Below are 144,179 nucleotides of genomic sequence, written 5' to 3' on the forward strand. Positions count from 1 at the left end.
TTGTTGGGTATACAAACATATATGCGGATGCAAATGTGCGAGGGTTTCGCCCAGAAGTGCTATTGAACTTAAGATGTTCTTAGTAATGAGTCTGACCGAGTGCGCGGGTTGCTATGGCAAGAGCTGCGTCGTTCCAGCCGTTACAGCCGCACTCGGTCGAACTCCCGCAAGTGTGTGAACCGGCCTTAAGGGTCTTGTTTCCCGTGCGGAACGAAGCATTGCGAATAGCAACGAAACTTTCCACGGATTCGGCAATCAAGTGGATGCATGTATCTGTCGATGTGTTTTTAGGGCTGCGGCAAAGTAATCCGCATTAAGTACGAATTCGCGTACTTCTGTCAGGGCCTCGCACAAAACAGTAGCGATCAACAAAAAGGTCTTACCTGATCACGTGACACTCTGTGTTCAGGGACACATCGTAGTTTACATTGTGTTTTTTGGCCCTCTTATTCATCGCTGTTGCCTCGCGCTCTCTTAGTGGATCGTTGCAAATAGCTCCGAGATTTTGCGGCAAAATAGGCTCGCAGACTCTTTCTAGGGTGTTTACCAAAGCAAATGAGGTCGATGTTGTTTTTTTTTTTTTTTCTACAGAAAGGCGCGTATGCCATGTACACGGCGCAAGCACGTCTTCGTTTGTTATCCCGCTGTGAAATTCAAGTTCCCTGAAATTAGGCAAAGTGGTCCCTAGATCGATACACTATTCTATACAGCACACGAAAAAGTCAAGTCCCCTCATGGGCATCAAGAGCGTAGTTGAAGGCAATACAGAAGGCCGGGAAGTCATTTTCGGTGGATATGTCGAATAGGCACTTAGTTCAGTCTATGGCGGACGATCTTAACAAGAAACGATGTACAGGTTTTTTTTTTGTTTTTTTTTTGTGTGTGTGAGTGAAGCTTTTAGTGCTCTGCGACATTGAGTTTAACATAATGGGCACTCTGAGTTACGGCTGGGTTAGTCTAGTCTTATTGCGCGGAGGAAAAGAGTGTGTGTGGAAGTGCTCGGAGAGAAAAAAAATATATATTTCGGTTTTGTTCAGCAAAAAGGAATCCAAGAGTGGTTGTTTTTGAGGAAATTTCCGGTCTACAAAAATGTACTATTGTACATTTCTTGTAGACGCGAGCTGTCATTATCTTTCTGTCTGACTCTACAAAAAAAAAAAAAGTGCAGGTTGTAACGCCGTATAATTTAATAAAGGGGGTTATACTTAGAGATAATGCGCCATCTGAAATGAGCTATGCCAACTATCCGTGAAAATACACATCCACAATCAGTGTAGGTATGGTCATTTTCGTCAAAATAAAAACGCACAAATACTACATTAAAAAAAAAACAACAACAGCAGCATAGCACACCACGTACCGTTTCGTACGGCATATGAAAACATGTTCAATGAACTGGACTTGCTCTGCGACTTTACACGATGTAAAAAAAAAAAAAAAATACAAAGGCGTTGAACGAATGGTGTTATGAGGAATGCAGTCTACCCGGTTTTTTTTTTAAATATTAGCTAGTTCAAACTACCGACGCAATTATATGCATTCCCTGCTCACGCTAATGATACCTAATTTGACTTCGCCTGGTCGTTTCTGCCTGTTACATGCAAAATGTGGAATTTTTAACAGTTAGCATTACGTTTCCTAGAGAAGGCGAGTCTTTCCTCTTAATATAGTTTGACGGCTGCATAGTTTATGCTGTGGACTGGGGAGTGTAGCTTGAGTAAAACGCGTAAAGAGGATATCCTAAGCTTCCAAGAAAAGATTTTTTCCCACTCAAATAGCTGGAATGTGCCAGATATAAGTTTTACACGTTTGTATAAGTATTTTTGGCTTTCTTAATTCGGTAATGGTACGTGCATACCGGCAAATGGGGAATGCTGGCCATGCGTTTTCACGCCTGATGTCGGCAATTGTCCTCCATTGTAGATGTTTCATACGAACAACCTCGAGCAACAGACAATCCACTTCGGTAAAAGTATAGGGAAAATCACGTGTCGGTTGCAAAAGTCGTGTTTCTTTAGGGAGGGCAATTTTAAAGTAAAATATCTTCAAGAATCATCTCTTCATTAGCATCCCTTTGTACTTTAATATTAGTATAGGCATATTAAAGGTTTGCACAAGCCTCTTGTTTGAGCGTGGCTTGTGGCCACCAACAAAATGGTAACATTATATAGATGATAAATAATTTCTTTAATAGCATTGTTACTGGATACGTCTCCGGCTCCATTTCAAAATAGATAGGCGGAGTGCTATATGTCTTCCTAGAGTTACTGGCGTTATATTCAATATAAATAAATATATAAATATAGTCATGCTCGCGCGCTCCAAGGTTTTCTGACGTACTGGAGTTTGCGTCCATCCTCCCGGTCCTCACGCAGAATTTTTTCTTGTCTTTGTTTTTCAGTGTCGCCGTCACATGAATATGGGCAACGGGCTGCTTTGACTCCACTTGAAGTCACATCTGCAGAAGAAAAGAAATGCCACTGCGCCATCCCTTCCGCTACCTGATCTTCAGTGCAGTAAGTACAGATTGAGTCCGAACTTTCTACGGATGCGCAAAAATACACTACAGTAGATTACGGTGATTTGCGTGTGTCCTTACAAAAGCCAAGTTGGAAGCTGATGGCACTTCCAGAACGACATCCGTTGGTTCACTACTATACCCAGAATCTTAAGAGCTATGTCCTTTCGAATCGTCCGCCGCCATTCTGGGGCTTCAAGGAGACTATTTGTTTCCACGCTTCGTTTGACGTTACGATGAACCGAAGAGGAGGCTATCGACTCCTCGAAGCCAGTCCAATTGCAGCGTGTGTATTACGTGACCTTCATGAGGCACTGCGGAGTGCTTAGTCACGTGACATGATCACAGCGTTGGATTGGCCAGGATGGCACATAGTGTCTCCTGCGGTCTATCCTAAGGTGAAACGCCCGCTGTTCCAACTTAACTTCAATAAGTACGACGAAAACCTTCCATGGAGATCTCGAGCCCTCATTGTAATTGCCTCAAAGAGCTTCACGGGACGCTTTTTTTTTTTTTTTGTTACCGGGGCAAAGGCGATGCTGCCACCGTGAAATTTACGCCCGGTGGAGCAGAACCCAGTAAGAATTGGGATCTCTTCGAGAATTCGTGAATAGAGAAGCGCACTTCTTAACATTTTTTTAGCCCTGTGTTCGGTTTCCTGAGTGGCCCACGAGAAACTAGGAGTGCCTGTATTTGTTCCTCTAGAGTGTACCCTATTCCGTAGAATTTGTCATTGCTGTAATTTTACGACGAAGAAAGGATTTATTTTTCATATTCTTTAAGATGAGGGCGGTGGGGAGTCGGCGAACGCACAGAAACCAAGAGAAACATGGCGAACAAGAATAGCGAGCCAACTACCAGTTTTCCAAACAGCCTTTTACGAAATACTGCATGCTGTGTACACCACCCTCGGAGAAGACAGAAATCTACCAATAGAGAACATAACAGCGAGAGCCTGAATGTACGTGCTATAAAAATGCACAAAAGAAGCGCCGAAGTGTTCCGGGTTGAAAGAAAGAGGCTGGATTTTGATTGCCTTTGGGGTTTATGTTTCCTTTGTACGCTTGTAAGTGACTTTCTAGCATTGCTTATACTGACCGACAACTTAAGAAGCTCAGGACGGGGCGGATCCCAAGCATATAATTATTTAAAGTTATTAAAATTAGCATACTGGCAGTTGTTACCAATGACCTTAAGCAAGGACTATACGAAGATGAACGTCTTGATTTTAAGATAATATCAGAAAGTATTGTTTCACCGCCAAGCAGAACTCCGAAGTGTTTATCTTCAGTGGCCTTTCTAAATGCTATTGTACTCTAACGATGTTCAAGGAAGTTTATATCTGCAGCAGAGCTAATGAATGCAATGAGACTGCCACGATTTCGAGTGCCGTGACAGCGTACAACGACCAGCGGTGTATATAAACACTACTTTCGCTCTTTCAGAACGCATTATCCACTGGCTACTGGAAGGATACCGGCGTCATTGGAACTTCCAGTTTGCGAACTGCGGCTGTCGCATGCTTAATTAGAGAGTTGGTATTAGTATAATAGAAGAAAGGCACCGACTTTGGAAAAAAAAAAAAGATAAATAGGTTCGTTTGAAGTTGTGAAAGTTTGCATGTTAACCCGAGGATATTTTACTTTCTCTTTTGATGGAACGGAAGGGATGGAACGACCATCTAATTAACCACCAGTTTTACCAGCGCACCTTGTGCGCTGGTATGTGTATCAGGCTTACATTAGCGGTTGGGTTTTAGAATGGTCAGAGTGACGGAGATTCGTTTTATAAAAGAGTATATTGAAAATATGAAAGTTCACATTTCGCTTAAGGCTGTCTAACTTTCACGCTTTGGGGAAGAGAGGTGGATAGGGGAAGGGCAATGATGGACGCTTTAAAAAAGTGAAAGCCGTATAAAACTTCTTGTAACGCCGAATAAGAGCGCAGTTCTTGAGGAGGAGTAGGGAAGGGTACTTAGGGGGGGGGGGGGGGGTCACGTGGCATGCCCCCCCCCCCCCCCCCCTCCCCGAGGTCACCGAAGGTACCCGAGGTCCTCCCGAGGTCCTCGTGAAGGAACCCTAGGTCCTCCCGGTTGTAAATGCATTGGAAAATAATCTTAATACTATAAAAAATCGTGCGGCAAGAAGCAGGGTTTATATTAAAAATCAAGGTGATTTACATTATTGTTTAGATTATGATTTAAATCGTGATTTAAGTCAGACCAGTTTTGCAATGATAACTACTATCAGATCTTTCCATCAAAAAAAAAAATATATATATATAGGGTGGTTCAAGTCCCCAGGCTCCATCTAAAAAGGACATTACAAATCGACACCTGCACGTAGCAATCTAAACTTTTTGTCAAAGGTGTAATTCACAGGTCGGTTTTTTCTTGTAAAATTACAAAGCGTAGCTTTCTTTCCGTAAGAAATGAGGCCAAGAAACTTGCCAGGGTCTACGGTGGGCAGCAACGCAGACGACAGGGGTCCAGTAGCGAGGTGTGTTTGGAGTTCGTACTGATAGATGGCGCTACCTCCTCATCGCGACGGCTCGCGACCACCGTGGTTTATTAAAATGAATATAACCCTTCTGAAATGTACCTTCGGTTAAAAAATAAATGCGAACAACAAAAGCAAAACTTAATGAAAAAAAACGCGTCTGCATAAAGGCGGCGCTATAACTGCTAACGGATTTCGTCTGCGTGTCGTCTGCTATCTTTCGCTGGTGGGCCGCACCTTCAGGCGCTGCTCCCGACGCCATCTATCAATACGAACGTTAAACACTCCCCGCCACTGGACTTGGTCGTCTAATTCGCCGCCCGCCGTAGACCCTGGCAAGTTTCTTGGCTCTATTTTTTACTAAACGAAAACTACGGTTTGTAATTTTACAAGAAAAAACCGACCTGTAAATTACACCTTTGACGAAAAGTTCAGATGGCTACGTGCAGGCGTCGATTTTTACGTTTCATTTTAGATCGAGCCTGGTGACTTGAACCACCCTATATATACAATGAAACAAACGTAGTTTTGGGTTACAGTCGGTATATTATTTTATCCTTTTTATGTGCATTTGTTTTGTATTAAAATCAAAGAATCACCAAGCAAGACAGATTTATATCATGATGAACACGAAAAGAAAGCACCTAAATACTTCTGAGCTAATCGGAGCATTCAGTTCATCTTATTTCCACCTTCCACCTTGTATTTCCGTAACATAATGTACTAATGTAAGAAAATCAGAACAAAAAAAAAAACAAAAAAAGAAAAGTATTTTTTTTTATTGAGAGCAAATTATAACGTCAAAGAAAAGAAAATAACGCTTCCAAGCAACTACAAAAATCAAGCTTTCTTTTTCTTTAGGTCAGTGTTAGATACAAAGAAAGTTGATAATTAAACTGTACCTTACATTTGCAGTAATTCTTTCTCTCCCATTGTCATCAATGATTCGACGGATAGATCAATCAATCTTCTATGTTTAGAAATACATGTAGTGATATAGAGTCACTATTTTCCAGCTGCAGTGATTTATATGAATCTGAGAATAAATCTCATGCTAAGCGAGACTGACTTAAATCAAATAACTTTGAATTAAAACAATTAAATCTCACTTATTTGACTTAAATAAAACATATTTTCTATTCTGCAGATAAATTTTGTTAAATGCAATGTAGGTGCATTAACAATGGATCTTTCTTAACGAGCAGCACTAATTGAAAGGTTTACGCTCCTACTAGATCATTCCACTAATGCGCTGTTCCTACCCCGCTACGCAGCCCCCGTTCCTACGCTGAGAAGGGGCGGGAGGGAGGAGTGAGTGTTAGATAGTGCTGTACACGTTCCTAAAGAAAATGAACGAAAGCTCGTGCCTCGTTCCTTCTGATTTTTGGGACGTATTATCGTTACAAGTTACATATCTGAAAAAGGAACTCGTTGCCGTTACAGTGAAGAAAAATGGAACGAATCGTTACATACACGTTACATTTGTATTTTGCTGATCAATTACCTATATAGTTAGATCGAGTAAAGTTTTTTTAATCCATTCAATTAAATTGGCAACATACGAATTTGAATGCCTTGATGGAAGGGCACCAGGAGATGAAAACAAGCGGAAGCAGGGTTTGACTTGTCGATATATTCACCTTACAAAATATCAGCTTTTAACAGAATTCATGTTTGTGATGGGCGATTCAGAGGAGCCAAATGTACTGTTACCCCACATTGCATGAGCGTTTTGCAACAATCTCACACGTTTAAACCTATAAATGTCCGTGTTCGAACTTAACAACACTTGCTTCTCGATATTGCTGTCCGCACGGTGAGGAAGTGGAGGAAAGGGCTGGGCGTTTGAAAGGTCAGTCTTAAAAACTACAAGTCCGTCTTCGTGAAGGTTGGATTCGTTGTTTAGTTTGTAGGTGGGGGACAAGGAGAAAAGGAATAAAGGTTAATTTTTATGTAGTTTTTAAGCGACCAATGTTCGAGATACAAGGGCTCGTTCGACGTCTGGTAATTTGTTCTTTTGTTGTAACTGTGGGCCTGTTTGAGGAAGTTCAGTGATGGCTGTAGTCGGCCTTAGATTTCTCGGTATAGCAGGATTTGTGGAAGCGAGAAAAGTAGCCGAGTTTGAAACGTCCCCCTTTCTGTGTCTTTTCCTGTGACTGAGAATTTTTCTTTTTTTGCTGCAGTCTCGAGCACTGAAAAGAGAATCAATGTTCACTAGCTCTCCCGCACCCGACTGTTACCATGCGAGGACCACACAAAATAAACCCTAATATAAATAACCAAAAAGTTAATGAGATTCTTCTCTTTGAAACGATATTGTTTTTATACTTTGAGAATTTTCATATTATAAATAAAATAAAAATTGCCCAACTGTACAAAAAATAGGAACACCTTTCCTTTTTCCGTTCCAGTAAAAATGTAACGAGTTCCCGTTCCAGGTCCACCGATGCGAAATCGAACGACAGCTTTCACTCGTTCCTCCTTGAAAGAACGCGGTTCCCTACAACACTTGTGTTAGCGCACCGCTTTCCCTCCCTTTCTTTCCTTCTCCGCTCGGAGCAACGCCATTGTCGCACGCACCATGACGTCAAACCAACATCTGCGCTCTGCTGCTGACTCTATCATATGGCCTTGCTACGGTACGACCAACACCGAACACTACCAAGGAAGACCCCATTTAAACCGATCGCTTTAACACAAATTTCTTTTAAATGGCTACATTGATGTTACAGATTTTCTTCACTATATGCGTCGTACAGTTCGTTTAATTATATGTACATTCTAACTGTAGTCTAAGTATGCCGGTTCATCATTGTGACGCACACTCTAAGAAATCTGGTGAGTCAACCTTCCATCAAAGCACTTGGGGTTAGCGAACCACTGCAATATACACAGGAAGCTCGGCGAATAACAAAAATCGCAATATGACTAGACCTAAAAAAAAAACTAAAAAAAAAACGTCTGCGTTGAAACACGGAGCATGTCGGTTCATGTGCTCGTGTCATGTGTTCCGTGTCGCAGTGCAGACTGTTCTTATAGGTTTAATCATGTTTTCAGCCTCGTTGTTCGACAAGCTCTCTTTGAAAATGGCGGCGATTCGCTCCCTCAAGTGAATTTCAGGAATTTAGGAGCGTTGAATATTTTATAGTGAGTTTTCTAACCCCGAAAAAGTATATACATGACGACACTGTTTTTCTTTTTTTTTTTAGTTGCTCGCCGGCGGTGCTTTGGGTCAACGACCCTCTCCAAAGAAGTTTCCGGGGTCCTGCAGAATGGAGAACCAGCTGTACGTCTCCCAGGCGACCTTCAACCAAATTTCCTGCGCCCGGTGCTACAAGTACATGGCAAACTTGTCTTTCAAGAACGGAAGTAGACTCACGTACGTTTTGATTTCACTACATGTCTCTGTCTTGCCCTTTATTATATTAAAGACATTTAGAGTGAATACAATAACCTCGCCTAAATGAAGCGCTGGATGAATTGACCCCTTTCAAGAGTCTACGCGCCATTCAGTAAGTGATGCGTCAATTATATGTCGCGGTTAGATCACGTATTCTGGCTCTTATTAGACAGAAAGGGTCGCGTTAAGTTTCGCTGAAATTGGGCTCATCTGAGTCACGTTGTATCGGAAACCAGTGCATTGTCAGAAATTGGCTAGAACTCGGATCCAATAAGACGCTTCGTGCCCAATAAATGGCAACCGCCGATGGTGAGAGGGTCTGTTCCACTGAGCGTTTGTGAGGAGAACGAACTATACACCAATCCTGTAATAAAATTCTACGCGCTGCCATCCTTGCCTGCTTGGTTGTGGAACATCTGGGCATAAGCAGTATAGCTCTTTTCAGCGGAATATCATGTGCTCCGCACACGTGTCCACAGCGCTGTGACTGAGAGAGAGAGAGAGAGAGAGAAAGAGAAGACTTGCAAAAGAGGAAATTCTAACGTGAGAGTTGCAGCCAGGGGCCGAACGGTCATTGTTAATTAGGGGAGAAGGTTTAGGGGATAATAGATGATGAAAGAGAAAATCGTGAAAGAGAGGAGGGTAGTGTTTCGCCAAAGCCGACACAGCGGGGCGGAAGAGCCGCAAAACCGCGGCTGAAACTGTGACTCAGCGTTTTGCGCCTTGTTTATATAGTTGCAAAGGTGTGAATGCGGAGCCGCACGTTCATCTGCTTTTTCTGCCGGGTGGTTATGATGACGTCAGAACGTCAAGCTCTGGTTGACTCTGATTGAAGGATAGCGGGTAGCCCTTGAGGCAGCTTGCTATGAGGTCTACCCACTATCCTTCAATCAGAGCCAAGCAGAGCTCGGAGCTCTGACGTCATGACAACCACTGCAAACGAACTTGCGCTCCGTGTGGGGGCCCGTCGTCTTGCTTGTTTGCCATAAAGCTCAGTGTTTCCTGAAGCAAGGCGTGTGGATTGAGTCCTTGAGGTTTTCTGCCAATTGAATTTCAAATGTATTTCAATTTAACACTACTCGTGTTCAATTGGAGCGTCTCTGGATTGAACACGAGCCCAAGCCGAACGTTGACACAGCTCTCGGCTACGTCAACCGAGTGCGGCGTCAGAAATGCAAACCTATGTTAATTTTTGTTGATGTTGCCATCACTTTAATTTTCGGTTGAGCAGGAAGGAGTATACTACTGTTAGATGTCATTTATAGTGCAATGACTAACAAGTTGGTGCAAGATGGGATGTTCTTGACCCCCAAAAATGGCAGTTCGTTGTTGTCAAAGCGGTGGGTTTACGGTTGCGGGTTGACGGTCGATACTGTTGACCAATCGCAGGGCGCTGGCAAACAGCTTCGCGTCGCCAGTGGTCATTGCAGGCCAATAAAGAGCCCATATATTCGCATGTGGAATACGCCGTGATCCAAAGGGGCGACGTATATAGCCCGCATTGAATGGGAGCGCTAGCAGCATGATCAACGGATGACGGTACTTGGTGTATCTCTTTAGGTTAAAGGCTCACAGCTGTCCTCCAGCATTTAAGTTTGACGCCAGATCAAAGCCATTTTCACCAGGGGTTTTTATGCATCACCATTGGTATGCCATGCATTCGATGGAGTATTTAACAATTGAAAATAATTAAATTTAATTTATTCAACCAAGATATAGAGTGATAGAAAAAAAAAAGATTGACCAAAAGAAACATAAGACAAAGTTTTGAATACAGTTTGATATACCCATCCACGTCCTTGCGACCCTTCTCGTCCTAGCAACCATTCTAGCGTCCCTTCTTGTTTTCTTCCTCAAGTTTAACTATCCATACCAACCCGCTCGTTCTGTCCTTACGTCCTAGCGTTTCGCGTCTTCTCCACAAAATCATGCCTTTTGTAAAGTCCTTTTCAGAGACCTGATAAGCGACCCAGGTTACAATAAGGCGCGTGACATTTTGAACCTGAATGATATGCGTGGCGATAAACATTACATTCCTCCCGTAAGTTTAGGCAAGGCTTTTGGATAGTCGTCAATATCAGACATGTTTTAAAGCTAAAAACAATTCAGAATGTTTGTTTTGAAGCACATTGTTCGAACGCCACACAGACATGCTTGCTATTTTGACAGTGTACGGTTTTTAGCAAATTCTCTCTTTGGCGACAATGTTGTTTTGACACCTTACTAAAATGGGCAGGCATATAAATTTGAAGTTCCACATCAGAATTGCCTAAAATCTGCTGATATGATAAAATAAAATGAAGTATTTTCTGATTTGTTGAATACTCTCAAGGTGGTAGCCAAAACGCGCAATGAAAGTATCACAAATACATTTCTAAAATTGACCCGCTTTCTTTTTGCGTTGCGAGTATTGAGTAAAACTTGAACAAGAACCGCTAAACCTTTTCAAGCGAAAAATAAAATGCAAAGGATATGCCTTCATCTACGGTATTGTGAAGTTGTAAAATACGTCTTTCAAGACTAGGAATGATTTTAGAGAACACCAGTTTCGTATCAGTACTTTTTTAATCTCGCGCGGCGGCACAGGGCAGAGCCCTCCATTCAGAAATTGTGGAAACATATGACATGGACCCTAACATATTATTACCCATGTGGCCTGCAGGAGAAACCTGCAGGCCACATGAAAATGTGGCCTGCAGAAAATGGAACAAAAAGGTAGTAGTTCGATTAAAAAAAATGTCGGCACTTTTGTTATTAGTTATTTGCTTTGACGTTCAGTTGATGGTCATTTTATGATATTGGGGTATCTACACAGATAAGAAGAGACACGTCATCTTGAAGGAGAGTCGAAATCCCCGTTGAGACGTTGTAGGTTGCATTTCTGTTGGTCAGTTTGTTATATATGCCGCTCACGATGATACATTTCATGAAAAGATTGAGCTCACGCGCACAGCCTGTAACCTGAGTGGAAAAAGGATGAATGTTTTCAAATCACGTCAATGAAAAAAAAAATTAAGGAAAGAAAAAACGCACTAAGGTGGAGTGGAGCACCCTTTTAAATAAATGAATCTCTTCAGAAGCTCCTGAATTGTGATCAGTTAAGTGATGAATACTTATTATAATATACCACATTGAGAGGCACCAACATAACTATAAAATGCATCATACTTTCCCTATATTTAGTTGCGAAGGGCTGCCGTTCTGTATTTTTGTTTACGCTGAAAGGCTCATAGCGTCACGCAGTGTTTACGTTGCGCGGGTTGCGCAGGGTCAAACATGCCCAATAAGTATGACTTACAGAGGTTGCCGAAGAATCCTCAGACAAACTCGCGATGTTGTTTTGACTGAAAACACTCTGATACCTAGTCGAAGCGATGGCAAGATTGGATATTTTTTATCATAATGAAATCCGTGTCTTTATGTGACACTGGTGGTTTTGCCCATCTCTTCAAGCGCCTTCATTTATATATTAAATTTTACTGTTGGTTTAGCGAATAAGATTTGTTGGATTTTTTTTTTAAATTGCGCAGAAAACAAGCTGAGAATGAGGCTTTTTAAAAGAGATGGTGTGCATGCTACACGCCGAACATTTGTTTTAATCCATCTATGTTCAGTCAGCAAGCGTACTAGAACATCTTATATTCTAAACGTCGGGTTTAATTTGCTTTTATAGTGAGTCACCAAGCTACAGGCGATCGTGCTGTTAAGGTTGAGTGCGAAGATGACCTGGCGCTGATACGGTAAAAGTAAGCAGAAACAATGAAAACAAATGCCACATCAATTTCTTTTTGTGTTGGAAAATTTGCCGTCGCGTAATTTAAGTCGTACAGCAGAAGAGTTTTCTTCTGCAGTATATAACAGAAAAAACACTGCGCTATATTTTTTCGCATGAATTTCCTTTCAATGCAATCAAATATTAGTGATCTTGAAATACACCTCAATACCACGCAGTCTTCTTTTAGTGTAGGGACATTCTTTGAAACGTGGTGTACTTCTGACACAAGTACCTTTGATATACTTAATTACCATTCTTTTTTTACTTTTCGACGAGACTGTAGGAAAGGTGGTGGTGTTTGAATGCTTATTAATCAATCTCTAACTTACAGTATTTTTCTGAAGGTGACAGAACTGAACGAGTTTTAATAATCAGTGTCGCTACTCAGCCAAAAAAGTGTTTCTAGTGTAGTATATCTCGTCTGTCTGGAAATGCAAGCAATTTTCATTCTGCTTTTGAAACGTTACTTAGTTATATCAGTGAGAATAACTAGGACCCTCCTGTTGGGGGAAGATTTGAATATTGACTTGTTAAAAACGTTCACTGCGCGCAATGACCTGTTTACAGTTGTCAGTTACTGAATCAAATGGTTTCGAATGCACTGCTACTGGAGAAACAAGAAGAGCAGATAAAGGCTCAACCTTGCTCGATTACTTTGTTACAAACTGTTCACACGAAGATATATCTGCTTCAGGCGTAGTTGTCTGCAACATGAGTAACCATTTATCGATATTTCTTCTCACAAGTGCACACCTTTCAACTTACAAACAAAAACGTGAAGGGTTTAGGCTACGCATTATCACGCCAGAAAAACTTCAGTCGTTTCGAAACTCCATCGAAACAACTAATCGGGACAATGTTTATCTAAATAACTCCCCTGGGCAGCTTATGAAGCATTTCTGGAAACATTCCAAGATACTTATAAGTGATAACAACAGTTTTCCCCATAGGCTCATTAGGCCTAAGAAAAGAACTAAAAAATCCCGGGTCTCCCACTATTTCTTTAAAAAATATAAAAGAATGTTTTATACTAAATTTCTTCAATCTAAAGACGCTGATGACTTAGCCAAGTTTAAGGTATATAGAAACAAACGGAACTCTCTGTGGAAAAAAAAGCTAAAATAGAATACCATTGCAACGACATGTTTGGTAATATACAAACAAAAAAAAGCTAACCGGAGAAAAAAAGAAAAAAAATATTAACCGTGACTTAAAACCATACGACTTAAAACCTCGTTTATTCAAAATTATGCATCTTGGCAAGAATTGTCTGGTACGGCTCTCGCAGACACCTTTAATTTGGTAAACCTAGTTGACAGTACTCCGGATCTGTCAAATGAACAAGGCCCTTGCAAGAATATTAGTGAGCACATTCAATTCTTTTAGGTCCAACAGATGAGCGAGACGTTACGTCAACTTTTTTCAGCTTTTAGGTGTACAAAAGCAGTAAATGGGACGATGTAAACGATTGGAACGTATATATATATATATATATATATATATATATATATATATATATATATATATATATAATATATTCCTAAAGCGTTTGACCTAATCACTATTTTAGCGAAAATTACAATGATACGGTATTCGGGTCACTGCGCCTAAATTATTTAACTGCTGCCTGGCTGATCGCAAAGAATTAATTCAAAATCAGCGATTCATTATCGTGCATAAAATAGGTAAAACAGGAGTACCTCAAGGGAGCGTATTAGGTCCACTACTATTCTATTTATTAATAATATCAAGTACTCTGTTTCTGATTGTAAAGTAATCGCCTACGCTGATTACACAACATTTTGTTTACGGGTTACACATGCATAAAATTAATTTACAGCAAACCGTATGCTTTCCCAAATATGTCTCTAGACTGGTGTAAATAGGTTAAACATTAACGCAAACAAATGCAAATGTATGTTATTCCGCACCAAAAACATGAAAGTTCAAAATGACTTAAATATCACTTTCGCTGGCGACGTAATCGTAGTATTGAAAACATTAGAAATATTGGTTGTTATCTTTGCAGACACTTTATTGTTGACTGACCCCGTAGAGTTTACATCAAAAATCCAGAATGGCAGTAGGCGCACTACCTAGGCACTGCTTAATATTCCCAACTTTTATCAAGCGGATAATTTAACACGACAGCGTTAAGAGCTCGTATCGCAGAAAGCCGGCGTCGGCAGCGTTGTGAAGGGAAGGTCCTGATTGGTCGATAGGGTCATGGCGTCACAGCCACATGGGCCCGTACGGGTATATTAAACAACACACAAAGCTCCCGTGAAACGTAACGACATGCGTGGTATAAAAGTGGTCGAAAAACATTACATATAACTAGGGTACCGCGTTTTTGGTTTTTATTTTTCAAAATTCGGCGTACTTTTTTCGGTGTTTATTTTAAAATTAAATTTTTTTTTTCGGTTTAAATTTCTTCCCAAAAAATATTCGCCATTTTTTTTTCGGTGAATACTGTAAACGACTTAATTTTTGCGGGGACCAAATTTTCGCGAATTTCGCGAAACGCCTACAATTCGCGAAAAATAGGACCAGCGAACAATTCCGGTAAAATGTAAACACAATGGAATCTATAGCGAGATCCCACCGGGTCGCGAAAATTAGAACTGGCGAATTATTCCAAAACTTCGGCTTTGACCTAAATCGCGAAATATTGAGCCCGCGAAAAATAAGTCATTTAGAGTATTAAAAAAACACCATCGGACACCGGATCAGATGATCCTTGTAGCTGTGATATTTGTGATCACTCAAAGGTATATACGTGGCATTCGCTACAACTTCCGTCAGGAGACACCTCAAAATCGCGGAATTCGCGGCCATAATCTTCAGCGCGCTTCTTTTTCCTTCCCATTCTGACGACGTGACTGACTGAGGTGATGACCGTACAGGAACTAGCGGAATGGCCAAAAACAATTTATTGTATTTATGCTTTCAACCACAGGGAAGTTTGAGTGAGGGTGTTAATAAAGGTATTAACGGCTTTCCTCAATGTCCCCTGAAGTGCATGACACCCGAACTTTTTTTTAGGACCAGAAACTTGGCAAACTAAGCCCGATCACAGAAAGGACACAGATGTCCCGCAAAGTCCAATCCAAGACCTCTTTTGTTGCATGTTGAACCTTGGAAAAGGGCAAACACAAAGACGTCACACAATGTCAAACCTTGCAAAGCCCTCTCTCTCCTTCCCCCCCCTCCCCCACCCACCTCGACGCGGCTCTAAAAAACTAAATTTTTTTTTTGTTTCAACCAAATTTAAAAAAAAACGAATCGGTTTAATCAAAAAACGCCGAACATACAAACTGACCTTTTTTTTTGGTTAAAACCGAATTTCCAAAAATGAATTTGGCGTACTTTATTGGTTTTTATCGGTTTAAACCAAAAACTCCGAATCCTACATACAATGCGAATTAAAGTACGCCGCATGTCTCGAATTATTTCACTCTTTAAAGTAATTCATTTGCCTTAAAGAAAAATTTGAAGAATTGGAAGGCAGGGTTCGAATTCACGACGCTTCTGTTGAGAGGTGACTGGGCCATGTTCGCCGTACTTCCTGCTCACTGGCATGAAGAGCATGAGAAGCGAATGAGAAGGCGATGCGAACAGGGCCCGATATAAAGCTGGATTGAAAATTGAGCGAAGCTACTCTCTACAAATTGGAAACTTACTAGACAACACTAACACTCATCGCACGCGTTTATGTGAAAACTGGTTTGTACCTTCGCCTCGTACCAACTATGGTATGGCGTTTGTCAGATATATATTCTTCCATCACTATTAAGCTCGTAGCAGGAACGGCAAAATTGCAGTCACGATTTGACGTTTGATTGTCTATTTATTCCGCCCTCTACAATGTGAGCATCACTCATTTTTTCAATAGATTGAATTGTGGGCTCTGTTAACCAATTTATAAGCGTTAAGATTTTGTGCGTGTGTGTGTGCGTCTAAAAGTACACTTCGGTATATGTGTGTTAAATAACCTACATTACAAGAAGTAGTTCCTGTCGCTGACCCTGTACTGCCATATTAAAGCAGGGGCCTCGTCAATCTGAACTTTCTAACAGCTTTTTGCCTCAGCTACCATGTTTCGTTTTGAAAGAAAAGTAAAGAATGGAATAAAGTTCAATTAAATAAGGAAATGAATAACTGTGTTTAATTTGGCGATTCTCAACTAGGTGAAAGCTGACACTAGTATCACGACATGATAAGGTTGTGTAATATTTATGTCTGTGCTTTGTGTACATTCAGAACCATTTGAACAGAGTGAAAAGTAACGCCACTTAGAGAGCAATTCCCCAACGACGCAGAGCAAACATAGAAATGAAAAACGTCTCAAATAAAAAAAAAAATAAAAAAATTCTGTCAGGAAAACGTTTTGGACCCCGGCGGACCTCCGGGAAGGAAATTGCCCACACTTCACTAATTAACTTTTTTAATATTCGCTTCATCTTGCACATTTTAATTAAACCATTCTTGTCCGTGTCAAAATATCCTATAGCAGTTCTGGGAAGCGGTAAATTTAATTCCTTCTCCGCCTTATTAGACGGCGAAGTTGCGTTGTCTAGAATCTGTCATAACTAAATACCCTCTCCCCCCTCCTCCCCCCCCCCCCAAAAAAAAAAAAAAAGAAATACCCACAAAGAGCAAAAAAAAAAAAAAAAACATTAGGGAGTTGCGCGTTTATTAAACGACTCGTAGCTCAACATTAAGGACTTTTAGAATACTGTTCCGATACGGCCGATAACGATACCCGATACTCCGCTGATGCCTTTTTGCGTGCATCGTATCGATATCGTGCATCATCGGAGTTGTGGGAACGGTCTACTAAAACTCCGCACTGTTGGACCGGATTTCGATAACTCGCTACCCGCGGCCGCTGCGGAGGCTGACGTCACTTCCGGGTGGGACATCCGGCGCTCTTATCGTCTCAGTTTCGGTGTGGGTGTCGTCATGGCTTAAATTTGCCGCAGAGTGACCCGGAGCAGAAATTTGTTGTCAGAGTTGTAGCGAAGACTAATACATTATTTCAAGGCGGGCAACACATCTCTGAATGGAATGTGCCAGCTAAGTTGAGTAGTTCTGAAGTTAGTTATAGGATTTCAAATACCATGCTTGTTAATGATCACCTTAATCTCGTAACATTAAGTCACCGTCATCAGTAACGTTATACAAAAGGAATTTGTCCTCCGTTCCAAATTCCCTTTTCTTAAAATTTAGTGTTAGTTATTGCTGTTACACGCCAATAACTGAGTACCCACAACAACTAAACCCCTCAAAGACCTTACCTACTTTTTGCGTTTTTTTTTTCTAAACTTGCAAATAAATTTTGCGACAAAAGTTACGTTCAATTCCTATTTTTCGCGTCTAAGATAATTCTAAACTACGCAAAGAAAAATAAATTGGAACAGAAAACTGTTGAGACAAGTGCAATGGAAGGTCAATTGAAATCTCGTTGGCATGGCTTCATTTTTTTTTGCGTACTTACCCTGTCCATGGTAGAAACGTGAAAACCCTTTCAAGCTATTTATTACAAGCCAATTTTAAACAGATTATTTTTTCCTACGATGGCATGATTGCCCGTTCAAATGCGATTAAGGTTTTTCTTGCATTTCTGCGTACAACAGTTAAAACACAAAAGATATCACAGCAAAATCGACTTCTGTATTACACCACACGTTTTGAAAACGTTATATTACTATGTTTTATTTCCTTATGGGTGACACGCAGGCTTCTGCATTGAGTAAAGTCGACTCAGTCGAATTCTAAAAGGGGGGTCCCACTTTCTAGCGTTTTGAGAGGATTCTCTCGAATATTCTTAAGTTCGGATGCACAGTAATTTTATGCAAAAGTGTCTAAAGTTAATTTTAAGATCGTCCTTTTACTAACAAAAACTCGGTCTACACGCCTAAAGAATAGTAAGATATACGAAATTGGAGTCATAACTAATGTTTTAATAGAGAAAACAACCCACGCATAACCGTAATTTTGGGCATTTTTAGAACGCTTAGGAGACGTACACTGAGCTAATGCTGAACCGCGTGTATGCGATTTAGGGAGCGACGAGACGAGCGACGGTGACAGCGACGTAAGTCAGCGACGAGTGACGGAGATTTCGCACTCGTTCATCGCGTAGCTCGGTCTTTGGATTTCTAGAAAACGTCGTTCATCGCCTTAGTCGGTTTCTCCCGTCGCGCGACAGAGCGACAGCGAAGCGGGTCGCCGTCGCTTGTCTTGTTGCTCGCTAAATCGGTTACATGCGGTTTATACATCATCATAAAAAAAAGGCGATATGAAATTCACTTTGGAGCGTCTTAATTTGTTGAAATGTTGATACGAGGATTGAGCTTCGTTTCACCGGTAAAGTATTCTCAATAAAAAAAAAACATTTTGAGTTTAATAAACCCCGACTTTTATTTCTATAATACCATTTTGGCGTGGACCGAAACTTTCGGCTGCCAGATAAATCGGCTACTTTCAGCCTCTACCCTGTTTCACCTTAAGTGCGAACTCGGCGGACGCTTCGAGCTGATGGGGCCGGACAAACAGCGTCTAAAAAGCGCAAGTCATTGTTTTCGTCATGATTCTGTACGCGTTCTAGCATCGCTTAACCACTCATAAACAAAAAAGGCCCAGTGATTTGAGCTTTTGACGCTGTTTGATTGTTCCCATTGGCTCATAGCCTCGGCCGTGTCTGGACATCAGCTGAAACGAGGTATACGGAAAGAAAGTGTCCCGAAACCCGTGTTTGGCGCACCAGAACGCAAGAAGGGCGCGAAAAATAACGGGCTACATAAAAACAAAAAAAAAGAGAGAAAAAGACACGTGATGACGAGCATCCAAGCGCGTGTTATCATAGGTTGAGTTCGTGCAAGAAACAGCAGCAAGTGGAAGGCATTTGGAGGGTAAACAAACACACGAGGTGCCCAAAGAGTAGACGAACTTGCACACCGTATACACCATGCAATTGGGATCCCAACTCAACCTTGGACCGCGCGTCGAGATTGGGTTGACGTATACTCTCCAGCGAGGACGGTCGCTGCTTGTCGTACAATATTGCCAGGCGTGTCTTGCTAGAGCATACACCGAAAAGTATTTCTAAAACATACATGTGTTGTCTTCGACCGCAAAAGAGCACGAACAATGAAATAAAATTTGTAAACCAGTAAGAAATCAGAACATTATGAAAATATCTAAACTCTCAAAGCGCTTTTCAGAATGCGCCAGAAGCCGCATGGCCAGTGCATCAACGATGGCTGCGATCGCGGCAGCTCCACTTTTCACTACGTGCTGGAACAGAGGTTGCAACCGTCATAAAGTTATATCCCTGTCAGACGGGCTAGTTTAGTGTCACTACAAGCGAGTGCACTTCGCCCTTAGTGTCCTTTCTGTAGTGTGCCACACGGCTGCTTCCTGAGGAACACACTTGGCTTCGAGTGAGTTTGACGAACTCACTTCGCTCGATCGAGTTCGTTGCATCAATAGGAGTGTTTCAACAGTAGAACATAACAACACAGAAACCAAAAGCGTGGCGTAAGTTTTATTTTATAAAGAAAAAGAAATTCGTGAAAGGGATAACATGTAGAAAAATGGCATTGCAAAAAAAAAAAAAAATAGTGGGGTAGACTGATTAGTTAGTTGATTAGATGAGTTTAGACTGATCTGAAGCAAGATTAGCGGAGCGCTGAATTGATAAAAGACGACGACAAAGTCAGTCATTCATGGCTATCTTGGTTAGCAGCGAATGATAGAGCCTACTTTTGTTTCAGCATGTAACTATTCGAGACAACACGATATGATATGATTAGGCAGTGTCAGGGCTTCCTCGTAGACTTTGGTGGAACGAAGCGGAACGCCAAGTTGGATATGCTTCGTTCTTTATCTTGGCTTGCGATGATCGATCAGAATCATCCAATTTGCATAAAAATCGTTTATTAATGTAACGTTGTTTTAGTGCAGAGCTCCTAGGCACCCATTCCTGGGTTGAGCGGCGTCGGCGTAACCGCGCGTTGCATTAAAGGGGCCCTCCGGAGCGTTCTGCGATGGTCTATTAATGGCGGTAACTCAATCTGCAGGCCCTAAGGATCCTAAAAATCATAAAATTACGGTCATGCGCGGCGGATTTCCCTACTAAAATTGCTATCAAAGACCCCGGCACGCCCCCCTTTCTGAGATGACCCCGGAAAACGGGAGGGGCATCTCTTTACGCGTCAGCCAATAGCAAGCGAAGGATCCCGGCGTCATTGCGCGTCACCAACGCCGCCGACTGCCGACCCGCGGAGGAATCTCTCGAACACGCGCGGACCGTCGTCAAGGAACCCGGACTTTGTGCTCGGCAGTCGTCGTTCGTCGCACTGCACCGTCGCGCTGCTACTGCAATACGCAGTCGCATCCCACAGATGACAAGGAAAAGTTTGACTCGTTAAGTGGAAGGATCGCAAAGCTTGCTTCGGAGTCGGGATCCACGGGAAGAAGGAACATGTGTCCCGCAAACGCACGCCTGCAGACGCCCCGGAAAGCAGACGAGCCGACGCGCCGACGCACCACCCCCTAGCAACAAGCTTGCGGGGAGAAAACATAGTTTGCTGGTTTTGGAGCGATAATTGCGGACTGTGTTTCCCGCAGCACAATCAGTTTACGTTTTTCTCAAACTCTAATTTACAACAAGCTTAAAAAGTGTTGCAATAATAACGTTCGCACTCACCGCGGGACGCAGCATTTCCATTGGTCAAGTTTTAGCGATGGGCAGGGAAGGGGGGATTGTCTTCCAAGAGAAAATAGTCCCGATTAATTTTTTCTGCCATCTGCTTAATAAACGGTTTTGTAATCTAAAACTTTGTATACATATTAACTTGCACCTACTACGCGATATAACAATATAAACCGACGATCGCAGAAAGCTCCGGAGGGCCCCTTTAAGGGCTGTTTCCCAAAATGACGTCACACGGGACGTCACGTGGTCGTCACGTGTGACGTCACGAGGGTAACATTTTCACGCTAAATTTTGTGGTAAAAGTTTTTGTTAAGTTTGTCGGAAAATTTTTCCGCTAAATTTAGAGGAAGAAATGTTAGCCGTGTGACGTCACGTGACGTCACATTTAAAAGTTTAGATGACGTGTCATGTGACGTCCCACGTCAATTCAGCGGGAAAATTTCCCAACTAAATTTAGCGAAATTTTTACGCTAAGTGGGATGGGAACAGGAGAGGAGGATGGGAGGGTACGGAGGGGGAGCAGCTGGCATACCCTCCCCTTCGCACCCTTGCTCCCTCCTCAAGAGCTGCAAAAAAAACGTTAATTTTTTAACGTGTCTTTATTAAGGGGTATCGAAGCCTAGTGGGCTAGCGCCCACCTGATCGGAGTACGTGGAGAGAAAGCTCGCGCTCGAGAACCCAGTGATCCTGAGCTCAATCCCCAGCCCTGCTCGAAGAACACACTTCCAATGAAGTGAGTTCGGGGAGCACACTACGCTCGCTCCGGTAGACCAAGTATGTAATATCGATAGCAGTGTTCAAGGAGTAAAAATAATAGAAGAAATTAACGCTGCGTAAAATTAGTATTATTTTGATAGGAGTAATGTTAGATGCGCACTTGTTTTCTGTTGTCAGTAAAGTAGTGCATTGTAGAAAAAAAGCGGCTAATCTAGTTTCCAGCCTTGGCCCCTGCGCGACGGCCAACGACGGCTGCAGGAGGCACCTGCACGACTCCACCAGGAATCTGAAGGTGACAGGAAAGACGCGAAAGGCTTGCTTGAAGTAGAACTCGGCCAAATGGGGCAAGGGACATGTCTTCGAACCACCGTTCGTTCCATTGGAAAGTCCACCGTTCTCGACTGATCACGGGTAGGTTGTCGGTCATGAGAGCGGCTATGGTGAAGGCATTGGCCTGCAGCTGCTGATCGATGTCACTTGAAATTCTTGTCTGTGCGTCGGCATCCAGGTCCAGCTGCCTCTTATCTGAAAGGCGTTGGGCTCCTACGTAGAAAAGTGCCCCAACCATGCGCTTTCACTGTCCAACATCGCGGATAACGCCCTCCAGCTCGTCCTCCACAGACTTCATGATGTTTCATTGTGGCGAGTGGCGAGTGGCCGAGTGGACTCGCGCACACCAGCTCGGAGCACGCGGAGCGAAAGCTCGCGCTGCAGAACCCAGGAATCCTAGGTTCAATCCCTACTTCTGCTCGTTTCGATCTGTACTCCGTTTCACCTTATGTTGTACCGCAGACAAGGCTAGATGCGCGAGCTCATAGCGTTGGGAGATACTCTTAACGCACGAGAGCTTGTGCCGCCTTGATGTGCCCTAGAGCAAGGAGCTCGCGCTTGTAGCCTTTTCTGCGGTACATCATAAGGTGAAACAGAGTATCGTACCGGCGTGCGGACGTGTATCACTGGCTTGTAATGGCTGATCGTAATGATCAAATTGAATTTAAATTTGGATTAAAACTCGTGACTTAGCGCAACAATGTGTGGTAACGTGTTTCTAATAAGGCGACGAGGTTATTTATGAAAAAAATGCGTATGGACTGTAATATGTTGCTTGCCCATTACTTACCCATCGTTATTGCCATCATTTTGGAGTGACACTAAGTTTTCCTGTGTAGCACCAACACACTTGGAGTGTGTTTCGACGGGTTGAAGGGCACTCGCTTGTAGTGACATTAAACTAGCCCGTCTGACAGGGGTATTAGCTCCATCCCTTCAACATGCCCCAATGCTTCAGCATTTGAAGCTATGACTCTGTGTAGGTACCTCCTCCTGCTTCATTAAACAGAAAGTGCGTCTGTAACACTGGCCGTCGGCAGGGCAGCCGCCGCCATCTTCTTTTCGTGCACCATATGACGTGCCCCCAGCACGCCCCAACATGACGGAAACGTTTTGGGGCGCAAGCATCGCACGAAATGGCAGCGACAGGAGCCTTTTCTGCAAACGGGCATAGACTCACTGACAGCTGCAGAAACGCAGGGTGGGGCGAAGTGTGGAGCCTCTTATTACCGCTCTGCAGGCAAAAAATTCTTCCGCGGTAGCCGATAAGTATGCCGAACAACGAACTACAAAGCAAGGAGCGTATACATTAGAAGCCGCGCCCCGCGGTCCTTTTGTTGTTCACGACTACAGCTCCCTCTCAGCTCAGCGGACACTTGCTGGTCCCTCCGCATGCAGGTACTGTCGGTCGGGCAAGTTGTGCCGGGACTGTGAAACACCCACAGAGTGCTACGTTCCCTACGGCAACCAGAGCGACGTCGAAGTGTACGACACCTTCAAGAAGAAGCTGTTCGCCGAGCGGTGGGAGTCTTGCTGCCGGGCCGCCAGGGAGTGCTGCGACGAAATGCTGAGCGGAGATGCGGACGCCACGTCTTCCCCAAGGGGTGAGTCTGACGTAATTTTTTTTCTCGCTCCCTACACAAAAATTTCATATAACTGTTCTCCATCCGGATGATGGGACTAGAAAATTGATTGGATTCTTTCTGGATTTCCAGTTTTCCGAAATTATTCTCTTGTCTGCAATCTGGATTTCAGATTTCCAGGTAGAATTCCCTAAGACTTCCGGTTCCATAATCCAGATAGCGAAAAGTCATAATGGGTTTTGGGGTAGGGCTGTACGCAAAACTAGCACATAAACCCTCTGTTCATGGCCGAGAGGCGAAGCTTGCACGGGATTATTTTTGAAAATGATGTTTTTGAATGTTGATGTGATTTCTGCAATGTTTGGGATTGCCAGAGTGGCGCACATCCGGGATTACGGCTCCTCAGTGAGGATTCTCTCACTCCGTAAACTTAGTATAACAGGTTAAGCGTAAAATGGTATATGGTCTGTAAATTCTGTGTTTCGTTTATTTTTACTTCTTTGCTATAGAATCCCAAACCCAAGCCCTCTCTCGGAAGGTCGCCTACTTTATATTGTATACATTTACTATTCCACCATAAATACACCAATAAAAAAAACAACAACATAATATTTTATTTAAAAATACTGGACGTATTCATTTTATAAGGATTATATAAGTTCCCATATGATCGTATGTTCTTCCATATATTTATTGAACACAATTATATAATTGTTCTAAGATAGATCTACAAATTGGATTTCATTGTATACATGACCTTTTTTCTCCGTACTCACAAATTCTTAGTCTTCAAAAACGAGATACTTTATCCACTTGTTAAATTGAGTATCCGTTATCCGTGCAGTGATTCGTGACTTTGCATCTTTTTTCCCCTTTTTTTTTTTTGTTCTGGCTGCTTCTGTTTAAGTGCGCTTCTTTAGACTTGATGTCGAGTTTGGGTCTTTAAAAAGAATGTATTCCTGGGTTTCCACTGTGCTCTCATCAAAGTAAATTTCAGTAGCGGCTGAGGAATTTTTTCAGCACCAGTAACGTACGAGTTTTTTTTTTATCAGGAAATAGCTTGAAGCGCACGATAAAAATGACAGCATGCCTTGTATAGAGCGGCAATATCCAGGATTATGATCTTATTTGCCTCGGTTTCGCGTATATAAATTGAATTTTTCCTTTTTCCTTCGACCACTGTAAAGTTTCGTTGCGAAATTGATTAATGGAAACATTTTTTTAACTCACTCTTGCACCAATCTATCAAAATACCCCTTTCATGAAGGGTTTGTACCAGAGCCACTCAATGAGCTACGCTTAGAGTATCGGCACTCTGTTCCCCGTGCTTGTTGTGGGCGCCGCCATTTTGGTGCTTAGAGTAGAGCAAACGCAGCAGTCAGTCGTCACAATTGACGAATGCTACTTCCTCAGCTTGAAACTCTTTGGTAGGAAGCTCATGTGATATCGCTTTGCTCTGTCGCGAACTGTTCTAACATTTCTGGAGCACGGAAAAACGTTTCCTGCAATTTCGGATAAAACTTCAGATAACTGGCAACCATGATTTTAAACAGCAAGATGGCTGAAGTGCCGTTACTCTGAAGCACAGCTTATGGAGTGGCTCTAGTTTGCAGCGTACCACAATTCTTTTGTGTTGAGCCTTTTTCTTTTGTGTGTGCGTGTCAGAAATATTCACAAACAGAGGTAATCGCAGAAGAAAACAAAAAAAAAAACAAAACAAAGCTGAGTGGACTGAAACAAAAAGTCACTGAGTGTGTCTTTTTTTAAATTTATTTACTCTCTCATATCGTACTCCGTTTAACCTTAAGTCGAGCGTAGCCGACACTATGCCATTCGATGGAGCCAACCAAGTAGCTTCAGAATGGACGTCTCACGACGCTCCCCGTCTTCGTACTTTTTCTATCACCGATTAAGCCGACCACTCAGACTGAAGGCTCTATTATCTTGTACTTTATTGTTTTGTGCATGACTCGGTTTAGTTTAGAGTTGGCTGCGATCCAACGTAATATGAAACGGAGCGTAGATACACATATCAGTGTAACTGTAAAGTGGGATCATCTGGATTAAACCACACACTCTACAAAATCAAGAGTGTTAGGGAACCGTTTTTGCACATGCTGTAGGGTACGACGTAGTTTCTGGTACGAACTGCGCATGCGCGACCACAGAAAACTCGCACATGCGCAATTCGTACCGGAGGGCCTATCGTACCATATCGGATATGTGCCAAAACGGTTTCCCAAAATTCTCTCTAATGCCAATGACCATTCACGTGTTACTTGCCCGCATATTTCGAATATGTATATGCTCCGTGTGGCGAGAGTCAGAAAATGGCAATCACAAAATAGTAATAACCAATGTCGAAATTGCAGCTTGGGCGCAGTGGATTTAATAATTGTCATTACTGGAACGCAATTACCGCGGCAGTCGAAACGAACAGCTAAACAAAATTGTCCAGGTCCCCTGACATGTACTACTCCCAATCATACGAGAGTGGGAGAAAGCGAGAACCGTTTCATCGATCTAAACACGAATTGGCGCATACCGCTAACCTGAGCGGAAGAAAAGTGACGATAAGATTTCTATTTCAATGGTGTCCCTAATATTTTACTTTCAAACAACTACATTAATGCGGAAAATCTGCTACAACAGCGGGTGATAAGTACGGTCGAAACCGCGAAGAAAGCACGCGCGACGTTTTGTTTGACCCGAAGATGAAGATAATAATGAACGCTTGCACGTTGTCTCCAGCGTGCGATTGTTATCATGTATCTGGTTCCTTCTTTTGGGATAGAGTCCACAAGATCAGCATTACGTTTTCTTTAGGAAGAAGCCGTTAGCTTTTTGTTTAATATCAATAACCGGCTCTGCAATTCAATATACTTTTAAGGAAACCCGTTTTCGCGATGACTGGACGCAGAGCGTATCAAACTTGAATAACGCGCTGCGTTGTTCACGGGGATACACGATTGCCCTTTTGGCTCGACTGCAGAATTTGACAAAAAAAAACAACCTTTTCAATTGTTTTTCTTGCGTAAGAATAAATACAGACGTTTTCTGAATTTTTTTTAACAGATTCCAATTATCGGAACTTACGAGCTGAGGCGTAACTTGCTTTATAAAGGGGGAAAGGTTTTATATAGTGGTGACTGAAATTATGACTAATCATGATGACAATAATGTGGTGACGGTTAGATGCGTTAGAAGTCTTTACTAAATAATAACATTAGACAATGAGACGCAGGCACAAGGCTACGGCCGGTTGCGTTTATTCCTTTTATTTTAGTGAGAATGCACGCGTTAGTGTAGTTCCGAACACAACTCTACTGCCGCCAAGTATACTGAGGTATTTTGATTCAGGCTAAAGCACTATTTGCACATAAGTTAGCCTTTCCTAGATCTAAATTATTGTACATTAATACAACGGATGTTGTTTCTAGCGGATATTTTTGATAGGTTTATGACTACCGAAAACAAACGCTTAGAAAGTCGTTCAACAGGTCTTGAGATGCAGAAATTGTAAGTTGAAACTTACAATTCTATAACTATTCTATAGCAATTACTATCGGCGCATATTAATATCGATTTCAACATATATATGCATTGCATTGCGAGTTGGCGCTTTCAATATTTCTATTTTGTTTAATGTAATGAGTATATGCCGACATTCAGAAAAGTTTTCCTTATATCTTTGAACTTTGAAATTATAAGAAAGTATGCCAGTCCAGACAAAAGTAAAAACCAGATATGCAAAAAAAAAGAAAAAAAAAAGAAAACAGCGAGCAAATATTGTAATCACTTGGTACCTTTCGACAACTTATATTAGTTTTTTTCTTTTTTTTTAGGGGGGGGGGGGGCGATTGACGCGAGTAAAAAATAGTTTGGAAAGAATACAATGAAGTAGGTTTATCTATCTGTACATCATGAAAGTATTGAAATACGAACATTTGCTGATAATATGAACCGCTCAATATCTTGATCATCTCACGTTTGGATGTGGCTGGATTGCCATTGACCTGGTTTTCATAATAATACGATATATTTTTTCACATTATACGTGCCTTTGGTGTTCTCCATAAATTAGACCTAAAAAAAAAAAGTTCTGAACTGATTTACACACCACGCTCCTACATTACGTCGACTCGTCCACGGCACACACTTAAGCTGGCCCTACCAACAAAGGAATGGACTAGCTAGCTCAAAGTAAGCTAAAACTTAACTTTAACAATGTCTGATTTGTACTCTTAACTCAGTCCACTTTCCTTGCAAAACGACTGAATAAGGATGCTCTTCCAACCGAGCTCATGTGTCGATGCCCATATACGTATGCGCTTAATGCACCCTGGGTATATACTCGTCACCGATGTTTCCACATGTTTCCATGGACAGAAAGGAAGACACAGACCCAGCACTTATCACACCTGGCGAACGAATGCGCGCTCTAGAACAGCGCAAATATCCACTTATTTTTTTTTTTTTTTGCAGTTCTTGGCACTTCAGAAATGTAAAAACATATACGCGTATTGTGCCCTTCTGAGGTCCGTAGAAATGTCACTGGTCGATTTTAGACCACATCAGAGTCTGACTGAATCCTCCTTGCGAGGGCTGCCTTTTTACTGCGTTTATCGTCGACATGATCAGCGAGAATGTCGCGATGTAAATTTAACTGTGGAATTGACGCAGAAGAGTATAACAAAACAAAAACGTGGCATCTCTGTCGAACCAGCATCATCGATAACGTTCTACATTACGTACAGGTTGGAGATACTCGGTATTATCATATATGTGAACTAACAGAGCGTGCAACTTCGGCAGTTCATTGAGTCTGACCCTGACTCTCGGGCTTCCCCGCATAAGCGGTAATGTCGCGGGAAAGCCAATTTTACGCAAGAGTACGCTGCAGCCATCAGCTAGCTACTAAGGGGAAAAAAATAAATAAAATAAAGGTTTTTCTTTGTAAGTTCGTGACATGTTGATCTCTTTTTCTTGCGCGCAAACTTTTTAACCAGTATTTCATTCGTAGTTCGTTCATCGTTCGTGTCCGGTGCTTCAGACAATATTCTGCAATAACGACCAATAAATATCCCCCCCCCCCCCCCGCGATGCATATTTCCAGTTCACGTACCTGCGCGCTATCGGTCGAGCCTTTTTGCCGTTGGCCATGCTAAGAGAAGCTGGTGATTTCAGCTTTATTTATTTATTCAATTTTAACTTTTCCTCTCTTCTTAAGTGAAAATGCCTTCATCTTAAGCAAATAAGACTACGCCAAAGCTGATTACGCATCGATTAACGCTGAATTACAAGAATGTTATGCGTAACTCAAGAAATGTTCTTATGGTCGAACACTTGAAGAAACTTGGATCCCACTTAAAAATAAGTAATGCTTCCCAGCCTACAAATACGTGCCTTTGGTGTATGTTAAAGCGGACGGGCACCACCCCCAGTATATCGATTAATCGGATCGGCAACAAAAAAATAGGTTATCTAAGCATGCTAAACTATCGCCCTCCATAAGGACTTATGGAATAAATTTCAAGGATACGAAAAACTATATAGAAATAAAATTCCAAACGCTAAATTTAAATTTTATGAAAGGGACCTAGTTAGAGTGTTATCCAACGAACCCAAACGGTTCTGGAATATAATCAATCCCAAGCTTTTGCTTCCCTGGCTCTGATAGATAACAGCGGGATGGCTTGGCTGATAAACAGTGAGCTGATTGCCGAAATAACCATTTTACATTTTACTTTTGTACTTATCGACGAAAACCTTCGCTATAATCCGAAGGTCCCATTCTGGAGCCCCCCCCACTCTTCACACACATACACACATACTTAAAACCGATTAGTATAAACTCCTGTGGTGCTTTAAAAGCCATCGAAAATCAGAAAAACGCTTTAACTACCAGAGAAAACCTAATAAACTCTAAAATAGTAAAAAAACATCGAGGGACTTATTACATCTGTTTCTATCCACTATCTTTTTTTTTATTTCTTTTTAATCTCTTGCTCCCGGTCACATTTCCGATGATTGGAAAATCGACCTTGTCATCCCTATACAAAACTCTGGTGATCGAAACTCGCCTCGTAATTATCGTCCATCACCACTTACTAATATATATTCCACCAAAAACGATTGAAGATAAAATATTTTCAAATGTAATAAAATATATTGAGTCTTGTAATCTACTAAACGGTAATCACCATGGATTCATGAAAGAACTATCGTGTAAAACTATAAGCGCCTTGAATTCGTACATAGCATTTCTTCTAACCTTGAACAGAAAGAAAAAAAAAAGACGAGCGGACGCCATATTGTGCATAGGTCATGTGACGTCGATTCTTCCTCAAAATTTAGCGGGGAAAGTAAATATTTTTTGTTGGTCCCGTGACGTCAGGTTCCATTGCATCAAATTTCCTGCTACATTTACAGGGGAAAATTAATCAGTGTATACGTCATGTGACGTCAACTTTTCCGCTAAATTTGACGGGCAAACAGCGCATTAGGAGGCAGGAAAGGTCCACGAAATGGGGGGCGGATAGCTGAAAAATGCTATCGCATTAAAAAAGGTACAAGCATTAGGCAATGAGACAGGCACAGAAAGCACGAAGGCTGATTACATGTAGTGTAGAATGTCAGCGTTTGGGAACGTAACAAGGCCTTACGTGTGTGGTATGGTTCCTTGTACGCGTCCCTGACTGGACTGCGTAGAGTCTTAATGCCGCCTGGGCATCGAAATGGGTTCCTAAGTGGCGATAAATGATGTCACAGGAGCCAGCGTATCAAATTGTCGAATGTCGTGATCCTGTCCATCGGTCGCGGAGGTTTCGGCAAAAAGTGCGAGCGAGCGAACGCCAGTGTCGCCATCGTCGCTGCATCCAAACACCTGGTTGCTCAAGCTGCTTTTGACTGTCAAACTATGAAGCGACCTTCAGCAGGACATTACAAAATTTGTGGTCACACAAGCCATGTTCAGGACATCTTAAAAATATGAAATACGTATCTTTCGTTCGCAGAGGGGCTATACTGTCCGGCTACTTGGGACGGCTGGACCTGCTACAAGGACACGCCGGCTGGAATGACAGTGCAGAAACCTTGCCCTTTCCACGCATACTACATCACTGAGAAGCCTCAATGCATCAGTAAGTTATATGCCACCTCAAAGCATGGGTGCTTGTGCCAATGTTGATAAACTAAAAGCAAATAACCTGAAATTTTCTGGCCTCACTAAGATCGGAATATCTTCTAAGTAGTCAATCAAGCTTTAATGAATGCCATCATTTATAAGAGTTTATAATATATTGTTTTAGTGAAGGCACCCATGTTGTGCGGATCAAAGCAACTTTGGATATTCTCTAATCAGGAAGACGGTAAGAGGTGATTAAGGTTGTTCGAGGATGAATGTCAAGAAAACCCTTAGAAAGCGTCCGACAAAGTATGGTATTACATAATGAGTGTCCATAACCTTGTCCGCGGCATGTGCACAGAAGCCTCAGAATGAAGATAATTTTTATCGTGTTTGACGGCTTTCTGAAACGGATTTCCCTCCCATTATCGACTTTGCTTGCCATGTGATTTTTTTTTTCATGGAAGTTTTGTGTTTATTTATGAGTGAGTTGTTGAGTGGAAGAATCAATTGTTTAAATATGACAGAAAAAGACTTCTCTAGCTTTCACTGATATTCAGGGCATGAAGATAAACCTGCATTAAACCATATTCGTACTATGTGGGGGGTAAAGGTTTACGTGGTATTTTCAAAAAAAAAAAAAAAATACCGGGCTTACAGCATATAAAAAAAATAATTCTGAAGACAACCTGTAGAGATGAGTAATACATTAAACCTTAGCGTGACTAATTTCGCTTCTTATTATAGTGCCATTAATGCAAAGGTGCAAGCGAGCTGGACAAGAATGACAATATTAATCCCTGCAGAAGGGGAAAAAGGGGAACAAAGGATAAACACAAATCTCCAAACGCACGTCCCCTAACTGGGCTTGAGATTTGTGTTTGTCCTTTGTCCCCTTTGTTCCCCTCCTCCAAAGGTTAATATTGTAATTGTTTCCTAAATATACTCTTAGTAATTAAATTTTTTCATGTGTTAATGGCCCTCATATAACGTATGTTCAATTCACTGTAACACCTCTTATTGAATGTAATAAATAAACTTAAGCTTTGTTTCTTATGTTTAGAAGGACCAGAGCACATAGAACATTACTGTAGAATAGACATTAAATATGTGAAGCATAAAAGACATAATGAGATCGGGTATACGAGTTGAAACGTTTTTGCTTTTGATCACCTTCCATTCATTATCTTTACTAATGCAGCCAGCCTCTTTGAAGTCCAAGTTGTTTGAACTTCAATCCAAGACCTCAGGTGGAGCTTCCGTATATTAAATAGGGGGGAAACATAAGATGAAAGTGGCAGGATTATAAGCCATTTCGAAGCAACACCGCCTTTTTCACATGAATTGGCCATTAGTTACCTTAAACTTGAAGGCACTCGTCTATTCGACATCAGCGTATAGCTAAAACAGCCTACCATATTAAAATAAACATATAAGTTAATCTTTAATCCCTCAATGAATCATATTATCATAAATATGACACAAATGAAAAAAAAAAGAGTTTCTCAACTGAAGGAATACGTGCAATATAACTACTTTCAGCATTTATTAGTTGTTTTTTTTAATTCTGGTTTTAATTGATTTTATTAACGTCGGGTAAAATGTACACCCCATAAACGAGCACTTTTGGCCTCGGATATTATGCAGTTATTGAGCCGAGTTAAAAAAAAACAATATTTCCCTTCGCTATTTCTTTTCCAACCGGTTCCGGCAATACAAATATTATTTCCGGCGTCGTTGTTTATTCTTCCGAAACCCGTAAAACTATAAAAAAGGACTACTTCAATCTGATCCTTTAACGGAAAGAAAAACTGGAAAGTGCGAGACTGTTTGTTCAGGCGGCTCTGTAAAAAAAACACACAAAAACAAAGAACAGCAACAAACGCTTAGGAAAACAAAATATCCCGATCCTCCAACCGTCGAATGTCCCAGTTGGGTCCATTAGATGTCTGTTTACACTGGATACCTAGTTTTATTTCGAGAAATCCATTATACGTCGCTTCCACCGGCAAAAAGGACGGCTCAGTGACTTCGCAAGTCCGCCGGCCATGCTCTGAATTCAAAGGAGCAACTCCTTGGTCTGGAAATCGTCCTTGGGAAGGGCGCCGGGGGAGGTGGTGGAGGGGGAAGGAGGAGAGGAGAGAAAGGAGAAGAAGAAACAGCAAACTACAACGTAAGGAGGTATAGGGAAGCTCTTGTTTGCGGCGCGTTGTTTTCTGAGAAAATCCTTTCTTGTTTCGTGCTTTGATTAGGGAGGTTGTAGAATCGATTGGGCGAACGTTCAAGCCCCGAGGTGGGCCGGTAAGCCACCGCTGAGTGACAATTACCTGGGGCAAAGTGATGTTTTACTGTCAGCAATTTGGGACAAGTACCCTAGAGAGTATTCTCTTTTATTCTTTTTAGTTTGCGTTATGCATGAAGTTTGTCGCTGTTTCCGTCGGTTCCATTGCGCAGTAAGGTTACCCGCCTTTGGGATTAGCGGCGCGGATTCGAACACGATAATTAGGTTAGATACGTGCTGACAAATAACTCGTTTTACACGCAGTGTTAGATTTTCCTCGCAAAGTTTGTACGAAAGTATTCTGACACTTTTAAGTATAAAAAATTGCAACACTTTCGTCACTCGAAGTTTTTTTTTTTTTTACATGTCGTTATAGGCGCCGGCAACTTAATAAATGCTGGGCGTGGCTTTTAATAGTCAGATGCCTCCTTTCCCGTTTCGCTCCTTGGCATTCTCATCAACTAATGCCATAGTCTCATTGGCTGCCGAGTGATTGTCAGATGAACACGACTCGCCGCATTCAAATTAACGGCGAATGAGTCTCCAGTTGGCCGAGTTAAGCTCCTAGCCCAAATTTCGGAAAACGGACAACGGTTTATTACAGCGCAGGTACCGCGTAAATGAGGCTTTCTGCAGCACCTTAAAGATCCACCGGTTCTCTGGGGGAATCCCGAGTCCTTCGGTTGAGGTACGTTTGGCTATCAGGTTGCCAAACCGATTTCTTTACTTTTAAACGAGTACCCGCTGACAGGTGTCGGGACAAACCTCTCGCTTCGTCGAGTAAGCTCGTTTTCCCTTTTCCTGATGGCACTCAAGGCCACCAGGAATGCCACCACCTTCAAATCTATAGCGACGAGCGAGAGTAGAAGTATATTCTTTCATTCCATTGGCAGTAGTTTGATTCTTCATTACTTTGATTTGGGTTCCACCGTTTCTGAAAGCTGTGATTACAGTGATTTATACCCCCTCATTCCCAATATGATAAAAAAATGCAAATCCCATAGCATGCCCCACACCCCTACTCGCAAAGCCCCTCCCGGCTATTTGTCACGCCCCCCAAATTTTAAATCCTGGATAAACACACCTTATTACCTTGCCTCTAGATGATCCTTCTTTCGTGATGCGCCTAAGGTTTGGCTTAGGAAAGGAGATGTTGCATGCACGGCTAACTAGATCTATACCGGACAAACGTTGGTACGGCAGTTTCTAGGTGTCTTAGAATGCAGTGATATGTGTTCATTGGTTTCGCATATTCTGTAGGGTCCCTCTTGTTTTCCGCCTCTCAGATAGCATTGCAGGCGACGTCACTCTTTATCCTACTATACATTTTGAGCATGAGTGTCCACAAAAAAGATAAAATGAACTTAAAAATTCGCAAAAAAAAAAGTTCACGAAAATGTTGATTTAAAATATCTTCTTTTTTTCCCCCTTCGAACAATGGAGCTTCAGCATAAACTGTAATCCTACTGGTCTAATTATTTTACGCCCTCATATCTCCAGCAAAGAGGTTTTTTTGCTTTATTCTTGTGTTCAGAGTATTTGTTTTCTTCAGAGTAATATGGACGCAGAATCTGAATCTAGCGGTGTTTCAACTTGCGAGTCCAAGAGGCTCGTTATTTCAGCTTCCAACTCTTGCAGTCCAAATCAGCTATCAAAATTCAATATCCTTTTCCCTCGCGCCTTTACATATATTAGGGATTAAAAGACCGCAATTTCTAAATTGGGAATAAGTCGTTGTTTTGAGGCTCTAGAGAGAAAACCTATAATGAACCGCAATCGGTTTTTTGTTGTTGTTGTTTTCGCGGTTAATACTCAGGAAGTCCACGCAGACCTTCTCTTACCATTTATTTCTCCAGGTTTTGCATCAAGGTTCTCATTACCCTGGGTGGTTTTGTTATTGTGATTAGGCTCAAGCAAGAGGTGGTTCAAAAAAGCTATTAGTGTTTGTGGTTTTCCCGTATGTTCTGCGTGATCCTATACTTCTCGTGCGCTGATTTATGCATGCCCCGCAAAAAGGGTGGCCCCATTTGAGAGTATATCCTTTTTTAAAGACGCTAATATGGAGCTGTGTAAATAGATTGGCTGGCCGTAAAACTATCCGGAAAAATTGGCGCACGCACGCCGGGAGATTACGCTTTTGATCAAAGGTGCATTTTAGTGTAGGATTCCACCTTATGTAATTTTAAGGCGTGCTTCAAGAAAACTGCGCCACTAAACTACGGCTTTGACAAAACTTTTAGCTCTCTAGGTTCAGACGTCCACTTTTCGGGTTCGTTTTACGGCCAGCATTTATTTTTATTCCCCCTTACACGTATAAATAATTCAAAATATGTATGAGATCACTGAAGTTTGGAAATAGGGCAGTAATGAATCTAACAAATACACTTTTCACGGTCTTGGTTTAGCTCTTCAGAAAAGGAACGGGAACATGGGATCACCCTTGACTTCCGCTACCGATGTGAATAAACTATGAGCTGAAAATAAAGGCCCTAATTGCACCCATAAGCTCAGTCTACACTGGAAAGGGCAGAAGAAATTGGCATGCATGTCAATTAATCGTTAAATCCTATTATTTCTAAATTGTAGTAATTAGTTCTCCAGCGCTTACTGCTCCAAGATAAACAAAAACAATTAAGAGGACGAAAATATTAGCTTAGTATAACGTAAAAATATAATCTAAGAAAATAGAAACCTCACCTTAACTTTCACGTTTATTCGAAAAAAATGACTGAATAATGTATATACAATAAAAGCTCCCGCAAATCAGTTGGGATACCAACTCGCTGCATTAGAAAAAATGGTCTTAGGAAATGACAAGTCGAAAAGTATGTTTAAATTTAGAAGAAAAGCAAGTATGTGCTAGCATGACAGAAGTACGCAAAACATTATGTTCAGTGGCACAGCACAGAAAGTCTTTTTTTTTTTAAGACTTAGACATATTTTCAATGTAATCATTTGGCATGCTCCCTCCATAAAATGCAGAGATCGAATCTCCCACGTCGTTTGTAGGAAAGTAGGTATTCCAGATTTTTATTTAGGGTGACGTCCCTCAGGGATATTATGGTGCATTATTTATTTTTGTCAAATGCTTCATTGCAGAGATGTCGAAAAAAATTTGTTGGGAGAACGGAACTTGGTACTACAACCAGGAGTTCGGAAAGGAGTTCACGTTTTACGACTGCGGCTCCCTTGAGGTAGAGAGGTTTTTAATGGTTGTATAGCGTGTATACAAGTAACGTTTAACTTGTAATTCTATCCCAATTCATGTTATTTTCTACGCAGTACCACCGTTCTATGACCGTGTTCTCCATCGTACTCCATTCTCTCTCCGTGATAGTGCTGGTGCCCGCTATCGTCATCTTCTCCGTATACAAGTGGGTATACATTTCTATATTTTTTCCTAATGTTGTTGCTAGAATGTACTTTTTTGTGGAGCGGAATAGTTAGGTCACATATAAATTGACGATTTTTTTCCTTTTATTTTCATAGTTCAGCCGGTAGAGAGTCAAATATTAGCGTATATAGTGTCGCCTGCAATTTAAGACAAAAAAAAACAACCTTTAAATTGATTTGAGCAAACGGGTCGCATAATTGAACGTTTTTTGGGGGGCAAATTGTCTCATGCTATTATTAGTGTTACTAAAGAAGTAGTGTATATAATCGCTTTACTATGAAGCCAGGTCGAAATTTTGTCATAAAACAGTCAAGCGTTTTTGTAACCACTGAAAACTTGCAGAATAAAACAGATCCCAATTGCATTTAAATGAAATGAAATGAAATGAGAACTTCTTAATTTTGATAATTTCATGGACACAATCACAACCGCAATTTCCTCAATAGTTGGTATTAGTGTATTACACGGCGGTTCAAAATCTTTCAGACACCACTGGAAGGCAAACATTCCTTTATGATCTAAGCCCACGTGTTTGAATTCCGTTTGCCTATCGACACTGTTTTAGAGGGTGCACTAATATCGAGACCTGCATTTTCGCTGAGCTTTGTGCCGGCTGTGACTACAAGATAACTGGGACTGTTTTAAATTGTTTTAATTAATCAGTAAATAACAGAATATTCTAAAGAGATGATTTTCATCTTGTTCCACGTATTCAGACGTGTTTTCGTGCGTTACCGAAGAAAGCGGTGCCTCCTGTAAAAGACAGAACAACACTAAAACAAATAGAGGACACAAGGCACACGCACACGGCGCTTGTATGAGCACTCTTCTGCTTGTGTCCTTCGAATATTTTAGTACAATAATGCCTTTCATAAGATGTGTACGAACTTACCTAACTTAATACATTGCTGCATTTGTTTATCTTGTCCGTTACATCATATCTTTTTTCATGTTTTCTTGTATCAGTGCCCCTCCAGTGCGCTGTTCCTTGCGCCCTTTATATATATTTTCAGCTGGTTTGCCTTTTTTAAAGTATGTATCAACTAGCCCAATTTAGTGCTATGCTAATGCAGTGCCCTCTTCTTGTCTTTCGAAACATCTCAACCGATGTTTTGATTATAAGTACGCCACACGTAACTTGAGATGTAATTTCCCTGAGGAGTAGAACAGCGCACTCGGGTATCGCCTAGGTGTTATAAACATTTTACGCAAGCAAACGTACCTCTAGGGTGCTATCTACCGGAAGAAAATGTTTTCTGGTCAAATGCTTGGATTGTCGAACCTCAACCACGATCGCTTGCAGGCAGCTTCAGGTGCATCGAATATCGCTGCACAAGAATTTCTGCGTGGCCATGGTTCTATACGACATCAGCGTCATCCTTGTCGACTCGCTTTTCATCCTTGACCACGTCAACGAGGAAAAAAATATCAGAGTTCACCAAAGTCCGGTAAGTCAACTAAAAACTACAGCAACAATATTGAAGCAACTTTACGACGGTTTAGTTTTGTAAACATAAACCGCACAATATGCTTCCAATAAGCAATCAATACTCTAAAAATGAGCAAAAGTACGAATGAAGGTATGGCTTCAAAATATATTTTTACAGCATGCACCTAATACTACACGATGAACTGTATCGCCTATCATTAACATATCAAATCCTGACAGTGTATTTGTGGTCAACAGACCACGATTCGCCCATAAACATTTGCTAGCTTGAAGGCTCTATATTAAACGCCTCATCTGTTTGTGTTTTCCCATGCGTATTATCTGCGTATCATTTGTATTCTCACATATAGTTCGACTGGTCGCCGTTACATTTAATCGTTCGCCCTGATAACAAACAAGTCACGCTGAAGATTTCAGTGTCGAAACGTTTTTTTTTGCACATTTTCAAATGAAACATTCAGAAATGATCTTCGTTCAGCACCGCCTTCCGAATGAACCTTTTAAATGAAGGCGACACGAAACGGCAGAAGCTCGAAGTGCGCTTGGCGTCCGGACAAGAAGTTACCCTACCTTTCCAGTCACGGAGGAGGAGGCAGAGGAAAAGTAACTCCCCTTCTGAACCCCAACCGTAGTTTGAGTTTTCGCCACTGCGTGAGAAGGGCCTACGCATGGTCAAAACTATATAGGAAAAGCTCCAATTTGGCGATAGTTTGGTCGTTTCACAAAGTGAAGCAAAACATTTGAAACTCTCGCAGTATATGTGCCATACGCATTACATGGTGACGTTGCGGAAGGACAGAAAAAGATCGCACGAAATATTAGCTCTCTCATTTATCTACGTACCTTTGCTGAAATGCTAAGGCTAAGATGATTTGCCATCTCTGTTTGTTGCAGGACCTGTGCAAGGTTCTTTACACACTGTCCCGATACTTCCGTTTGTGCCAGTATGCATGGATGTTTTGCGAGGGATTCTACCTCCACAAGCTGATTGCTTCCGCCTTCGCCGAGCAGAAATCCTTGCTCATTTTCTACGTAGTCGGATGGGGTGAGTCAAAGTTTGGATTGTGAAGTCTGCGAGAAGGATGAGTTGTTCACCGACATCTTCAAAGGAGCAAGGCGTGGTCTCTTATTCACAGATCTCTTGCTTCGTGTTTCTTTCTTCTACTGTCTTATGCGCACCGCAAGTTCATCTGCTTCTTGAGCAGGGGATGCGGTGACATCGGAACGCCGAGCTCTGGTTGACTCCGATTGCGAGAATAATGGGTAGACCTTAAGGCAGCTAGCATTGAGGTCTACCAACTTTTCCTCCATCAGAGCCGATCAGGGCTCGGCGTTCTGACATCACTGCAGACCCTGCGCAAGAAGCAGCCGAACTTGCGCTCCGTGTATACGCTAGTGACGCATTCTCATTGCCAATGGAGCAATAATAAAATGCCAGCGACACGCTACGGCTCGTTTTTAGTAAGTATTCAGTGACTATTGTATCGAAGTACTGATCATTCAGTGATACCTAAGATAATAAGAGATGTTGGGTAGAGTTCGGTTTAATTTATTTTCATTTCCACGTTTTTGTTCATATCTCAAATGACGAAGTATGACATATATGCATGTACTGTAAATGTCACTCTTCTGACGACTTAGTGTTCTTGGCGGTTGAGAGCTAAAAGTGGCGGCTCCGCCGACGCTAACGCTCAGCTAACGTCAAAGCCGGTCTCTCTTGTAATAATTTGCCGTTGCAGGTGTGTTTTTGCTTGTTGGCACGCGCCAACTAAGTGCTATCATCTGATTCTTTGATCCCTGGTAAAGTCGTTAGCTCACCCTCAGAGGCCTGAAAGTCCAGACATGCTTATACAGCTCCACAGACAAGCCCGGGGCGTACAACAATTAGCCTTGGCGTTAATCCTCATCGGAGATGCATGCTGTATTACAAATTGGGCCAACGTTTCACGCCACGGCGTTTGTTTCGGACTAACGTGACGCTTCTGTTTACCGGACAGGGCTCTGACAATGTTTGTTTTTGTTTTCTGTGCTGCAGGTTGTCCCGCTATATTTGTGACCATCAGCGCTGTTCTGAGGGCCATGCGTTTGGGGCACCCGTAAGTTTACACTACTTTATTTATTTTATTTATTACTTAATACAGCAGACTCCGTTAGTGCCCCAGTAAGAGTGGATGCAGAGTACAATTTGAAAGAAATATTCGCTCCCGTGAATATTTCTAGGAAACCCGCGTTTTCTTTTTTTTTCTTTTTTAACCTGCAGCGATGTTCGATGGCATGTGTGGGTCTACCTATGACGTCGTGTTTGTGGCTGCACCTGTTTAGGATATCCCAACTCATGATGTGTATGAATTGTGATATTAATTGAAAAAAAATAAAAGCGATGCAACTATAGCCCATTTATTTAAAGGTCAGTAGAAACTAGTTACCTCTGTTTTGACTAATTTCCATTGCTTTCCATCTCGCAAGGGTTTGATCCCCTCCCGCGCGAGGGAAGAGCACGTAGAATCATGTTTTCTTCTCTTAGTTCCTTTTCTCCTCCGTTACATTTACGGAGTTTGTACGTGTGCATTCTAGAACTTTCACTGCTCATTGCTCCTCCCCCGGATTAAGTAGGTGCATGTTATTGTCTCCCACCGTATGAAAGACCCACTCGCCTAGGCAGTCGACGCGGCGGTGCTGAGCACGTTTTGTCCAAAGGAACTTCATTTTTAGGGAGAGAATAAAAGAAAGGTTAATATATGTCCTCAACCCTAGCAAAGTAGGCCTGCCGTCAGCAAACTGGGAACAGCCGCCTGAAACTGCCTCGTCGAATGGGCCTTTCTTATTGATGTGTACTGTACACTTCACTTGGTCTAAGACGTGGGCGCTTTGTTAGTTATACTCCACCATTATGTGTGGTGTGCGTTTTCTTTTTGTGCACTGAAGTTTTTTTTATGATATGAATTACACTTCTGACGCGGTATCAGAGATTTATGCATGATATTCGTACTATCACTCTGTTCTCAGTGCTTTTCTGGTGTAAAGTCGGATATTTTCTACTTCATTTTCTTATCAGGCCGTTAATTTGAGTACCCGAAATGCGCTGTTATATACTTACGCTGCTTCAGCACTTTAGACTAATTAAACTCGACAAAATTTAACTGGAATTTAATCTCGAAACCAATGTGAATGTGTCAACTCTTTTCTTTTGATTCACGTGGCATACCAAGCTGTCTGTGTTGTTTCAAGCACGACAAAAATACACATATAACTTCACTACTCATCGCTTTAAAGATGTATTCCCACGGAGCACTTACTCCGGAACAAGTTCTTACGAAATCGGTGACGTAACCCTTCTTGCGTCTGGAAATCCCTCATGTTCCAGGCGAAAAAAAGTATGCAAAACGCAAGAACTCGTTCGCAGACCACAGGAACGTATCCGGGGACGAGTCCGCTGACCAGAGGAATTTTGTGTATCACGTGGGCAAGCGTCATGACATATGTTCGCCGACCTGTCGTAGCAGGGTTTTCTTCCATTTTAAACAGATTACATCTTCGCTTTTTCCTGGTCGGCCGATGTCCGTGCCAGGTCCGCGGAGTCGGCTAGATTGGGAAGAACCACTCACACCAAACCGCTCGCGCAACAACTCGCTGCACGAGCCGTCTTTTTTCTTACCTTTTTTTGCGTTTGTTTACAAGACATTTGCTTGGCCGTGTTCTTTGCAACGGTTCACGCTAGTTGACAGCTCATTGAACCGAATCGAATATGTTTATATGTTATTTCTTGTAATTCCCCTATAGGCCTCTGCCGAATCCAAAGAAACTTTAAAAATGACAGTGTTTTACGGTTTTTTTATTGCAAAATTCGTATGCAGTTAACATTCCAGACAAGACCCCACTTTGACAAAAACAATATAATTTCAGAATGTATTGAATATACGGGGCAAAATTAGTTTTCTAAAAGCCCCAAGTTATATGATAACACATACGTATGCAAGGCCATTGCCAGATGTATAAAGGGGCACCAATACCACAACGCGGAATCGTGGAGTCATTAACCCCGTAAGTGTGACGTCACTGCTCCAAGCAAACCGTTGCTAGGGGCGTTGCCACGAACGAATACACGGGACAGGATTTCGCTGCAAAAGAACCTTCGTTCAAAAATTGGATGTGGAATTTAAGAGTCTAAAAAGAGCAGATAGAGGAAGCCAAGATTTTGCACTTACCGCGACAAAACAGTTTGACAAAAATCGGCTGTTTCTGAAATACTTGCGACGTCAACTGCCGGTCTTCGAGACGTCTCCAGATTCCTGCTGCAGACAAGGAGCGCATGACAAACGCACGCGGAATGACTCAAGCATCTGTAACAGTTTGAATCGTTTGCATAATTATAGATTTTTTCTTGTATTTATTTGGAGCATGCAGGTCGAAGAAAACTCATCAGGTTTATAAAGAGGAATTACATTTGCGTGCGATACGGGACACTGTCTGACGAAAATCCTCACACGTATGGAGATCTGCTAAATATACAGCGGGAGAAGCATCTGTTTAGAACGTGCTGTCAGAGCAGCGTCAGACCCACTTTTAGATTTTTCAGTTGACGTGCATTGTAATGTAGGACCAATTATTTCCACTCTAGCATCCACGGTTCGAGACCACAAACTTCATTTTTCAGGCTCTCCATATTCGTGTGTGTTTCGTACCCGCTTGTAAACATCACACTGAGAAAAAATCCCGCTGATTCTTCCGTTTTCAATAAGACTCGAAATGGCGGAAGAGTTAAATAATAACATCGGGTAAGTTATTGATCACGCAAAAGTGGGCTGAAGCAAGATCTGTGCCTCCAGAACTCATTGAAGCGTGTGCTGGCCTGTACTTCGACGTTAATACACTTCACATCGTTGTCGTATGTTATTCAGCTTCACGGAATTTTCAGCCTTCTCAAATATTACTGAAGGCCTCACGGGCAAGCGTTGGCGCGTTCGCGCGCACCTTTAGCGTCGATGAAAGCTTTGCACGGGCATTCTTCGCTTCCGAAATACAACAGAAAGTTAAGAAGTTTGGTCCTTCGTCACCAACTTAATTTAAGGCCGTCGCCTGTTCCCTTAATGGAGCCGCTGAACTAGCGATGCCATCGTGTCGTCTACTTGCAAGTCAAGACGGTTGTGACACTTTATTACGGGTTTTTATCATGACTTTATGGTACTGAGAAGGAAGAAAAAGTCTTAATGCTTAGGCATTTGAAACAGACAATGCCTTCAAAACGTTATTTACTTTTTTATCAGACAATCTTCAACCTCACGTTAAGCCCCCACGCATTCGCTCATAACAACGGCCCCAGCAACCGTGTGTTTGGAACACAGCGCCATGTTTTGACATGATCACTTACGGGGTCAATTATTGGCTTTTAAAAAAAGTATTCAAGCGTAGAATATATGTTTTGTTTTAGAATGAAGGTTAATGAGCTTAGAGTTTTCTTCATATTAAGATTTATGAGAGGATTATTTATCTCGCGTTTTTTTAAGTATATTTATCTTCATTTAACTGAAATATAAATTAAACGCGCAATTGCTAACTGGTAAAATATTTATTGCACTCAACAATAAAATGCTGTGCAAGCTTATTGACTTTTAAAATCTATATTTTGTGTTCCTAAACAAGTTTATCGCTTGCGGAGCATAGGAGTTCGGCGGAATAGGATGCCTTGATATTTGTTCTCGGGTGGTCTGGGTGACAGTCACTTAGTTCCGCACTTCTATGTGACGCCGAATAAAAGTTTTCTCTTTTCAGATGTGGTCCGTCACTGTTCTTTCAAGATTACCAGCCATAATATCAAAAGTGCCCGCGAAACTTTCAATAATTTTATTGAACATATCTCCGTGCAATTTCCATCCGGAGGCTGAGAATTCTCAATTTTTCGTATTATCGTAGAGCTTTAAACACATCCCAGGCGATCTGATGCATCCTCATCCAAGCCTGTTGCTGCGCACGATGTTTGTGCTGAAGGCATGCCAATGCAGGCGCTGTGGTATCAGCCACAATAATTCACAGCATTGTTGCGCTGACCAGTTGCAAAGTAAAGTGCATTTCATAAGTAAGTGCCGTGTTTCTTAATAATCGCGAGCCTTTTACCGTCAGTTGTTTGACAAAACCAGCAGCTAAATGCGTTTCTGACTAATCTTTTAAGGTTTTCTATTCCCCGAAGCAACGTTTATCAGTGTACATCCTCCTTCCAACTTTGTCGCCTTGATGGAACGTGACCCCGGTGCAAAACCTGTCTGTCATTTACAAGCCTTAACATCTTCACTCGGCGTCGGCTTCGTATTTCAATACAAGGTGACCTAGCCGAGCAAACGAACTGTCGAAATAGCCTTGTTTCACACATTAGTCACTGGGTTTTGTCATTTGAAAGAAAGTGCCAACACTCGTCAACGTGAAACTAAAAGTCAAGAAATTTCCTTCGGGAATCACTTACGCATAAGAACCCTCATCTTCTCGGTAGATTTCTATGCATGTCGGAGATTGTTGCGCCCTACGAGCTAGAGGCTGCGGTGGAACCTCTGCGTACCGTACTCGTCCTCAGCAACTAGGCCATTTTAATGCGAAAGCATTAAATGTCCCATGGAGCAAGTTGACGTCATCAGTTTGAAGCTCGAAAACGGCACCTAGTTTCCGTGATTTCACCTTCGGTTCCATTGGCTGGCGCGCGTCGACGGGGCTCCCATTGGCCGCTGCGCTCGTCAGTTTCCACGACCGCTCACCCCATGGCGCTGTGTATCCATCAGCGCGCCGTTAACACGCAGTGTCCAAGGTCACTAGGGGAGTACGCGCTGACCGGCAACGAAAGGTCCGCAGCAGACAAAAAAGGGAGCGGACGAGTGGCTTGCATGCTTTCGCGTTCACGACTCATAATAAGTTTTTAGGTGTACCTCGAGCTTTTTATTTTTTTGCCGTTTTCTTCTCTAGCTTGAAGGTGCGCCACCCTTTTTTCAAAACAACGTGTCACTTCCTCTGAAACAGTATAAGCGGAGAAATACAACTGTGCGGTTCACCTGAATCGCTCAGCGTTCAATGAACTCCCCCGCCATGTAAGACTCTGACCCAGAAGGGCCCATACCGGAGGAAGGGCCGCTGCGTTTCTTCTCTAAGGCCAGAGTTGGCATTTTATGTCTCTGTTTTAGCACTGATCGAATTGGAAGCACCGAACTTGTAGGAATTCTTTCGTGAGCTAAGTTAGGAAGCACACCCCTTCCTCGCGGGGACCCTTTCTGTTTGCCTCCCTCACTGGCAGATTGGCCGGACGCTGACTCGATGCAAATCAAGCATCGCTTGTACTGCGCGATAATTTTTTTCTTAGCTTGGATTGCAGCGATATCTACGACCACAAGGTCTTACAGGTCTTTGGGAGGCGCTGATATTGTTTGATAGAACGTGCAGTGAAAGCAGCGACCGAAGCAACGAGCTTGAACTCGCAGTTCTCACTGCGGTCCACGGTAACCATTGAATTGAGCGCCAGGTCAACATATACTTACCGCGGGCCTGTAGGCTTGTCCATAATGATGTCAATTTCACGTGATACGCACATTTCTCTGGTCCGCGGACTTGGTTCCTACGATTAATCCACCGTATGAATTCATCTGAAAATTTCACTTTTTATAGATATAATTTACGTTTCCTCGACGGCACGCGACTGGTATGAATTGATTGACATAAGACGAAAAGTAAAATAAACGACTTCAATTCATATAAAAGGGAAATGAAACTTTAGGATCGGTGCACATTACGCGTTTTCATGGGCTCAGTACGTATGTTGTCCGAACCTTCGCAGTTTTATGAACCCCCCAAAAACAGCTGCTCAGCCTAAAAAAAATCTCACTATGTAAAAAAAAAATAATTACATTGACGTCATCACCGTGACTGTAGTTTGTTTATTTCCCTTGCGTTCCAGAGATGAGTCGAGGTAAGTCTACGGAGTTTTTACGCAGCAAGCTTTAACTGTATATGGTATGTTCGCTTGCTTGCGCTGGCTTCCGCTGATTGAACGCTGCCTGCCCAGTTGCGAAGAACTTTCTTCGTCGCTTTTTACTTTTACCGAACACTAGGCACTCGAACTTGCCTCAATAGTGTGTCGTGTCTTGTTCGTATGGATGTGCCTGCATATCAACGTCTATGGGAGCAGGGTCGTTATTGAGTGCATTCGCCGCACTTCCGCGGCAGCCTAGAAATAGGACTGAGTGATCTTCGCTCGTCTGACGTGTGGGCTATGTGAAATGACGGATCGTGGTCCGTAAGACATGGTATAATCGGTAGCACAAAGTCCGATGATAAAAACATGCCGGCAGGAATGTTTCTTTCTTTTGATTGCTGTACGATTGAGACTTTCTTCTTTCCCGTGTTTGCCCACATTTGTGCGATATGCTGTCCAAATGTGAAGACGAATGTTGACGGAGTGCTTCTTCATCGAACTCTTTTTCGGTGGAATGGACGTAGGAGGCTCATAGAGATTACCTGAAATTACGACCTATTTCTTTCAGAAATATTTTGGCGTGTGTAAAATAGATATGCAAAAAAGGGCGATTAAAAATTGTAGCACTATTTCTATATTAGTCTGTAATACCGTCGTAATATATGATTTGCTGATATTTCAAATTTGAGTTTTCCTGTTGCAATAATTTTATTGTATTTGGTCAGTCAGCAAAACACCAAGGCACGTGTGTCACACGAACTTTTTTTTAGAATCGTTTGTATGTATTTTTATACCAATTAGACACGTTTAGTTTTGTTTTTAAGACGTCTGCCATGAAACGTTTGATCTAGTTTGAAGGTATGCAAGCGAGTCACGCATGCATGGTCATAGATGCCGCTGCACTGTCTGATGTAAAGACTCTGTGTTGTCCGTCGCTTTGTCTTGCTGTATTAGTTATTTTTACCAGTCGATGTTTTTGTTTGCAAGACATGTTGTTACTTGTAACCACTGTCATGTTACTGCAAGCATTTGAGTGAAAGATATATTATAGGAGTACACTTCCAGAGAGTACGCGTTAATCAATATTAGGCTACTCCATGAACCTAATCTTGAGATATAACGATATAGTCTCGGTCAAAGTTTTCCGGTAACGCTCTCACCTGGCAAAATCTTCGGCTTTACAGTATCACTCATTCTCCTGCGAGAGCATGAGTGATACATTGCAATTGACTTATATCATGAACTTCAATGTAGTATGCCCTCATTTATTTGGTTATGGTCGTGTTGAGATTGCTATAAAGCTGAAGCTAGCAACAGCCAAGGCTGCAATCGTTTTAAGTATGGCAATCAGAATAATTGATGCCCTCGTGCTCTACCTTGCAGTTGTTGGATGGATAACGTCGAGGGCTACAACTGGATCACCCTGGCTCCTGGTCTCTTTTGCCTTTTTGTAAGGTCCTTCTATGCACTTGCGTCATATAAAAAAGTGCACATGTATTAAAAATTTTGTTGCAAAAAAAAAATTGGTTTGAACGTTAGAAACTTTCAAGGACAGCTAGGCATATTGTACCGCAGAGATTCTAAGATTAGAAAGTAGAAAGCACGAAGGCACTTTGTAAGCTTTTCGTTCTATAGCGTTGTCCTTGTTGATAATCGCGGCACTACTAAAGCAGAACTGCAAAACTCCAGTACGTCTACTTTCCTGGCAAGCATTTGGCAGGAAACATCTTGTTCAAGATGAAAGTAAAGGCTGTTTTTTTTTTGTTTTTTTTAAAGTATGAACATACCTAGTTTTGGCCTTGTCATTTGCAGAGCTCTCTCCGTAGCTTGCAGCTATTGGCTCTTTCAAGCACACTTTGCGGAAGCTAGACATACCAGTAGCGCGATTATCTTAAAAAATAGGTATTTTGACACTTTCGTAGAAGGTTTTTTTCAACGTCATTGGAATTTGGAAGTGTCAAATAAGGCGTGGAAGCAGAACTTTTCGATTGCTCGAATATCCCTGAAACAAAACTCGTCTTTCAAATGAATCTTTCCGACGAATGGCTTGAGTTGTGTCAACGGACGACCAACAAGTGGACGAAAGAGAGGTTTCTCTTTTCTCTGTTTGGTTTTCTTTTGCTCTTCGGCTTTTACTTAACGTAATATATAATCTGCTACTAAAATCTAGTCATAGGAAGGAACGCGCGTTTCTCTGCCATGTGAAAGGCAATCTGTGCTAGCACGAAGAGCAATTTCCTAGAATATTGCCGCGATTGACGGGGATATTGCCGATTTTTTTTCCTCCAGGCCAATTTCCTCTTCCTGTGCAACATCATCAGAGTTCTGGTCACCAAACTCCGAAGCACCCACGCCAACGAACCGAGCCAATTTCGGTAAAGCCGGCTGACACTAATTTGTGCTTTTATATCGAGAGTTGGAGACTTTGTGAAACGCGAAAAATTGAATGACATTGGAATACAGCAAAACACGATGGAGTTCACTACAACGTCGAACATTCATTTGCCCTAATCTGAAGCAATGCTTCCTTCACAATACTAAATATGTCAACAATGGGTGCTATAATATCGAGAATGGTAGATTTTTACACATTGATCCAGCCGTAGTTTCTGTTTTACATGTTATCTATTCAAATATTTTCTGAATTTTGTTTTGAGTGGATAACGTGCATTTTTTGTTTTCGATTCATTTATAAGAGTATCGTAAGTTGTTGCGATACGTTCCTGCACGCCTGCAGGCAGTCATAGCTCGCTGTCGAGGTTTTGAATTTAGGAATGACTCCAGTGTGTCCCACTTTTGTCGAGAGCGTGCACTTCAGACTTTTTTTTTAAATTTAGTCTGTGACAACTATGAAGTGTGAGCTTCCGTTTAGAGTTTTCTTTTTTAATTGTCACCATTTTAAAAATTCGAGGTATAATTTGGGATGTTTTTAAGAGTGCCAATATTGTTGTGTGTTTTATACAGTCATAAAAATATATCGAAAAAACGCGTGGTCGAGAGAAAAAAGTACCGCGGTCTCCGCGTCGATAGAATGAACTACAAATTGTCGGAAACTCAAACTCTGACAAAAAGCAGCAGCACTCGCGGCTGAATCCAGATTTCAAAGTTTCAAGACTCCAAAAGTTTTCAAAGGTTTCGCGAGCAAGTAGACGCACCAGATTTCTTGAAGTGATACATTTTCGGCAACCTTATTGCGCTTTCAGGAAAGCGGTGCGCGCGGTGCTGGTCCTGTTTCCCCTGTTCGGGATGCACTTCCTCATGACCGTGTACAGAAGTCCGGCAAACTGCGGGGCTTGGGAGGTGTACCAGTACATCAGCAAAGCCTCGGACGGCCTGCAGGTAGTGCCATGGGTCTTTTTCCCATTGCTTCTTTTATCCTGACTGCACTAAGTTCATTTGCAGCTCTAAAACGCAGGGCTGCGCTTATTTGCTACGGGCTTCTCGTGCCGTAATTTACACTTCGGTCGGCCAATGCCAGAATCTCAGTGACTGCGGAGCCATAACAAGACGCTACGGAGTCTGGAGTCGCCGCTCTCTGCATTCCTTTACTTACCAATGTCTAACGGTTTAAACGCGGCTGATGTAAATGGCAGCAGTTTATAACGCCGACATCGTTTCCCTTTGAATGTAAAATGACAAAACTATTTTTAGTTGGTAAATCTAGCTATGTGTTGTTGGATAACGCAACCTAGAACAACATACGTAACAAGGCTGTACTGATAGATTTTTTTTTATATGTTACCTATGCGGAGCGCAAGTTCGTACGCTTCTCGCACAGGTGTTGTGATAGTGTCAGAAAGCCAAGCTTTGATTGGCTGATTGAAAAAAATAATAATGGGTAGACCTTAAGGCATCAAGCGTTGAGGTCTACCAACTTTCTTTTCCATTGAAGCCATTCATAGCTTGGCTTCGTTTTGACGTCACCGCAACTCCTTCGCAAAAAGGAGGCGAACTTGGGTCCGCATTGGCGTACAGCGCGGGGCTCGATACGTGTACGGCATCAGCGTTCGAATAGGGCACGTATTCTCACTGGTTGAACACGAGCTCGAGCGAAGCGCTGACCCGGCACTCTGGTTGAAATGGTGGTCCGTGGTAGCCTCCAGTAAATTCACGCGACCCGGGCAAAGCAGCGCCATTGCCTTCCCTTCCGGCTAGGCGGACACAGAAAGATGCTAACATGCAGACGACAAAACCTCGCGAGGTGATTGGCTGATCGAACTCGGTTGCCATGACATATTCGCCATTTCGGTCCATTAAAATGTTCAAAGTTTGGAAAGGGTCGTTCTGAACTAGTCGCGCCAAGATCCTAATGGAGCATCGTCGTACTGGAAGCGTTCCCCTCCAATATAAGCGTCTTTGGTATCGTACACGCGACGCAATTTTTAATCGTACCGATCTCCACAGATATTTTACAATGATATTGTTGTTATTTCGTATTTAAAAAAAAAAGACTTTTCAATGCCGCGAGGCTGCGACGCCTTATTTGTGGTGGTAGTACGAAGAAGTGAGCTTGTTTCGCCGGTTTGTGGATAACAATGTCTCGGTATTGAGGAAATGTCTTTATAGAGAAACCTCTGACAGGGAATTTTCATCGGCTCACCAAGGATGGAGATGCCAAAAAGAAACTGCTCCTTCAATGAACCAAAATGGCGACTATACGGGGAGCTTGGTGCTACTTTCCCAGAATGGGTGAAGTTAGTCTCCAGTAGGTGCCATAGAAACTTGAGCACGGATAGGAGGTGTTGCTATGGGTCGCCCGATGCGCCCATTTTTACTATATCATTGATTTCCCCAGGCGCTAACCCTCGTGGCTACCGCATTCGAAGACAGGTTTCCCTTTGTGTGACGAGATCGTTGGTCCAAATCTACCAATCATCTCGGGTGCGAAGCACTGCCAGCGGGGGAAGTGAACTATCTTAAAGGCTTCCCAACTATCACACGATAAGGTTGCTCATTTGCGTCGTGTAGACAATTAGAACATAAGGACCCGATTCGCCTTCCGGATCTAATTCACAAACCCAAAGAAGCCCTGTCATCTTATAACAGAAAATCTACCACTAAGGAGAGGCAAGTGGACACGAGCAATGTTTTACTGTGTTGTTAAAAAATACAACTCTGGGAGGCTTTAAGAGGTATATAGTTTCTGACAGGGCGAAAACAGCAGGGAGGTTGTTTAGTTGGCCGCTCCAGCGCGACCTTTCTACCTCAGATAACACTTTAGCGTCTCGTCACCTTCGAGCATGCGTCCGCAGCCGAAGCACGGCGAAAGGAAATGGGAGCGTGATGGAGGCTGACCACCACAAAGATACGCCGTGCTGTTCCCATCCTGTCACTGACTGTAGAAAGTAAATTATTTCTTACTCCTGTATCTACAACCAATTGAGCAAGGGTGACAACAGATATACATGGACGGATCATGCAACCTAATTAATATACAAAATTTTAATATGTTCCTAGAAATGCTATATTTGACAATTCTCTGGTGACGTTATTCGAAAAACGGATAAAGGAGATTTTTTCTCTTTTTTTTTTAATATTCCAATCTTTTAGTTAGCTCTCTCCATAACGGGAACAAGCATCAAGCGAGGTCAGACACCTTTTTCAATATCTATATAAATTTTTAGTTTGTTATTTAGTACGTTCTAGCAGTATTTTTTATTTTCCTGTGTTCTTTTAAAACGTGTCCCATTATTACTTATCAGATGGTAATGTTTATAAAAGTATCAGATTCAAGGCTCAATTTCAAAATGAAAAGCCGCGCGGTTTGCCGCATTAGGTCACATACAGGTTAAGCGCGCCATCTCTGTGTAGTCGCGTCAACCACACGTGTGGGAGCGAGAAAAGGCTCCAGATACAAATAAAAAATATATATAGTTAGCCGTCCGATTTTTTTTTTTTTTTTTTTTACATTTTGTTAGGAAAGGTGAAGCTACAATGCACGTTTTTTTTTTTTATGCTAGAGCTCGGCTGATGCAACTGCATTTCCTAGAGCAACTTGTTTTTTGCGATCGTGCAAAGTCGGCATGGGTTCTCGGATGTCTATCTTTCCGGTATTAAATACGATAATGTCCCTCCTGGGCTCTATTTATTTATTAAGAATCCACTAAAATGTTTTTTGTAATATATTGTGTGATAGGTGTCAGTTAAGATCTGTATCTAGTTCCAGATTAAAATATTGTTTACTGAGCTCATGCAAAAATATTCGCTCGGACTCTTTTTCCTCGCGTTCTATTATTTTTTGTCTGGACCCATTGAGATTACGATAGTTATCATTATGCAATCATATCTTGTTATTATTAGCCCGTTAATATGAATGCCCCGCTATATGAGCACCATTTTCCGGGACAACCTGGGAAAATACATGCATTTTTGTCTCGTTAATACGGACAACTCGCTTTATGGACGACTTTTTGGGGGAACGGAGGCATCCATATTAACGAGACATTAGTATCTAGTTTTGAGCACGTTTGCACTGCATTTTGAAATACGCAAAATGTTAATGGTGCAAAAGGCGTAATAATGAAATTTCGCTTCGAAACCAGCGAACTATATTTTTCCTCGCTTTTCGCCGTGTACACAAAGTGATATGTCCGCCCGACTCCTTCGGATGAATAGATCGATAGATATCGACCGTATTCTTTATACCGGGCGGTAGCTTACCCCACCTAGCCCCGGCGGGCCGTCGCGGTTCGTCTTCATCGCGCTCCACTCTTCGGCGTCGCGCGTCGTAACGGCAACGAGTGCCCGCGCCCGGTCGCGTTGATTGACGCTCGCTGCCGAACGGGGAGACTTTACTCCAGCCTCATGCGCAACGCGACGTAGCGTAGAGTAGCCCGGCGCGCGTCGGCGAAGCGGCGTAGCACACGACGCAAAAGCAAAGCGCACACCCCGCACACCGACGACGGTGGCTTCCACAGAAGCCCTCGCTCAAGTGCCCCATTCGGGAATGTGGATGTCGGGTCGTCCGGACCAGTCGGAGAGTGTGAGCCGTTCGTTTCTGCGATCTGAACCTGCCGTTCTTGCCATGTGTCGTGGGTTGTTCTCGTGTTCCTGTGTTGGTGTGCATATTTAACGTTCGCGCGATCGACTGGGCGAGTTTGTGCGTGGACGTGGATTGCTCCGAGGATGCGCTACTCCCGCGACGCCTCGTATAGGCCTAACGCACCGGACTCGCATGGACGTTGTGCAGGCAAAAGCTGGAAGCTCGAAGACGCAGGCCGTTCCCGATCGAAACAACGATCGCCGTCAAATCTACGGGTACGGCGGGCCCAGTGCCACATCTGCTATTTAGCCAGCTACAAATATTCAACTGGGCTGTCTCAGTTTGTAGACAATAGTAGCGGTTATGAAAATGGGACTAAATGCTGTATTGTTTGTAAGGGCTCTGTAAGGCGCGTTAGAATTTCGAAAACAATACATAGCGTAATTTAGGCATCGTACGCAGTCTTCCGTGCTAGTTTCTTTAGTGGAAGTGAAAGGCTAGATATGATGGTAGCACACTGGCATCTGTCAGAAAGAGGGCGCTGCGGAATATCGATTGCACCGCTTTCATCAAAGTATTCCGGCGGATTCCCCGGAGTCGATTTGACATGACTCCGCCGAACCTGGCAAGCTGCTAGCTTTAACGGACGCGAGGTTGTGATTTTTTTCCCGTCGACATTTGCCTAGCATTTCGCAGAAAGTAAAAGGGGGGGGGGGGGGGGGGGGTGCACACGTTATCCTTATCATTTTTTATTTTTTTATTTTCGAACCGCTAATTACTGCCCCAAATCGCTGCTTCGAAGCAAGATCACGCCACAAACGAACCGCACACGCCGCTCGCATAAGATTTGTACCCACCAGGAAATGAAAATACGCTGCGCGAGACCAGGCCGATTCCGTGTCGTTTTGCGCTGGCTCACGTGGCGTTCGACAAACTTGAAGTGTAAGCAGCCTTGTCCGCCGAAGGATTTCGAAATCTAACGGCGTCAGGTTGTGAATGTCCATCACGTGCACGCGCAAGCAGCTGCTGAAACATAGTTCTTCCGAGGCAGTGGCAGCTTGAGGCTACTTGGGATCCGAAACCACTCCGGTGATCCGTCCGCAGGCTCGCATCTTCGTCGACCGCTTTACTCGAAGAATTCGCTCTGAGAACGGCTACTCCGAGACCTTTTAACTTTTTTTTTTTTTTTTTTTTTTTTTTTAACAGAGTAAGAGGCCACGCACGACTGAAATTTCTAGATTTGTGGGATGCTTTCAGCGCGTAGATCGCGCTACCACCATAAAATGACAATCTCAGAAACAACTTCAGTGCACCTTTGAATGATGAAATTGAAATATGTTACATTTACAAAAATAAAGTTTGGAATCTCCTCCTTCCCAGAAGCACATCACTCTTAAATATAGTCCCCACCAGTAGGGATGCACCTCCGCCATGTCGGCACTAGTCTATCGTCGCGCGGAAGTAGCTATCGCAGCGTAATGCACCAAGTATGAAACATGTAATCGCAACTCTAGAGGAGGTGACCTCGTCTACCGTCAAATGGGTGACTCAAAAACGGGGATCTCTCGCTTGTCGAAATGTGCTGCTAAATCTTGCCTGGCCTGGCGGTGAAAATGTGAAAGCGTGCAACGGTGATTAGTTGCGCACAGTTGGAGCCGACAGTTGGGTCACTTAAAGAATGAGACGTTTACAATTAAATTTCTCTGTAATGCTGAATTAGAGCGCAGCTCTTGAGGAGGAGGAGAAAAGGGTAGGGAGGGGAGGGAAGGGCATGGAGGAAAATTCACCCGCTAAATTCAGCAGAGAAATTTCCCCACTAAATTTGGCGGAAAAATTTTCCCACTACTTTTAGCGGGGACCTTTCCCCGCTAAATTTGGCGGAAAAAATTCCCCGCTAAATTTAGCTGAAAAAAATTTCTCGCTAAATTTGTCGAAAAAATTTCCCCGATAAATTTAGCAAAAAAATGCCCCCCTAAATTTAGCGAGAAGAGCTTCCGCAAAATTCGGTCGCTGTGTGAGGTCCCGAGGATGACGTCACACGTGACGTCACTCGGGACCCTCATGACGTCACGTGTGACGTCATTACGGGAAACGCCCCATAATGCAACGCGCGGTTACGCCGACGGTGACGCTGCTCAATCGGGAAACGGGCGCCTCAGACTGCGCTCTAAAAAAAATGAACTTACTTTATTAAATCCCCTTGCGTCCACCACGTGTATAATTATCGTTGACACGCGACATTCGGTAATGCGCTAATCGATCGTGACACCGTCATTTCCTTCGAATGATTCTAGGGCGTGGCATACCGCTCTGGTGCTTGACTCAGTCCCTAGCTATTTTAGCAAGGAACGGGATTTATTTATAACAACCCGTGCTTCTTTCGTCAGGCCCATCAGTGAATATCGTTGCCAATATCTGCAACAGCATGGCTTGTGACCACCGCTCCCTATAGTCACTTACAAGATGAGAACGGCAGGGAGGGGCTTCAGTTGTCCCGCCTCCAGCCCGATGTTCGTACCATCCACAACGCTTCGGCATGGTGGAAGGTGCATTGGCACAGCTAACAACGTCTTTCGTGAATATCAAACATATAGGCCATTAGGACTGCTGCCTTTGTACTGGTGTTCTAAAAATATAAAGTCGTGTTGAAAAAAGAAAAAAAACTTGTTGTTTTTTTAGTGACATTGCACCAACTTAGGTGTTAAAAATATCCTTTCATCATTTTGATTTGATTTGATTAATACATAGTATTTTAAAATAGATGTCTATAATATTTTCGCTGAAAAAATCCCAAAGAGTGTGTCCCTGCAACGTATTTTCCGCCAGCTATTGCTCAACTTTATAAGGAAAAAATAGTAAAATGTGTGAGCTTTGAAGCAGGCTGATATGGATGTTCTGTTTCAATGTTTTGTGTGAGTGATTCGCTTCTATAATTGTATTTGCTTTGCCTTTTTTTTTTGCAGGGATTCTTTGTAGCTGTTATATTCTGCTATCTCAATGGAGAGGTAAGTTTCATCCTACAACTTATCACAGTAAGGCAAATGATTAATCTATCGCCTGAGTGAAAATGATAGATTTGGTTGTGTCATTACGTACCCCCAAGTTCGGTCGCACTATTCGATGATTTGCAAAATCCTCGTGTAACGCGTAGCAGTTGAGTCAGGTGGGTGTTTATCCAGGTAGAACGCGAGAGAAGGGCCAATTTCGGCACATCCTGACAGTCCTATGGACCTCATTTGGGCCTAATACGGATTTGCTCCGAGGGGTTAGCTAGTGCCTGAGTAATTGCCTTTGCGGTTTTCCTATTTTCTAACTTTTCTCTGACAAGTTACATAATTGCTTCAGTGCCAGACCTGAGCAAAAAATGCCACGTATGAACAAAAAAAGAAAAGAAGGCAGCAGTGAAGCCTTAATCTGCCACTTGTTTGGCAATTTAAGCCCAAAGGTGCCACATGATAACCGAACAACCGGAAGCAAAGCCAAAATCTGGCACTTGCTTGGCGATTTCGGCCATGAGAAGCCAGACTGCAGCCGAACTACCAATAATGAACCTAACTTTGGCATTTGTTTCGTGAATTAGTGCTAAGATTTTCAACCTCTAGCCAAGGAAGGTGAAGTTCGGCTCTATCTTGGCTTCTTCAGGCACTTTTGTGACCCAAAACAGGACCCTTGTGACCCACAGACAAGCACAAAGTTTTAGCTCAAAGAGCTGTGCTACCTGGGTTATGCAGTGTTTTGTTTATACCTAAACTGCAATAATAAATATACGTGCGTTTTCACTCTTTCTCCAAGTAGACGGAACCGAAACACTGCCATTTGTGGACAAACAAAACAAGAACAGAAGCGTTTAGTTGAGGTCAAAAATGAGTCTAGCGCTGTAACAGTCTACATAGGAAACCAGGGAAAAGTCACGCACAGTGTCAAAACAGAAAACGCAGAGTTGTTAAAAAAAAATTTAGTTCCTTCATGGCCGGAATCAATGCGTAGATTGCAGTGATTGGCTGGGTAGTGATCACGTTTATGTTGCTGCGAATTTTGTTGTTAGAGCACTGCGGTGTTTTTGTTTGTCTGCTTTTACGCACGCATGAACACTCCGGCCTTGTCGTTTGCAAGCCCCCTGCATGGCATTTTTAATATCACACTGATTTTTTTTCGCATTCGTTTTGTTGTATGTTTGTGGTTCCCGTTCTAAAAGTCCAGTTTCTCTAAGGTTTTCTTTTTAACTCCATAAAGCGGTATTCACAAAACGGAGAAATCCCAGGAATTCCTCCAGGGAGCGCGCATCACGTAAAAGAGCTTCACGCTTTTTCGATGCGGCGCAGTGAACTCCGCGGGCCCCAGGGGGAGTGGGAGATGCTCAGGCGGCACAAACAATCACTGTTTGGCGACAAATTGGCTTGATTATAAAGGTAATTTGACGTCAAAAACTTTGGTACCAAGTGTAGAAACCCTCAGAATTATTTGCGGTGGTGTCAAGGATGGTGTGCGGTGGTGTCAGATTCCACTAAGTTTGACAGATGACGCCGACTTCCCAGCCCCTGGCACCTTGTCCATGTGAACGACGAAGTTGAGAAGTTACGCTTTCTGATCATGTCACCGACATCCCTCCGCGGAATTTTCCCCCGTGTGAATACCGCTTAACGTGCATAAAGACTCTGAAGTCTTGGATGCACTCGTTGATTTTATGCAAGTTACGGAGCCATAGCATAAACTTAAACACATCATGGCATTTGTCTGAAGAGCGGAAAGGGATTTGTATTTACATTAGAGCATATTAAATAATAACTGTTATAGTGTACAGCGTGGCCGTGTATACTTGTCAGTCCGGTGAATATTCCATCGCCGAAGCTTCTGTTTTAGCCCTAATGACTTGATCGTTGAATAATAATTAACTCTGTCATTTAAATGTACCTCACAGTTTATCATAGGTAATTAACAATTTATATTTCTTTTTTTAGTTAATAACACACTATTGTCGCCGTCATGCCTTGTAGTTTTCGAAAACATTGGTGCGATTGTGCGTTCCAGGTAAGGTAAAATATATGGTCGTAGTTCATTGCACTTCGCATATAAGCAAACCCAGGTGCATGTTCTTTACTATTTTTGTTATCATCTGAAGTAACTAGATCTCGGCACAGTGTTTAACTAGGCTCATTATATTATGAGCTTCCCTCTTATTGCCAAAACAGCGTTGCGTATTTATCCGCAACATAAACTAAATTTCGGTACCTTAAAAAAAATCGGCACGTAGCAGGTCACACTGCCTCAGCAGCATAACTGCACCGTGGCGCCGTGCGCGACAAGCAGCGTGGCTGCGGTCGACATTCCACGATTAGCAGAGAGCTTACTAGAGCGTCTCTAATAAGATATATCCGGCTTTCATCGACGGCAGGGAAGACATTGTCCAAGAAGTCAAGTTCCACTGTCCTGCAGTTGAGCATGTAATGACTACAAGCTTTCGACGTATCATTAACACACACTATTGAACTTGTTAGCAGCTGATGACACGCAGCCAAGATCTGAACGCGTGACATCAAGGTGGGAAACTCGTAGTCGTGATCTCAAGAATAGGAGCTATAATGGGGCGTCGTTAGCAGCTGATGACACGCAGCCAAGATCTCAACGCGTGACATCAAGGTGGGGAAACTCGTAGTCGTGATTTCAAGAATAGGAGCTACAATGGGGCGTCGCCGAAATATCTTGCCGCTGATAGGCGTCAGGAGTGGGCGCTACTTCGTATGCCTTAGCAGTGCCATGCACAGCGAGAAAAATGACCTCCATCTTCCTTCATTTTAAAGCTACATCGTTGTCCTCTCGATTAGTAGGATCAATGCCTTTGCGACCTCTCTTGACGATACCGTACTTTTCGCACTGTCCGTAAGCCGCGGTGAGATATGTCGTTCGCGAGTGCCGTCTGTACAACGAAAATAATGTATAAGGCCAGTGTCGGAAACGCATGCACGGTAACGTTCGTTATCCTGTTAACCGTGTGTCTGAGAAATGGAATTGTCTCTTACCCACGACGAAAGAATGAAGAGTAAAATGTTGGGCGATAAGTATACGCGGGTCGTAAGTGCTTGAGGGCTACCACATAGATAGCGCCAGTGTGCCAGTGTGTTGTCTCGACGTTAGCGGTCACAAACAGTTGCAACGCAGTCCAGCACACTCGTAAGCGAATGTGTAGACCAGCCTTAATGAGTCGCAGAATCGCAAAGCGAGAGCATGGCTATGCGCATGGCGGTCACTATACCAGAAGTCGTTCGCCCCCTTCCCCTATTTTGTTCTTCTCCGTCCCCTTCCCCCATGGCAGATTCAGGGACAAATCACTCGGTCCATCGAACTCGCCAAATTGGAGTCGTCGCTGGCGAGGGCCAGTGACCGACGGCGCTCGACGCGTACCCAAGTCCTCGCTTCCTGAGGCAGCGCGTTCGTTGCTGGCCGCGTACACGGACGGGCCCCTTGTCCGTGTCTGTGCCACGTCCTGTGAGTGCATCTGCGGCCCAGCGCTGTCTCTGCTTGCTTCCTGGCTGGAGTTTGCTCGCATGCATGTGTGCTTGCTTGGACGCCTGTCTCTTGTTATGTCTGGCTGCATGCATGAATGGCATTCGATTTTCTAGGCCATACGGCGCGCAGGTCAACCCAAACGCGTCCTTCCAGCATGAGAGGAGGAGTTGGCCTCAGAGAGGAGGTACGGTGACGCATGCAGCGAAACTCCGCCCTCACAGCTGTTTGCTCCTCGATGTCTGGGTAGCAGGCGACATTTCGGCTGTGGATTTCTCGTTCTTCTTAATTGTTAGTCGCTGGCTATTGTTAGTCGACAAAACAGCGTACCCTTCGAGATATTTCCTTTTCTCTTTCTTAAAGGCTATGTCCTCGTTCGTTAATAACTACTGGATTTCCAAAACACGTAGAAAAGATAATACAGCCATGACCAGAAACCGCATGTGACACCCGCGTTCGGCGCCTGGACGCCTCACCTTGCGACCACTGCTCCTTCTCTGCAAGGAGTAGACGACGATATTGCTCACTCTGATTGAATAGGTAAAGCGGGCAGAGACAACAAAATGCAGCACTCACTGCGAAGCATGTGCGGTGCTCCTGTGTTTTTTGCTATACTGTATGAAGCAGAGCTAAAGGGCAACGTGAGTTGACGTTTTTGCGTCGCCCTTTCCTTCCAGAATTCAGAATGTGCAAGCCTTCCAGGATTCGAAGATCGTTTGATAATTCTCCGAACCTTTTAACATAACATAAAAATGCACAAGTCTGCAAAACCGGGCTCAGACAGTACGAACTTCGAAGTAGAAATGATGTACATTAAAAAACGAGCGTGTTGGTAAATACTTAAGCAACCGGAAAGAATAAACACAAATCTGGGACGCAAACAGACGATACAACTCTTTCAACTCACAACGACATTTATTTCGTCTCCGTTCAAACGACGGCCATCAAGCAGGTTCTGGGGAGGGAGCAGAGAAGGAAAAAAAGGGGGGGGGGGGTATATGCAGTATTTCATGTACAAAAAAAAAACGGAACAAAAAACAGTAACGCACGCAGACAAGAACTTTGAGAGCCGATCGATTCTTCGAGCTAATAAGGCTAAAAGGGCGCTTCAAATGTTCTTGAGACTTCACGGCGCTGGGGGAACAAAGTAATTTTCTTACCATATTTGCTTGGAAGGCCTGTTAGCTTCGCTTCATAAGATTTTGCCTCGGTTCGCCTCAAGGGTTTATTTTCCCCAGTTAGAAGTGTTATGTAATCGGTGCTTCACCACCTTATAAGTATATATATTTTAAACTTTCTGGTCTACGCTGTCTGCCTTAATTGCTCTTGCTTAACAGGAGAGGATTTAAAAGTAAACATTTAGTCAAAATAAACAAACGGATGCTCTGTGAGCTCGGAAACCAACCATGGACATCCGTAGACTAGGGCGCGAAATATCCGCGCGCACATTGGAAAGCGTCAGGAATCACAGTCCTAACGGAAGTGGCGACGAACAGGTACTAGTTGTACCATTTATGTGAGCATCAGGGTAGCTAGAGAGGATTGGCAGTACGTGCTCGAAACGTTTATGCGTGGTGTATTTGAAAGAGCCGATGTGCAACACGCGCGTCCATCAAACGGTAGAGAGAGTTGTCCCAGTGGCGATCGGTCCATTCATTGTATCTGGTGCCTGGAGCGTATTTCCGACTGGTGTGTTTGCCCTGTCCACAAATGTGGTCTCTTTATTTCTGCCCGATGACTTAATGGAAGCATCATAGTAAACTGCCAGCTGTGATCTATGGCGGTGGCACAGCAGTGCAGGTGGATATGGCAGACGTCTGATCTGCTATGGCTGCTGTGGCTCGCTCTTTGTTCCGAAGTCCACGGAAGCTTCTGCAGCAATGAGTTGGGACGACGCCACGACAGCGACATTGGCGCATTCCGATCGTCTTTTAATACGAAAGCATTAACTATCCTATGGAGCGTAGCCGACAGCGTCCGTAACCGCGAAAGAACGCGAAAGAAATGCCCATTCTCCCATTGACTGAGCGAAACGGCTCCTAGGTAGCCACTGGCGGCCTCTTCACGAAAGCGCGCGCTCGGCCGCAGTTCTCGTGTCAGAGCCCTCAGATTGTCGATCTGGCTCGTACTGATCTGCGCGCACACTGTTCTGGATGGCAAAATGGTGGTAGCCGAAACAGCGTGGTTCCCATTTTCTACCTTCCCCGCCATCCTCCTGCTCGGCGGCTGGCAAGTCACCTCATTGTATTGGAGACTGCAGCTTCAGCGGTGCTCGAAAAAAAACTGCGTCGCTAAAGCTTTTCGCGACACCCATCGGACTTCATTAGCCATATCAATTATCTCAACTGCTCGTCATGTTGTGCAGCTTATGTATACCAGTCACTTTAGTAGCCTTTTGAATGCATGGTCCTGGATTTGCGTGCACACAGATACTCTCTGTTTGTGTTCAATAATTGAGACGAAGCTGAACGAGTATTGGGAGCAGTTTGTTATAACCTGGTTTAAGTTACTTCGGTTTATGAACAATGGAGTGTTTTCATGTGCGCTACATCTCGGATAGAACCGAATGAAGTTTTCTATCTACAATATTCTTACCCTCCGCCCTTTCGATTCACCGATTATCTTGATGGCCTGGATGTGCAGCCATATGCGAAGTGTTCTGAACCAGCATTACACAGAATCATCATTGATCAAAGGAAAGTTCGTGTACTGGTCTTTTGAAGTCATCACAGTGGGATCGATTGCAGACACAGATTGAATACAAGTGCTGCGTTAGGGTTCGGCTTGGCATCGTGTATAATCCAAGCGTAGAACTACGCTTGGATTATACACCTCCTCATCGTGCCAGCTACCCCGCCCTCCGAGCGGTGTCGGTATCGCCGTCGCCGTCGGCTGAACCGTGAGGTCACGTGACCCTCGTGAAGGGGGTCACGTGACCTCATGGTTACGCCGATGGCGACGGCGACGCCGCTCAAGCCGGAAACGGGCGCTTAAGTGCTGCGCTCGAAAAAAATACTACAGCAATAAGTGGATTACTCTAGGCATATGGACCCAAGACGCCAGCAAAAGCACAACGCTTAACTTAAACCACAAGGATTTCACTGACATTAGATTTGAATCTGGAATACATAGCATTTGCTTTAACTAACCTTCATCGGATTCCGTTACTTTAGGACCGCATTTGATAATATAGCTTTAATCGAGGCGCCGGTATGTCTGTCTTGTGTCCGCTTCGGGTGTTGACGACCCACTTTGGCGGTAATAATTCTGTTGCGGGAACATGACAAAGGCTTTCGGAACAAAATCCTTCAAACAATCGGCAAACCAGCTCGTGTTCTGGACCATGCGCGTACCAATTAGCGTGTGTTCAATGATTTGCTAAAGCAGTTCGCTCAGAAGTCATTTAACATGTCCGTAAGACCGGGCCATAACACTTTACTTCATTTTTGCCGATCTAGGTGTTGGTTTCAGTTTTTAACTGCTGCCATACTTACAATGTAATGGAACATGGTCGAATAAGAGGTTATTCTTGCATGATCATTACTCTGAAGATTCGTTTCTCGCTTTCAGGTGCTGTACCTGCTGAAACGTTCCTACGGGAGATATCGCCTGCAGCGCGGCTTCTCGAGTCGACGGGGCCAAAGCATGGCGATGACTCGTATGTCAGTCTCGACGCACGTGTCCTCGGTGGGTGACAACTCGAACCCCAACAACGGATCCATCAAGAAGTACGCCTGCTCCCGCAATGGCGACGCGATCCTCGAAGAGCAAGTCTGGAACTGAATACGCCAGAGGCTCAAACAACATCGATGTCGATGGGAATCTTCGAAGCTAAACAATCTGGTGCTGCGGCGCGGAAGGTGCTTTCTTTTCAAGGCTTAAACCAAACAACTCATCTGAATACCTCGGGAAAGCAATCGCACTCAACAGCCTTATAACTGCGAGAAAACAAAACAAAAGGGAAATGATTACATTCAGCGAAATCGAGGGCGTCTTAGAGTAAATCTTGAGGAGGCTTTGTCATGCTTCTGTCACTCGTGTTCTTAGTTTTATTTTCGATATTCTCAGCTGACGTATTCAAAAGTCATTATTTATTCTGGTGAGCATCCTTGTAAACGAAACTTGACTGAGTATGACCATGTTCTGGTTACCCAAAAAGCAGCTCACTTGATAATCTATTTGCTTCCATTGAGTGGACGCCTTTTATATGCTGCAGCTCGCAAGCAACCTGTTCTTCAGTAACATATTCTTGACGACTAAACCTTATTGAAGGAGGTTATAAAACATTTATTATACAAAAAAAAAATCGCATTTTTCGTATCTGTAGTCTCGGTGAGTTGCCTGAAGATTTGCCATTATTCACTAATATAGCTCAATTTAATTTTACTCAAATTCACTCGGGGTTAATCGTAACGTAAAAAAACACCATACTAAACTCCGAACCAAAGTGCAATCAAGAAACTGTATATAGTTATGGAGTAGGATTGCGGTGCATATTGAATAAGAAAGCTTGTTCGGAAGCACTGACAACACAGTTGATACAGGGAAAATAGAACGGCATGCAGGGCTAGGAAAATGATACCTACCAACACAAAAGGTCCGCAGTACGGCTCACAGTCTTTGTTCGAACGAAAGAAAAATGGTAAACGTTCACTTTACGGAAGAATCCCGCCCCGCAGACGGCCGAAACGTATTTCCGACGTGTGTGTTCTGATTGTGTTGTATATGTGTACCCGACACAGTGAGTGACAAAGTGCTTGCCATTTTTGGACGCCAAGCGAGGAACAAGAGGACCAGTCGCAGGATAACACGTCTCATGTGAAGTTGTGTATTTCCATGTTATGTTAGACATCCCATTCCTTCGGCTGTGTTAATAATTTCTGGGACATCAATAGTTTCAAGGTGAAGGCTTTGCGTTTGGAACGACGGAATGCCTTACGTTTTGAACGATGCCTTAGCCTTAGCGGGCATGCCTTTTATTTATGATTTATTGTAAAAAATTGTTTTTGCGTTACTGTCGACAATTGAATTATCTTTATTTGATGTGGTCACCTACGAATATGTGTGTTTGACCGTCTAATCGTACGATCGCGATCGATATCTAACACCATTATGTCCAAAGACTCATGCGCTAGTCGGCTGACAAAACAATAATCTTACTCATTGGTGTGAATGCACATCAGGTTACTTCATAAAGACCACTACACATCGGAACTTGGTCACACTCCCTTATTCGACCACTTTCTATGCCTCTTTTCATGAACTAGTTAATCATTTTAGCGTTAGAAAGATCTACTCATACCGGTTCGTAGCATGATGATAACCTTGTCCTCATCCTCTCGTCTGTGTGTAAAGCTGTACGTAACAAATGATTCTCATCAATATTACTCACAGTCCATTTGTGTTTTTTCTTTGCTAGTTAGGAAGAGACTGATATCCACTCTCAACGTGCTCGTTCCGAAAATGTCTGTTCCTTAACTCACCTGTGTTTTTTTAATAAATCAAGGACGGCTTTGTTGTGTTCTGCATGTAACTAATAAAATAAAATATATCATGTTTACCGAATGAATAAATATGATAGTGTGGCGGATGGAAGGAGACTCGACGAGCGTCAACTGAAAGTAAAGGTTTCATCGGCGAACTTGTGCCAGAAACAAAAGAATGAGCGTCGAAACAGCAGCAGCGAACGTCGCGTCGTCGGCGTGACGGCTGGCTGGAGCGGAACTGCGAGAGTGCGTCGTCGTCGGGAGAGTCTGGGCGCGGTAAGCTCCTTATATACAACACTCGGTATATCGAATATTCCACATAGAATGTTCGCGAGACTGACTCGGCAAGGTCAGGTTGTCCTCCTCATCTGTTACACTAGCGTAAGAAAAAAACTGTTAAACTCAAATCTTTTAGAAGTACGGAGAAGCGTTCTTTCTTGGTCATGCACGCGGCAAGATTACAGTTATTGTTGAAGTTACAAATTGTGCTTAACTCCTCGAAATGAATAAGAAAGTGTGGCTAACGAATGACTGCGTCATTGCACTCAGTCATATTTGCGCCTGTTGTTTACGGGTGATCCCCCTGGGTATGCTATATTCAATTCTTTCCAATCCGCAAAACCAAAAGCAAACGCAATAAATACCTTGTCTGACCAAATTTTTCGAAAACCATTTTGCTTGTTTTCGCTTTGATTTGACTCTTTTGTTTTGTGAGGTATAACAAAGAACACAGATGATCCGTGCGCATGTGCTGCTTTTATACAAAACGCGTGAGTAGACTCGCATGCCTTGCTGCCTTGTGCCGAGAAGTCGGGACGAAACAAATTGTGTGAGAAAGCTCATAACTGCTTTCCGCTATTTAGAACTAACCCAGATGAATTTTCCATTCGCGATCGGAAAGATTTTCCTTCGGTTTCGTTTCAGTTGACTTGTCGATTGTGCGACAAGGCGATAATTAAGATCAACTCTGATTCACTTTATTTAATTCTAAGCCTAATTTACCTCTTGTTGGGTTCTAAGCCGTCTTGTGTCCGTTACTAAAAACAAGAAACCAATTAAAATTATGAATGCTTTGTTGAAAAAGTCACTTTTCAGAGTAATCAATTTCTGCATCACAAAAGTATTTGAAGAATTAACAGAAAGTAATTCTTTACTTTTCACGTTACTTTTTTAACTTTTTATTACGTAGCCAAAAGTGCATAGATATGTTCAAAGTAATTACATTTTGTTTCTTTTTTTCAATCATAACTTGTTAAACATTAACAGCAGTTGAAGTTCGATACAAGCACACGCTGTTGAACTCTTTCGTGGTGGAAATGGGAGGGAGGGAGGGAGGGAGGGGGGTGGGGGTCCTCCTCGTGGCTAGATGAGGCCAGTGCAGAACAGTTGTCTATGCCGCGGCAAACCCAGATCGTAAAAGCCTGTACACAGGAAACAAAGCATTCTCGATAGCTCGAAAGTCAAAACGTCGTTGAGCGCGTTGACATTCTAATCCCTGTGTGATCTTAGTATCTTATTTTTTATTTGTTTAGGGGTGCAAAAAAAAAAAAAAAGTGTCGAACATTGGTGCAACATACACGAAAGACGCTCGAACAGACATCGATTTTTTACGTAAAGAATCTGAACTAAATAGTTTTAGCTCTTTTGGAAACATATAATTGATTACAAAAAAAATATTAATTGATTTATAGCAAACGTTACCGCATAAAAGGTAAAGTAATTGAAGCGTTAAAAAAGTTAGAACAAAACGTAATTGATTACAAGTAATCAGTTACTTGTAAGTCGTTACGTACAAGTCTGGTACTAAGTAATAGATCCTGAATCTTGGATAACAAAAAGCGGAGAATGCAATAAAAAAAAACAAAGAAAAGAAGAAACTCAGGTTGCCTATTTTGAGCGCTTTATGTAATAGAAATGGTATGCGCACGGCGTTTATTTTTGAACCATTGGGAAGCACATGAATGCCGTCAAAAGACAAAGTAAAAGTGTCTTCAGTTCGCATTTAACGTTTTCAGACTGATATTGCTCTCACACCGGTATTTCAGCAGACGTCAGAGGAACGAAAATAAAAATTGAGCGGTCCTGTGGTAACTTTCTGTAGAGTCACATCGATAGCTGCGACATGTCTCGGCAAAGTCGTTGACGCACCGTGGGGTGAGTGGGCAAAAGCGCTCTAAACAAAATAAACATTTGTTTTCCCGCGAACACTTATGTTTTATTTCCTATTTCTCCGAACGCTTTTGTTTATTTTTGTTTGGGAGCGCGTGAACGCGCCTGTCCCGGCACGAGCTCTTAGAATTATCAGCACTATGCATTTCGATATCTTTTATTTTCTTATTTTTCTCCAGAAAAAGCTTGCAAAGGGCACCGACTGCTACGAAACTAAATACTGCTGTGTGTATGCTTATACAGCCTGAGGTTAGTCTGCTTCAAAGGGCCTTTTGGCTCTCAGCTGTATAGATGATCAATTTAGCCATTGCAATACAATCCGCTAGCCTAGAGTCTTTAACATGCATCACGCAGTAGTGATACACGACCGCACGCTGGTACGATGCTCGTCCAGATCGAAACGGGCAGGGGTGGGGATCGATCACAGGATCCCTGGGTTATGCAGCGCGAGCTCTCGCTCCCCGTGCTCCAAGGCGGTGTTCGCTAGCCCACTCTGCCATCGATCCCCCTCGGGCACCGCAAAAACCATATATTAAGACGGGGGTAATATAAGTTTGAAGTTTGTTTTGGTTTCTCACGGGCCAAGCCCGGTAGGGAGGTAGAGACAAAAGGCATTTCTGCCTTACTGGGCCCCTGCGACCCCCCCCCCCCCCCCCCCCACACAGTTCATAACAGCACAGCTTGTATTAGTCGCCATATATACATAAAGAAAATAAACAACATATATCTACGAAGCAGAAAACATGAATACCTTTTACACAATATTATAGAAAATATTTTACCAACATAAACTTGGATTGATTTTTCCTACCGCTTTAAGAACATAAACCTAGCCAGATAATGCCACACAAAGATAACTATCATTCATACGTAAGTGATTAGTAATCACGGACGTATAATTACAAAAAACCCAAAGGAGGAAAAATGTCTTGGGTTGCCAAAGGCATGGTAGAACTTTTTAGCCGAGGACAAAAGAAAGAAAGACAAGGCAGACATGAGCGCTGACTGCATCTTATTAAATAGTTGCCGTCACGCCTCGTGTCTGTCTCGTTTTTCTTTCTTTTGTCCTCGTATAAAAAGCGCTACCATGCCTTTGGTAACCCAGGTCCAATAACAACTAGCCCAGCATTCAGCATTGAGGAAAAATGCACAAAAAACATGTACACAAAAAGTTACGCGTATGTAAAAACAGATTTGTCATTGCGACACTGATGGGTGCATAACGAAAGTGTCACTTTCAATTTTTACTACGCGTAATATATCGAGTTGTGTACAAGCGTGCGTCTGTAGTTACTTTTACATCTATTAATTGATACTGCAAAATCAGTACGCCCATCAAGAATGTTTACCAATGTAAGAACCTGTTAAGTTAGTTTTTGTTTTCCATAACTTGTCCTCACCTTAGGCGCCTTGTGCTTGGCGTTTCTGAGAAGATAAGCTTGCGATGGCACTTCAACCATTTGATAAATATTTTCTTTGTATATTGTCTGCATAAGTTCAAAGTAACAAATCTGGTTTGCTTTAGGCATGTTATGTTTTGTAAAATATACACTGCTATAAAAATCACGACCCTTTCCTTGATAGTTTTCTAAAATAAGGAAAACCTGTTTCTGGGGAATAATTAATTTGCTATAATTTGTGGAAGGGGTTCCATTCTATAATTTCACAAAAAATTTTTCAGTAAAACAATGAGTAATATAACTTTTTGATAAACTACTTTTGTAATAAATTTGCGACTTTGTATATACAGCTTACTGTTCTCGATAAGTCCCCTTTTGATTTGTTCACGTGAGTGTTCCAAGTAAGTGTGTCATTAAACCTGACGCCAAGAAACTTTTGTCCTATAACCTGAATAATGGGGAACTATTATATTGCAGATGTATTACACTATTGTCGTGGTTGTTGATAGGTCCAAATATAATGTACCTTGTTTTGTCCACATTTAGTTTAAGGGGACCAAGAACTGACCTTTTTACTTTTGCCAGAAAACTTTTACATTAAACCTTCAACTTTCATTGAATGCCGAACAGGCAACCGTTTTCGTCTCGGTTTATTAACTTCTACACAAAAAATTAATGAAATATCGACTTTTTCTTTCTCTCCGACTGACCGCAAGACAAGTTGAGGCGTAATTTTGACGGTGGTGACGTACTCTGGCACAGGAACCAGAAGTTTTCTCGACAGTAGGAGAATGGGAGCGTTAGCGGCGGCGAGTTGGGGGTGCGCCGGTAGGTTTTACTGCGCTGATGGCGCTGATGTCACCGACGTATTTTTTCAATCGTCGCCTCTCATCGCCGCGATAGCCATGGACACATCGCAGCTGAGCGAAATTTATTGAGATATGTTGGGCTACTGCGACAGCATGGGACAAGTCCCATACGCTGGAATGCCTGTTATAAGAAGTGCGAAGAGTCATCCGGTGAAGACTCCAGAAGTCAACCCAACTGTCATTGTTGGTAAAAGGCGGCCCGTGTCAGTCGTTTGCAAAGCGACGTAGATGGAAACAAAATGCCGCGGCGTTTTTCGCTGCTTCGGAAATGCAGGAGCAAGCCGACGTTAAAAAAGATGCGTTTGAACTACGACAGTGTCAGCAAGAGCCACGTAAATACCTGTTCACACTCGGAGCGGACGCGCGCGTTTCATGGAAGTGCTGTATTCGCGGTGTTGGTAACCGCTTCGGGACCGATCTTTTACGATTGCAACTCGATACTGACGTGACACTCGGCAAAGGAAGGTTGGACCAACATTGCACGTAGCTCCCACGCACTGTTATAGCTCGACAGTGACGTGCAGTCGTGTCAGAATAAAAATGGCATACTAATAACAAAATGTACATACTGTGTTACGAAGGTAATCCATACGGCGTTTATTTGAGCTCTATATCACACAAAACAAGATAGAATCGACGAGAGTTCCTTTTCGACAACAGTGTTCATCACTACTGCCTCGGAAAAAAATAATACGGGAAGGGTCCACAAGGGTCGCGCCATTCAGCAAGCCAGCCGGTCGTGGGCAGACGGTCTTGGCCAAGTACAGTTGAAGCAACGCTGCGCCGAGTAGGGATGCCTGCTAGGCCTATAATCTCCCGAACTCGCTTGGTCGGGGTCGGTGGATTTGTGGCCGTTGTTGCTTTTCTCGGGTGTTTGTGGATCCAGCGTTCTTGTTCGTCGTGGCCTGTCTGTTTCATGTACTTTTTTCTTGCTGTTTGCAGTCGGGACGCGCGAGAACACGTAGAAAAATATATAAAATAGCGCAACATAAAGACAAGGACAATAAGTATACAGGACAGGCGTTATGTTTTACTAAGATGAACCAACTAGCCCAACAACGTACCCTACTAAACGTAGAAAAATAAACGTCCGTTGGTCGTCGCGAACAAGTAACTAAGAGTAGAAGCGACGCTGTCGTCCCTACTGCGCAAGCGCAGTAGTTGTTTCGTTTACAACACGATAGATGGCGCTTGGCTCTCAGCATTATCAAATTTGGTAATTTTCGTCACATCTCTAATTATGCTACAAAACGTGGATCTCAATATTATTTAACAAAACTTTTAGGAAACATTCGCCGGCTATTTATTGTTTATCATTGCAGTGCCGGTGAGGTAGGCTCTTACCCAATAGGCGACGTGGATTCGAGTGACGTGCTGCGGTTCCGCGGATGCATCGCAGTGAAAAGGCAGAGAGCTTTCGAAGGAAAGAAGGCGCAAAAGAGTCCTGTTTTCTTTTAAAGGTTCTATAGCGAAGAATTTTTTTTGGCTCCCTATTTTCGTGTTTTTGTGTTTCTTTTCACACCTTTTACAACGATCGGTGGATTAAATTCGATTTCAGAATCGTTTCATGGCCCCTTTAAGTGTGTTTGTTTCTTGAGTAGATTAACTATGCAGATTAGCTCAGCAATAAAAAAAAAAGGAAGCTGTGGATTAACTCAGTTCGTAGCGCCTCCTCTTCGCCCGCAGCGGACCCAGGGCACGCAATGGACCCAGGTTCGAACCCCGCGGGCGGAGGGCGATCTTTTTCAAGGATTTGGCAACATCGACGACAGACGCCCTACATCGCAAGCTACAACATCGACAACGACAACTACTACCACAACAACAACTACTACAACTAATACAACCACTGTAACTACTACAACTACCACAAAAACTACAGGTACTACAACGTCAACAACGAACGTCATTTTGAGTGGAAGGAAGAGGCCATAATCGCTTTCGCCGAAAAAGGAAGCTCGGCACACCTACTCGTGCCGAACTCAGCTCCCAGGATCGGGGTTGTGAGCACTCTCCCGGCGGAAACGAGCGTGAAGTAACACGGGTGCATTTGTTTTCATTATTTTGTCGCTGTCGCACCGGTACTTCGATAAATGTCAGAGTAAATAAAAAATAAACTACCTGCACTTGCCGAGCTGAGCTCGCAGGATTGGCGTTGTGAGCTATTTAGCTGCTCTCCCGGCGGAAATGTGCGTTAAGTAACACGCGCGTTTGTTTTCAGAACAGTATCGCTGTCGCACCGGTACTTCAACGGACGTCAGAGGAAATAAAAAAGAAACTATCTGCGCGTGCCGAGATGAGCTCGGAAGTTTGGGCTTGTGAGCTCTTTAGCCACTCGCCCGGAGGGGATGTGCGATGCTCTTTCGGAATGCCTAGTTGAAATGGTTATTGCTGTTGTGCAGACATTTGATTTACGACTTGCAGTCGGGACTGTGCTTTGCGGTTCACTGTAGAGTCACGACTCGTGCGGAACCTAAAATCAGTCTTTTACACGTAAAACAACAACAACAAAAAATTAATCCATTGCAATTACAATTATTATTGGTTAAATATTAGTCAGTTAGGTTATTCGATTAGTCGAGAAGTAATTGGCCATTTCTTGAAAGAGTAACCATTAATGAACAGGACGTGGGCGCGCAAACGAGCAGATGATGGTTGAGCATGATTGACTTAAGCCCCGAGACTCTGGCGAGAAGCAACGGGCAATCACAATCTCACTTTGAGACATTGTGTTTGTCCATCCCTTTTCGACCCAGTCTCATTGTTGTAGTCGATAATGAGTAACCGTTAGTTTCCCGATTACTTAAAGTTTTCAACGACAAAGTGTTCTGTTTGTATGAAAAGGGTCTTCGTACTGTCCATTATTGGATTAGATTTGTCGAGCTACAGGGTGTCTCAGACAGCGGCCATGCCTTTAAATCAACTGCAAAAATTCTTTTTTTAAGCTATCGCGCTACGATTCTGTGCAGCGTTGCCCATAGGCGGTGCATTCTATCTATAAAATTTGCAAAGAGCGAACTTGCCAGAGGAAAAAGTAAAAAAAAAAAAAAAAAGGCTTAACTCCTATTGAAACGCAGAAAAGCCACCGGTGTTCAAACAATAAGGCGCCGTATTGTTTGAAGACCGATGATTTCGCTGCGTTTATAAAGGAGTTAACCCTTCTTTTTTACTTTTCCCTCAGGTAAGTTCGCTCTTTGCAAATTTTATAGAAAAGATGCACCACCTGAGAGCAACGCTGCACAAAGTCGTAGCGCGGTAGGTTAAGAAACCGGTTTCTGCGGTTGATTTAAAGAGCCTGGCCACTACTTGAGGCACCCTGTATAGACTACTTACCTTCTTAATTCACCAGCTTCGCTAAACCATCTCTCTCTTCAAGACTTGGTTCGAGGATTCCTTGAAAGAAAACTGGTACGAGCGAAGGGTGCCATTAAGAAGTGGAGGGTAAATGGCAACCTACAAGTAACTTTAGTACTTCCAAAACTAATCAGATTACACTTGTGATTATCACCTCAGAAAAGTATTCAAGTGATAACAAAATTAGTTACCAAGTAATCGATCACAAGTGATTTGATCACTTGAGTAGTTGTAAGGTTGTTGTCCCGGACCTCGGTGGGAACCCTGGAGGTGTCTACCGTCGAGGGCCGGGGGACCGTGGAACGATGCTGGTTGCTGGAGAGCTGGCTGTAGGCGGCGAGGACTTGGGGCAGGAACGACCAAGACCGCTTAGTGTTCGATTAAAACACAAAACTTTACTTGAACAGTGCACGATACAATGAAACAACTGGGAATAACTGGCCTCACAGGCTTACGATCGCGAGACACGAAGTCAAGTGTCCTACCACGCACAGTGAGGGCGATGGCTAAGTAGCCAGCGAACAAGGGCTGCCGCGTGCGGCAGGTAACGCGGCGGACCGCGGGAGGAGAACAGCCAGGGGCTCGCAAGCCCGTTCCAACTCGAGGCTCACACGCTCGGTCAGGGCTTAAGACAGTGCGCCGGAAACCGCTCTGTCCAATGAGGGCTTCGTCTGCATCCCATTGGGTCGAGGCCCCGACGCACTCTCGACCTATCGCACGAGAGTTCGTTGCTGTTGCCGAGGTGGTCATTAAGATTGGGCCCTGCGGTTGAGAGTCTAAACCCCGGTATGTTTATGTTCCGAGGAAGATCTACTGGTTCTCGGTTTAGGCGAGAATCGTCGAAACGTGCCCCGCCAGCAAACGTCCTTTCCCCCGGAGCGCGGGCAAGAGCCCCAGCGTAAACGAAAAGCGCGCCTGGGAAGCCGTCTCGTGGATATTCCCACGATGCCGGGTCCACGCCGGCGTGTATACACCAGTTGCACCCGGTGCCTCTCGAGTCGAAGTCACGAAACACTGGAACATGACCCGAAGTCTTCGAGGAAGTCGTTCGAGCTTGAGACGCGGCCCAGTTTACGAAATGGCGCTCCAGCCGATGATAGCCGCACTCCGGTGCCTGCCCCGAACGCCCGCGTAGATTTGTGTGTCTGGAGCCCCGGGTAAGAGGCAATGCCCGCGGACAACGACCCCCCGTGGGGGATATACAACTCCGTTCGTAGTAGACGGAACAAAGTAAGACACATGCAAGCGCTAAAGCAAAACGAATGACCGAGGCTCAGCGCAACATACCATAAGCTAAAACTAAACGCCGTCTTGGCGGCGCGCGAAATTTGCCACCGCCTCTACACGTCCCTCCCAAGACTGCGCCCGGACTTCTTGGCCGGGTTAGCAGTTAAAAGGATAGAGTGGTGGCAGAAACAACAACAACAACAACAAAAAAGACTTAATATTATAAAACCGGACTCTCGCGAAAGTACTATCAAGAGCAACGCTAAACCACAAAAAAAACAAAACAAAAAACACGTTTAGTTCAAAGTTGCAAGAGAAACGTAGCTACGGCTCCCCACCGCGCGCACTGCAAACTCAGCAACCTGAAAACGGCACACAGTACATACGGGTACAATTTGCAAAATTAAGAACGCACGCTAAAGTACACAGCAACAAAGCCCACTTCCCAAAAAAAAAAAAATTGCGATGATTGCTTCTTAATTTCTCACAACACCAAAATGAATATGACGTACAAGCGACGCTGGAGAGTTCCATCTTCGGAGAATATCACAAAAGTTTAGCACACACACACACGTCCCGGCAGTTTAAACGGACAAGGCCAGAGGAGGCGGCCCCACCCATCCGTCAACGCGGGAGGACACCGCCAGTTTACGCTGTAGAGCATTCTCCCTCCTCGCTACGTTCCCAGTAGTTATTTTGGAGCCTAGACAGCGCGTCGGCGTTCCCGTGGGCCCTGCCCTTACGGTGCGTCAGTGTGAGGTTGTACCGTTGCAGCGCGAGAGCCCACCGAATGAGCTTCGCACTGTTGGGGGTGCAGCTAGTCAGGTAGGAGAGCGGGTTGTGGTCCGAAACCACCCTCACCTCGGCCCCAAAAAGCCAGTTGTCGAACCGTCTGAGGGCCCAAACTACGGCGAAGGCCTCCTTCTCAATGGTTGCCCAACGCGCCTGGGTAGGCGAGAACTTGTAGCTGGCGAACGAGATTGGGACCTCCTTCCCATCGTCAGATTTTTGCGCTAGGCAGGCTCCCACGGCGAAATCGGACGCGTCAGTGAAGAGCCAGTATGGTCGCCGCGGGTCGGGCGTGGACAGTGCCGCGGCGCCACCCAACGCCTGTTTGAGTGCCTCAAATGCATCCTCCGCCCTTTGGTCCCACGGGACCGTGTTAGGAACGCGTTTAGCGGTTAGCTCCGTCAACGGCCGCGCGATCTCTGCGTAGTTCGGAACATAATCGCGATAATAACCGCAAAGCCCGAGCGCGCTTCGGACCTCCCGTTTTGTCACCGGGCGTTTTAGCCCTTGGATGGCTTCGACCCTGGTAGGGTCGGGTGCGTGCTTACCGGACCCTATCACGTGGCCCAAATACGCGATGGACGGTAGGGCCATCTGACACTTGTTGGGCGCGATGGTAAGGCTAGCCGTTCTTAAAGTGCAAAACACGGCGCGCAAGTGGCGAAGGTGCTCCCTCCATGACTCCGAAAAAATCGCCACATCGTCCCGAACGGCATTACGCGCCATGCGTACTGGCCCTCGTGGGTCACGAACGCGGTGTACTGCTCGCTCTCCGGGGCCATCGGGACTTGCCAGTAGCCCCGCTTGAGGTCGATAAGCGTGATGTAGTTTGCGCGACCGACCCGAAGAACGAGTTCCTGCGGGAGCGACATGGGGAACGCGTCGTCCCTCGTGACGTCGTTGAGGCTGCGAAAATCGACGCACATGCGGACGCTGCCGTCCTTTTTCGAGACACAGACAACTGGATGGGAGAACTCACTTTCGATCGGGTAGATCAGACCTAAATCGAGTAGCTCGCCCACCTGTTTTGTCACCTCCCCTTTGAGTGCCTCGGGAATACGATAACGATGGGGGGCCTTCCGTACACAACCATCCTTTAGCACAATGGAATGCGCTCCCACATTCGCGATTCGCGGCTTATCTTGAAACAGGTCTTCAAACTCGTTGAGCAGAGTCGCCACATCCCCCGCCTCGACCGGGCTCAGGTGTTCCAGGGGCACCCCAGAGAACCCCCCAGTATGCCCTTTCTCTCCGACGTGCATGCGCGGAGTGTACCCGACCTCACCAAAATCGTCATCCTCGTGGTAAATAACCCCAATCTGGTCGGCCCTGGCGCGATACGCCCTCAGATTGTTCGCATGCACCGTGGTGCGCTTCCCTTCATCCATCTCGACCACATAGGAGTGGTCCCGTGTCCTATCGACTACCGTGTGCGGGCCGCTCCATTTTGCATGCAACTTGGTTGCGGGATCAGAGACGAAAACGACAACCCGTTCGCCCACCTCGAACTGTTTGGCCTTTGCCCTCCGGTTATAATAGGAAGCGTAGCCCCGCTGCTGGCGATTCGCGGTGAGTCTTGCGGTGTCGGCCGCCCTCTCCATCTTTTCTCTGAGGCTGTGCAAGTAGGCCGCGGGGGCCTCACGTAAGGTATCGGGTACCTCGACCTGGCCTGTCCAAGAGTCGCGGAGAATAGAGAGCGGTCCGGTGGGCGTTCGTCCGTACAGCAACTCGAAAGGGGACGCACCCGTCGTTTCGTGAGGCACCTCCCGGTAAGCCCAAAGGAGGTACGGGACGAACTTGTCCCACTGACCCGCCTCGTCCCGAATGACGTGATGGAGCATGTTTTTAAAGACCCGGTTCCACCTTTCGACGGACCCATTGCTCTCTGGGTGATCTGGCGTCGAAAACCTCGGAGTGCACCCGAGGCGAGCGAGGAACTCACGCGTCAGACCGGCGGTGAAATTAGTACCCTGGTCGCAGCATATCCTCTCAGGTACCCCGGTGCGACTAAAGATCTCCAACAGCGCCTCGCAGGTAGCCTTAGCCGTCAGTGACCTGAGACAGATCACCTCAGGCCACCTCGTGTGGAGGTCCACGACGCAGAGGGCGTACCTGTGGCCGCGTGCGGACGGTGCATCGAGCGGCCCGATCACGTCCATGTTCACGCACTGGAAGGGCCACTCCGGCCGCGTGAGTGGCGAGATCGGCACTCGATCCCCCGTGCGCCTATCTGCTCTTAGCTGACACGCGGGACAAGAACTGCAGTGCCGTTTTACATCTGCCTCCATGGCTGGCCAATAAAAACTGTATTTTATCCGCGCCATAGTTTTACGGGTGCCGAGGTGACCACCCCACGGGGACTCATGCGCCAGCAGCAAAACGTCCCCCCTTCGCTCCCGCGGGAGGACGAGTTGTGTCACCCTGTTGCCGGCAATGCGATCGTGGTGGTATAAGAGGCCGTCCTCGACAAACATGCCGCCCTTAGCGATCCCCGCGTCGCGGAACGCCCTCGCCAGTGTCGGGTCCTCCCCCTGCGCCCGGGCTAACTCCAACCGCCGACCTGCTCCACTGAGGGCCGGCCCGACATCTGGCGCCCGTGGCTCGGCGCGAGGCGTCTCCGCCTGACACGCGTTTTCCCGCTCTGTCGGGGACTCTGCGCTGTCAGTTGCCCCGTCTGCCTCCTTCACCAACCCCACGGCTCCGGCGGACTGGGCACCGCCGAAAGCGTCGGCGCCCGGCGGGGTCGTGTCACGCCGCGCGCTGGTGGAGAGGGCCTCCCATGCATCCAAAGCGAGCAAACAATCGGTGTGCGGGGCAAGGTCGTCCGTTAGGGCGCATATCACTGACACCGTCTCGTGCACCTTCTGGGACGTTGGAGCGTCCAGTTCGGTCAGCAGCCACATGGGGAGCGTGACCAGCTTCGCGTTTACCTTTTGACCGAATGCGGACACGAGGGTTACGGAGCCGCTGGGCTCACCCACCTCGATTGGTAGAAGGCTCTCTCTAACGACCGTTATCTCCGCCCCCGAGTCCACGAGAGCCTGTATCACCTGCCCGCCGCACATTACATGAACGTGCGTCAATGCGGAGGGCGCCGGCTGTTCCTCAAGCACCTTCGACACTCTCAAAGTCAGCCTGTCGGACCCTGTCTCGCGCAGTTCGACATTCTGAACCCTCGCGCCCGAAGCGGACGGCTTTGGCTCCCGCGCCCGTGGGCATTCCGCCGCCCGGTGGGAAGGGCTGCCACACATGTCGCAGTTACGCCAGCTACGCAACGGTGCGTTCGACGATCTCGCGGGGGGTCTCCCGTCTCCCGTCGGTCTCTTTTGATCGTTTCTCCCCCCGTCGTGAAAGCGGTTTTCTGCTCCGGCGCCTCTCTTCTCCCCCGCTCCCTGGCCTCGGGGCGCGCTCTTTGCTGCGTTATATACCGCCAAGAGGTCGGCGATGTCCGCGGGACTGAGCCATTCCTTGCCCTCTCGGAGAATGACGTACTCGCGCGCGTCCTCTCCCATCGCCTCCTTCATGCGGTCGGCGACCAACAACGACGTCAGTTTAGGGAAATCTTTCACGTCCCTGGCTTCCAAGTAGTATTGTAGATAGCTGGCCAGTCGGGTCGAGAATTGTTTCCACGTCTCGTCGCGTTTTTTAAACGCGGTGCTGAACCTCTTCCTGTATTCGTCCGCCGAGAGGCGGAGCTCGGCGAGCACCACTGACCTCAGATGTGCGAAAGTGAACTCCCCATCCTTCATGCCTGCGCAGAGGTACGCCAGTCGGTTCGCGATCAACGGGTAGACTAAATGTGCCTGTATTTCGTGCGGCACCGCATACCTCTCAAAAAGACACTCCACCGTTTCGAACCACACTGGGACTTCCGCCTCCTGGGGAAATTTTGGTATTGCTCCATGAAGCATTTTTGAGTAGTGCTTAAGAGCCTCCCCCCTTTCGATGCCCGGGTCCCGCTCGCCAACGCCGGCCCTCGCTCCCCTGATTGCGGTGAGCTCCGTCATCTTAAGTTGGACCTCCAATTGTTGAAGGAGGATCTGCGCCTGTAGCGTCTTCTCTCTCTCAATCTCTAAGGTCGTGCCCAACTCCTCTGCTTGGGAGTTGGGCGGTGAACCCTGTCCCCCACTAGCTTCCATATCGCTGCTGTCGGCAGCACCGTGCGGAACGGTCGAGGTTCCCCTCCGCGTCTCTGGCATTGAACCCTGCTTCAGGCGGTGTCCCCTAACACTCTGACGGAGAGGCGAGACCACCTACCTGTAGTCAGTAGAGTCACTATCGAGGCTCGGTGCTCCTGTCGTCGCCCCGGGCCGTTGTCGCCGCCCGCCGAGGGTGGCGTCACCACGGGTGCCCCGCAGCAACAGCAGGCGTCGTCTTCTTGATGGCAATCGATGACTTCGAAGTCGCCGACGACGTCCACGTCCTGTCGACTGCGCCAGTAGTTGTAAGGTTGTTGTCCCGGACCTCGGTGGGAACCCTGGAGGTGTCTACCGTCGAGGGCCGGGGGACCGTGGAACGATGCTGGTTGCTGGAGAGCTGGCTGTAGGCGGCGAGGACTTGGGGCAGGAACGACCAAGACCGCTTAGTGTTCGATTAAAACACAAAACTTTACTTGAACAGTGCACGATACAATGAAACAACTGGGAATAACTGGCCTCACAGGCTTACGATCGCGAGACACGAAGTCAAGTGTCCTACCACGCACAGTGAGGGCGATGGCTAAGTAGCCAGCGAACAAGGGCTGCCGCGTGCGGCAGGTAACGCGGCGGACCGCGGGAGGAGAACAGCCAGGGGCTCGCAAGCCCGTTCCAACTCGAGGCTCACACGCTCGGTCAGGGCTTAAGACAGTGCGCCGGAAACCGCTCTGTCCAATGAGGGCTTCGTCTGCATCCCATTGGGTCGAGGCCCCGACGCACTCTCGACCTATCGCACGAGAGTTCGTTGCTGTTGCCGAGGTGGTCATTAAGATTGGGCCCTGCGGTTGAGAGTCTAAACCCCGGTATGTTTATGTTCCGAGGAAGATCTACTGGTTCTCGGTTTAGGCGAGAATCGTCGAAACGTGCCCCGCCAGCAAACGTCCTTTCCCCCGGAGCGCGGGCAAGAGCCCCAGCGTAAACGAAAAGCGCGCCTGGGAAGCCGTCTCGTGGATATTCCCACGATGCCGGGTCCACGCCGGCGTGTATACACCAGTTGCACCCGGTGCCTCTCGAGTCGAAGTCACGAAACACTGGAACATGACCCGAAGTCTTCGAGGAAGTCGTTCGAGCTTGAGACGCGGCCCAGTTTACGAAATGGCGCTCCAGCCGATGATAGCCGCACTCCGGTGCCTGCCCCGAACGCCCGCGTAGATTTGTGTGTCTGGAGCCCCGGGTAAGAGGCAATGCCCGCGGACAACGACCCCCCGTGGGGGATATACAACTCCGTTCGTAGTAGACGGAACAAAGTAAGACACATGCAAGCGCTAAAGCAAAACGAATGACCGAGGCTCAGCGCAACATACCATAAGCTAAAACTAAACGCCGTCTTGGCGGCGCGCGAAATTTGCCACCGCCTCTACAACTTGCAATGAGTACCGTACTAGTCTGCTCTTAAAATGAACGCTCAACTCCCCCAAGTGACTTTTCGTTCATTAGGTGCTTGGATATTATATGTATACCATAAAATGGGCGTTATCCAAACAAGAATTAATTAGCTAAATATGTACGTCGCGAGACAGATTTCGAGTTCGGGACGATGCTGAGAGTTTGTCACAGCAACCAGAAATTAAGTACACTTCAAAATAACTCCTGGAGTATTCACTGGACGCCATATTTCAGGGCGATGTTTAGAGCGCATGCTCAGGACGAGCTCACATCAATAGGCTGCTAAGGCCGGCACTCTTGATGGTGCGGAAAGCACGTTGCAAAAAAACTGTGGAAGCTCGCCATCAGCACGCGCTCAGCATTCGCGCATACAGCTATGGCCGCCAGTGAATACTCACTATAGGGAGTATTCACTGGCGGCCATAGCTGTATGCGCTAATGCTGAGCGCGTGCTGATGGCGAGCTTCCACAGTTCTCTTGCAACGTGCTTTCCGCACCATCAAGAGTGCCGGCCTTAGCAGCCTATTGATGTGAGCTCATTCTGAGCATGCGCTCTAAACATCGCCCTGAAATATGGCGTCCAGTGAATACCTCCTATTAGCTACGAGATTTTTCGGTGGCTCCCTCATTTTGTTACCTTTCGTGACGTCATTACCTTGTGAACAACAAGTTCGATGGTGTTTGTAATGGGCATGGTGGAAGCCTGAAATCATAGCGCTCTCAAAGCAACATTGCCATCACCGTCAAAATTGAGGTTCTTACATTCCTGTTATTCCGTGAATGAGACATCCTTTGTTGACGTCATAGTCAGCATTCGGCCAATTGTGATGGGCCGACCACAGCGACGCTTTCGATCGCTCACGTCGCCAATAGATAGTCACTGATAAGGTCAGAACGAAGGAAAGCAGCTTTAGTTGTCGCGTCTTCAGCGCGAGGTTTTAAGCTTCGACAACGCTTCGTTCCTCGCGGATCTTGATCGCATGCGCTCAACCAAACCACGGCGGTAAAAGTCATGGAGCGCGTGCTCGTGGAGGCCCGTCGTTGGAAACACACGTCCTACTGTTCTCACTATGTCAGTATAGGGAGACACGGAACTTCGAAAAATACGTTTTAAGTGTCTGCACCGGAGACTTAGGTCAAAAAAAAAAAAAAAAATCCCCCCCCCCCCCGCCACCCCCACCCCCCCTAAAAGAAGAAGGAAGATAGCGTTATATTTAAGCTGTGAAACTCATTTTGGCGGAGGATACCGAGACCTAGCTCTATTTTGTAATGTGTTGTTTGCGTTCTCTTCATCCCTGTATTTTTGTGTCTTTTCATAACTTGGAAATAATAAACCAAATATCTCAATCCAAACTTTTCATCCTATTTCGCCAATCGGTTCGGAAATGGAAGAAATTTAGTAAGCCAAATGCGACGTCCGAAACAAGTCTTCCATAAAGTAAAAAAAAAAAATGTTTTTCTTTCGGGAAAATTTTTCCTTTTTGTAATATACCTGCTCAAATTAGGCAGTCTGAAAATTGTATTTAGTGCGCCTTTTTAAACGCTCACTGTGGACTTTCATGGGGAGAGACTCCTCAATCATCGTAAAATTGTGACTTTTATTAAAATAAAGTTCTTCAGTTTGCACGCCAAATTCTTCAATAAGAGAGATAAACCTTAACGACTAATCGCTTTCGAATTATTATGGGCGAAATAATTATCACCCACATTCTAGCTGGGGGACTAGTTCTGTACTCTCATTGAGAAAAGGGTAAAAATTGTGTGTATATGAACCCAGGCAGCACCGAGTTCTGGGCCAAAACTTGGCTAGCGTCTGGCAGTTTAGGGCATTAAAAAGCCCGAAGAAGCCAAAGTAGTGCCAAACCTGACCTCCCTTGGCAACAGTCTGGGTATCTTGGCCCTAATTCGCCAAACAAGTGCCAAACTTAGGCTTCGCTGCCGGGTAGTTCGGTTATTATCTGGCATCTTCGGGCCTAAATCGCCTAACAAATGCCAGATTTAGGCTTACTGCCCCTTAGTTCGGCAGATCTTTGGCATTTTTGGGCCAAAATCGCCAAACTAATGCCAAAGTTAGGCTTCACTTTTTGATAGTTCGGCTATCACCTGGCACATTCGGGCCAAAATCGCCACAGATGTGCCAGAGTTAGGCTTACTACCTTGTAGTTCGGCAGAGCTTTGGCATTTTTGGGCCAAAATCGCCAAACTAATGCCAAAGTTAGGCTTCGCTTTTTGACAGTTCGGCTGTCACCAGGCACATTCGGGCCAAAATCGCCACAGATGTGCCAGAGTTAGGCTTACTACCTTGTAGTTCGGCAGAGCTTTGGCATTTTCGGGCCAAAATCGCCAAACTAATGCCAAAGTTAGGCTTCACTTTTTGACAGTTCGGCTGTCACCTAGCACATTCGGGCCAAAATCGCCACAAATGTGCCAGAGTTAGGCTTACTACCTCGTAGTTCGGTTGAGATCTGACATCTTTGGGCCCAAGTCGCCAAGCGAGTGCCCAAGTTAGGCTTCGCTTCCCGATAGTTTGGCTGTGATCTGGCAGCGACGGGCCAAAGGTGCCAAACAAGTGCCAGAACTAGGCTTACTGCCTTGGAGTTCGGCTGATGAGGTATTTGATGTACGCGGGTGGTCTTCATCTTAATTAAATAGAAATCAAGTTTTATTCGGCTGGCAACTTTATCTTATTTTGGTTGTCTCTTGATTTCTGCAGTCCAAACGTTGGCTGAATGTTTTGACGCGGCTGGAGCAGGCTTTGCAAACGCAAATTGTGCCAGATGTTTTACTCGCGCGTAGGTACACAAGCCAATATCGGGACGCGCCGTGAGACTGGTTCGACATTATGGCGCGTTCACACCGGCGACGCGATCTAGTCGCGCCATAACTTTCATCGCAAAAGCGACTATCGCGGGCAAAAAGTGACGGGTTTTGAGCAGTCGCTTGCTGACCCGATGTTTTGCGATGCACTCTAGTCGCGGAGAGGCCGAGCCAACCAACGGCGTTCGGAGCGAGAGTTTTTGAGACGCGACTCGCCAACGAAGGCATTGGACTCGCTCATCGCGCACGCCAAATTGACCAACTAATTACTTTTTTTTTCTTTTTTTGCGATGCGATTTAGTTGGATCGCGCGACTGCTATCCCCGGTGTGAATCCGCCTTTACAGAAAGTGCTGCCGTTGAGCTAACACTGCGCAAGACGGATGTGCGCACGTCTCAACAAGATATATCATTATTAAGGGGTGTCCAAACAGGACACTACAAAACGCACGACTCCTACAAATCGTGAAAATTGAAGCGGACGCGCCCGCTTCAAGCCCGCTTCAATTTTCACGATTTGTCGGAGTCGCGTCCTGTTTGGACACCCCTTTAGGTGGCGCATTGCAAAAGCGAGCGTGGCTCTGTGCGTGTCTTGCATCGTGATTGAGCACTGTCAAATCCTAGCGATAACAAAGTGCGGAAACGACCGTGGCTCTATGGCGCGGTTCCCGCATCACACTTGGGGGATGAAAATGAAATCCCGGAAATTGTACTATTTTAGCGTGTTGATACTTTTTAAACATTAAAAAGTGGAGACACAAAAGGGACGATAAAGACAGGACAATCTTTGAACTTTAAAGGCCGCTGTACAAACGGGACGTTCTGCAGAGAAGAACCTTCTCTCCCGAAGCCGGGGGACGGGGAGGGAAAGGTCAAGCGTTGGATGAAAAGAGGTTTAGAGAATGGGATTAGCCTCGGGGTGAGCCATCCTCTCGAGAGGGAGTGGGGACGGAACAAAGCTGCCGTGGGGTTCCGGTTAAGAGGTGGAAGAAAGTTAAGCTTGTCAAACGGCGACCTCGGATCCGAGGACGGGCACGCCAGAGAATTTGAAAATAGCTGCTTGATTAGCCGGACGACCCAGTGCGGTCTACTGGTTCTAGAAGGTGACTCGGATGAAGAAAACTCGTTTTGGTCGAAAACTCTAAAAGCATTCTGGACGTGAACTCTTGCCACAAATAAAAATAACATATGCATGAAAAACTGCGAAGGCACCTAAGCTTTCGCCTATGATGTGGGAATGCGTGAGCATTACAGGCAGAGTTATGTTGGCGCAACTTGCAATAAAGAAAGAAAAAAAAAGTTATGTTGGCGCAACGGATAGCGCGCTAGTTTTACGATCAAGAGGGCCTAGCTTCGAAACCGGGCAGGGGATGGTTTTTTTTCTCGTGTTATTTTTTTTTTTCGTTTTTTTTTTTGTTTGGTCACGTGACAAGAAAAATCACATGAACAGAATTTTTTTTGGCCAAGTCACCAGAGATCTTTTTCTAGTTTCTCCTTTTCTTCAGTCTTTCTTTCTGTCTTTCTTTTTTTGTTCCTTTTTTTCGGTTCACGCTTCCTATCGCAAAACTCTTTGCACCTATTTCGCGTTACATTGGCGTTAGCCAAATCGTTTTATTTATGGCAGGGAATTCTGCCGTACGTATCTTATGTTACTATTACCAACCCTGGATTTCGTCCGGCAACCAGTTTGGGAATGACGACGCCAAATTTGTGTTGTAATTTCTTTGAGGTCTAAGGCCTCGTTATCCGTCGGTCTCTAAGATTGGCTCTTCAAGTATCTTTTGGGAAAGAGTTGACGACAGGCATTTTTAAGGAGCACGTGTGTCGACCAGAGTGAACATTGCTGAAGCGCCTCTAGTGTGATTTTGGCCGTAAATAACTGGAGGCCCCGGGCAAACCAACCCAATGGAGAAAAGTATCTACCTTTCTGGTTTCATAGAGAGCTATGAAAGTCAGAAGGGACGAATCCAGCCGAGTCAAACTACCGGCTTGCAAACGCAATCGTGTTGATAATAGCGCAAAGGAGTTTGTATGACTCTCTCTGGCGGTGCGCAGAGGGTAAAGGCACGGAAGTTATATACGCTTTTGCCTATTCACCTCCCGAACGGTTGGGTATTGGCTGCAGAGATCTATTTCGCTTTGTTTTATTACGGGATTATATCTTGATTTCTGTGTTCCTAATTTCACAGAGAGAACGAAATCGCTTTTCTCGTGTGGTGTCACGGCGGGAAGACAGAAATCAATCAGAGTACCGAAATTCGACGCTTGTGCTCGTTCTATAGCGCTTCTAAAAACCGCGCGATCACGGCTGTGTATCGTCAACATTGCATAAACTGCCGTTACTTGTACTCGTATTGCATCGTGAGGAACGACTATGACTGGGTAAACAGAAATAGGGAGAATGGGTGCGTGTGATTTGTTGAAGTTCGAATCAACAAATCGAGCTTCAACGAATGCGATAGTATTGCATTCACTCAACCAGCTATATGAGTTTTCAGATCCTTCCAAGTATGCGATTCGTGTTCTGCCAGTGGTACCTCAGTTAGATTAAAAAACAAAAGCCACGTTAAAAAAAAAAAAAAATACGGTGACTCGAGTTGCTCCCGCGCCGAATCATGTTTCACGTAAGCGTAATTTTGGGTTCGATGCACGACGAGGGGTCTTCAATTATAAAAAATATTTTGATTACGATTATTTGCGGCGCTAAAAATTTGAAAGCCAAGCAGTGAAGACGATGGTGTTCTTATAAATATTATATATATTTTATTTTACACTGTTTGAATACGCTGCCGTCGTTATGTCCTTGAATTATTGGCTAGCTTGTGGCGGACAGGGAAGTCTTGCAGGACCATTATGATAGGACCTACACTAAACCTGCCGCGCTTCAAAAAATGTTAGTCCAATGCATACCAGCTTGTTCAAGGCGGGCGAAGCGTTACGCATCCGGCAAAGCGCATTAAAGGTGCCCTCCGGAGCTTTCTGCGATCGTCTGTTTATGTTGTTATATTGCGTAGTAGGTGCAAGTTAATATGTATACAAAGTTTTAGAGTACAAAACCGTTTATTAAGTAAATGGCAGTAGAAATATATCGTTACTATTTTCTCTTGAAAGACAATCGCCCATTCCCTGGCCATCGCTAAAACTTGACCAATGGAAATGCTGCATCTCGCGGTGAATGCGAACGTTATTATTGCAATACTTTTTAAGCTTGTTGTAAATTAGAGTTTGAGAAAAACGTAAACTGATTGTGGTGCGGGAAACATAGTTTGCAATTATCGTTCCAAAGCCAGCGAACTATGTTTTCTCCCCGCAAGCTTGTTGCTAGGGGGTGATGCGTCGGCGCGTCGGGTCGTCTGCTTCCCGGGGCGTGTGCAAGCGTGCGTTTGCGACACACGTGTTCCTTCTTCCCGTGGATCCCGACTCCGAAGCCAGCTTTGCGATCCTTCCACGTGAATGAGTCAAACTTTTCCTTGTCATCTGTGGAATGCGACTGCGTATTGCAGTAGTTTCTTTTATCCTTTGAGTGAGCGATTTCCCTGAAATGCCGAACGTTTGTTTCGTCAAGACGTGCCGCCATCAAACTGGGAAGAACGTTCGCAAGGGCTTGCGATTCTTCTCTTTGCCGGAGAAAGAACCACGAAGGACTGCGTGGTTACGCTGCGCCGGGCGAGGGCACGACATGAGAACCTGCCTCTCATTCCCCGTTTTTGTGCCGAACATTTCGAGCCGACTGCTTTCCGAAAGGACGACCTGCGTCGTTCCCGTCTTCGATCAGATGCTGTGCCGACGCTTCTGCTTCCCGTCGCCGATGAGACCGACGATCCTCCCCCAAAGCGCCAAAAAGTCGTGGTGAGTTTTTCGATGGCTCAAATATTTTTGGGAGTGTCACGAACATGGCATTCTGCGTTGCGCAGTGCGGCTGCTTCTGGTATCTATATTCTGAACTAAGAACTGAGGAGGCATTTGTGTAACATGGGAATCCACATGGCATTCGTCAAGTCGATCAGTGGTGCCTAATGTTCCGGACTAGCGGTTCGAGAGCTTATCGCGCGAATGGTGCGGTGCATGGGGTTTTCATTTTCGGGTTTTATATTTTTCAAAAATCGGGGGGGTAAAAATCGGGCGCTATTTTTCCGGGCGATAATCGGGAAGAAATCGGGTTTTTCCAGAAACCATTCCGAAATTCGGATTTTTTTTCGGGATTTCTTTATCAATTACAAATACGTGCAATGTGTTATTTACATGAACAAAAGTAAACAAAATATATTATATAGGCATAGGATATGTTTCTACCTTCTGATCGGCGCTGAAGTGAATCTTTGCGGAGGTCACGCAAATCGAAGAAAATTGTAACCATCAACTGATGACCAAGGAATTAAACAGATCCAGAATGGTTCATATTTTCTATCAAGTCAGGTGATTTCAACACTGCTTTTCGGGGAGAAATCGGGTTTAACCCGATTTTCATCAGAACTATTCGGGGGAGAAAAATTAGGTATTATCGGGTTTTACCCGAAAACGAAGAACCCTATCAGCATGCACCATCTGCAGGATCGAACTCATTTGTAAAAAGAAAACACGAACAAATAGGATAAAAGGACAGAGTCATAAATCGCCTCTAATGGTACCACCATCACCACCCCCCTCTGCTATTGACCCACCCAAAGTCAATACATGTTTTCCCAGCTTGTTTACAGACAGGAACCCTTTCGTATCAGCTTAGCAAAGTTCCAAGTGTCCGTGACTACTAACAAGCAGGTTTTCTTTTATATCTACTCTTGTGAGCAAACTCAGTTTTTTTTTTCTTCTCACAATCCTGCACCCACGATTGCGTGCAAACCCGCGTTTGCAAATTTGTATGCACATAGCAAATGCACGCCATGATTTTGTTGCTTGGTGGCACTTCTGGACACTGAGAACCCATGGCAGTTGCTGTATGTTTCCCACTTGCGGCTATAAGTGCTCGTTGGTTGCATTTCCTTCAGTGGTTGGTAAATACATGTCAAGCTGCAGCTTTACGTATGTATGTAATGTGACATCATATCGCGACATGAACATTTATTGTTGCTGAGCTAGAGACTGAAAATATAGATAGTAATGTAAGTTATAAAAACAAATATAAAGAGTGAGGCATCCCTTAGATTTGTATTACAGTGAGAGCTTTGGTTGAGTGCATGAAATTCTAAGCTATGGAAAGGCTACAAAACAATTCATGGATGTTTGCCATCAGCTAAAAAACTAGGCATCAAGGATGTTTGCCGCGGTGACGGCATTGTGTGGAGTGCTCGAGTTGCACCCTTTAATTTTAAAAATATGAAATGTGTAATAAACAGTGCCCTTTGCAGACTCAGGCCTCGGCAACTGGACTGCCTGCACCCTGCGAGGCAGAAATGACCCTCAGGGACTGTACTGCTGAAACAAACATCCCTGCAGTGGTGCCACCTGTCCCTGTCGCAGACGTGCCTGCACAGTCGCATCCACCCGAGTCTGCCTTCTCCACTTGTAGCAGTGGGGTGCCATATGAATGCACATCTCCTGTTCCCAGCAACATGCCAGACTCTGACGCAACCTACTCTCCGTCTCACAGCGAGGATTACGAGAGGTAAGTTGTGCATATAAACACATAGAATCTGTAAAGAATGCTTCACATGATCCCATTTCAGAATCGAGCATGGTGCATCAGCTCCACCACCACCACCAGAAGAAGAGCGCCAGTTTCTGGTGTTCGAGAGCTGCCTAAGGGAGCTTTTCAAGACGTGCCAAGAGTGCTCAAGACTGTGCCAAACAACGATCGAAACTACCGGCACACTGATCACAGTCTACAGCATCTGCCCTGTGGAGCACGTGCGCACATGGAAAAGCCAGCCCATCGTCAACGGCAGACCAGCAGGGAACATACTGCTGACCAGCCACCTGGTCTTCTCTGGAGTGAAGATTGCCCCTACGCTGCGGATGCTACGCCATATGAACGTGCAGGTCATCTCCGACTCGAGCTTCTACGAGCATCGGAAGGCCTTCGCTTTACCTGCAATCCACAAGGTGAGCAATATTCCGGGACACTGCAACTGCATTTTTTTCCCATATACCCAATTTTCCAATGAGGTGCAAAACTGGAGCCCCAGTCACACTTCGGTTAAATGAATAAATATCTTCTTGTAGTATGCCACTTCAATGGTATAGTGCTAAGAGATAAAATTTTATACATCATGTTACATATGTGCCATGGGCTACTAAATCCACGATACTTTAATTTATTTCTGCTATGTGTAGTATCCTGGGGCAGTTCCCTGTCTGGCATTGGGTTGAGTGAGTCAGGTTCCCCGTGAGAGTCAAGAGACAGAGGGTGGTTGTCAGAATGGAAAAGGGTAGGGCAGCTTCGAGGTAACGGGCGGCCTGCTGCCTCTTTTATGAAATACACAAACATAAAAACACAAATCACAACCTAGCACAATCTAAGTCACATTCAAACTCGCTGCATTGTGCTTTCCTTTTTCTTTCACTCAGTCATTCATTCTACAACACTACACTATGCATACATAAACAGATGGGACTATTGTAGTATGCTCCATGCCTTTCTAAAGCAATATTTATCTGCATGAACAGGTCTGGCTGCAAGAGCAACAAGAACTTCTCAACGAGTTGCAGAACAAAGAGGTGGACATCTCTGCTGACGGGAGATTTGACTCCCCTGGGTTCTGTGCCAAGTACCTGACGTACACAGTCCACGTCGAGCAAATCAACAAGATTCTACACTCTGTCCAGGTCCAGCTAAAAGAGGCAAGTAGTCGAATTTACGTGAACCAGTTGCAACAATCTCATAATCTTTCTCTTGTGTTATGTCATCAGTTACTTCACTGCTATGCACTATTTTGGTAAAATATTCATTTCACACCTTTTTTTAGTCTGAACAGGCCATGGCCAGTGTCAACATGGAGAAGGAGGGCCTCCTCAAGCAGCTGCAATTCTTCAAGGAGAAAGGTATGTTCATGCTTAGTTCATGTATATCACTACTCGGCGGCCTTTCAGGCACTCTGTTCAAATTGGCATAATCACTTATTCTTTTGCTATCTTCGGAAACCTAATGGTGCAGGTATCAAGATCCGATCGTTGGTGACTGACCGTCACCCTGCCACACGAAAGCACATGAAGACGCACGAACCCGGGATTGACCACTTCTTTGACATATGGCACATCTCCAAAAGTAAGCAATCCTAACAGGCCATTCGTGTAGCCTTTATTTTCCAGCGATCACGCTGCAGGTTTCCCTGACACGACTCTGAATTTTAGGTGTGAAAAAGAAGCTGACAGCAGCAAGCAAACGGGCTGGATGCCAAGACCTGCAAATCTGGATCCAGACAGCTACAAACCATATGTACTGGTCAGCAAGGGCTGCAGGAGGCGACGAGAAGCTGCTCATCGACATCTGGCTCAGCATGCACAACCATGTCATCAACAAACACTCGGGGCACGAAGGAACCTATGGAAGGTGCCTCCATGGTGACATGCCAGAGCCAACACGACCATGGATGGATCCCAGTATGTTTTTGTTCTTCCAAATGAAGGTGGTTTTTCTAAAACTTGTATCATCCTCAGACTCGCAGGCCTACAACCAATTCAAGAGCATCACTGGCAACAAACTGCTCCTGAAGGACCTTGCACAGATGTCTCCACATGGCCAGACATATGCTTTGGAGGCGTTCCACAGCGTCCTGATAGACTTCGCCCCGAAGTCCCAGGCTTTCAGCCCAGAAGGCATGCTTGCAAAGTAAGTCAACCAATTTACAATCACATTTCCTTTGTTTGGACACTTTCATCCAGTCCATTGGTTACAATGCGACAAACCTGACAGTCTCTTCCTAATGATCAGATAATGGAATTGGATTGATGCCAGAATAACCACTCTTTGTAAGTGGCACACTTTACCATCACTGAAATGTAACCATCTTGCAGGACTCGACTTGCAATCCTCCATTTCAACGAAAACTCAAACCGCTGCCAAGCCGTCACACGAGAGGGCAAGCCACGTTGGTCGGTCGTAACATCAAAAGCACGAAAGGGCCACCACACAGCACGACCAGAGATTACGGATCCCACTTACAGTGAGTATAACACTAACTGCAGTGTGAATGCCTTGTCCAGAGAGCCTAGGAATGTTATCATGCAAAGGTTTGAATTCTAGAGTATGTTGGAAAGCTCATCAAGGAGGCAATGGAGAGCAGCAAACAGTGGCGGTCCCTGGCTGCTGCATCGAGGGCCAACACCGTCGTCTTCCCGGCACCGATGACTGCAGCCTACACAAGGCCTCCAAAAGAGGAACTCGTGGCAGCACGAATGTCCAGGTTCGGCCACAGTCCCCAGTAACGGCATCAAATCCCTGGTCGGGACTTCCATGCTGCCGCAGGTAAGCACACAGGACCTTGGTCCTAATCAGGGTGCAGGATAAGCAGGTGGGGAAACGGCCCATAGAAGCCTACCGCAGCGCCGTGACCGGATTGTGTACTCGTCTGCTTGCGGGTACCCCCGATTTGCAACAGATGGCGCTGCGGCGAGAGGAAAAAAATCGGAATCGGATTTGCATGGAACTTTATGGGAGAGTGCGCAAAATAAACAGAGAGCACGACAGTCTTTATTGAAAATCCACGAGAAACCATCTCCGTCAGTTTAGCCAGTCGCCCACCTGGAGTGAGAGTTTGCGGTGCTCCACATCGATGGCGCCACAGAAAAAAAGAAAACCGAGGGGTACACAATCCGGTCGCTCATTTGGCTCTCGTTCCCCCACCTGTCTATCTTACACCCTGGTCCTAATACAGCCTTGCATGGTAAGCAACCGCTTTGTTTTGCAGGACGTACGGCGAATGCAAGCAGACAGACCCAAGAGAAAACAGCCGAGCTGCAAAATGGTTCACCATTTTCCATTAGGACACCCTGACCGACAGTAAGGAGGAAGTTAGATCTGTCTGCAATCATTTTTCACAGAAATGCAGATCTCTCCTCATGAGAATGTTCCATTTTAGGGCCTAATCAAGCTGGTCATGGCATGCCTATCTCGAAACAGGGCAAGGAACTTTAGCCGGTGGCAATGTCGGAGTCACAGAAAAGTCACCAAACAGCGAGACTCAAGGCTACAGCTCAACTTGCGGTGAGGACGACACTAACTTCAGTGTGAACGCCCATCTAGCCCAACTTGGAATGTCTAGGAATGTAATTATGCAACCGTCTGAATTGTCACTGTAGGTTGGAAAGTCTGTCAACGAGGCGGACAGCAGCAGGCAGCAAAGACCTGGTTGGATCTTTCATGCTGCCAGTGGTAAGCACACAGGAGCCTCGTCCTAATGAAAACTACCATGGTAGGCAATAACCGCTTTGTTTTGCAGAACATACGGCGAATGCAAGCAGACAGACCCAGGAGAAAACAGCCGAGCTGCAAAATGGATCATCGTTTTCCGTTAGGACACCCTGACCGACAGTAAGGAGGACATTAGATCTGTCCGCAATCATTTTTCACAGAAATACAGATCTCTCCTCATGAGAATGTTCCATTTTAGGGCCTAATCAAGCTGGTCATGGCATGCCTATCTCAAAAGAGGGCAAGTAACTTTAGCCGGTGGCAATGTCGAAGTCACAGAAAAGTCACAAAACAGCGAGATTCAAGGCTACAGCTCAACTTGCGGTGAGGACGACACTAACTTCAGTGTGAACGCCCATCTAGCCCAACTTGGAATGTCTAGGAATGTAATTATGCAACAGTCTGAATTTTCACTGTAGGTTGGAAAGTCTGTCAACGAGGTGGACAGCAGCAGGGAGCAAAGACCTGGTTGGATCTTTCATGCTGCCAGTGGTAAGCACACAGGAGCCTCGTCCTAATGAAAACTACCATGGTAGGCAATAACCGCTTTGTTTTGCAGAGCGTACGGCGAATGCAAGCAGACAGACCCAAGAGAAAACAGCCGAGCTGCAAAATGGATCATCGTTTTCCGTTAGGACACCCTGACCGACAGTAAGGAGGACATTAGATCTGTCCGCAATCATTTTTCACAGAAATACAGATCTCTCCTCATGAGAATGTTCCATTTTAGGGCCTAATCAAGCTGGTCATGGCATGCCTATCTCAAAAGAGGGCAAGTAACTTTAGCCGGTGGCAATGTCGAAGTACAGAAAAGTCACAAAACAGCGAGATTCAAGGCTACAGCTCAACTTGCGGTGAGGACGACACTAACTTCAGTGTGAACGCCCATCTAGCCCAACTTGGAATGTCTAGGAATGTAATTATGCAACAGTCTGAATTTTCACTGTAGGTTGGAAAGTCTGTCAACGAGGCGGACAGCAGCAGGGAGCAAAGACCTGGTTGGATCTTTCATGCTGCCAGTGGTAAGCACACAGGAGCCTCGTCCTAATGAAAACTACCATGGTAGGCAATAACCGCTTTGTTTTGCAGAACGTACGGCGAATGCAAGCAGACAGACCCAAGAGAAAACAGCCGAGCTGCAAAATGGATCATCGTTTTCCGTTAGGACACCCTGACCGACAGTAAGGAGGACATTAGATATGTCTGCAATCATTTTTCACAGAAATACAGATCTCTCTTCATGAGAATGTTCCATTTTAGGGCCTAATCAAGCTGGTCATGGCATGCCTATCTCAAAAGAGGGCAAGGAACTTTAGCCGGTGGCAATGTCGGACTCACAGAAAAGTCACCAAACAGCGAGACTCAAGGCTACAGCTCAACTTGCGGTGAGGACGACACTAACTTCAGTGTGAACGCCCATCTAGCCCAGCTTGGAATGTCTAGGAATGTAATTATACAAGTCTGAATTTTCACTGTTGGCTGGAAAGTCTGTCAACGAGGGGGACAGCAGCAGGAAGCAAAGACCTGGTTCTATCTTTCATGCTGCCAGTGGTAAGCACACAGGAGCCTCGTCCTAATGAAAACTACCATGGTAGGCAATAACCGCTTTGTTTTGCAGAACGTACGGCGAATGCAAGCAGACAGACCCAAGAGAAAACAGCCGAGCTGCAAAATAGATCATTGTTTTCCGTTAGGACACCCTGACCGACAGTAAGGAGGACATTAGATCTGTCTGCAATCATTTTTCACAGAAATGCAGATCTCCTCTATTGATAATGCTTGATTTTAGGGCCACGATCAAGCGTAATGGAGAGATGCAAGCATTGGCACCTGCCCTCTCAAGCCGGATTTTTCAAGCCCAGCATGGTGCACCTCTATTGTTGGCACATCAGTGCCAACAGTAGAGGAATTAGGAGATGAGGACAGGCCAGTGCTATAATTCTTCCCATTCCATTAGCTGTAATTATTGTTCTGCGTTCTCAGATAAACCTGATAAACTCCAAAAAACACTAGCCGTTAAAATTTTGCTGATTCAGATTCATTTGAAAAACTCAATTTTTCGGTCCCCCACCAGTCTTTATATTTCCCGGAATCTTCGAACAATTTTTGCAATTCTCCTCTTATTGCAGTGTCAACTTCCGTTGCCATGTAGCCCCTTATAATAAAAATGAGGTAGGCCCTCTACGACAGTAGATGAATACGGCGCTCTCATATGAAAATACTGCTTTACTAAATTCACAAAGTGCTGTTTTCTACCTTTCATTTGCCTCATCGAAAATGCCGAAAGACTCCGAACTTTGCGTACATAAATGGAAGCTCCAAATTGATGGTTCAAAAAAACAAAACAAAAAAAACACCCTCTAATTTTGCTAAAAAAAAATTAAATTCAAGAACGCAGGATCCTAGCTATAATTTGTGCAAGCTTTCAAGATCGAGAAAATCGGTGACCGTATTGTCATATTCATTGTGGGCACACCACAATGAAGGCGGATCAAGTGCTATTTTGAATAGCATGTAGTTCTGCACCAGAGATCCCATCCCCAGTTCACAAGCTTAGCCCATCGCAGCAGTTTTAGAAAATTGAAGTATTTTCGGAACCCAACCGACACTTTTCTGAAGACTGTAACACAATGCCTTATCCATCTTTCTTTTCATGTGCTGATGAGCGGACATGCTGTGGAGACTGCACCGAGGCGGGGCAGCCCGCCCGTGTTTCCAATAAATGGGGTTTTCATCCAGGAGGTAGGCTGGTAATGCAGCAATAACATAAGTGGGGTGGTTGCATATAACACTGGAAATATTAACAGAAGTTTTTTATGGCAATTTAAAAACAGTGCTGCATTTTCCAGTCTACACCACGGTTTTCCCCCCGTCTGCAACATTTGTCTTCTGTCATTATTGACCTGCTTGCAAATAAGTGAGGCACATTCGCTAACCTTACGATTGAAATAAACTGCATTAATTTTCCAACAACTTGACTTCTCGGTACCAGAACCTGGAAGGTGTAGAAATTTGCATGACCAAAAGGAAATAATTTCATAATTGAAAACAAGTGATGCCGATGGTAGTACTAATTTTGTGATCCCCTGGATGATTTCTGCATTGTGAGGTCAATACATGGGTCGATGTAACTAGAATATTGCACTATGCCTAACTAAAAACCCGACCGAAATTGTGCCATTTCCTCAAAGTATTTGCATGATGTGAGGGTATACTTGCCAATTATAACGACAATATAAACTAACAATCGTAGTATTCACTGAAATATATAAGCAGATCCTATTTACCACCGGGAGGAAAAATCCAGGGTAACTGGGCTGTGGAGGCATAGAATATTCCATGCAGGATATCTATTGTGCATGCTCAAAAAGCATTCCACAGCCAAGTAAAAAAAGGATTTCGCAGAAGGCTTGGACTGGAAAAGTCTATACTAGAGCACATGTTGAGAGTACAGTAATGAAATGTAGGTTGGCAATGAATTCTAAATAAAAAAAGTAAAACAATTTACAGCATGCCTATAGTCGGTGACAGGTCAAGAACGAAGTGGAAGCTCCTCCCACCTCTTTCCACTTTAGTAGAGCGAATGCTGGAGAGGAGGCGACCTCCTCTCCGTCGTTCGCTGCATTGAAGTGGACTATAGTCACCCAAGCAGAACGTCATTTGTTTGTCATGTTAGCCACGTCGTCATCCAGACCCTCGGAACAATCGACCACGTCCCTCTGAAAACTGCAGCAATCGCAATTCGCCTTTCTTCGCCTCATCGCACCGGCACGCTCAGACGGCTGATGTAGGGAAGCATCTTGTAGCTTCATGCAGTCAGATTTTTCCATGTTATATGCAGTTTTTCCATTTGAAAGAACAGATCCAGAAGAAAGTAGAAGTACACTGCACAACACTGTTAGTGCGAACATGACATCGGTGCTTTTTCTATCTTTACTTTAAAAAGGTATTAGTGGGTGCCAAATTTTACTGCTTAGGTTAGTGTTCCAAATGAGCACTTCTCACGCCCTAGTAGTTTTGATGACAGCCTTTGGATTCTAGGAGGAAAATGAAGCAATCCGGTCGTGCGACTCAAATCAAATTTGGGGGTTTTACGTGCCAAACCAACGACGGGCATCTGGCACGCCCCAGCGGAGGACCGAGGATTAATTTCGACAACCTGGGGATCTTTTGACGTGCAATCGAAAGCTCGATTACCAAGCTGCCTTCTCCGCAATATACCTCCATCAGATTGCAGGCACCTCGGCCGGGATTCGAACCCGCCACATGGGGATCCGTAGGCCGGCACTCTCGCCTCGGAGCCACCGAGGCGGCTTCGTCGTGTGACTGAATGTGACGTAGGTGCACTGGCTTTGGTTTGACTACGATCATGTGATCATAGTTATGGTCACGTGATATCGTAGATAATAGGTCACGTGATTTAGAGGATTCCATTCATGGCTACGAGCGACTTCACACACATGCAGGGAGGGTGAAGAGACAAGGGAAGGGGGTTGCGTGGTCTCTAGGTCAACGCAATTTATTCTGCATCCTTGTAGCCCGCATACACGTCAGTAGGGTACCTGCCCCTAATTGTCTTGACCACACAGGATGGCAGGGGCCGCCTATTCTTCTTTCCCAAGCGGCTCCACAGCCACAGGGCACACTGCCTGTAGGCTGCAAATCTGTAGTGCCTGGAACAATGACAGAGATTGGATGTAAGAAGCAAAGCCTATCACTCTGTTGGCAAATTCTACACTTGTTTTCATTTCTCTAGGCATGTAATCATACTCTTCTTTTCTGTTACGTCCACTCCAGCTATCACATAGCAGAATCCCTATTTGGCAGTCCATGTCGGATGGGCTAGACATGGAAGCCAAATTGAAGTGAACTGCTGTAGATTCATTCTAAATGCTCCAGAGTTTAAAAAAAAAAAAAAAAAAAAAAAAAAAACTATAGGCCTTGGTTCTCCTAACGCACCTCCAACTCCAATCGACACAACAACCAGTTATACACCGGAATTAACAAGGAAGGAATATCTGTTGCGTGGTGATGATACATAAAATAAGTTCACAGGGTCCCAGTTCACAATTGTAGATAATATCTGTCATTGGTGTTGGTGACGAATATTGCATCGCTGTGTTTTGGGAAGGACACATGAAAATTATGTGCACTGGCCAGAGGGAATGGGAGCCATTCATCCAGAACAGTGGAAAGCTCCCCATATGATGTTGTTTAATTTGGGACAAAACAGTGCAGTTCGTAAGCCTGTAAAGCAGTGGTGTGCAAATATTGGTTTGAATCAAATAGTGCACTGTCGTTTCTAGCATCAACAGCGCAAAAAGAGCCGGTTGCATCGGCTTCCCTTTGCAGCGCAAAGGTTATGGCAAACATACTATTCAATTTGAACCAATATTCGCACACACCTACTGCAAAGGTTTCCTGCACACAAGTGCCAGGGAATGTGAACTCATCAGAGAACGTCCCAATTTAACATTGTCTAAAGTGCTGCTGGCACTGCCGAAGCTTGGCATTGGTACTGGTGATTAGGGATTTGAGAATAGCAGCCTGGCCATGAGTGTTCTATGAAGCTCGCACAGAACAGTTTTGGTGTAAACATACGAGCTGAAGTGCTCATGCAATACTGGAGTGGCTCCAGCAGTTGTGATTTCATGTCTCTCCGACACAATCCGTGTCAATATCCGAACATGTCATTCTGACAGCTTCCATTTGCCATGACAGCTGCTACCACCCCCATGTGTTTATTGGTCCTGAATACCTTAGGGCTCAGGGCACCGCAATCATTTGCTATTTGGTCATATACGCATCTGCAAGACACATATATCAACATTTTTTCCCGTTTTAGACTGCGATATGTCTTCCATTATGCTGTGTTGATTTAGAGGTGACACTACTATCATCAGAGTAGTGGGGATACATATGAGCACCCCCAGGCCTCCCCATTCTTGCACGAGAAACTTTGAATTTCAGTGTTTATTTCAATGAATAGTGTTGTTAGAAAAATATTTTAACGAAAAATGATGCGATACTGTTTGGTGACCTATTCCAATCTCGAATCCTTTCTGTCATACTCACCCATGTGGGCACTGCAACATCATCCGTTAAAAAAAAAGCATGGATCTCGACGACGACAGCCTGCTTCTGAATAAGCTGTCCAGACATGGCACTCCTAAAAAACTATCCCAGCATAGCGTGCAAAGAATGCCACACCAGCGGTGCAAGTGTTGCTGGCACCACAAGGAACATGTCGAGATGATCATCCACCGGCTTCAGGGTGTCTGGTATCTGCATCCAAAAATAGTGTAAATCAAGACCCAGACACCCAATAATTATCACCCCACCTTGAGATTTTGGCTTTTCAACTAGATCAGGGGATTAAGGGATCGAAGCTAGGAAGGATTGGAGGGCAGGACGCCTTGACATGTCTCTGACTGGGGTGTTTACTGCCCTATATACCTCCCATGGACCAAAAGCCGTCCCAAAGTGGCAACAAAATATGTTACGGGAGCCAAAGTGTCATGCTGTCAGATGCCGGCAAAGTTACGACAGAGAAAACGAGCAGATGCAAGTGTGGCTGTTGTGGCGTCCCCCCTTGTGACAATCAAGTGAGCACAAACTATTGTGCAGCTCTTGGCACAGCAAATTAGGCAGCTGCCATACGCACATGGACTCTTCTGGCACCGCCAAAATTCTTGACGTGGCAGATTTTTATAAAAAAAAGTAAGCAAACGTAAAACAACGCATTGCAAGCGTCCCGGCTGGTGCCTTTGTTGCAATGATGTTCACATGCACGTAAGGGCAACTTCGGCAGGCTTGCAGTTACACGTGCTTCGTCGCGCGGGCGGAGACAACGGCTGTTCGACCGAAACCGAAACCATGCCACTCCGCGCTCCGTCGCCAACTGCATGGTTCCCAAAATAGTATGCAAAATGTAACTGTCCAGCATACGACAATAAACAGTCCAGCGACTTGTGCTTGCCAGGCCGGCAGGCGAGGTACAGGCTAAACACACAGAAAAAAAGAACCTGAGCGTATCGATGCAAGACACTGCGAATCAAGGTCAAAAAAGTTCTTGGAGCGCTTCGTGCAACGACTGAACTCGAGACAAACAAGCACGCTGTGCGGGTTCAGCGTGCAGACATTGCCTTCTTTGCTTTAGCTCACTTCTCTTCACCAACTTTCTTTTGCGGCAGATTTTTCACGTACCGGGGTCCCTCTCGAAAGAAAGCCCACCAGGAAAAACCTAAGTAATCAAAACTTTGCCAAGCAGTCATTGAGTTAGAGAGGGATTTTTATAGCAGCGTATGATTTAAACAAGAGCAGGAATGTCGATGCGTTTCAGTTTAGTAAGCGCCATATCTGCAGCGACGTGGGGACGGCAACACACGACGTCGCGCGAGCGCTTCAGCTCAAAAAGTAACTCCCGCCGCGCAAAAACGTGGTTTTGTCTCACAGCATGACGGCATGTTTGGCACCCGATACACTAACGTCTGAGAGTCCGCACACGCCCATGTCTACCGCTAAAAAAAAAAAAAGACGCGAGACGAGATTCCTGAGACGACGAGTGCACGAAACGCGAGACGTGGGGAAAAATCATGCAAGACCAAATAGACGATTAATACAGGGTACTTTGTGTCGGGTGGCGTCTTGTGCGACCTAGCTTACGCATGCTCAATTACGGTTCTCAGTTTCGTTTCGTCTATGAAAGGCGACCAAAATTGCTTCTTTGGCGCAGGCTTGGCACGGATTAGCCATATTTCGGTGAAATGTAGCAGGATGTAGCAAAGTTAGCCCCTTGGTGCAGTTTGGCGCAATTGGCGCAGCAATCACATTCCTGCACTGTTTATAAGTGTGTCTCAGCCACGCCTGGACAGATGCCTCCGAGTCATCAATGTCCGCAAAGACATCCTCGCGTGGCTTTCTGAATACGGAGGGCATTATGCTCATTGACTGCATGTAACCGGCCACCACCATCAACATCGCCCCGTATGTGGCTACCCTCAGGTGATTGCGCGATTCACGAGAAGCTGCCAGGGAAAGGGGCGGCAGGTACGCTCTTGCAGCATGACAATGCCCATCCCTACATTCACCGTACTCCCTCAACCTAGCCCGCAGTGACCATCAGCCATTCAGCACCATGAAAAAAACCACCTATGAGGACCCTATTTCATGGACACTGGTGAACTCGAAGCGGCTGTCCAGGCGTGGGTGCGAAGCACTCCCAAAGAGTGGTCTCGGAACGGAAAGGCTGCCACACTACTAGAACCAGTGCGTTCGTCTCCAGGGGGACTACGTTGAGGAGGTCGACACACCTACCGACCCCTAAGTGGACAATATCTGCGGAAAAATAAATCGTAAATCAGTATGGTACGCCCCCCATATGGCTGCACTGCCTTGACAATTATAGTATGGGAAGGAGGAAATTTTTTTTTTTTTTGAGTGCATGGCCTGCAGTGGCATAGCCAGAAATTTGTTTCAGGGGGGTGTTTTACATTGCTGGTGTGTGTGTGTGGGGGGGGGAGGGGGGATACTTTGCATCGCTGGGCGAATGGAAGGTTTCTAGTTCGCATTGCCATTGCATTGTAAACGGTGCACGAACCAGAGCAATGAGCCTTCAATGACTGCCTTTTTGTGTAGTTTCTTGACCAAAAAGCATGCAAACACCGTCTAAAGCCCCTTCTGACAATTTGGATACTGGAGTAAAGAATATGACTTTTGCCGATAGGGTTGGAATATAAGTCTCCACTTGCCTTCTAGAGGAAAGACGTAGTGGCATTCATGGACTCAACAGCAATCTGTGCCTATGTCATCGTTCTCAAGTTTTTGATTGTTTTGACCAGAGAACATTGCACTCGCTTGGGACACCCAAAAATTGAAAGGATGCATTATCGAAATGCTGAAAGAACAAACCGCCGAAATCTCTATTAGCCGAATCACCCGGTACCAGAGACCAAACAATTCCAAAATATTATGTTCAACACGAACCTACAGGGTTCTAGATTGAGAAAGTGGAAGAAACATTTGTTCTGCCAGAGGAATTCTTTGTTTGTTGAATATGATCTAATAGTTTGTGTGTATTTCCCAAAGAAAGCTAAGGATGTTGAGCTTGTCCCAGTTGCCCAAAGCGGCTGTCAGGCTCTCTTCTCGCATGCCTTGCTTCTTGTGTGGTAGATGGCGAGGTTCTAATCTGATTTCTGCCTCGATATCGTCTTCGAGCGCAGCTTGCACATTTTTCATGCTCCTAATTTTGCAGAAGACACTTCCATGATTCCAACACACTGGTGCAGCTAGCATCCGCCAATACCGTACCAAATATGGCGATCAGATATGTACGCATTCTCACCTTTCGGCGTTTTGCTGTTCGGCATTTTATTTTTCGACGTTTCAATGTTTGGCCTTTACATTTTGATTTTCGTCATTTTGATATCGGCCCCTGTTTTGATGGGCTTGAAGGTCACACGCAGAGACTAGACCAGGTAAAAAAACGAGGATGTCTGAGCTGAAGGTGCCAACTGTACTGTCGACGTTGACAGTGCACTTGAAGCAGTTGGTGTTTGTTTCTTCTCAAAAAGATTGCCCAGCATCAACTTAGCTGGCATAGCTAAGCTCATTTTTAAGATAGCAACAAGGCATTGGTGCATGCAAGATAAAGTAGGTGTATGCACTTTTCTGAACTCTTAGCTCTGAGAAACAAAGTGACTGGAGCATCCTTCCCCAACACGGTTGCGAATTACTGCGTCAATATGATAACTTCGTGCTTATTTATTTGTTGCTTCAAAAGTGTTGTTCTGTAGCATAGTGCTGGTCCAGTCCATGAAGCTAGCAGGAAAGAATCTGGAAACAGTCATTCTTCGTTTTTCCGAACTTGGGAAAATGCAAAAGCTACGGCATCAGCAAGCCAATCGGGGCGTGTAAGAACAATGCATGTGACAACGTAATGTCTTCAAGTACTCCTCCTGTGGAATTTTGGCACGTGCTTAGCTCCGTCGCTCAGACTGGCCCACAAGGGCAGTAGCTTTCACCCTTTGTTGAGTTATGCTAAGACAGAAAAGCAAGGAAACTGCATGAGACGAATACAATCTCGGGAGTGAGTTAATCTTCGCCTCTCGTTGACAAAGTAGGACTTTCAAGCCTTTGCGGCCACCTGCTCTCTGCGAGCTTGTAGAGGGGCTTCAGGCGCTAATTCGGCTCTGTTCAGAGACACCATTTGAGCAAGCTGCAAGCCAGACTTGGGTTTCTGACACGGACTGCGTTATCTTTGTCGTTTGCGCCAAAGCCAAACGTGTGGGATATCCACTGCTCTCTTGAGAGACAGAGAAAGAGAGAGAGAGGGAACCTTTATTAGTTACACCATAGTTCGGTGCTTGATTGGGGCCACCAGTGCTCACCCGGTACAGCATGGACATGCTGTACCAGTAGGAGCAGTAGTGTATCAACGAGTTGAAGCTGGGGGGGGGGGGGGGGGGTGAGCCAGCCTGCCTAGTCAGAGGGTCGAGAAGGGTGAAAAAGAGGGAGGTAAGGGAGCATTGGGCATGGGGACAACGCCAAAGCATATGTACATCCAAGGTGTCGCCTTCTATTGCTCTCGACGAGACGAGGCCGTCTCGACTAGAGACGAGGCCATGTGACTGTCATATATTTCATAGTGCTATTGTTGCATAACATTGCATCTAAACAGAGCAAGAAAATGACATATCTAAACTGATAACCGTAAATGCAAGGAAAAATAGCTCTCCATGATCTGGCCTAACGGGAAGAAGTGTAACGCTCGAAAAGGGCGGTCTCGTCAGAACAGTTCGTTTAGAACATATAAGAATATGTGTAGTTTATAGTGGGACAGCAGTTGGAAGTGTCCGTGTTTCTGTATTGAACAAATGACTGGGTGGTAACTAGGCAGGCTGCTTCTCATTTAGTCTCTTGAAAGCCTCCCTGGAGCGCTATATTGCGCCTGGACAGTGGGGGTTATGATTAATTTCACTATCGGCAACACAAACAATTCATCGACCGCTTCCCAGGATGGTGCTAAACGTTCATCTAGCCTAACAACAAGTTATTACAAGTACAGCTGCAACGGAAAAAGAGTAGCACAAGTGACCGACGACCGGAGCGGCAAAATCGCAACACGCGGCGCTATTGTTCCCGAGCGCGCCGATAGCGAGAGTGCCAGTCACGTTCCATGTCTCACCGGGGGGGGGGGGGGGGGGGGGGGGGGGGGGCGGCAGGAAGCAGCCCATCCTAAAGCCCTCATTTTAACAGCTATCTTATCTCCCAATTTTCTGCCGGCCACCCCCGCGCTAAGACATGGAACGTGACTGGCACTCTCGCTATTGGCACGCTTGGGAACAAGAGCGCCGCGTGTCGCGATTTTGCCGCTCCGGTCATCGGTCACTTGTGCTACTCTTTTTCCGTGGAGGCTGTACGTATGTACGCTGTGAATCGGACAGTGAACGTAGTTGCCGAGGGCACGGTCCTCACCGAGACATGGTGAGTTTGCTCACGCGCAAAGCATGACATCGTACTCACTCGCTGGCACTTGCGCCCATCCCTTGCTGCCCGTAGTGCCGCATGTTGAGGTAGGCCAACCTCAACACCTCAGGGTTGAGGCACAGGGCCTCGAAGTCCGGGTGGCCCGTTACGCAGCCCTGCCGGCCCTGCTGCTTCCGTGCGACGGCCGGGTATTCGCGGCAGCAGACGCACTCGACGACGGTCTCCATCGGCGCGCAGGAACCACATAGACACCTTCGCAGAAAACACGCATCAATTACCCATTAAAGCGGGGTATAATGGAGCGCACCACGTACCAGTCCGTGTTCCCAAGCCGCCCGGTTCCATCGTCGGGTGCGTCTTCCAGCTCTTGCGGACTCGCTTCACCGCGGCGCGGCCGTTCGTCGTTGCCACAGTCGGTGCCCGCGGCGCTGCGTTCGTCGACGTCGCGCATCGGGGTCGAATCGTAGGATATGGCACCCATGTCAGCTGTCCGTTCCAGGATTTCGAGCTCTAGAGACGTTAGGTCCGAAAGGTCCATAGCGCGACCGTGGGATGCGACGAACGACGAATGCTGAGCACAAAGTCCGGGCAACTTTGGTCCGGGCCCCTTGACGACGGTCCGCGCGTTGGAGAGATTCCTCCGCGGGTCGGCGGTCGGTGACGCGCAGTGACACTGGAATCCTTCGATTGCCATTGGCTGATGCGTAAAGAGATGCCCCTCCCGTTTTCCGGGGTCATCTCAGAAAGGGGGGCGTGCCGGGGACTTTGATAGCAATTTTAATAGGGAAATCCGCTGCGCATGACTGTAATTTTACGATTTTTAGGATCCTTAGGACCCATAGATTGAGTTACCGCCATATATAGACCATCGCAGAACGCTCCGGAGGGCCCCTTTAAATCGCTGCCCGCGACGTTTTTTATTTTTTATTTATTTTTTATTTATTTATTTATTTATTTTTATTTATTTCTTTTGTGCAGCGAGATAATCTTTAGTCAAGCAGCACGCCCCCTCTACGGCGGGTTATGCCGGATTAACGGAGGCGTCTCCTAATCCATTCTCCGCGTTGGCCCCACGGGGGAGGGCGGTGAAGGGAGGAAAGGAGGGCAGGAGAGGAGGAAACGCAAAAAAAAAGTGGAAAGAGCAAACTTTATTTTCGGCTTCAACCTCGAAACCCGCCCGCTCCGTGGGAGTACCGGAAAGAGAAATCTAGGCGGAAGGAGAGGAAGCGAAGGAAGTGTACGCGATCCCCTGTCCTGCGGGACCAGGTACATCGGGCAAACGGGGCGATGCCTCAACGACCGACTCCGAGAACATCAAATGGACGCCGAAAGAGCTGCTTCGGAGTCCAAGCACCCGATCGTCATTCACGGGAGAAAATGTCCCGGTTGCGCTCCTAATTTATGTAATAACAAAAACAGCTTGACATAACAAAAATAACAATTTAATTAAACGTTGCGCCTCCAATGCGGGAGGCATCTTCAGTAGAGCACAGAGCGAGTGAGAGTCGCACAAAAAAGTTCGGCTATTTAGGCATAAAGTTTGTGTACACGTCCGGCAGGGGGCCACGGTTCTTGTTTACCAGCGATGAATCACTTCCGCGTTTGTCGTTCTGGATGAACCAAGATTCCAGCAGCTTCCTCGGTTCCCACCTTTTATCCCCCTCCAAGGTCATTGCCTTGTCAATGTCAAATTGGTGTCCTGACGTCCATGCGGGTCGACGAGTTCGGACTCGAAGCCGAACGCTGACAGGCTAGGCAAGGCGACAAGGTCACCGGCAGAAGCGGCCTTTCCTTTTATGCGTTGTTGATGCCCCTTCGACCTCGCCTTTTGCAAATCCTCCCCACCTGGTTTTGCGTCTTCGTGTGGCTGTCAGCGAGCTCGACAGCCGCTTTAAGCAAATCAAAAGGATGAAGCGAAACGCGTGACTCAGCGTGACCTCTCTACATAGGACGCGTAGGACAAAAACGTTTGGACGAAAATTTGTCACGTGACTTTCTCTGTCACGCTGATGGGATCTCTGGGGCTGTCGTTTTCGCCGTTTGCCTAGTTATAGAAATAAGCAGGCCACGTAGGTCCGGTTTTCGAACTGGGCTCTTCAGTGTTCTGTTGCTTTCGTGCGTTGCAGACGCGGCCGTGTTTTTTCGTCGTAAACGGTCGGAATACGTCCATGCCAATTTTTCGTTAACAGTCATTTTTTGCACCGGAGTTCGTGGAATACTTGTGATGTGTTTGTTGGACACGCTTCGACAAAAACTGCTCTTCGCCGACGACGAGACGTCAGTTGAATGTGCGCCACCTTCTTCCTCGAATGTGTTTGTGGGGTGCCTGAGTTGGATTATGCATCTATCAAGGATTACATGATATCGCTCTTTTATTAGTAAGTGCAGTGCAAGCATGATTCTGATAGTCGTCCTGCTTTCCTTTCATTCTCCGCGGTTTTACGTGTGATGAGTTTTGCTTGGCATGAGGACAGTGTTAATTGTATTTTATAATTTGCTTTTCGTTTTACAGAGAAGTGTGACCTAGTAAATATGTTGAGAATACACTGTGTGTAATGATAGTTGTTTAATAAACTTCTGGGAGCGATCGAAAAAATTTGTTTGTCCGTATAAGTGATTGGATATGCAACAAATGACATGCAACGTACACATACTTGCACGACGTTCGGCCAATACGAAGCAGACGCATCGTAGAGTTTTCGCACAATATTACGTGAACGCTAGGCCGGGGCGAAACAGCTGTACGGCAATACCTGCCGGGTATCAAACGGTGGTGCAAAACTGGACAGTTGAGCGATATTGGAACCGACTTTCGGCCGGCACTGGCACGATACTGCAAAGTATTGCCGTGCTGCTTGGGAACGGAGGTGATGACATCTTACTATCGTGCTTCCAACGCTTATTTATTTTATTTCTCTTCTGGGACGCGTAAAAGAGCACTTCTGTGACACACCAGAGATATTCGAAACTTGGGCTGGCCTCTCGGCTTTCTTTGCCACTTTTGGCACTTACTTGGCACTTCAGTGGGTAGCCAGGAAAGAGCCAAACTTCGGCATGCCCCGAATCGACAAATTAAGATTTACTGCGGCAGTTATGGCTCAAGTCTGGCACTTACTTTGGCACAACTGTGGCGGACCAGAGAAAAGCCAAACTAGGCGAGGCTGAAATACCGAAATTAGGCGTTGCTTTGGTAGTTATGGCTCAAGTATGGCACACTTCGGCACTCCTGTGGCGTATCAGAGAAACGCCAAATTTTGGCGTGTCCGAAATACCCAAATTAGGCGTTGCTCTGGCAGTTATGGCTGAATTATTGCATCAACTTTGGCGCTCCTCTGGCGGACCAGAGAAACGCCAAACCTTAGCACGTCCCAAATACCGAAATGAGGCGTTGCTCTGGCAGCTATGGCTGAAGTATGGCACCAACTTTGGCGCTCCTCTGGCGGACCAGAGAAACGCCAAACCTTGGCACGTCCCAAATACCGAAATTAGGCGTTGCTCTGGCAGTTATGGCTGAAGTATGGCACCAACTTTGGCGCTCCTCTGGCGGACCAGAGAAACGCCAAACCTTGGCATGCCCCGAATTCCCAGTTTAGGTTTTACTATGGCAGTTATGGTTCAAATCTGGCACCAACTTTAGCGCTCCTCTGGCGGACCAGAGCAACGCCACACTTTGGCATGTCCAAAATACCCAAATTGGGCATCGCTCTGGCAGTTATAGCTCTAGTATTGCACTACTTCGGCAATCCTGTGCCGGACCCGAGAAAAGCCAAACTTTGGCACGTCCCAAATACCGAAATTAGGCGTTGCTCTGGCAGTTATGGCTGAAGTATGGCACCAACTTTGGCGCTCCTCTGGCGGACCAGAGAAACGCCAAACCTTGGCACGTCCCAAATACCGAAATTAGGCGTTGCTCTGGCAGTTATGGCTGAAGTATGGCACCAACTTTGGCGCTCCTCTGGCAGACAAGAGAAATGCCAAACCTTGGCACGCCCCGAATTCCCAGATTAGGATTTACTATGGCAGTTATGGCTCAAGTATGGCTCCAACTTTGGCACTCCTCTGGCGTACCGGAGAAGAGCCAAACTTTGGCATGCCATAGGATCGCCCAACTAAGGCTATAGTTAGGCACCGTACTTTGGCACTGATGAATGCCATGGTGCAAAAACCTAACTGCGCCAAAGTTGGGCCCTTATGTTTGCCAGACCTTTGCCCAAGTTGGGCATTCCTCTGGCGTGCTACCTGGGAAGGTATTAGTATTATTCAATACTACGAAGCACGTCTGAACTAATTGTGGGGAAAAGGAATACAATTCAGGGCGTCCAAAATGAATCTGTCAATTTTGAAACGTGTGAGAATCACAACATTTTTGTGAAAAAGAGTTTGTTTTTTTTTTTTTGCAGAAAACCTGACTGTCAAAGTTTTTACTTATAGTTTAATTGGGCGTTTCAAGCACTCCTAATGAAGAGACGAGTGTTTCTGTTTTCTCATAAAATATCTTTCCCATATAGAGATTGGCAGGATGTGCCTCGAATAACTGAAGCCAAATCTGAAACGTGGACTCGGTGATAATAAGAACAAGCTAAATTATATCCTCCACCATCACACCGCGTTTTTGCTAGTTGAATAGCAAATTTTAAAGCAATTGCGTAAAAATAATATTAACCTAAGACACACACTGCGTCTTTCTTGTGGGGATCATTAAAAACTGTCTGGCTTCATTTCGAATACCTCTGAGCACAAAAGTATGAATCTAAACATGTAGACGCCTAATTTTCCGCAAAAAAGCAAATCAGAAAATCGTAATCTTTCTGTTCGACATTATTCTAAGCATTGACAAGACCTTATGAATCCCCAGTCTATACCGAAACATGCATAAGGCATATTTTATAATATACTAACAGTGCATTCATACCTTAGAACGTGAGAATACAATTAAGTGGTGATAAGTAATGAATCAAACAATATGGAAAGACGAAGCGAAATTCGTAATTAAAGGAGTGGGTTTGGTAGTTTTGGTTACAGCACGGCCAAATCACCTACGCCGATCCTCTTGACGAAGAAATTGCAAACACACTAGTGGGGAAAATGGATGTTGTGTTCGTCAAGTGTATCAGCAGAAAAGGTTTTGCTATCTCGTACCATCTGCGAGACTTCCCGTTATAGTTGTTTATGGACAACTATATAACTATATAGTTATAGATAACCATATAAGTATTAGAGCAGTTGTCCAATTTACCTAATTGACATAGCTTCATCTAGATTACTATTCTTTTTTTTTTAGATTTGGGGTGGTTTATTATTATTTTTTTATTTTTTGAAGATTGGCTAACTGATCTTACGATGGCTGGGTTGGCTAGTTTTTTGTTGAAATGAATATCAAGGGAGGAATATACACTTTTAAAAACAGCATCGAGCAAAGTTGGCGGTCGTTATTGCTTGCGGACGAAACGTGGGATGTGACGCGAGTCTTTTGTTAAACGCTGACGTAGCCCTCTTATCCACCAGTTGCTCATATCTTGTGCTTTTTTCTAGAAAGTAGCGCGCGCCCTCAAGCGGCGTGCGTGAGGCATCATGGGAACAGTGAGGGTCTGCGCCGTCGTCTGGTGCTAACACCGTACCGCCTGCGAGAACCTCGTTGCCTAAGTTCGCGTTGGGTCACCTATGCACGGCAGATGACAATCTTTGAAGCGCCCTGTGCTGCGCTGCTTTGCCCACACGACGTAAGAAACCCTCAATCACACCGCGGCTGTCCACCGCCCTTTTTTGGATGGGCCGACGTTCTGGATGGGCCACCGCTCTTGTGTGAATGGTCTCTCGCGCGCAGACCACGTGCATAAAAAGCGAGGTCATAGTCAAACAACCAACATGTTTTTTTTTTTCTTTTTTTGATACGGGAATTAGTTGAGCTAGGTTTGTACATTTTATTTTTTCTTCGCAAAAAAAACAAAAAACAACGCAGCTCTTCCCAACAGCGTTCGAAGACCGTCAACTCGCCTGGATGCATAAACAAATTAGGAATGATGCTTCAGTGCGGACGGTAGCATGCGCCACCAAGTGCGCGAAAGCTCTAATGGGTGTTGGGACCGAGGAGTTCCCGAGGCAGCCTCAGGCAGGACCAGGCGAAGACAGGGATCGAAAACTGACTCCAGGCAGGAACATCAGCAGGTGACGGGAGGGTATCTCCCGATTAACTCTCTTTAATTACATATATACAGAAGTTACTACATCGTCGGAGAGCACCGAATGGACAGCGAATAGGTCCTTATATAATAACATCGGTGTTCTGGAGCTGCCGTGCCATTGGTTGGTTCGTGCCGCATTCCAAAGTTGGCCTCGACGTCAGCCTCCTCCTCTCGGCCCCGAAGTTCGGTCGTTGTTCTCCGAATTGAGGGCGGCTAGGAGGGTCTCGCGTACGGTAGACTCAACAGACTGTCCATCTGTTCAGGGTCGGATCCTGTCTGGCGTTCTCGTAGAGTGCAGACACCTCCGTGGAATGCAGACGCCGTAGACAGAACACACCGACGGCAACGTTCTCGGGGAAGGCATACGCAAGGCAGGCGCCGTAGACAAAGCACACCGACGGGAACGTCGGTTCTGATGCCCTTGAGCCGAGGCCCAAGAGAAACGCTTCTCCGGTTTCGGTCGAACGTGCGAAAAGGGTTCGGATCGCACGCCAACCGTCTCGACGTTCGCTTGGTCGTCGTCCGCACCGGAATGCAAGGTCGATCGCAACATGGGATAGACTTGGCTTGGCTAGAGGGCGCGACGCTTTCACAGTTCCCATAATGCCCCGGAGTGCAGTAGTGGCGCTGGCGTTTCACGAAAGGTCAATCGGCGACGCAGCTACTAGGTCGCTGGCGCTTTTGAAAAGGTTCTTATAGTTTCAGTTTTAGTATATCGTCCCTTTTAAAATATAATATAAATGAACGCATAATATTGTAAAATCGATAGGTCACGGATGAAAATTTTGACTAAGGAATACCCAGCGTAAGAAATGAAATACTAATTATTGCCGATATTGCATTCTACTCCTCCTTGTTAGAACAAATCAACATGGCACTTTTTAGTGACACAAAATTTAGATAATTTTAGTGCTTAGATCATAAACAAAAGTCGAACAGAAAATATTTGGTTTTAAAATATTTTTCCAGCTTGAAAAACTCGCCTTTATTTTAATTAGTTTTATTACTTAAGAACTCTCATAACTGAGAAAATTCAACTGATTTTCTGTGAGACCGGAGCCAATAACATGCGTCACCAGAAATATAAAAATAAGAGATACAACTGTGTTTTGCTACCGAACAAACTTTTTCTGGCAACACTTTTTTAAGTGATTAGGATAATATATTCTTTCGGAAAGACAATTTCAAGGCGCTCTAAAGTGCTGGATTTTGGCTTCTGCGGAGGAACTGTGATGGCGTGAAATTCGGGCGTGTTCCAGAAGTAGCATCTGGAAAAGAAAAAAAAAAAAGAAACTGCGGAAAACTTGTTTGGATTTAATGGAACGTGGGGGGCTGTTTACCAGTATGAACTTTCCTCGAAAAAGCCTCCCATTAAAGTGTCACACAGACGATAGTGTAGCAATGCGACTGTAGCCGATCATGCATGGCACACATTTTTGGTAATTTTATCTGCTAAGTGACATTCATGACCTGGTTAGAAGAAATTGAAACAGATGAGAAGTTTCTGTCAAGTGTTGTCCGCGCCTGCATTGTCGTCGTCCTCCGTGGAGCCTGACACCTGCCTCAGCCGCACCACTTCAAATATACAGAGAGACGCAGAGGGAGAGAAAAAAGTATAAGAGCGCGAGATGACGTCAGAGTGCCGATCTCTGATTGGATGAATAGTGGATAGACGCCGAGGCTATAGGGTGACCACATGTCTGTCTGTCTCAAGGTGTGGACATCCCTTGTTGCACCTTGTGGGCCAGCGCGTGGCGCGCTGGAACACGCAAGGCCGATTCTCACATGCAGCGAGGGGGGATCGGTGGCCGAGTGGTCTAGCGCACACCAGCTCGGAGCACGTGGAGCGAAAGCTCGCGCTGCAGAACCCAGGGATCCTGGGTTCGAGCCCCGCCCCTGCCCGTTTCCATCTGGATGAGCATCGTACCGGCGTGCGGTCGTTCATCACTACTGCGTGATGCACGTTAAAGACCCCAGGCTAGCGGCTGTACCGCACTGGCTAAATTTCTCATCTACAGCTGGGAGACTCATCGCCCCTGTGAGGCAGACCAAGTTCTAGGCTGTATAAACACACACACAACCCAATTTTTTTTTTCACATGCAGCGAAGCACTGATGTAGCGCTGCTCCCGTGTCGTCAGCTACTTACCGTCTGCCGTGAGCAGCAGTTCTGACGGTGCGATACAAAACTGGTGAACGTTTCCGTCAGCACGCGCTTAGCGCGAGGTCAGCGCTATGCTTGTAGCGCTCCGCTGCATGTGTGAACAGGCCTTCAGTGCTTGATGTATGCGGTAAAATGTAGTCTGAGCAGTAGCCGTGGCTACGCGCTAGAGCTGTGTTGTACCTGACTATACTCTGTTTCGCCTTATGATGTACCGCAGGAAAGGCTACAAGCGCTAGCTCCTTGCTCTAGGGCACATCTGGGCGGTACAAGCTCTCGTGCATTAAGGGAAGCTGCCAACGCTATGAGCTCGCGCTTCTAGCCTTCGCTGCGGTACAACATAAGGTGAAATGGAGTATACGCGCGCTTCAAAAGACACAAACAAACGATTGGGCAGAGAAATGGCTGAAACGTCTCCGCTCGAGGAAGAGCGCCTGTGTATGAAAGCTGCCTAGCCAAGGCTAGGTGCCTTTTTCTCTGCCCGCTGTCTCCCTCCGATAAGAGCGATCGAGAGAGTCGTCTGCTCCTCGGGCAGCTTGTCACGTTCCAACGCCGGATTCTGGCGTGAGAACGCGTTCGGACATCATAGACGCGTTCAGACTGCATCTACGCACAAAACCTTCGAATAAGGACTCGGCACATTTGGTGTTCCCGCGCGTTACCATCTCCTTTCCCTCCGTTTGAGTTCGTATTACGCGTACCAATAACCGAAACATTTATGAGCCGATCAGTTTCCCTGCATGGAAGCAGGCATTTCCAACAGCTACGTTTCATCGTGTTTTCTCACTACCGCCCTACAAAAATTCGTCATTCCCAGCTCCATTTTCATGCATGTGTTCATCGAAAGTCTCTAACCATTGAACGTCGTTCTGCTTGGATTTTCCGATCCAAAAATGCACCTCCCACTTCGAGAACCTTTGCAACCCCCCTTCCCCTCGCTTCCGCCCCCCCCCCCCCCTTTCCTTCATTTCGACGCAGCTGGTCGTGGTACACGAGAAGACTCATATTGGCTACATGTACATAAATGCGACCATAGAGGGTCAAATCTGCATTTTGTGATTATGACTGAATACGAATGAAAAAAAGAGGAGGATTTCGTGCGCGCGATTGGTCCTTCTCTATTCAATGCGCTTCGGTCGCATGCATGCCTACCCATAGTTTGGGTTCCGTGTTTTCGGATACATCCGAAAAACTCCGAAAAACACCCGCCGGTAAAATTTTGGTCAATTCAAATTTATCCAAAAAAATTCCGAATTTTGATGTGCCAACGCCCTTCCCCCAAATAACAAGATAAATAAAAAAGAGGACTGTTTTTTTACAATTAAGTTCGACCAGCGCACAGGTTAATGATCTTAGGAAAACGCCATCGCAGCTGTCTTTCAAATCTCGGACCATTGTCAAAAGAGGCCCTACCCCTTATCTCGTCAAGGTTCATTAACGACAACACGCCATTGTAGTTTTGGGGTTACTACAAAAGCCACTGTTTTGGTTTTCAGCTTAGGTTATACTATCTGTTCTTTAGAGGAAGAAGAGGTTCTGTTTTTGTGATTTTTAAAGACCATAGAGATTGCATAAAATGGCCAAGAGGGGCAGTTGAAACTTATCTACTACATCCTTCACTACTCCACAACGGGCTGCCACGGGGTAGGTTGATGGAGTCGGATGGGATGAATACGAGCTTCCCAGCGATTCTAGGAGTTTATTGTTTTTGAGGTTTCAACGTCTATTGAAGAAACACTCGTGTGCACCATTTGCCGTTGGACAAATAATACCTCGTTTCACCTTATGTACGACCGAAGGCAAACCTAGAAGCGCGAGTTCGAAACCTCCGTATGTTCATGCTTCGCTCGTGCGCGAGAGCGGTGCAGAAACGCAAAATAGGGCTGGTCTTGCTCTTTTAGCTTTGGCTTTGCTCGCAGATGAGGTACAACGAAGTATAGTATTGTCAATGGAAATGGCACGAATGACGAATGCCGCTGAAGATATATTAATTGATACAAGTGCGTTTTAAATTTTTATCTAGCATTCTAATTTAAACCCGGATAATATTTATTCAATTGCCTATGTTTAAAAGGAAACACTGCGAAACTATACTCTGTATTTCGGAGGATGGTGAATCGAACAAGAATAAACTCCGATAAACTTTTCGTTTTCGGCAAAAAATAAACTCGGAAACAAAACACTCCGAATTTGACTAAAAATACACTCCAAAAACACGGAATCCTGCCCATAGTCGACGTGTAGATAATGCGCCGGGGTGCATCGAATCTAGATTTGATGTCAATGACTTTGTATATGTGGAGGAGAGGGGGATATTCCTTTACAAAAAACTGTGGTGATTTTCTGTTGAAAGGCTCTTGAAACAAGTCATCAGAGGATTTAGAATGTCAACAGCATTTTATCTTACTTTCTCTAGATTTTCTGTTGACTTTGGTTTGAGTATTGGCCCATTTTTTAACAATGAAGTCAACAAATTTTCTGTCTCCTCCAAGATGCTTCTTCTTTAGCTTTTCAAAGGAAAAGCTACAGCTTATCAATTAAAAAACTACTTCCGTTTAAAAATAAAAAAAAGTTTTACACTTTAGTTACTGATTCAACAAAGTTTTCGAGCCTTACTAAGGTTTTCCACTCTGCTCTAAATTGGCTGCCGCAGAAGAACGTAAAAAAAGACACGATTTTGTTTGGAAATGGTGTCCATGTGGTATTCCAACACAAACACAACGAATCACTCAACACCTGAATCACAGCCCCGTCGACTGCTCCAGAGCCTGATATAGCCTACATTTTAAATGTAATCATTTGGCCGGGGACCACCTCAGGGCTTATTAAGGTCCCAAAAATCCGACCGCCCCCTTGGTAGTCTGTCAGCGCGAAAACAGTGTTTTGAACTTCGTGAGCTCTACCTCTTACTCCTGGTATGACTGATAATAATTCGGCGCAGTCTCTAAAACAAAATAAAAAAAAGGCTCATATAAAAAAAAAAAAGCCTTGCCTCATCCTACGATGGGCTAAAGGCCAAAGCCACGGGCTGCCAGGTCTAATCATGTTCAACGCTAAACTATGACATGCTTAGCATTGATTCGGGGTTAACAAATAATGCTCCGAACCCGAAAGAGCAGCATCTTCTTCTAGCTTCGACACTGCAATGTAAATTTGTTGAGTCACTCACTGCTATTCGATTCAAACCACTGTCCGCCCATCCCCATCAGTGATACGAGACGCGGGCACCGATACGTGCATCGAAGCGAAATGGCACACCATTTCTAAGTAGCTCGTGATTGGATCTGGCGGTCCGTAGCTTTTGTCTTTAGTCCATCGTAGGGTGAGACGAAGTATAGAAGAAATATCACTTCTCTTCGTAGCACCACTCAAGACTAAGCGAGGCAAGGCTGTTGCTCCACTTTAAAATAGTTTTTTTGCTTTTCTTGAATTGGCAGTCAAGTGTACACCCCACTAAGTTGGCTTGTTCCTTCGTTATAGCGTCAACTCCTCTTTATCTGCCTCGCGCCGTCGCCCTTTCCACCACCCGCCAAGCTCGGCTCGTGCCTGGCTCCGGTGGGTCGACTTCAGAATCACCCAAGAAGTGCCATCGGGTGTACAAGACGTCTCAGTGTTCAAAAGATCTGTAGGACATTAAGGTCCCCTGATACTCCTTTTACAAGTAACGACAACCAATAAAAATGACAAAGCACCCTCCGCTGGAAACAAATGGCGGCATGCAGTTCAAACCTCTGTGTGCGCCACCATTCGCTTCCTAAAACCTGCACCGTCACGCAGTCGGCGCTTCAAAGAATGTCGCACCTTGTAGGAAGCTCTTATCTAAGGACTTTATAGAACATCACAGACGCGGGATTTACGGCCAAGTGTAGGAAGCTCTTATCTAGGGACTTTGTAGAACATCACAGACGCGGAATTTGCGGCCAAGTGTAGGAAGCTCTTATCTAGGGACTTTGTAGAACATCACAGACGCGGAATTTGCGGCCAAGTGTAGGAAGCTCTTATCTAAGGACTTTATAGAACATCACAGACGCGGGATTTACGGCCAAGTGTAGGAAGCTCTTATCTAGGGACTTTGTAGAACATCACAGACGCGGAATTTGCGGCCAAGTGTAGGAAGCTCTTATCTAGGGACTTTATAGAATATCACAGACGCGGGATTTACGGCGAAGCGTAGGAAGCTCTTATCTAGGGACTTTATAGAACATCACAGACGCGGAATTTGCGGCCAAGTGTAGGAAGCTCTTATCTAGAGACTTTATAGAACATCACAGACGCGGGATCTGCGGCCAAGTGTAGGAAGCTCTTATCTTCCCACTAAATTGGCTTGTTCCCCTTCGTTATAGCGTCAACTCATCTTCATCTGCCTCGTGCCGTCGCCCTTTCCCCCACCCGTCAAGCTCGGCTCGTGCCTGGCTTCGGTTGGTCGACTTCATAATCACCGAAGAAGTGCTCAAAGGGACTGCCGTCCATCCCAGACGCGGCATTTACTGCAAGGTGAACACCCCACTAGGTTCGCTTGTTCCTTCGTTATAGGTGAGTGAACAGAACTTGTATCTCCTTTTTGCTTCGGAATATTCTCCGAGTTTTTGTGGCCGCGATTCCCAGCAAAAACTGTGTGAATCTGCAGACTCTTTGTACCGTCATGGGGGTTGATTTGGGCACATACAGAGTTTGTGTTGGATGTTTTGTTCCGCGAGAATGAAACCGTTCCTTTGCTTCGCATCGTCGTGTTTTGAACACCAAATCACTGAGTCCCAGCGCGAAAATCCTCCTTTTGTCATTATGCATTGCGCAACGTTTTCTTTGCGCGTGAGATGTTGAGGCTAATCGGGACCTGATAAGATGGATCAGGTCCTGGCGTCCCTTCAGGGTGTCATTGCTTCGAACGAAAAGAACCAAAGAAAAAGTACAGCTACACTAGCGGTCATTAACGCAGGAATTGCAGACATATCACGGCGTGTGTCGCATCTTGAAGAATCTCTTCGCGAGGTTACTCACTTGAAAGAAGTGAAATCTCTGAATCTGGCGGTTTCTAATCTTAAAACAGAGATGAAGGCATAACCACCAGGCAGTACAAAATGGAAGATGTAATTAGTGTCGTTGACGACTTAAACAATTGTCTTCGTAGAAATTACCTAATAGTCAAAGGCCTACCTGAACAAGAACGGGAAACTTGGAACGACACAGAGAAAAACGTTCACGCGTTCGTTTTAACCCATCTAAACATTACCTCCGGTGAAATTGAGCGCGCGCACCGGATTGGGCGGCCTAGGGCTGGGACAAATAGGCCCAGAGTTATAAAGTCTCTGAGTTACAAAAGCAAGTGCGAGGTCTTAAGCAATGCTTCCAGGTTGAAACACCTGATATCCCCTAAACTCTGAATTGAAGAGGGTTTTTCGCCCAGTGTGCAGCCTGCCCGCAAAAAGCTTCGTGCCTATGCGAAAGAAACCCGAGGTACAAATAGATTCCGACTATCATACGATAAGCTTACATTGAACGACGTTGTTTGCTCTTACGACGCAAACAGTGATCAGGTTATCTCTGTTTCGCGAGGCAATACGATAGACCACCGCCCATGACCTCAATATAAATATAATACGCACTCTTGCCCCACTAAGCAGATTGGCCCGCTCTCTTTTCTGGTAGCCAACTTTCGCAGTCTATTGCAGAAGGAAGATGAGTTGATGGCTTGCATTGACTCTTGTTCTGCTGACGTCGTTTTGGAGACGAAAACCTGGCTTCCTTCGAATATTGCGAATTCAAAGCTGTCTATTGCTAACTCGTTTACTATTTATCGGAAAGATCGAACTGGTACCAAAGGAGGAGGAGTTGTGGCAGCTGTCAGAAACACCATTCCATCCTCTTTGCTTTCCTTTCATAGCTCGCTCGAAATTTTATAGATTACCGTTATACTCTCTTTCAGACATGTTTAATTACAGGCCCCCCAGCTCCTCAGTCGAATTTATTGAAATATAACTACAGTTATCGACGAAGCTCATTCGAAATTCCCTCCCAGCCCTCTCATATTAGCTGACGATTTTAACTACCCAGGTATTGATTGGGCTGCTCGCAGAGTGTCCGATGAATGCCGCCCAAAAAATGAGTGCAGGAAATTGTTGGAAATGGCCGACTACTTTAATATGCAGCACGCCTACACGTGAAGATGCAGTTTTGTATTTCATTTTCACCACCCATCCGGATCCTGCATCGGTACGCGTCATCGACAAATAAGTGATCATTGTGTTATCTACTGAGATTTCGCCTTGACTGTAAACAAACGGGACCAAGATAGCAAAGCAATTTTTGATTATAGGAGAGTTGATGATAAGACTTTGTATTCTGTATTAAGTGATTCTTCTAGTACATTCCTAAGTGGGTTCGCTGAACGGTCTCTAAATGACAATAGGATTCTCTTTCGGGATATGTTACTGGAGGCTCTGGTTATATGTGTACCAACTATAAAAATCACCGCTAGCCCGGACAAACCGTGGTTTACGACGAGAGTTAAGCTCTACCTACAAAAAAGAAACGCTTGTACAGTCGTGCCGTGCTTTCGCACAGTCAGCACAATAAGACCATTTATCATGCTCAATCAGTGTTTCGCAAAAACGAAATAAAAATTGCCAAGCAACTTTTTTTAGAGGACGATGTCTCAAAGATGCTTCGATCTGACCCATAAACATATTGGAAAGTGAGAAATCTAAAACCAACTCAAGTATTACATTGTATTATTTGCGACGACGGATAAATACAAACTTCCCATCAATTAGCTGTTGGTTTGAATGCCATTTTTAGCAGTTTTTTTGCTGAGGAGAACGTGTTTCCACATCCTACTGCTATTTCCTCACTTCTTGAAAATATAATGAACGATATTGTAATTTCTATTTAAGGAGTTGAGTGTGCCATTCATCGGTTGGAAACTAACTCTAGCCCAGGTCCCGACGGAATATCTACTGAGCTTTTAAAATTAACCAAACACGTATCTACGACATGTACTAACACACATGTCGTAGTTAGCAAATGAGTCTCCTCCGCTATGCCTTTGAAGTCCGGCGTCCCTCAGAGCTCTCTCCTCGGTCCGGTATTGTTTCTTTTATATATGAATGACCTTCACTCTAACATTCAATCTACCATACTTCTCTTCGCTAAAGATTGCGTCATTTATCAAGTCCTTCTAACCCCTTTGACTTTCGGTACTCCAGCGGGACCGAGACATAGTCCAGCAATGGTGCAGCACATGGTTAATGCAAATAAACACAAACAGAACTAAAGCTGTCACTTTTACAACGAAATTGGAAATCATTCATCACGTGTACATGATTGGAGGCCACTGCATTGAAAGCGTTACGTCTATTAAATACCTCAGCGTTCACCTAACAGCTAACTTATCATGGAACCTACATGTTAAACACATAACGCGCAAAGCACCTAGAACTTTTGGTTTTCTTAAACGCTCTTCATTTGAGGCTAACAAAGAAACAAAACTCCTCGCCTATACAACCCTCGTCAGGTACAGTTGAAATATGCATCCATCATATGGCATCCTCATCAGCTTTACTTAACCAACCACATTAAGGCACTTCAAAATAAAGCTGCAAGATTTATAACCCGCGATTTCTTCCGTACTTCCACTGTATCTTACATAAAACACAACCTTAACCTAACCCAACTGCAGTACAGAAGATGTATTGCTAGCATGTAATTTTCCACGGGCTCTATCATGGCTCATCTCTCCTTAGGACCTCATTCATTCAGAATGCTCATTGTATTTCGTCTCGTGTAGACCATCGCTCTAAAGTATCGCCCATTTTTGCCCGCACTAACTTGTTCAAGAATTCCCCTCTGGTTCTTGCCACGTCCGAAGGGAAAGCCTGCCAAAAGAAATCGCGTTAATCACTTCACCTCATATGTTCATTAGTTATTTAAGTAATATGTATAAAACTAAATAGTGTTGCTTTGTGTTATGTTTTCATCCAGTGTTCTTGTTATTTATGTTGTTTATTGCTCGTTTAAGACTGTTTATGCCGACTATGAAATCGTTTTTTTTTCACTTCACCCAATTGTATCAAACTTTGCACCATCGTCCCCCCCCTTCCCCCCCCCCCCCCCCCCCCCCCCCTATGTAATGCCCCTCGGGGACTTTGGGGTAAATAAATAAATAAATTGACTAGTTTTATAGGGTCAATATACTACAGTCACTTGCAAAGTGAGAACCGCAGGGCGTGTCTTTCCAACGCCTGCCTTCCACCGTGCTTTGACTGCGCGCGCACTCGAGGTGCACGAGACGCAGAAGCGTTGTCAAGAGTAGAAGGCTCGCGCTGGCGGCGGGACAACTGAAGCTCATACCGTTATCACCTTGGCAGAGACTATTGAATAGCTTAGTGCCTTTCGACATCTAGTCCAGATGTTGAATAGAAAGTAAACATAAAGTCTAGCTTTTTGATTGAGGCTGGCTGGATACAGCAAACTCAACAATTTCAACACAAATTAGACAGATCGTCTGCAGTTTCCTGGTGACACTGTCAACAGGAAGTTAGCAGAAAAATAATCAACGTAAAGTTCACAGAAAGTCAAGAGCTTTTTTTTTTTTTGGTTCAGGCTGAAGGAAATCATCAGAAACTTTTCAACACAAAATGATCACACTTTTTGTTGAACACGTCAACAGGAAGTCAAGGTCAAAAGAAAGTGATCAGAGTCAACACGATTTCAATAAAAAGTCAAAAATCAGTTTTATAGGGGTTGGACGCGTGTGATTGCGTCCCCCTCATTTCGATAGGTTTCGGTACCACATATGTAAATTTATCCGTGGGCTACGTGTAGATGGATGAGACCGTAACGCGTCCAATCAAGATTTGACGAGAATTGTCGAGTAGAAGTGAAAGAAAGAGGAGGATTGAATGCCTGTGATTGGGTCCCTTTTGATTTTATACACTTCTATTGCATCCATGTAAACGTTGCCAGTGTTACCATCAAATAGAAGCACGCGTTGTGCTTTCTTTTCAGCACCTTATCCCCTATGTAGTGAGCTGACCCGGTCTAAAGGTTATTCGCGCGGACCCCGCCTAGTAAGAAATGTAAAGTTGAAAAACTTTCAGGCTTGTTTCTTCTCGTTCTTTTTTCTTTTTTTTTTTTAAGAAGAGTATCTGTAGTACTAATTACTGCTGTGTTAAAAAAGAAAAAACGAAAATTGGCCGAACGAAGAGGACAAAAAGCGGTTTTTGACCTCGCTATTCAGCGGACACTTCCCGTAAATTACTCTGGCAAGTGTGATTCACGGGCAATTTCCCCCAGCGTAAACGTTTGTGACTGTACCTTTTTTATGTTTTCAGCAACGCGTTCGGAGTAAATAAGCAGATGTGATTGATGGCGTTATTTATGGAAGACTTTCCCGGACGGTTAGTGTTCAATTCTACCGCTCAATATGCGCGGAACGTACTTGATGTAGGTGCACAACGCACGTGCGTCAAGCTGCAACTCGCACATCTGGAATTGCGGAGACTCATACAGGTGTGCTTTGTTCCTCTTGTGTACGAAAAATGTAGTGTTGTTGTAATTAGTGGTGCGTTTCCCACTAGGTTGCGGGAAGCGTTGTAAGAAGGACCAAGCCTTCTCTGAGAGTTCATTCCTAAAGGTCAGTAAAACGTGTATTTTGTTAAAAAAAATCTAAACCACACTCTCCGAGAAATTTAGAGCGTCTACTTTCCCGCAAAGAACTTGACAGAGCCATGTTTAGATCTAAAAATACAAATAAAATTGCGTTGTGATACTGAGCATCATCTTCCACCATGCGCAGTGCCACGGCGCAAACTGTTTTTTTAAGGTCTTAACTTGTATATATTCTGTCTCTTCATTCGACGAACTTCCTTTGTGGTACAATGGATGTACCACATTTTTGCGTGCACTTCCCATTTTTAAATGTAAATTATTTTTGGGCACACATATGTATAATCTCATAGATAAAGTCTCGCATTTGCCTTATTAAAACCCGTAATCAAAACTTTTGCATCATTCACGATTTTTTTTTTATCGTTGTTTTGAAGACACGACTCCTCATGCCTTCCTTTTGCATTTTCAGGAAAAGAAACCAAACAAACACCGCTAAGCATGGCAGCTCGAATTGTGAACAAAGTGATACACTCACCTTTTCCGGATTTTGACGTTGGAAACAACTGTGCTTCTGAGCTGATAAAGCAACGCTTGAGTGAACTGTCTAACGAAGTCATTATTGTAAGTATCACTCCTATCTATTCATGTCTGCGTTATTATAAAGCCATTGTATAACTAAGAGGGCACAAACGTATCGAACCACTGAATGATGAGAATATAGACTCTAAGAAAATAAAATGTCTATATAGTCCTCCCCAAAGGGCGGAACGCTCTTGAAACCCATTTTCCTTCAGAAAGGGACACATTTTTGTCTTTGAAGGCAAGAGAGCAAAGTTCATCCGTCGTATGCATCTCATTATGGCGGCCCCGAATCGAGCGAATCGAGCTCCGTAAGACTTAACGAAGACGTTACGTCTATTGTCCCGGCGAGAGCAACTGCAAATAAAAGCGCAACACGAGCTTTCCGCGAACTGTATTTATTGGCGAAGACAGCCTTCCACGCAGGAAAAGAAACTTGCGTTTCGAAAGCAGTCACTCAATCTTTTCATCGTCAGCAATGCGATGTATACTCAGTCACCTCATGCATTTTACGTCTTACCTTTGCTATTCCTCCGGCCACAATTTCTTCTTCAGCGCCGTGCGTCACGGAGGAGTGGTAAACCCTTCGCGAAACCAAACGCCGCTGTCAAAAGAGCAAATTCTAAGCAGCCTCTTAACTCATTGTCGCACGGCAACCAGCAAATATTGCGAAGCGTGAAAGATAGTTAAATCGCTCGCCGCCAAATGGCAGGGTCAAGCAGAGTAATTGCAAGAAGCAATTCTAGATGGTGCTAGGTACCGCCCATTTCATGACAACAGCTTGCGCTGCCGCCTTCTGTTCGAGGCGCGAGCGGGTGCTCTACGAACTTTGGTATACCGGGAGCGGTTTGACCCTAAGCTGGTTTCCACGATGTGGCGCGCGTGCAGAGAAGTACCTGAGACAGTTGAACACCTAGTGCTATTTTGTGAGTGCCTGCAGCGAACCCCACCGGTAGATCGCCGGCTTCACTCAGAGTCGACGCTAGCATGTGCACTGGGTTTTAATGCGACGGCTGACTCAGATAGCTTTTATACGGGCCGAGCAGACGAGCCTTCACAAGACAGGCATGCCATTTCTACCATGCATTGCGTGCGAAGGACAAAAGCGCGACTGGAACACTAGTGGAACAAAAATTAGAACAAAAAATAATAGTTTTTTTTTTTCGGCTAGGGCACAAAGACTCTTCGAGCTGGCCCATTATAAAGGGAAAAGCCGCATCATCATCATCATAATCAGCATCATCATCTTCATGGGCTACAAAAATATTTATATTTTTCATGCCACCATTGCACTTAAGGAACCTTTATCACACTCTGATTACATTCATTACGCCTGCCACAAGCATCGGCTAAACACATACAACGAGCACATACAGAGCACATACAAACATCGACGTGAATATACACTACCCCGCTTACCGATTCCGTGCTCTGCACTTCCACCATTTATGATAGTCGTTTTGAGGGTACGGACTTACTGGATCAGCACCTAAGCAATAAATATTATTCCTAGCATGTAGATTTTTTTTCTTAATAATGTCACGCCTCCACAGCTATTTTGAACAGCTCAGGGGATTAATCTCTTTGTAAAATTGGACGCTTATATTCATATTCATAATATTTATTTAGTCATTTATGGGAGCCAGGCAGTCGCAAAAGGCCAATGGCCCATACCAGAGGGTTTGTGACTCCTTGTTCTAAAGCTAAGCTACAAAGCACAAAGCACAACACAATACATACACGCATGCAGGCGAATATGAAAGGAAAAGATGAAACATAATGAGTACAGGCACTGCGAAAAATAACAACAATGAAAAATAAAATAAATGGGGGGGGGGGGGGGGGTGTAAGATACCGCGGAGAAAACGCACAGCAACCTTGCAAAGCTCCTTGGGATTTATGCCAGTTCCTAAGGCAGTAGTGTCATCTTGTTCGGCAGCGTGCGCCACAGTTCAACAGCTCTAATCAGGAAATACTGCTTCATGGATTACTGTTCTGGCAAATAAAGCCTGGAGCCCTCCAACCCGGGTAAGTCTTCGTCGTAAAAAAGTGGAGGGGGACAGTGGTCAGGGCGGGTTATGATGGCGAGTAGCCGAAGCGACGCTATTTTCCGTCAGAGGGTTAAAGTATCCCAACCTACAGCCTTTAAGAGCTGGGCCGTCCGAAGGACGTTGTATCAGGAAACCCAACTGAATGCAGCAAAGAAAAAACGCAGGCACCCGGCAGCAAAACCTGCCTGTCTTGGACGCGGTTTCGCGGTTTTCCTAACGTCGTCAACGTCGTAATGTTGCTCCGCGATCCGGATACGACCATCTTAGCCTAGTATATGTACCGCTGCTGATACTGCTCCCAAACTTCGCGGCTTCTAGCGGCTTCGTTTGCTCGTTTGACAAAATTAGCGGTAAAAACTGGATGTCTTGTGTGCACGTGCCTGTGTGTGTGTGTGTGGGGGGGGGGGGGGGGGGGGGGGCAGAATTACAGGCAGCTTTCGCTGCCGCTGAAACTCAATGAATTCAACAACGCTTATTAAACAACGCGCGTCGTGCTAGAAACGTGAAACCGAAAGAAGGTGAAGTGGGAGGACGGAACTTTCCTCCCGCCTGTCTGGAGAAAAAGAGAAACGTCTCGATCGTCCCTTCTTCTCGTGTCCGCTTGGGGGCACGTCAGTAGAAGGGAAGAAAACGCGCCGTTGCAACTTTTTTCCTCCTTTTTTTCCTAGAGTGCATGAAGCAAAGCTGCTTGACCTCCTCAGGAAAGTGTTTGATGAATATGCTATTAACATCTTCGGTGAAATGTGCCTACTGTGTCAGGGTTCAGTACTACCTAGCCAATACGATATTTTCGAGCTGCGACCTACGTCGCATCGATTACATGTAGCCGGACTTGGAACTAATTCGTTACAAGTAATCGGATCACTTGTCATTGAATACGTTTTTGTAATTAAGTAATTCATCCGGTACTTTTTTTTTAAATGCAATTTGTAATGCAAGCCCATTACTTGCTGAGTATAGGAATTACTGAAATTACTCGTGACAATGCTTCCGTCCCAGAAGAAGGGCGATGCAATGACCTTCGCGCTTCTAGCACAGTAACACAAGACGGGGGTTCGTTAACGAAGAGAGTGCTTGCGAGGGAAAGGAAAATCAATCAGGGAAAGCACGACAGCCCAACCAGAGCCCGTTTCTGGTCTCCTTCGTCCGGTCAGCCTAAGGACCTGAGGTCAGCCAGGTTGGGAGGATTCGACTCTCTACATGGAGGCAACAGGCTTTGGCTTCTTGGAAAACGAACGGACTGCTTCGAGCGCACAAAAGGGCAGAAAACTAATGGCCCATAAATCGGTGGCGTGTGGTTTGTGAGGAGTGAAACCGTGGACACCGTGACCATGGCACATATGTCCGCTTTCTTCATCCCGCCTCCCCCCCCCCCCCCCCCCTGCACCTTATTCACCAAAAAACAATAAGCGTTTTTTTTTTTGTCGTTGTTACACGGAACTGCTTTTTGCTTGTGGAGGTTTCTGTACACACGCCTGTCCCGCAATCACTGAAAGAGGTCTAATGTGACCTCGCCCCTGCTCATCCTTGACAGCGCTGGGAAATCTAAATACTGGCTGGACCATCCAGCTATGTGGCTTCTGTCTGTTGACTTCGCACTAGCGGATGCGTAAGTCACAAACATGAGGGGTGTGATGGCAACAGTTCATTGGAACAGAAAACATGTACTATCAACACTGCTGTCAGTTACAACAGTAGCATTCACCAGAAGGCAATAAGCTGGCTGGGGAGCACAACCAAAACGGCTAGGGACTTCGAAGCTGAGATCATATTCTCGAATATAAGAATGCTGGGGTTCTCGTCAGCGCATTGTGGCTGCGGAAAATCAGACCGACATTTTTGGGAAAGGGAAAAGAGCACGAGGTTTCTGAGAATAAACAGGGGCCGACTTGGACACTGGAGTTGAGACAGCGTAAGGCGGCTGTAAACGGGCGTTAGACATGGACACCTGCTGTTCACTGACAATTGTGTTTTTTATGTGATTTCGCAACGGCAAGGTTATTTCAGCTGAAAGATTGTGCATTCATATTTTGTATAAAGTTTTGGTTCGGATATGTTTGGTGATCAAGAAAGAAAACCAAGTGAGTCATTCGGTCGGATACCAACCTTCTTCAACTAGGAGTCTTTGAAATGTCCCCAAACTCAAGTACCGCATCTTGGTCTCACAGCCAGTCAGTCTTAGTGAGTAAACCAGCCCCTATTTAGGCACCATGCAGCAACCATACGAAATCCACATATTCCAGAATATCGTGTTTTGAAGTTCCCCGATCCCAAACTCGTATTAATTCGAATGGTGTGTTGCATGCACCGCCCAAGTGCATTCATCGCATGTTCATGGGCCATAGTTCTGTCCTGGTTTAATAGCGCAAGACTCGTCTATCTTGAACACCTGTTTAAGTCCTTTAAAACTTATAGATTCGTCCTCCTAGAAGTAATAACATGAAATAATAGGTAGATAGCACTGAATGTGTTTTATTTCTCTTTTACTTTTCATGAGGCCTAAAATTTTCCGCCTCAAGCACGTAGTAGATGTTGCATGTATTCTGCGTGCTTCTTCGGAGTAATGCATATGTAATCGAGAAAAGTAATGAAGAAAGTAATCAGTTACTCTTTTACGGTGACTGATTGGAAACGGTAATTCATTACATTTTGGGCTATGTAATTGCAATTGTATTTAATTACTTTTGTGGAGTAACGGGCGCAAGTCTGCATATTACACCCAAATTTAATGGGAACCTTATACAGCACTGGTTGTGCGAATACAACCCACTGTTTAGAGATTCATTCCTGAAATGACGGTGGCAACCACCTGCTTTGAGTTCCCTTGGTCGTGTCGGTAAATTAAAGGGAACAAGTAGCCTGACACGCCTTAGAACTTGGAGTAAAATGACGATAGGAAAGAAACTTAACTAGGGGTTAGGGGCACACTAAATACAAACCAAATAAATAATTGTATAGGCTACATTGCTAGTCATAACGACCGCTCTCAAATTATGCTGGAAATCGGCGTCCGGATAAACAATCGAATATTTTGTGCCTCAAGGAGATATCCAATTTCCGGTTTTACCCCTCAAGATTTTAAAACATAGCGGTGTCCCTGTAGAAGTATAAACGGAACGACTGGCAACTCGATCAGATACATAATCGCCCATTGCTGCTTCCCAAGCTTGGGCGTCACATTTCTGTTCAATTACTTTTAGCAAACCCCGCCCACCCCCCCCCCCCTCCCCCGCAAAGCGCGATCGAATTAGTATAGAATAGTATAGAATAGTATGGAATAGTATGGAATAGTAATAGTATTGTGAAGCTTCAAGACGACTACTCCTTATGTCAGGCTTTGGTGAGATACACCTTGCTGAAATATGTTTTGATGTGCTCACTTTTTCGTAAGGTTATCCCGCAAAAATGATGCAGCCTAAGTCGCAAAAATATTCTCCCTGTTGCTTTTTTTCGTGACCAGGTCGTTCGAAAGCTGTTGGTATCTCGAAGTAATTTTTGTTTCCCTTTTGTTCTAGGTTGACGCCAATCAATGCTTAACCGCATGTCAGATGTTGGCGAAAATACGCCGATACGCTGTGGGTTATGAACAACACGGTGTGAAACCGGGCTCCAGGGTGTGTGCACATATTGGCAACACAATTGAGAACGTAGCAGCAGCTTTAGGGGTTGTTTTCGCGGGCGGAACCCTAGTTATGGCAAAAACAACCTGTGTGTCAAGTAAGTACTCGCGATATGCCTTCATTAGATTAGAAAATGAAGAGCAGATATATTTTCGAAGTAACAGACAGTCTAATGTAAGATCCCTCTTATAGGGGAATTGCTGTATACGATTGAAGACAGCCACTGCACGTTCCTTATAATCGACGAACAGACCGCACCAAATGTCAAAGAGTTGATAATGCCACCAAGCCTCAAGGTGAGCAAATAAATTTTTTTATCAAACTGTGTAATTGCCTTGGTTTTTACACTATTATCTTCGTTTCATCTACAAAAGCTAAATGTCGTATTAATCCCCCCCCCCCCCAAAAAAAAAAAAAAAAAAAATCGGGCTCAGGGCTTTGAGTTGTTTCAGGAATAAGATTTTCTTTCCTTTCTGGCCTTCAGTTTGTTATAATAATAATAATAATAATAGTGTTTATTTCCACCATAAGATGACAAAGAAGTTGCAATGAATGTATTTTACTTGGAATTAAAAATGATAAGCATTGGTAACTTTGTTTAAGCCAAACGAACAATGAATGCTTTGTTTTGTATTGCGGCATTACGCGCTACCAGGCCCGGGAATGAATTCAAGAAAATAAATCCTTAGTATTATCATACATATCTATACTTCACCGATGTTAAGAAAACACAATCATGGCATTATCGTCAAAGAAACAGTTGATTGCCATTTCTTTAAGTTGAAACAATTCCGCCTCTATTGATTTCAGAAACACGTGCCCATCATTTTGTTCTACGGTATACGAAGTACAATAGCTAATAGTTCATTCTTGTTTTACTTTGTAGGAATTGTTTGCTGTGGGAAGCGTGCCCGGTTTCATTAACTCTCTCAAATTTCAAGAACTTTCCGATGCCTCATTTAAGCCCCACGTGCCCATTGACACGGAGCAAGAGGTTGTTGTGGTACTGTATACGTCAGGATCAACGGGCCTCCCAAAAGGTGTCGAAATATCGCACAGAGCGTATTGCGCCGCTTTTCTTGCATTCAGGTACAGTGATCCAAATGAAAAAAAGAGCAATGTTTAAGTTGTGTAATTTTTGTAGCATCTTTATTGGTACATTTCGGAGTTTGCCTTGTTCAAAGGGCTTCGCGCAATGGGAATATAGAACTTCCAGGATTCGTGCATTTTTCAGGCACGTCTTGCGACGAGTAGTACGTTCTGTCTCACGTGTCTCTAGCCGTTCACACCATGCCCTCTGAGCAAACCATGACACTGAGCAATCTCAGTATTCTCAGCAGCGTCTGCGACGATCTTGCCCTCGTCGTCCGTTAAAGTCTTGCCGTCGTCCCGGGAATAAAAATGGCCAACTCAAAATAGTTTGTTAGTCAGTGTCTAACACACCGCAGTCATATAAACAAAAAAAAATAATTACTCCGACAAAGCGAGTGATGGCGTGGACTACATTTACTCAATACGCAGGAAGGAAACAAGAAAACTGGAAGCGTTAATTAGCACTTCAAATGCTGACAAAGTCAGTCTGTGAGTTCATGCAAGTGAAAAGTCAGTGCTGTGATGGCGGTGCCAGCTGCGCATTCGCACCACTAGGAGAACTAGCACATATATGGTAATTTATCCATACATTGCGAGGATTGAATCGGATATTACATTGTTGGAATTAGACGCTTTGGCTAGGGGGTGCAAGCCGTCACCCGATTCAGATGGTTCAGCCGTATCCATCCATCCATCCATTCATGCATTCAAAACGAGTAAATCATATGCTCCGCTTGCGAGCAGAGTATCGGAACGGTCTCACTTTCTGAGTTCACCTATTGTGGGAGAAGCGAACATCGCTCTTGCAGGACACAGAACAGGCGCGAGATGAGGCGCACTTGTCCGTGCACGGAGTCTTGGGTAAGTTACTTTTAAAAAGCAATTAGTTACAGGTAGTTTGTCAAATATGTATTTAAGCTACAGTTACTTAAAGATCGAAGTAACGCGTTACTGTTACAGTTACTTTGTCATAGCTTCTTAGTTACGTTCAAGATAATTTGGTTCCTTTTTAATATTTAACAATGAAGACATTGATGATAACACAAATTGACTGCGATTTATATTTATTTCGAACTCGCAGAAAAATATAATTTCACTTTTTGAGATATATATTATTACCGTCGCACACTTCATTGAATCAAACTGTTTGCTGCTTCGATACAAGATGGACTAAATAATAAATTATTTAGTTAATGTTGTAAAGTAGCCAGCAATTGCTTTTCCAAGACCATTTCACTTTCCCCTTTCAATGCTGAACAGATCCCTTGCTAAAGATGCGTTCAACAGATGCGATGGACGGAATATTTAGGCGTAAAATCTTTCCTAATGGTAAGAAAGTTGTTCAGGCTGGAGAGTACTTTCTAGGCTTCAGTCTTCCATCGTTCCGTCTGCATGTCTGGCGGTGGAGTCCACAAATGAAAGTCGAAAGTCACCCCAAAATGCTTGCAAAGGTTGGAGGAAGAGGATCTCGCGGCAGCGTATACTCTTTTGCAGTGTTTTAATCGATCAGTGAAGTATCGCCACTATGTTCGACAAAGTCAAAGTGCAGTTCATAGCCGGGCAGCGGTAATACCTGCCTTCTGTCATTCATGACAACCTCTCATTTGAGCGGTAACGGTTAATTACTATCTAACTATTTTCCTTCTTTCTTGTGACGTTCTCTCTCTCTCTTCCTCCTTCTTTTAAGAGCTCTCTTATTCCCCTTTCTCAGCTGACAGGAAAAGTAGATACCGATGAGCAGACGTGTCCATTGCAGTATTAGCGAGGGGAACAGAAAGCTCAACCATTTGGAACTGAATAAAGGGGAAACGACCGTTAGTGTCGAACAAGGTAAAGAAGCGAGTAAAAAATACGAGACATCATCCTGGAACGAGTTCAGGTTTTCTTTAAAATTTCTTCTATGCAACGCGCAGAACAAAAGATTCGACCGTGAATCACGGGCTCACAGCCCCTGGAAATAGAAAAATCGACCAGTAGAAGCATCGTCTGTGAGCACCGGTCAGACAGTGTCTACTGGCGGCGACTCGCTTTTGCACAGAAAGAAATCGTCGCGACTGCTGCGGCACCGACGACAGGGGCTCTCGTTCGGTGTTAGTCAATTCACGGTTAGGTGTGGCAGAAGAGGACACACCTAACTGTCACGCTTGGCAGAAAAGGCGGGTGGTTCGATGAGGCCGAAAAGGGTAAATACGGGGCGAAAGAGAGCCACGCACAAAAATTTTGAAATAAAGCAAATGCTAAATGCGGTATTCTCCGCGACGAAGAAGGAAAAACAGAAGTAGAGGAAGGAAAAAAAATCTTTTATTGACGGAATGTAACGTCGACCCTCTGTGCCGGCACTTTGCTCGGTCGAAAAACGTTTCCAGTTCTTGTTGTATTTTGTCGCGTCTAATGTGGGCCCAACCTCCGCACACGGTCGGAGCAGCTGTAGTGTTCACAAAATAGGGCCATTTGTCCGCGAAAATTATCTGTATCGTTGTAGATACTTTTCGGTTACTTTTTCAAAAAATGTATTTAGGTTATCGTTACAGTTATGTCAAAGATATATATCAAGTTACAGTTAAAAGTTACAAAAAAAAGTAAAGAATTACAGTATCGCGATTCAAGTATCGCGATATTACCCAAGACTGCGTGCAGACGCCGTAAGTGTTCTCCCAGGTCCCTCGAAAGCGCTCACGCACTTCGTCGTCGGCTGTTGTGTCGTCTGCTTGTACACAGCTGCTTTTAAAACGGCGCTCGCGTTATATAGAAACAAAATGCAGCTACGCAGGACTAAGCGGCACGCATGATGTCCGAAGGCTCAATATGCTTCTTGCTCGTCAAACTTTAGTGCAAGGCCTAAAATTTCGCGAACGCGGGGCAAAAAGTATGTCCCATCCAAGCCCTGCACTCTGCAAGGCCGCTTCCCTGGAAGCGCGGTGGTCGAACATGGCGCATGCGACCCCTTCTCCGCCAATGAGGAGTTGACGGCGAAAGGAAAAGGGAGGCGATGTTCTCGCTAGCAATTTAGTTACTCTATATGGAGAGACTGAGCCGACTGAGCTACCAACCTTTCAAATATGGCGGCGTTCATGAATTGGTAGGTGCGAGTATCCCGTACTTACTTTATCCTCAATAATAACACGTCCTTTACTAAACAGGTTTAGTAAAGCTAGAGCAAGATCTAGTACGTTGTAGCGACAAAGGTACTCAGATTTTGTTTTTGCATGTCCTGGAACTTTCAAGAGTGTAATCAGGGGCAGCCCTACATCATCAAGGGCTGTGAGCAAACTTCGGCCGTGGAGCCCCCTCCTCCCCCTCCCCCTTTTATATACGCCCATATCTAATAGGCACGACATCATATTGTTAGTAAGCAAGTTTTGGACCAAGATGAGCGTTTTGTCTGACGTTAAACCCATACCAAGAACGAACGGCGATCGAGCATATTGCGTCGTGTCGAGCGTCGTGTTCATATAAATCAACAAGCTAAAACAAATTCAAAAATGGGGACGAAGCGCTTTCCTTTTGATGGCTCCTCGGGCTACCGCCCAGGCCACCCACCGCTAGGGCCGGACCTGGGTGAAAATGCATAGAGTACTCCTCTAAGAAATGGCCCGTCTGCAGTGAGGAAGGAGATACTAAATGTTTAAATTGTGATTTTTATGGAGCATGAGTTCACAATCATTCTTGTATTTATGTATATTTATATTTCCGCATTTCAGGTCTACTGGCATTTGCACTAAAGAAGACGTGTTCCTTGCATGGAATCCCCTCACTCCCGTTTCCGGGTTTGCAATAGGCATGTTTTGTATGTTTGTAGGCGCGAAGATTGTGATTACCGATGCCTCAATTTCATGCAAAGATTTTCTAGACACACTTAGGACCTTTCAGGTGAGGAATGTTGGGCGGAATCACGAATAAGGATTATCTCGTAGAACATTTTACCCACCTGAGGCCGTGTGCATTGGCCATAGGGATACAAAGAGCGATTGATAAAGAGGTTAAATTTTTAAATAAATCGAATATTCGTACAACATGAATGCTAAATTTTAATCCTTAGTTAATTTTCTTTACAATATTAAGCTATGTAAGCGATCCTCGAAATATGTTCTTATTAATTTTTTTTTCTGCGGTAAAAAGAAACATTCTAAATACTACGATCTCATCTCTCGAGATTAACCAGTCAGAATAAGTGCACCATGATTATGAGAAAGTACAGGAAGTTTCACAGAGATGACAGTGTTTTTCGACCAGGGTAAATAAACTATACATTACCAAAAGCTCAAACTTCGTGAGACTGGGACGCTAGCGGTTGGGATATAAGTTATAACGCGAAAGTTTGAGAAGATTACGTCACCTGGATCAAAAGATAATTGAGCAAAACGAAACTTTTCCACGAGCCGACGTCCAGCCCGTACCCCGGGAAAACTCACTCATGAGTGCACTCACTCACCTCACTCAATCTCACCGACCAGGCTTGAGGTGAGGGTGAGTGAGTTCGTAAGCCTCGATAAGTTTTGAGTGATGGGTGTGAGTTCGGTGAGTTCATGAAGTCGGTGAGTTCATGAAGTCGGTGAGTTCATGAAGTCGGTGAGTTCATGAAGTCGGTGAGTTCATGAAGTCGGTGAGTTCATGAGTTCGGTGAGTTCATGAGTTATGTGAGTTTCGTGAGTTCGGTGAGTTTTGAGTTCGGTGAGTTCATGAGTTCGGCGATTTCATTAGCTCGGTGAGTTTCGTGAGTTCCGTGAAGGCCATGAGTTTATGAAATCGGTGAGTTCATTAACTCGGTAAGGTCATGAGTACGGTGAATGATGTAAGTTTCTGAGTTCGATTGGTTCATGAGTTCGGTGAGGGGCGTGAGTTTATGAGTTCGGCGAGGAGCGTGAGTTCATGAGGTCGGTGAGTTTGAGTTTGGCGAGGCATGAGGTCCCTAAGGGGACATAGGTTCCATGAGGGTTTGCAGGGCGACGTCGGGGAAGGGCAGGTAGCGTGACTGCTCCGTGTATTTGCTGGAAAGTTGAGCAGACGTTGGCTTCGCAATGCGTTGTTAGCTCGTACGGCTGGTTCTATACGAGTGATGGCAAGGGGGGATAGGGCGCCGACGGATTTATCTTAGCTCCTCGGCTCCGGCTTGCTTCGCGGCAGCTTGGTGTGGTTTTTTGCCGCTTGTCGCTACAGGGCTATCCAGCTCGCCTCGATTTTCGTCATGCAAACTGTGAGGCACTGATATACGCGCGGCGTTTTCTTGTATCGTGAAGGAAGACAACGGGTGCTACGCCGGTACGCCTGAAGGCACAAGGTGCTGTTTTGAGTGCGCTTGTCTTATGCTTGGTCGCTAATCATGAAGTCAATATCAAAATGAAAGCCTGCTGGGAACTGTCACAATTTGCTTGCATTCTTGTTTGTTTAATTCGTAACCTAGAGTTCTGTAAAAAAATACACGCATGCACATCTTCGTGCTTGAATACACCCAAAACGCCAGACTTGTTCATTATTGGTTTAGAAGGACATTTATTCCGTATCAAATTTATTAGATTCTTGATTGTCATGATATAATTGCAGACGATAAGTTTCTATACTGCATTAAAAATATAAAAATAAATATTTTTACTTTCGCCGAATATCAGTGATGCCACATTCTTGACAGTTGGGAGATTCCAACGATCGTTTGCTCAATGATCGTTTTTTGACGTTTAACTATCGTTTAACGTAAAAGCAAAAGTGTCAGCAAGAAAAATTATATTGTTTTATTTCTTGCTGATAAGATTAGTTTTCTTCTCTTTACTGAATTATATGCAACATGCGCCCACAGTCTCATTTCCTGTTTTGAGAATATTAGGCTTAAGCGAGCGTCGACTCAAAGATTTTTTTTTCTTTTTCAATGGTCTTTGGATATAGGTAACACCATGTTCTCAAACTTGCGTGTTATACCTTCAAACAGCTAGCGTCGCATACTCACGGAGTTCCAGATTTCTGCTATCCAGAGTTAATTTTCCCGTGCCAACCCCCCCCCCCCCCCCAAAAAAAAAAAAAAAAAAAAAAAAAAACGGTTCTCTTTTTTCGGGAACTCCCCGTACTTATGGCACAACCGTTCGCGCGGCTCATGTTAGCTTTCTTGATAATAAATTTACAGGGATTTATATACTGTAGTATTATATAATATATTATAATTATATAATAAAATGTAATACTATATTATATACTGTGAGACTGTCTGATTCATTCATGCTATTGTCTCTGGAATTTCAACACTTAACTAGTAGAAAAAGAAGCAAGAAGCAGCCGTAACGTTACTAAAACATTCAGTTGCTAAACTCAGCCTTGAAACATGGACCGCTGGCGTTCACCGAAACCAAACTATATACGATAATTGCGCCACCCTTTAGCGACGACTCAAAACATGAAAGTTGCTCTATATAGCTATACTGCAGGATGGTCCTGCGAGATGGCGCAATCGGCCCTTCCGCAACTCGACGGAACAAACACGTGCAGCTGTGCCGTTCCCGGAGTGGCCGCTGAGGGAGAAATGGCGGCGTTGCGATCGTGTTCAGTTCTCGAGTGCAGAACGAATCCATTTTTTTCAAAGCAGGCTCCTATAGCAGTTCCCAACTGAGTATTCTATCAACGTAACCATGTTGTTGAGCAGCCGGTGCCAAGTTGAGCGGCCGGTTGTGCAGCCGGTGCCGGCCCCGTTCAGTGATGACGGTTGACTAGGGCCTCACAGGGACAGAACGTTTCCGGGGTTGACGTCACGTTTGGCTCACTTTTTTAAGGCTCATGACATATCTGTCTAACGGCGGTCCGGGCAACCAATTCGTCTTCGGATTGCTTAGTCTAGCCTAGCCAGATAATCTAACCTAACATAACTTAATCTAGCTAGACGTAACCTTACCTAACTTGACAATACATTAGCATCTTCGCTAACCGTAATACGACCAATGAAAGAGGCTTTCACCCCCTGTCAAGACACTGTTGATTTACGTAGCGCTATTTCATTAGTGCTTGATTTTCCTAGCTACAAAAAAAAAAAAAAATTGCCACAGAACTGCGGCACGCCATTATGTTTCTAGGGCCTCGAATGTATATACTATACTGTACACGTCGTAAATATATATTTCTGTTAAATACTGCACACTTGTTTTATCCCGCAGGTATCACTCTTTGTTGCAATCGCCGGCCGGATACAGGACATTGTTAATGAAGTAAAAAAAAATAAGGAGGACGTATCTCGTGTAAAACAAATTATTGTGGGTGGAGCAGTGATCCCGAAATCACTCTCAATGGATATTCATGAGATCTTCGACGTGAAATCACTCATCAATAGCTACGGCTTGACTGAAACATTTGCTTTTCTGAGCATCTCGCGCCGCGGAGAAATTACCTTCGACAATAATGGGTTTCCCATTGCCGGGAGTAAAGTCCAGGTATGCCTGAAATTCCCCAAACGGTGTACGTTTTTCTTTTACTTTCCAATTAATCAAATGTCGTATTGCCACAGGGTGTCTTTTTGTTTACTAGAATATAGTGGCAAGCAATTTACTTATACCGATGAAAGTATATAAGTAATGACAAAACAAAATGGTGTTATTTACTGATCTTTGTCTATATTGAACAATCCATGAGTCATTTCACGTATGTATGCATATGATGATTGGCGATTTGAGAATCAGAAGTAATAGGTCTATGAACTTACGGACTGGAGGTCTAACACTGTAACATAGGTGCGCCATTATTAATCTATAGGCCAATAAGAATATCGCTATAAACAGCTTTTAAGTAAATTTCACTCACTTCCCTTTTTTATGGAGTAAAATTGAGTGAAAGGTTAAAGGCCTCTAAAAAATAAACCTTCTTATAACGAGAAAACCACTTAAATTCAATATGTAACCATTCGATAAGAAGCTTTCCTCAAACCACCTGACGGAACATTATCATGCTTTCAACACAGAAAAAAGAAAATTGAGAAAGGGGAAAAGGGAGGGCATACATTTGACAATGCTTCACAGCTGGTCTAATAAAACATTAGGCCATAACTACTGAACGATTGTGTGCATCTTTATTTCTCTTTTACCGTCTGCACCTGTTGTTTGGTTTAAGGCAGAATTAAATACGTTATATTCACTTTCGCATGATTAAGCGCGTTCGTGTTTATTGCGCTACTTTGTTTCTGCGTTAGTGCTATCCCTATTGAAAAAAACAGCACAACCTGGTCCCAGCATCCCAACTTCATGTTGGGTTATGGCACCAGCTTGCCGTGCTGGTCCCAGCACAAGGTGGTCCCAGCACAAGCTGGTCCCAGCATCCCAGCTTCATGCTGGGTTATTGCTCCACCATGCCCAGCTTGCCGTGCTGGTCGAGCCGGTTGGATGCTGGGTCGTGCTGGGTGAAAGCTGGACAAATGTTGGGCCATGCTGGGTGAACTGCCCATGCTGGTTAGGCTGGTTTACTTCCCTACCATTTTAACCAGTTTAAATTAATACACAGGATAAACAAGCCAAACGCTTCAGAAAAGCCAGCTCGGCATCTAATTTATTATTTTCGTATTCGCGGTCTGCTCACATGACCTCAGATGCTACACATCCACTGCGCTGACACAGTACTAACCGGCAAACAGATAGTAGTTTTCGGTGCAAAACAAACAATGCTATTAAAACTACATTGCTTATCTCTCAACACGAAAAATACTAGACACGCCAAAAACAAGCAATAACAATAAAAAATACTACACGGATGAGAGAAGCGAACCTGGGTCCCGCCCGTAATGGGGACGAAGCGTCCTCTTGCGTAGTCGGCAGAGGCCAGGAAATCCGAGTGGCTGGGATGGCATTGGCGATACTCCTCGGCACCATCGTCATTCACGAGCACACAGATGTTCTAAGGCACGAAACGACGCCTCAGTCGGGGCATCCGACTTCTTACCGCGCTGAACGGACTGCCGCTCGACCAAATTGGCGTCGCGGAGGCCTGCGGCGCGACGGCCGGCGCTGCTGTTTGCCGACCCAAACCAGTTTTCGGCTTCAACGGCGCGACGTACGGCGCCGCAGAGTCAACCGCTCCGTGCGCGGTTCAGTGCTCGGCGCCGCACGCCGTAGAAGAGAGGAGCCAATGGGAGGTGGCGTAGATAGTGACGTCGCGATGCCATGGCAACGCTCAAGCCGGTCTTCGGCGCGTCTTTCACATTCTGAAGGACGTGATTAGTGTCGTCTGCTCTCCCTATTTCCCCCCCGATGCCTTCCCCAACGGAGCGGTTCCTTGAACTGTGCGACTGTTTCCCTTTTTATATGACAAGACGCAGCCAGACTACTAGATAAGGACGCTACGAACAACCGCTGGGAAATTATAGGAGAGGAGTTCGGAATAACAAGCGAGTTTCTCCGTGGCACTTGTTTCACATCGTCTGTGTTGTGACGGATGTCGTGTTGATTTGGTGACATTTTCGAAAGTAGCCTTCATCTCTGGCGCGCCGCCGGGGCAGCAAAGCCCCGGCGGCGCGCCAGACCTGTCCTGTCCTTCGGTGTTTCGGTAGACCCAACAAGCTCGCAGTGTGCCTGAAGTGCCCGGTTGTCTACCAAAAACGAGAGGACAAAGAACAGGACGTGGAGTCGTCCCCACCCCACTCGACCTTGGCGCGCCCGCTCCCGGCAATGCCAGTTCGACAAGCTCTCGCCGACCTTGGCGTGCGCGCTCCCAGCAAGACCAGCTTGAACCAGCTTGGGCCAGATTCAGAACCAGCTTGAACCAGCATGACCAGCTTGAACCAGCTCAAGTACCAGCTTGCTCGTCTGCAGTGCCAGCTCGAACCAGCTTGAACCAGCTTGCCAAGCTTGAACCAGCTTCAGTGCCAGCTCGAAACAGCTTGCCCAGCTGCAGTGCCAGCTCGAACCAGCTTAAACCAGCTTGATTATTACCTAGACCAGCTCGAACCAGCTCGAACCAGCTTAAAAACCAGCTAAACCAGCTTGATATCCTTGCTGGTTTTTCCAATAGGGATGCCACTTATAATAGCTTTAATATTGACAAAACAGCCTGAGTGTCACTACCTTGATCTACAGGTGTAAAAAATAAAGTAGTATCTCACTCTTAGCTTAGTCTTGATAGTGAGAAAACAATTTTTATACAATCTAAATGGACGCGCAAATGAAAAAATATAAACATGTAGGGTCTTATAATTCATTATTCCGAATATCACGAAAACTCCACAATTTTCAGAAACGGTGGTTGCAGCTGTGTCTCTTAGTGAACACTATTTCGAAAAGCTCAAACGGTGATTTGAAATGATGCCTCAGGTTATAGATCTGACCAGCGGAGAGCCTGTCGACGCATATCAGACTGGCGAAATTGTGGTTCAGAGCCGAAGTGCCATGAAAAGCTACTTTGGGCGTCCAGAAGCTACCGCCGAAGCTTTGAGCAGTGATGGCTGGTGGCGTACAGGTAAAGAGTTAATATAATTCTCATTTTGTGTTAAAAACAGCAAGCATTAAGGCACTGTAGTCAACATTCAGATATCTCTTCTGTGCCTGATTAGTTCGGTGGCAATGTGTGCCCCTTTTCATATTCACGGGCCTATATTTTGTACATTAACCCATTATCAGACACAAGACATGTTTTCCTGTGAAGCATGTGGATATATTATGCTACGAAGATGAATAATGGAACCATTCCCAAAGCCCAGCAATATGGAGTATATGAAACAGTATAATCAAATAAAAATAATTAAATTAGGCTTTGTGAATGTTTGTAACGCAGGTTTTGAGGTTCGACTATACTATTTCAACACTGAAGAAAGACAATTTAACCTTCGCCGCGCATGACTGCTACTCTAGATTCTTCAAAATGCACAACGCAAAAATCAATAAACAATCTCACAAGTATTAGACTAATTGTTTTCACTACAGGCAACGTCGGTTTCAAAACAGGATGACATGCTGTCGTTTATATACAAACACAGTACATATTATTCCTGTGTGTCGTAGTGGGAACTTTCGCTTAACGGATCTTTGAGCTTCTGCTTAGGTGCAGATATGAGTTTTCTTTTAAGCAGTGCTGTAAAATTTTTTTTTTGCGCACGCTTAATGATTTGACTGGTCGCCGATATATTCAAACGCTTGAACAGCTGTCCCTAATATATATATACAATTATCATTGCGATCAGAATATGACAAAATTGTTTATATGTGTCACTGCTAGAAATTGGTAACATGTATGTGTTTAATATGAAGCGTGTAATCCTAAAATATCCTGCCTTGAAACTATCATAAGCTCACGAATGATATCTCGTAAAATTTCGATAACAAGTACTTTAAACTGAAAGTTGAAAAGTTATACAGGACTAAATAAACATCTATAGCGAAACACAGACATTGTTTATGACACGCAACCAATTCAAAACCGCGGATGTACTCTTGCGTGAATGCGGCCAGTCGTGGAAACTTCAAGAGTGCATTTATACAATTTTGAAGCCGAAAAATTTGCGACTGTCTAACTTGTTATAAATTAATATACCCCCGCAAATGGATGGCATCCATTTGGATTATTTCTCAAAAGACAATCGAAAACACTAGAATAATTGAGCTTCAAAAGAAACTAACATGTACAGTATAAATCTCAATTTTTTTTTCAGGAGATTTAGGCTACTACGACCTTAAAGGACAAATTCATATTGTCGACAGATTGAAACAAATGATAAAATGCATGGGAAACGTGGTCACCCCCGCTGAGCTGGAAAATATTTTGATGAGTCACGAGGATGTGGCAGAAGCTGTAGTTGTAGGTGTTTCAAGTTTCAAGTACGGCGAGGCGCCAGCAGCTTGCGTGGTTGTCGAAGACGGCTGCGAGAGAAACCTCGAAAGCCTGGCAGAAGAATTAAAGGCGCTCATTGCAGGTATATACTATGCTCGCCATATGAAAACTGTGTCCTCGGGTCTTTGCGTGAGCGAGCCTTAAACTGGTGCAGGTTAGAGTTTATCCGTTTTTCTATTTTCTCGTACAAACATTGTTTAGTAAAAATGCGACCTGAGGAATCAAATTATTCACAAGTAATGATGTCTATGAACTTAATAAGCATGAAAAACATGAAAGAATAATCAATAATCAAAATAACCTCTTTTAAGCACTTGTATGCAAAAGAAGCCCTTTTTTGTAGGAAAAAAAAAAACGCTGTTACCCCAGCATTCGTCTCTTTTAAAAGTCTGTACCTTTCGCGACCACAGATACTTTACAATGTTGCGTTATTGTGCTTATGAAATACATATTCTAAACGACGGAGTACATTAGGGATAGGCAGCAACTCTTGTTTTTCGTCATAATTGCAAGAATTTAAGGTGTTGTGTTAAACAGCCACTACAAAACAATTTAGGGGCCAAGATTATCTTGAATATTTGATTTGGATTGTTGTAATAAGGCAGAAACTCCAGATAACTTAATCCATAACATACACAAAGCAAGACAGTTGTAAATTTGTTCGTGTTGGTGCCGTATATTTTTGCGCTGTTGAAAATATTCAATAATTCAAAATTCAAACTTTTTTGCTGTCTTTTATAAGTAAACATATCTAAGTGTAGTGGTGAGTTTACGGCGGATTTGCTTAGTGTATACTTGTTTGTTTTATTTTGTTTTCTGTTGCGCAGGTCAAGCAGCGGCGTTCAAGCAACTGTACGGCGGAGTTTTTTTTATGAAATGTCTTCCCAAGTGCATTAACGGAAAGATCATGAGGCAAGACATTAAGAAGAAGATATCTAATATCAAGAAAGAGATGCAAAACTAGTGGATCTTGTGAGATTTACGAGTCTTATGTAAACCAGTAAGATTCGTGAACGGAAGGTGGTTAGGAAATACTTTACAAGGAATACAGTTTTTGCTTTGTTGCGAAGCCCCACATGATTAAAGTGGAGTCAATAAAAAATTGTCCACGACGAATGAAACGTATTTATAGAAAAGGTAATTATAGCCTCGATGTGTTCAATGCTACTCGGAACATTACAATCATGAGGAATAATACGTTTTCAAGATGTGGGCATTCATTAAAGGGACCATGAGATGATTTTAAAATCGAATTTCATCCACCGCACGTCGTAAAAGGTGTGAAAAGAAACACAAAAACACAAAAATAGGGAGCCAAAAAAATTATTTGCTATAGAACTTTTAAAAGAAAACTGGACTTTTTTGCGCCTTCTTTTCTTCGCCTTTTCACTACGATGCATCCGCGGAAACGGGGCACGTCAGCCGAATCCACGTCGCCTATTGGGTAAGAGCCTACCTCACCAGCACCGCGATCGTAAACAATAAATAGCCGGCGAATGTTTCCTAAAAGTTTTGTTAAACAATATTCAGATCCACATTTTGTAGCATAATCAGAGATGTGTGGCGAAAATTGCCAAATTTGATAATGCTGAGAGTCAAGCGCCATCTATCGTGTGGTAAACGAAGCAACTACTGCGCGTGGGCAGTAGGGCAGGACCGAGTTCAGTTGCTTGGGTCGCGACGGCCGTCGAACGTTTTTTTCATGGAGAATAGAAGGGTAGGAGGGGGCATGACGTCGGCCGCGTAGCCTCCACAAGCCATGCTTCCTTGACGCCTCGCCTCTTTCTCATTTTCCTCCTTACTCTCCTCACTTACCATGCCAACGTGACCACATCACGTGACCGTAGCTAGACTTCGTCTTGCTGTGGGGTACTAAAATACACCACAGTCTAGACTTCGACCTGATAAAACCTACCGGACGGAGCGCGCGCGCAAGCCTGCAAGGAGTCCTTCTAGAATCAACCATCCATCTCACACGTGACATGTCACGCGCACCAATCGCCAGAGAGATCTGCAGTCACGCTGGGCACAAAATCGTTTAAACTTTTTATGACTAGGCTTCACCAATATTGCAACGTGCCTCCTCCTAGTACTTCTAACCTCCTTGGTTTTTTCCTTTGATTCCCTTCCTCTCAAAACTCTGACTGACTGAACGTTTATTTTTCTACTGTTCTTCTCGCGCGTGCCGACTTCAAGCAGCAAGAAAAAAAATACCTAAAACAGACCACGACGAACAAGAACCCTGGCTACGAATCCACCGACTCCGACGAAGCGAGCTGCTCAGAATATAGGCGTAGCAGGCACTCCGACTCGGCGCAGCGTTGCTTCGTCGCAAGACCGTCTGCCTACGACCGGCTGGCGTGCTGAATGGAGTATGCCCGCGCTACCCTTGTGGACCCTTCCCGCATTATAGTTTGATCGCTGCCCTCAATTTTAGATTAAGAGGTGAGGTCAATCTCTTCCCCTGGCTTTCCGAGGCAGTGTTGACGAACACTCGTCGAAAAGGGACTTTTGTTGATTCTATCTTCTTGTTTTGTGTGATATAGAGCTGAAATAAACGCCGTATGGATTACCTTCGTAACACGGTATGTACACTTTGTTATTGGTATGCCATTTTTATTCTGACAGACTGCACGTCACTGTCGAGCTATAACAGTTCGTGGGAGGTATACGTGCAATGCCGGTCCAACCTTTTTTTGACGAGTATCGCGTCAGTATCGAGTTGCAATCGTAAAAGATCGGTCCCGAAGCGCTTACCAACACCGCAAATACAGCACTTCCATCAAACGCGCGCGTCCGCTCCGAGTGTGAACAGGTATTTACGTGGCTCTTGCTGACACTCGTAGTTCAAACGTATCTTTTTTAACGTCGGCTCGCTCCTGCATCTCCGAGGCCGCGAAAAACGCCGCGGCAATTTGTTTCCATCTACGTCGCTTTGCAAACGACTGACACGGGCCGCCTTTTACCAACAATGACAGTTGGGTTGACTTCTGGAGTCTTCACCGGAAGACTCGCTGCACTTCCCAACAGGCATACCGGCGTATGGGACTAGCCCCATGCTGTCGCTGTAGCGCAACATATCTGGTTGAATTTCGCTCAGCTGCGATGCGGCGATGAGAGGCGCCGATTCAGAAAATACGTCGGTGACATCAGCGCAGTGAAACCTACCGGCGCACCCCAACTCGTCGCCGCTAACGCTCCCATTCTCCTACTGCCGAGAGAACTTCCGGTTCCGGAAACAGCGTACGTCACGGCTTGTTTTGCGCTTTTGCGGTCAGTTGGAGAGAAAGAAAAGTCGATATTTCAATAATTTTTTGTGCAGAAGTTAATAAACCGAGACGAAAACGGAGGCCTGTTCGGC

At 44.8% G+C, this 144,179-nt stretch overlaps 5 protein-coding genes across 5 annotated transcripts; 4 read left to right on the plus strand and 1 right to left on the minus strand.

Annotated features, from left to right (window-relative positions):
• Positions 1–2,474: 2,474 nt before the first annotated feature.
• LOC8027468 (calcitonin gene-related peptide type 1 receptor) lies at positions 2,475–64,815 on the plus strand. The gene is made up of 14 exons (XM_042293913.1): positions 2,475–2,516; positions 8,226–8,395; positions 23,362–23,567; positions 30,563–30,688; positions 36,053–36,147; positions 36,236–36,327; positions 37,651–37,795; positions 38,692–38,842; positions 39,833–39,893; positions 47,126–47,192; positions 48,032–48,117; positions 48,946–49,081; positions 55,688–55,729; positions 62,796–64,815. Exons 1-14 carry the CDS (start codon positions 2,475–2,477, stop codon positions 63,006–63,008), a joined length of 1,632 nt encoding a protein of 543 aa, XP_042149847.1. The 3' UTR covers positions 63,009–64,815.
• Positions 64,816–86,598: 21,783 nt separating this feature from the next.
• Positions 86,599–91,821, plus strand: LOC115321640. The gene is made up of 11 exons (XM_029981884.4): positions 86,599–86,766; positions 88,263–88,519; positions 88,581–88,956; positions 89,521–89,694; positions 89,820–89,895; positions 90,008–90,118; positions 90,205–90,453; positions 90,511–90,682; positions 90,868–91,016; positions 91,097–91,318; positions 91,761–91,821. The coding sequence occupies exons 2-10, from the start codon at positions 88,308–88,310 to the stop codon at positions 91,276–91,278; spliced, it is 1,701 nt and encodes a 566-aa protein (XP_029837744.1). The 5' UTR covers positions 86,599–86,766; positions 88,263–88,307; the 3' UTR covers positions 91,279–91,318; positions 91,761–91,821.
• A 4,961-nt stretch (positions 91,822–96,782) lies between these two features.
• Positions 96,783–104,376, minus strand: LOC115327184 (P2X purinoceptor 7-like). The gene is made up of 3 exons (XM_040216916.2): positions 104,065–104,376; positions 103,787–104,002; positions 96,783–96,936 (listed from the first exon to the last, which is right to left on the minus strand). The coding sequence occupies exons 1-3, from the start codon at positions 104,286–104,288 to the stop codon at positions 96,783–96,785; spliced, it is 594 nt and encodes a 197-aa protein (XP_040072850.2). The 5' UTR covers positions 104,289–104,376.
• A 12,177-nt stretch (positions 104,377–116,553) lies between these two features.
• Positions 116,554–131,312, plus strand: LOC121837924 (acyl-CoA synthetase 7-like). Its single transcript, XM_042293807.1, has 6 exons — positions 116,554–116,625; positions 121,668–121,723; positions 122,168–122,319; positions 127,844–128,045; positions 128,141–128,244; positions 128,835–131,312. Exons 3-6 carry the CDS (start codon positions 122,197–122,199, stop codon positions 129,072–129,074), a joined length of 669 nt encoding a protein of 222 aa, XP_042149741.1. The 5' UTR covers positions 116,554–116,625; positions 121,668–121,723; positions 122,168–122,196; the 3' UTR covers positions 129,075–131,312.
• Positions 131,313–139,296: 7,984 nt separating this feature from the next.
• Positions 139,297–141,782, plus strand: LOC115315192 (4-coumarate--CoA ligase 1). The gene is made up of 3 exons (XM_029974428.4): positions 139,297–139,450; positions 140,640–140,900; positions 141,646–141,782. The coding sequence occupies exons 1-3, from the start codon at positions 139,297–139,299 to the stop codon at positions 141,780–141,782; spliced, it is 552 nt and encodes a 183-aa protein (XP_029830288.3).
• Positions 141,783–144,179: the final 2,397 nt, after the last annotated feature.

Source organism: Ixodes scapularis, unplaced genomic scaffold (genome assembly GCF_016920785.2).
Source record: "Ixodes scapularis isolate PalLabHiFi unplaced genomic scaffold, ASM1692078v2 PGA_scaffold5__190_contigs__length_132052651, whole genome shotgun sequence".
NCBI lineage: Eukaryota > Metazoa > Arthropoda > Arachnida > Ixodida > Ixodidae > Ixodes > Ixodes scapularis.

Coding starts and splice junctions, on each gene's coding strand:
- LOC8027468 (XM_042293913.1), top strand. CDS start 2,475: ATGCCACTGCGCCATCCCTTCCGCTACCTGATCTTCAGTGCA. Junction 36,328..37,650: donor GTCATCTTCTCCGTATACAA/GTGGGTATACAT, acceptor GATCGCTTGCAG/GCAGCTTCAGGTGCATCGAA. Junction 48,118..48,945: donor AACGAACCGAGCCAATTTCG/GTAAAGCCGGCT, acceptor TTGCGCTTTCAG/GAAAGCGGTGCGCGCGGTGC.
- LOC115315192 (XM_029974428.4), top strand. CDS start 139,297: ATGCCTCAGGTTATAGATCTGACCAGCGGAGAGCCTGTCGACGCATAT. Junction 139,451..140,639: donor TGATGGCTGGTGGCGTACAG/GTAAAGAGTTAA, acceptor TTTTTTTTTCAG/GAGATTTAGGCTACTACGAC. Junction 140,901..141,645: donor ATTAAAGGCGCTCATTGCAG/GTATATACTATG, acceptor TCTGTTGCGCAG/GTCAAGCAGCGGCGTTCAAG.
- LOC115327184 (XM_040216916.2), bottom strand. CDS start 104,288: ATGGACCTTTCGGACCTAACGTCTCTAGAGCTCGAAATCCTGGAACGG. Junction 104,003..104,064: donor CGGCTTGGGAACACGGACTG/GTACGTGGTGCG, acceptor TTTTCTGCGAAG/GTGTCTATGTGGTTCCTGCG. Junction 96,937..103,786: donor ATGGGCGCAAGTGCCAGCGA/GTGAGTACGATG, acceptor TCATTGTTCCAG/GCACTACAGATTTGCAGCCT.
- LOC115321640 (XM_029981884.4), top strand. CDS start 88,308: ATGACCCTCAGGGACTGTACTGCTGAAACAAACATCCCTGCAGTGGTG. Junction 89,896..90,007: donor GCAATTCTTCAAGGAGAAAG/GTATGTTCATGC, acceptor CTAATGGTGCAG/GTATCAAGATCCGATCGTTG. Junction 90,119..90,204: donor CATATGGCACATCTCCAAAA/GTAAGCAATCCT, acceptor TCTGAATTTTAG/GTGTGAAAAAGAAGCTGACA.
- LOC121837924 (XM_042293807.1), top strand. CDS start 122,197: ATGGCAGCTCGAATTGTGAACAAAGTGATACACTCACCTTTTCCGGAT. Junction 122,320..127,843: donor TGTCTAACGAAGTCATTATT/GTAAGTATCACT, acceptor CTTTTGTTCTAG/GTTGACGCCAATCAATGCTT. Junction 128,046..128,140: donor AAAAACAACCTGTGTGTCAA/GTAAGTACTCGC, acceptor TCCCTCTTATAG/GGGAATTGCTGTATACGATT.